At 40.3% G+C, this 144,179-nt stretch overlaps 1 protein-coding gene across 1 annotated transcript; it reads left to right on the forward strand.

Moving 5' to 3' along the window:
- Positions 1-15,830: 15,830 nt before the first annotated feature.
- On the forward strand, positions 15,831-93,918 carry LOC128657166 (zinc finger protein 517-like). Its single transcript, XM_053711407.1, has 5 exons — positions 15,831-15,849; positions 84,410-84,576; positions 86,005-86,131; positions 88,143-88,226; positions 93,709-93,918. Exons 2-5 carry the CDS (start codon positions 84,562-84,564, stop codon positions 93,753-93,755), a joined length of 273 nt encoding a protein of 90 aa, XP_053567382.1. The 5' UTR covers positions 15,831-15,849; positions 84,410-84,561; the 3' UTR covers positions 93,756-93,918.
- Positions 93,919-144,179: the final 50,261 nt, after the last annotated feature.

The following is a 144,179-nucleotide window of genomic DNA, read 5'->3' on the forward strand; positions in this document are numbered from 1 at the left end:
CTTAATGTCACTGAACAACAGGTATTCACCTTGTTAATGAGAGTAACACTGACCTATAACTAGAGAGGAGGGTGTAAATGTCACATATTAATGTACAGATCTGTTTCTACATCACTCAAACCTCACTTATGTATCAATAATTCAGGAAAACTGCAGAATGTGTGACGTACATGTTTAATTTCCTTTTTAATTACATTTCTGTAGATTCTTTAAGACTCGAAAATCCTCTCTGCTCTCTCTAACGTATATTGTTTAAACTTAATTACAAGACTCTGAAAAGGCTAATAAGCTCTCACATGTCCTGATCCCTGCTACGCCCAATGAGTTTTCACAGTATTAACAAGGTGAGGCCAGATGAGACAGTCCTAAACCCCTTAATAAAGGGATCAGTGAGAAAAATGTTATACCCTGAGTGGGTTTTATTGACCTCTGAGACACTCGGCACTCACCCCAGTAGCAACAGTATGAGTGATCCTAATAAACAATTTACATACACTGGTGGGGTCTAAAAATCCCTATGGTGCTCGGTATTCTGGTAACACTAAACCCTAAAGGTTTATACCCCAATGCCCCATACACACTGAATAAGCACACTGTGTGTGAGGCAGAGGGTACCTCGCTATAATATTATATACCTGTACACAGACCCCTCCCCAGTACCTTATATATAGATATATAATTATAATAGAGAGGTTCCCTCTGACACAACACACCCCTCCCCAGTACCTTATACATAGATATATAATATTGTAGAGAGGTTCCCTCTGCCTCACACAGTCCCCTCTCCAGTACCTTATATACAGATATATAATTATAATAGAGAGGATCCTTCTGACAGAGACAACACACCCTCCCCAGTACCTTATATATGGATATATAATATTGTATAGAGGTTCCCTCTGCCTCACACAGTCCCCTCTCCAGTACCTTATATACAGATATATAATTATAATAGAGAGGTTCCTTCTGACAGAGACAACACACCCTCCCCAGTACCTTATATATGCATATATAATATTGTAGAGAGGTTCCCTCTGCCTCACACAGTCCCCTCTCCAGTACCTTATATACAGATATATAATTATAATAGAGGTTCCTTCTGACAGAGACAACACACCCTCCCCAGTACCTTATATACAGATATATAATTATAATAGAGAGGTTCCCTCTGACACACAACACACCCCTCCCCAGTACCTTATACATAGATATATACTATTGTAGAGAGGTTCCCTCTGCCTCACACACAGTCCTCTCTCCAGTACCTTATATACAGATATATAATTATAATAGAGAGGTTCCTTCTGACAGAGACAACACACCCTTCCCCAGTACCTTATATATGGATATATAATATTGTAGAGAGGTTCCCTCTGCCTCACACAGTCCCCTCTCCAGTACCTTATATACAGATATATAATTATAATAGAGAGGTTCCTTCTGACAGAGACAACACACCCTCCCCAGTACCTTATATATGGATATATAATATTGTAGAGAGGTTCCCTCTGCCTCACACATAGTCCCCTCCCCAGTACCTTATATATAGATATATAATATTATAGAGAGGTTCCCTCTGCCTCACACACAGTCCCCTCTCCAGTACCTTATATACAGATATATAATTATAATAGATAGGTTACCTCTGACACACACAACACACCACTTCCTCCCCATCACCTTTTATAAGGTGTACATTATAGAGATGTTGCCTCTGACAAATTGGTCTGGGGGTTCAGATGAGGGCTACCAACAATACTGCAGAGTTTGTGTCTCCAGGAACATAAAGGGGAGCCATATTTCGGGGTATAAAGTCCCCGTTTTCCCCATAGACTTTCCCCAGCCTGCTCTGCTCACCTACATGGATGCATTGCATCAAACCCTCAGCCTACAGGTTTTTATACATTTGTAACTGTTTACTGCACACAGACACTTACAGCAGCCCTGTCAGTACCTACTGTACAAACTACTGAGAAAATAATGTTCCCACAGCACAGCCTTAAAGGGCAGCTCACAGCGTGGTCACACAGTCTTAAAGTGACAGGCAAAAACCCACACAGCCTTTAAAGGGTCAACTAGTACCACATGCACACCGTCTTAAAGGGACAGCTCACAGTAATGTTCACACAGTACAGTCTTAAAGGGCAGCTCACCGCCTGGTCACACAGTCTTAAAGGGACAGGCAAAAAACACACAGCCTTCAAAGGGTAAACAAGCACCACACACACAGACAGTATTATAGGGACAGATCACAGTAATGTTCACACAGTGCAACCTTAAAGGACAGCTTGGCACCTGCTCACACAGTGTTAAAGGGGCAGGCACACACACACTTATTGGGTAAATTTACACCACACGCACAGTCTTAAAGAGGCAGGCACACACAACCTTTAGTGGGTAAAGTCACACCACATGCTCAATCTTAAAGGACCAGTAAGTACCATAGCTTTGCATAATCAACAAATGTATGATAAAAAGACAATGCAATAGCACTTAGTCTGAACTTCAAATGATTAGTTGATTTTATTTTGACATTAAAGGGACACTCAGGTCAAATGAAACTTTCATGATTCAGGGGCGGAGCTAGCCATCGAGGAGACAAGACGTGTATTACAAGAGCTCCTCAAATAATCCTATAATTTTGTCTGTTTGCCAAATTAAATTCTAACATACATAAAGAGTCTCAGCAAGAAACCTATCTGAGAATGTTTAGGACTATCGCTGAAGTATATGATGAGATATAACCTTCAACCTACAGCCTTTAAGGTGGCCACGAGGGTGCCAATACGACACACAACTTATTACGGCTGAAGTTATCTGCTGGAATTGCTCGACAAATCTTGAGAACGGGGTGCTGGGTGCCCACAGGGAAACTAGAAGAAATCTACAATCTACAATATTCACCAGAACCAAGGTTCTCACTTTTCTGATAGACCTCAGGGCCAGTGTTTACCGACAGGGCGAGTCTAAGAGGACACAGGCCGCAATGGCTGCAAACAGATTGCTGTCTGAGACACTGCAGCCTTTGATGGATTGTCTCAGCAACCTTGAACGGCGGCTCCTAGAGGTGTGTGAAACTGTGTTCAGGGATACAGAAAATGTGAAACATGGTTTGGAGCAACCGAAAGCAGTGCACCGCAACTTGTTTACTTGTGGTGTAGTGGAAGATGGAGGCAATGTGAGTGTTGTCCCTGATTGCTGGAGCCAAGTAGTGGTTTCATGTGTCCAGGGCAGATTGCTGGCCATAACAACTTGCGGATATCTTCTTCACATCCCTGAAGACTACTGCACATGCAAGCCATGGATGCACAGCACAAGGAGGAACATGGCAGCCGCAGACTGGTCTAATATGGAAACAGTTGCAGACGAACCTTTCGCTTACATTACATCTTCGGTTGCGGTCAATGAACAGTATGATCTGGGACGCAGCAAGCCACCAGTGGCATGTGGAAAAATGGCCCTTCATGCTTACACGCTGGGGCAGAGAACAGAAGAGTCCATGTTGGTGGGATGACAGCTGAAAGTGAACGCATTGCGCAATACACATATCTCAGGGGACTCTCTATCGATTGAGACTTCATTATGGACAGGATATTTGTGGTTCCAGAGATCTGTGCAAAGACGAGCTGGTGTTGGCTAGTTGTGAGGACTCGCCACTTATTTTAGGTGCTGACTGTTCCCGGTGGGAAACCTGGTTCAAGAGTGCTATAGGTATATGTATCACTACTACATAGCCACAGTCTATATCCTCTAAGTCATTTGTAAAAAGTTTAATCTATATACCTGTATATATGCTAATGTAACTGCTACATGTTAGAAGTAGTAGTATACAGTTTATGCAGCGTTTCACTCATGTTCATTACTTTGTCAAATACCTCAGTTTAGCCTCTTCTAGAATACTAGTTGAGATTCTCTATGATAATTGTTTTATGTGTGGTCATGAATATGTGAAGATTGCTCTATTATAAAGGGACAAAAACGTTAATATAAGATTTATTACTGAGGATGATATATGTATTGTGGGAGTCTACTAAGTTTTGGGTATAACTAAAATTATCATATGCCTTTGTTTTTATGTTGCACTATATTTGTTTACAGGATGCCCACAGAAGGTTCCATGTATGTTCTTATTATATTTAAGGGCGTATATATATCTGGAAATGTAATTTGGAGATGCAAAGTACAGTCTTACATTAGCTGGGGTTTATTTAACCTGTTAGGAGTATATATAACATTATCCTGTACACTCTTTGTACTTTAAACATACCTACCAATATACACAACCTAGATAACATAGGGAGATACCATAGTGGAATCTCATCCCTGTACCTATTGCTTGTTTTTTGTTTGTTTTTTTTAAAAATAACATACGAGATATTATAATACGGTTGTGCCGTCGGCGGCCAAGACGGTGCAGCTTAGTCCCCCTATTTGGTCTTACTGAGGAATGTTTGTGTAGTACAAATTCTCTTAGGTCTTAAACTCCACTAGTATACACTAGCCACTATTTATGATTCTTGGAGGACTCCTAGAAAATGGGGATACCCCCCAATCTAAATATTGCCTACCTAATTGACATACAATTGTAAACATATATAGACAAATTTCTGGCCAATAATATTAAATATAGAGTAACCAACATATATCTCCCCGCCCATATGTTCCTCATGATATGACCCACTTGAATACAGGAACTGCTCAAAGATAGTAGACCATCTACAGGAGTCAATGACCCTATAAGAGTAGTGATCCCTCCTAAAACTTATGATTACTAGCCTAGCCAACCATGGTACCCATTCCCTAGCCCAATGGGATAGCTATTACATGTTTACCTCGGGTCATCATACATAGTTAGTGACATACCATATTCTGATGTTACTACCTAGATTGGTCACTCCTTATACCATAATCTGATAATAGTTCTTTTACCCTATTAATAATTACATATTTTGAACTGGAAGGGATTCCGACAGTTCATGAGTATGAAACTTAGAGCCGACATCACTTTGTCTTGTATCCATATTGCACACCAATAGCATACATGCTACAACTAAACCTACAATTCTAGCTTGCTAGGTGCCCATATGTTCTCCACAATCTGAGAAATTGTGCTAGTTTCTGCAAGTATTATAGTACTATTATAGTCCTCCTAGCCTCAAGCATATCCCTTCTACTCAGCTAAGATTATGGTATGATCTTTTGTGACTCCTTTTTGGCGAATAAAAGAAAAGTAAGGTATCTCCCCTCATCCTTTCCCACTCTACGTGATAGAGTGGGTCATATCCAATACCCCTTTCCCGTCTCCGTCCAGTGGTGACAATTACCCCTGAGGGGAGATACAAATTATATACAACTTATATCCCTTTACCATATTGGTTGAGTGTTGACATGATCCCAGAAGGGTAATACAGCCCACTGAACATCTTATATGGTCAACATTTGATGCAGAGATCCTGTGTATCCTCACAATGAGGTATATACTTTTTTCCAACAAATTTTTTCTTTATTTTTGCTTCCAGTCTTACATTTTCGAATTTATGATGGCTCCCCCCCATTTCCCTATCACCCCATTACCCCTTAGCACCCCCCCCCTTCCTGACACCATTGAGCTTATCTCATAAGCAAAGGAAAATGAATCCTATAGAAACATTTATTTTCTTTTTACATGACAACCAACTAATTCATTCATCAACAATACTTCATTTCAGTGATCACATCAACTCCAAGATACAGATAGACTTTGAAGTGTAGATAACTCATTATCTGTATTGAAGTGGAGTAGACGGATCTATAAAAGATCTATTATACCATTTCTATTATTTCTATATTAATTGTATACATGGGTTTATTCACTTGTATTTCTCTGGATGGTGATGGTCTATTGATGAGTGTAATTCACATGTTCACAGAAGAACAAAATGTTACCCATGATGGTTGAAACTTATTTCACAATTTGTTGTTGATATATATATAGTTAATGATTTATAACTTACCAAGCCCAAAAGCGGCTATAGTTTCAATTTACTACCTCCATTGAGTATTTATATTTTGCCAAGGTCCAAGAGTGACCTACTAATCTCAGAGGAGGTCGATATAATTATAAAAATGAGGTTGCAGCTATCTCTGCCCATTTCATTTTGAATTTGTATTCACTTGACTGTACACTGTATTATTACTGTGACTTGTATACTAACGCTTGTCCTGTTTAAGTTTTGGCACCTCTACATATACTGTATATGTTTATAACAACCTCAATAAAAAATATTTGCAAAAAAAATAAATAAATAAAACTTTCATGATTCAGATACAGCATTTCATTTTAAACAACTTTTCAATTTACTTTCAATAAAAAAATATGCACAATCTTTTATATTTACACTTTTTGAGTCACCAGCTCCTACTGAGCATGTGCAAGAATTCACAGCATATACGTATATGCATTTGTGATTGGGCTGTCACATGGTACAAGGGGAGTGGAAATATACATAACTGAAATTTGTTAGAAAAAAAATCTACTACTCATGTGAAGTTTAGACTAAGTGCTATGGCATTGTCTTGTTATCATGCAGTTGTTAATTATGCAAATCTACTGTGTTTACTGGTCCTTTAAGTCTATTTCCACTCCCACTGTATCATGTGACGGCCATCAGCCAATCACAAATGCATATACTTATATTCTGTAATACTTGCAAAAAGTGTAAATATAAAAAGACTGTGCACATTTTGTTAATGGAAGTAAACTGGAAAGATGTTTAAAATCACATTTTTTATCGGAATTAAGAAAGTTTTATTTTGACTTGATTGTCCCTTTAAAAGGGAGGGATAACAGTATGGCCCCTAGCATACTGCACAAGTGTGACGGCCCCTTGTGTACTGCACAAGTGTGACGGCCCCTAGTGTGCAGCACAAGTGTGACGGCCCCTAGTGTGCAGCACAAGTGTGACGGCCCCTAGTGTGCAGCACAAGTGTGACGGCCCCTAGTGTGCAGCACAAGTGTGACGGCCCCTAGTGTGCAGCACAAGTGTGACGGCCCCTAGTGTGCAGCACAAGTGTGACGGCCCCTAGTGTACTGCACAAGTATGAAGGTCCCTATTGTACTGCACAAGTATGAAGGTCCCTATTGTACTGCACAAGTATGATGGTCACTAGTGTATTGCACAAGTGAGATGGTCCCTAGCATACTGCATATGTGTGATGGTCCCTAGTGTATTGCACAAGTGTGACGGCTCCTAGTGTATTGCACAAGTGTGATTTTCCTTAGCATACTGCACAAGTGTGATGGTCACTAGTGTATTGCACAAGTGTGATGGTCCCTAGAGTATTGCACAAGTGTGATGGTCCCTAGTGTATTGCACAAGTGTGATGGTCCCTAGTGTATTGCACAAATGTGATGGTCCCTAGTGTATTGCACAAGTGTGATGGTCCCTAGTGTATTGCACAAGTGTGATGGTCACTAGTGTATTGCACAAGTGTGATGGTCACTAGTGTATTGCACAAGTGTGATGGTCACTAGTGTATTGCACAAGTGTGATGGTTCCTAGAGTATTGCACAAGTGTGATGGTCCCTAGAGTATTGCACAAGTGTGATGGTCCCTAGAGTATTGCACAAGTGTGATGGTCCCTAGAGTATTGCACAAGTGTGATGGTCCCTAGAGTATTGCACAAGTGTGATGGTCCCTAGAGTATTGCACAAGTGTGATGGCCCCTAGAGTATTGCACAAGTGTGATGGTCCCTAGAGTATTGCACAAGTGTGATGGTCCCTAGAGTATTGCACAAGTGTGATGGTCCCTAGTGTATTGCACAAGTGTGATGGTCCCTAGAGTATTGCACAAGTGTGACGGTCCCCAGTGTACTGCACAAGTGTGACGGTCCCTAGAGTATTGCACAAGTGTGATATCTGTATATAATGTATTAGGAAGGAGGCTGTGTGTGTAAGACAAAGGGAACCTGTCTATTATATTACAGTATATATCTGTATATAAGGTATTGGGGAGGAGGCTGTGTGTGTAAGACAAAGGGAACCTGTCTATTATATTACAGTATATATCTGTATATAAGGTATTGGGGAGGGGCTGCATGTACGCAGAGGGAAATGCTCTATAATATGTATGTTATGGAAAATTGTTATTATATGACTGATATTATTACTCATAATTCACGCAAATTATTATAATGATATTTAAAGTGATGGAAAACGTTCCCCTTTGTATAAACAGATCAGGAATGTTGGTTAATATTTTAGATGGAGTTTAATTCCTCAGTTGTAATGAAGCTGTAACTTACTTTTTAATATAGCAGTAGCTAGAGCGCTGATTGGAGAACAGTGTGACGGCCCCTTGTGTTCTGCACAAGTGTGACGGCCCCTTGTGTACTGCACAAGTGTGATGGCCCCTTGTGTACTGCACAAGTGTGACGGCCCCTAGTGTGCAGCACAAGTGTGACGGCCCCTAGTGTGCAGCACAAGTGTGACGGCCCCTAGTGTGCAGCACAAGTGTGACGGCCCCTAGTGTGCAGCACAAGTGTGACGGCCCCTAGTGTGCAGCACAAGTGTGACGGCCCCTAGTGTACTGCACAAGTATGAAGGTCCCTATTGTACTCCACAAGTGTGATGGTCCCTAGTGTACTGCACAAGTGTGATGGTCCCTAGTGTATTGCACAAGTGTGATGGTCCCTAGAGTATTGCACAAGTGTGACGGTCCCTAGTGTACTGCACAAGTGTGATGGTCCCTAGTGTACTGCACAAGTGTGATGGTCCCTAGTGTACTGCACAAGTGTGATGGTCACTAGTGTACTGCACAAGTGTGATGGTCCCTAGTGTATTGCACAAGTGTGATGGTCCCTAGTGTATTGCACAAGTGTGACGGCTCCTAGTGTACTGCACAAGTGTGATGGTCCCTAGAGTATTGCACAAGTGTGACGGCCACTAGTGTATTGCACAAGTGTGATGGTCACTAGTGTATTGCACAAGTGTGATGGTCACTAGTGTATTGCACAAGTGTGACGGCTCCTAGTGTACTGCACAAGTGTGATGGTCCCTAGAGTATTGCACAAGTGTGATGGTCACTAGTGTATTGCACAAGTGTGATGGTCACTAGTGTATTGCACAAGTGTGATGGTCCCTAGAGTATTGCACAAGTGTGACGGTCCCTAGTGTACTGCACAAGTGTGATGGTCCCTAGTGTATTGCACAAGTGTGATGGTCCCTAGTGTATTGCACAAGTGTGATGGTCCCTAGTGTATTGCACAAGTGTGACGGCTCCTAGTGTACTGCACAAGTGTGATGGTCCCTAGAGTATTGCACAAGTGTGACGGCCACTAGTGTATTGCACAAGTGTGATGGTCACTAGTGTATTGCACAAGTGTGATGGTCACTAGTGTATTGCACAAGTGTGACGGCTCCTAGTGTACTGCACAAGTGTGATGGTCCCTAGAGTATTGCACAAGTGTGATGGTCACTAGTGTATTGCACAAGTGTGATGGTCACTAGTGTACTGCACAAGTGTGACGGTCACTAGTGTACTGCACATGTGTGACGGCCCTAGTGAACTGCACAAGTGTGATGGTCCCTAGTGTACTGCACAAGTGTGATGGTCCCTAGTGTACTGCACAAGTGTGATGGTCCCTAGTGTACTGCACAAGTGTGACGGTCCCTAGTGTACTGCACAAGTGTGACGGTCCCTAGTGTACTGCACAAGTGTGACGGTCCCTAGTGTACTGCACAAGTGTGACGGTCCCTAGTGTATTGCACAAGTGTGATGGTCCCTAGTGTACTGCACAAGTGTGATGGTCCCTAGTGTACTGCACAAGTGTGATGGTCCCTAGTGTACTGCACAAGTGTGACGGTCCCTAGTGTACTGCACAAGTGTGATGGTCCCTAGAGTATTGCACAAGTGTGACTTACTTTTTAATATAGCAGTAGCTAGAGCGCTAATTGGAGAACAGTTTGAACGTTAAAGGGACGGTCTACATGAAAATGTTTATTGTTTAAAAAGATAGATAATCCCTTTATTACCCATTGCCCAGTTTTGAATAACCAGCACGGTTATATTAATATACGTTTTACCTCTGTGATTACCTTGTATCTAAGCCTCTGCAGACTGCCCCTTTGGGTAGATTTATTATGGGTCGAGCGGACATGATTCGCTGTAAAGAATCATGTCTGTTGGACCTTGCTACTGTAAATGCAGACAGCATAAGCTGTCGGCATTTAACATTGCACAAGCATTTTTGGTGCAATGCCTCCCCTGCACATTCGTGGCCAATCGGCCGCTAGCAGGGGTGTCATTCTTTCCGATTGGATCAGGATGATTGAAGTCCGCCACCTAAGAGGTAGCGGACAAGTTAAGCAGCAGAGGAGAAAGCAGCATCCGCTGCTTATTAAATCTCCCCATTTATCTCAGTTATTTTGACAGACATGCATTTTAGCCAATCAGTGCTGACTCATAAATAACTACATGGTTATCTACATGGCACACATGAACTAGCAATGTCTAACTGTGAAATCTGTCAAAATGCACTGAGATTAAGAGGCTTCAATGGCTTTGAAATCAGTTTCAGCTCTTTCACACACACACAGCCTCCCCCCACCAGTACCTTGTATAATATTATAAAAATATTCACTCTGCTAACACAAACAAATTATACCTATTACATTATAAACTGAAGTATAACACTATAGAGAGTGTTTTAAGTCCCTTTATATAATACACACAATCATACATTCCTCAAAACCTTATACACAGGCATATAACACTACAGAAAGGTACCACCTGCACATGCTCAGCACCTTATACACAGGCATATAACACTACAGAAAGGTATCACCTGCACATGCTCAGCACCTTATACACAGACATATAACACTACAGAAAGGTACCACCTGCACACGCTCAGCACCTTATACACAGACATATAACACTACAGAAAGGTACCACCTGCACACGCTCAGCACCTTATACACAGACATATAACACTACAGAAAGGTACCACCTGCACATGCTCAGCACCTTATACACAGACATATAACACTACAGAAAAGTACCACCTGCACATGCTCAGCACCTTATACACAGGCATATAACACTACAGAAAGGTACCACATGCACATGCTCAGCACCTTATACACAGACATATAACACTACAGAAAGGTACCACCTGCACATGCTCAGCACCTTATACACAGGCATATAACACTACAGAAAGGTACCACCTGCACATGCTCAGCACCTTATACACAGACATATAACACTACAAAAAGGTACCACATGCACATGCTCAGCACCTTATACACAGACATATAACACTACAGAAAGGTACCACCTGCACACGCTCAGCACCTTATACACAGACATATAACACTACAGAAAGGTACCACCTGCACACGCTCAGCACCTTATACACAGACATATAACACTACAGAAAGGTACCACCTGCACATGCTCAGCACCTTATACACAGGCATATAACACTACAGAAAGGTACCACCTGCACACGCTCAGCACCTTATACACAGACATATAACACTACAGAAAGGTACCACCTGCACACGCTCAGCACCTTATACACAGGCATATAACACTACAGAAAGGTACCACCTGCACATGCTCAGCACCTTATACACAGGCATATAACACTACAGAAAGGTACCACCTGCACATGCTCAGCACCTTATACACAGGCATATAACACTACAGAAAGGTACCACCTGCATATGCTCAGCACCTTATACACAGAGATATAACACTACAGAAAGGTACCACCTGCACATGCTCAGCACCTTATACACAGACATATAACACTACAGAAAGGTACCACCTGCACATGCTCAGCACCTTATACACAGGCATATAACACTACAGAAAGGTACCACCTGCACACGCTCAGCACCATATACACAGACATATAACACTACAGAAAGGTACCACCTGCACACACTCAGCACCTTATACACAGACATATAACACTACAGAAAGGTACCACCTGCACACGCTCAGCACCTTATACACAGACATATAACACTACAGAAAGGTACCACCTGCACACGCTCAGCACCTTATACACAGACATATAACACTACAGAAAGGTACCACCTGCACATGCTCAGCACCTTATACACAGAGATATAACACTACAGAAAGGTACCACCTGCACATGCTCAGCACCTTATACACAGAGATATAACACTACAGAAAGGTACCACCTGCACATGCTCAGCACCTTATACACAGGCATATAACACTACAGAAAGGTATCACCTGCACACCCTCAGCACCTTATACACAGACATATAACACTACAGAAAGGTACCACCTGCACATGTTCAGCACCTTATACACAGACATATAACACTACAGAAAGGTACCACCTGCACATGCTCAGCACCTTATACACAGACATATAACACTACAGAAAGGTACCACCTGCACATGCTCAGCACCTTATACACAGACATATAACACTACAGAAAGGTACCACCTGCACATGCTCAGCACCTTATACACAGACATATAACACTACAGAAAGGTACCACCTGCACATGCTCAGCACCTTATACACAGACATATAACACTACAGAAAGGTACCACCTGCACATGCTCAGCACCTTATACACAGACATATAACACTACAGAAAGGTACCACCTGCACATGCTCAGCACCTTATACACAGACATATAACACTACAGAAAGGCACCACCTGCACATGCTCAGCACCTTATACACAGACATATACCACTACAGAAAGGTACCACCTGCACGTGCTCAGCACCTTATACACAGACCTAACACTACAGAATGGTATCACCTGCACATGCTCAGCACCTTATACACAGGCATATAACACTACAGAAAGGTACCACCTGCACACGCTCAGCACCTTATACACAGGCATATAACACTACAGAAAGGTACCACTTGCACACGCTCAGCACCTTTTACACAGACATATAACACTACAGAAAGGTACCACCTGCACATGCTCAGCACCTTATACACAGACATATAACACTACAGAAAGGTACCACCTGCACATGCTCAGCACCTTATACACAGACATATAACACTACAGAAAGGTACCACCTGCACATGCTCAGCACCTTATACACAGACATATAACACTATAGAAAGGTACCACCTGCACATGCTCAGCACAGTATTCACAGACATATAACACTACAGAAAGGTACCACCTGCACACACACATGCTCAGCATCACCCCAGCACCTTATACACAGACATATAACACTACAGAAAGGTACCACCTGCACATGCTCAGCACCTTATACACAGACATAAAACACTACAGAAAGGTACCACCTGCACATGCTCAGCACCTTATACACAGACATAAAACACTACAGAAAGGTACCACCTGCACACGCTCAGCACCTTATACATAGACATATAACACTTCAGAAAGGTACCACCTGCACACGCTCAGCACCTTATACACAGACATATAACACTACAGAAAGGTACCACCTGCACATGCTCAGCACCTTATACACAGGCATATAACACTACAGAAAGGTACCACCTGCACATGCTCAGCACCTTATACACAGGCATATAACGCTACAGAAAGGTACCACCTGCATACGCTCAGCACCTTATACACAGACATATAACACTACAGAAAAGTACCACCTGCACACGCTCAGCACCTTATACACAGACATATAACACTACAGAAAGGTACCACCTGCACATGCTCAGCACCTTATACACAGATATATAGCGCTACAGAAAGGTACCACCTGTACACAAACATGCTCAGCACCACCCCAGCACCTTATACACAGTCAAATAACACTATAGCGAAGTACTATCTTTCTCACAAACACGTTATACACAGTCAAATAACACTATAGAGAAGTACTATCTTTCTCACACACACACACACCTTATACACAGACATATAACACAATAGAGAGGTGCTATCTGTCTCACATACACAGACCCTCCCTAGCACCTTGTACACAAACATATAACACTATAGAGAGGTACCATTTGTCTCAAACACAGCACCTTATACACAGATATATAACACTATAGAGAGGTATCATTTGTCTCACAAACACACAGCACCTTATACACAAATATATAACACTATAGAGAGGTACAATTTGTCTCACAAACACACAGCACCTTATACACAGACATATAACACTATAGAGAGGTACAATTTGTCTCACAAACACACAGCACCTTATACACAGATATATAACCATATAGAGAGGTACCATCTGTTTTACACATCACCTCTCACCAGCACATTATACACATTCCTATAACACTACAGAGTGCCACTTGTCTCACGCTTAGCCCCTCACTGGACCTTATACAGACATATAACACTATAGTGCGGTACCATCTATCTCAAACACACACAGCACCTTATACACAGACATATAACACTATAGAGAGGTACTTTATGTCTCATACACACAGCACCTCATACACAGACATATAATAATACATAATGATACAATCTATCTTACCTTATCTCACCTTATCCACAGGCATATAACACTATACAGAGGTACCATCTCTCTCATACTCACATCACCTCTCTCCAGCACCTTATACACAGACATATAACACTATACAGAGGTACCATCTCTCTCATACTCACATCACCTCTCTCCAGCACCTTATAAACAGACATATAACACTATACAGAGGTACCATCTCTCTCATACTCACATCACCTCTCTCCAGTGCCTTATACACAGACATATAACACTATACAGAGTTATTATTTGTCTCACAAACACACAGCACCTTATACACATACATATTACACTATAGAAAGGTACTTTATGTCTCATAAACACAACCACTTATACACAGACATATAATACTACATAATGGTACAATCATACACACCACCTCTCCCCAGCAACTTATACACAGACATAACACTATACAGAGGTACCATTTGTCTCACATACACACAGCACCTTATACACATACATATTACACTATAGAGAGGTAATTTATGTAACATACACACAGCCACTTATACACAGACATATAATACACAATGGTACAATCTATCATACACACCACCTCTCCCCAACACCTTATACACAGCCATAACACTATACAGAGCTACAGTCTCACACTCACATTACCTCTCCCCACACCTTATACACAGACCTATAACACTATACAGAGGTACCATCTATCTCATACTCACATCACCTCTCCCCAGCGCCTTATACACAGACATATAACACTATAGAGAAGTACCATCTATCTCATACTCACATCACCTCTCCCCAGCGCCTTATACACAGACATATAACACTGTAGAGAGGTAAGGTACCATATATCTCACGCTCCCACCCCCTCTCCCCAGCACCATAAACACAGACATATAACACTATAGAGAGGTACCATTTATCTCATACTCACATTACCTCTCCCCACACCTTATACACAGACATATAACACTATAGAGAGGTACCATTTATCTCATACTCACATTACCTCTCCCCAGCACCATATACACAGACATATAACACTATAGAGAGGTACCATCTATCTCATACTCACATCACCTCTCCCCAGCGTCTTATACACAGACATAAAACACTACAGAGCTGCACACACAGACACAGTGGTTTACACACATGACACAGTTACACTCTGTGAATTACATCACATTATCTACTTACCGCACTATAAACACACAAGGCAACTAGGCAAGCAGGACAGGAACAAAAAGCTGAATCAATATCTCCACCCACTCCCTCCCATTGCCTGTACCATGTGACACATTTAGGTCCTTTAGCATTATGGGATCTAGCTGCCTCTATCGGACGGACATCTGTGTGCTGTGCATAGTGAGTGAGAACATATTTGAGTTAGCGGTTGTGTGTGACACAGGAAGCGGCGTGACAGGTAACAACAGCAGCTTATTGTCTGTGGGTGAGGAGGGGACTGTGTGTGTGATAGCTAACGGAATCCGCTTCTTGTGAGGGAGAAGGGGCTTAGAGGGTGAGGATGGTGATTTGCAAAAGAGAGGAGGGTTAGATGGTGAGTAGGGGGCTGTGTGTGAGGGAAAGGGGGCTTGGAGGGTGAGATGGTGAGTAGGGGGCTGTGTGTGTGAGGGAGAGGGGGCTTGGAGGGTTAGATGGTGAGTAGGGGGCTGTGACTGTGTATGAGGGAGAGGGGGCTTGGAGGGTTAGATGATGAGTAGGGGGCTGTGTGTGTGAGGGAGAGGGGGCTTGGAGGGTTAGATGATGAGTAGGGGGCTGTGTGTGTGAGGGAGAGGGGGCTTGGAGGGTTAGATGGTGAGTAGGGGGCTGTGACTGTGTATGAGGGAGAGGGGGCTTGGAGGGTTAGATGGTGAGTAGGGGGCTGTGTGTGTGAGGGAGAGGGGGCTTGGAGGGTTAGATGGTGAGTAAGAAGTTGGTTTCTTATTCAAGCTGTTTCTTATTCGTGAAATTCTGTTTCTTATTCATGGAAGTTGGTTTCTTATTCATTTTTTTGTCAGACTGCTTTAAAATATAGGTTTTATTTATAAAATAATATGATTCATATAATGTAGTTAGACAGAGGTGAAATCCCTTTATACAACAATTGAATATACAAACTTGAAAAAGGGCATACGTTGGCACCAATACAAATATTACTATTTTGAATAAGTAACAGATATTTTCAAAGGGTTAATAACCATTGGGCCACTGGTTTCACTATGAATATATACAGGGTAGATCCCCCTCCATGACATGCAATTGCTTTTAGCCTGGCCCAATGGTGTTTTGGGCATATAAATTGATGCCAACACTGGCATAGGTGCTCTAATTCTCATTTTTTAATAAGTAACAGATATTTTCAAAGGGTTAATAACCATTGGGCCAATGATTTTATTATGAATATATACAGGGTAGATCCCCCTCCATGACATGCAATTGTTTTTAGCCTGGCCCAATGCTGTTTTTGGCACAGAAATTGATGCCAACCCTGGCATAAGTGCTCTAATTCTCATTTTTTAATAAGTAACAGATATTTTCAAAGGGTTAATAATCATTGGGCCACTGATTTCACTATGAATATATACAGGGTAGATCCCCCTCCATGCCATGCAATTGTTTTTATCCTGGCCCAATGGGGTTTTGGGCACAGAAATTGTTGCCAACACTGGCATAGGTGACATAATTCTCATTTTTTAATAAGTAACATATATGTTCAAAGGGTTAATGACCATTGGGCCACTGATTTCACTATGAATATATACAGGGTAGATCCCCCTCCATGTAATGCATTTGTTTTTAGCCTGACCCAATGGTGTTTTGGGCATATAAATTGATGCCAACACTGGCATAGGTGCTCTAATTCTCATTTTTGAATAAGTAACAGATATTTTCAAAGGGTTAATAACCATTGGGCCACTGATTTCACTATCAATATATACAGGGTAGATCCCCCTCCATGACATGTAATTGCTTTTAGCCTGGCCCAATGGTGTTTTGGGCACAGAAATTGATGCCAACACTGGCATAGGTGACATAATTCTCATTTTTGAATAAGTAACAGATATTTTCAAAGGGTTAATAACCATTGGGCCACTGATTTCACTATCAATATATACAGGGTAGATCCCCTTCCATGCCATGCAATTGTTTTTAGCCTGGCCCAATGGTGTTTTTGGCACAGAAATTGATGCCAAACCTGGCATAGGTGACATAATTCTCATTTTTGAATAAGTAACAGATATTTTCAAAGGGTTAATAACCATTGGGCCACTGATTTCACTATGAATATATACAAGGTAGATCCCCCTCCATGCCATGCAATTGTTTTTAGCCTGGCCCAATGGTGTTTTTGGCACAGAAATTGATGCCAAACCTGGCATAGGTGACATAATTCTCATTTTTGAATAAGTAACAGATATTTTCAAAGGGTTAATAACCATTGGGCCACTGATTTCACTATGAATATATACAGGGTAGATCCCCCTCCATGACATGTAATTGCTTTTAGCCTGGCCCAATGGTGTTTTGGGCACAGAAATTGATGCCAACACTGGCATAGTTGTTCTAATTCTCATTTTTGAATAAGTAACAGATATTTTCAAAGGTTTAATAACCATTGGGCCACTGATTTCACTATAAATATATACAGGGTAGATCCCCCTTCATGCCATGCAATTGCTTTTAGCCTGGCCCAATGGTGTTTTTGGCACAGAAATTGATGCCAACCCTGGCATAGGTGACATAATTCTCATTTTTGAATAAGTAACAGATATTTTCAAAGGTTTAATAACCATTGGGCCACTGATTTCACTATGAATATATACAGGGTAGACCCCCCTTCATGCAATGCAATTGTTTTTAGCCTGGCCCAATGGTGTTTTGGGCACAGAAATTGTTACCAACACTGGCATAGGTGACATAATTCTCATTTTTGATTAAGTAACAGATATTTTCAAAGGGTTAATAACCATTGGGCCACTGATTTCACTTTGAATATATACAGGGTGTTTATTCATAGTGAAATCAGCGGCCCAATGGTTATTAACCCTTTGAAAATATCTGTTACTTATTAATAAATTAGAATTAGAGCACCTATGCCACTGTTGGCATCAATTTCTGTGCCCAAAACACCATTGGGAAAGGCGAAAAACAATTGCATGTCATGGAGGGGGATCTACCCTGTATATATTCATAGTGAAATCAGTGGCCCAATTGTTATTAACCCTTTGAAAATATCTGTTACTTATTCAAAAATGGTAATTACAGAACAAATGCCAGTGTTGCCATAAATTTCTGTGCCCAAAACACCATTGGGCCAGGTTAAAAACAATTGCATGTCATGGAGGGGGATCTACCCTGTATATATTCATAGTAAAATAAGTGGCCCAATGGTCATTAACCCTTTGAAAATATGATTTACTTATTCAAAAATGAAAATTAGAGCCCTATGCCAGTGTTGGCATCAATTGTTGTGCCCAAAACACAATTGGGCCAGGCTAAAACAATTGCATGTCATGAAGGGAGATCTAACCTGTATATATTTATAGTGAAATCAGTGGCCCAATGGTTATTAACCCTTTGAAAATATCTGTTACTTATTTAAAAATGGTAATTAAAGCACCAATGCCAGAGTCGACATCAATTTCTGTGCCCAAAACACCATTGGGCTAGGCTAAAAATAATTGCATGTCATGGAGGGAGATCTAACCTGTATATATTTATGATGAAATCAGTGGTTCAATGGTTATTAACCCTTTGAAAATATCTGTTAATTATTCAAAAAAGAGAATTAGAGCACCTATGCCGGAGGTTGGCATCAATTTCTGTGTCAAAAACACCATTGGGCCAGGATAAAAACAATTGAATGTCATGGAGGGGGATCTACCCTGTATATATTCATAGTGAAATCAGTGGCCCAATGGTTATTAACCCTTTGAAAATATGTTATTTATTCAAAAATGAGAATTATGTCACCTATGCCAGTGTTGGCATCAATTTCTGTGCCAAAAACACCATTGGGCCAAGCTAAAAACAATTGCATGGCATGGAGGGGGATCTACCCTGTATATATTTATAGTGAAATCAGTGGCCCAATGGTTATTAACCCTTTGAAAATATCTGTTACTCATTCAAAAATGAGAATTATGTCACCTATGCCAGTGTTGGCATCAATTTCTGTGCCCAAAACACGATTGGGCCAGGCCAAAAACAATTGCATGTCAAGGAGGGAGATCTAACCTGTATATATTTATAGTGAAATCAGTGGCCCAATGGTTATTAACCCTTTGAAAATATCTGTTACTTATTCAAAAATGAGAATTAGAGCACCTATGCCAGTGTTGGCATCAATATCTGTGCCAAAAACACCACTGGGCCATGCTAAAAACAATTGCATGGCATGGAGGGGGATCTACCCTGTATATATTTATAGTGAAATCAGTGGCCCAATGGTTATTAACCCTTTGAAAATATCTGTTACTTATTCAAAAATGAGAATTATGTCACCTATGACAGGGTTGGCATCAATGTATGTGCCAAAAACACCATTGGGCCAGGCTAAAAACAATTGCATGGCATGTAGGGGGATCTACCCTGTATATATTCATAGTGAAATCAGTGGCCCAATGGTTATTAACCCTTCGAGAATATATGTTACTTATTCAAAAATCAGAATTAGAGCACCTATGCCAGTGTTGGCATCAATCTCTGTGCACAAAACACCATTGGGCCAGGTTAAAAACAATTGCATGTCATGGAGGGGGATCTACCCTGTATATATTCATAGTGAAATAAGTGGCCCAATGGTTATTAACCCTTTGAAAATATCCGGTACTTATTCAAAAATGAGAATTAGAACACCTATGCCAGTGTTGGCATCAATCTCTGTGCCCAAAACACCATTGGGCCAGGCTAAAAACAATTGCATATCATGGAGGGAGATCTAACCTGTATATATTTATAGTGAAATCAGTGGCCCAATGGTTATTAACCCTTTGAAAATATCTGTTACTTATTCAAAAATGAGAATTATGTCACCTATGCCAGGGTTGGCATCAATTTCTGTGCCAAAAACACCATTGGGCCAGGCTAAAAACAATTGCATGGCATGGAGGGGGATCTACCCTGTATATATTCTTAGTGAAATCAGTGGCCCAATGGTTATTAACCCTTTGAAAATATCTGTTACTTATTCAAAATAGTAATATTTGTATTGGTGCCAACGTATGCCCTTTTTTCAAGTTTGTATATTCAATTGTTGTATAAAGGGATTTCACCTCTGTCTAACTACATTATATGAATCATATTATTATATACATAAAACCTATATTTCTCCTACATTGGTGTGTCCGGTCCACGGCTTCATCCTTACTTGTGGGAATATTCTCTTCCCTAACAGGAAATGGCAAAGAGGCACACAGCAAAAGCTGTCCATATAGCCCCTCCTCTGGCTCCGCCCCCTAGTCATTCTCTTTGCCTGCTCTGAACAAGTAGCATCTCCATGGGGATGGTAAAGAGTATGTGGTGTTTAGTTGTAGTTTTATTTCTTCTATCAAGAGTTTGTTATTTTAAAATAGTGCCGGTTTGTACTATTTACTCTACAACAGAAAGTGATGAAGATTTCTGTTAAAAGAGGAGTATGATTTTAGCACCAGTAACTAAAATCCATTGCTGTTACCACGCTGGACTGTTGAAACCAGAGAACTTCAGTTGGGGGTAACAGTTTGCAGACTTATCTGCTTCAGGTATGACCAATCTCTTTTCTAACAACACATAGTAATGCTAGAAGACTGTCAGTTTTTCCATCATGGGACCGTTAAGCCATTTTCTTAGACTCAGTAACAGATTAAAGGCTTATATATTGGGCTCTATACTGGTTGACACTATTGTGGGCTAAATCGATTTGCTTATATCATATTCTTATGACATTTGGAGTGTTTTTATGAACTTGGAAACACTTTTGGGAACGTTTTAATTAGGCCTGGCATTGGTTTAGACGCCTAATCTAGTCAGAAAGGCCCCTTCACTCTGGTATGCAGAGGGAGGAGGCCTCATTTTCGCACCTCAGTTGCGCAGTTACTTCCAAAGGCAGTGCATGCAGCTTCATGTGAGAGGGTCCTGTGGCTGAGAAACAGACTCCGGAAGGTTTTTTCTGTGGTGAATAACCCCTAAGGAAGGTAAAAGCCGCAGCAAAGTCTGTGGCAGGGACTGTAGTGTATTTTAACCGGTTAAATTGAACAATTAGCTCCGGTTTGCTTATTTAAGGGTCTAGAAACTTCATATTTGGTGTGCAATACTTTAAAAACATTAAGACACTGGGGTGTAAATTTTATAAAAATCGGATATTTCCTTCATAGTTTTTTGAACATTCAGAAATAAAGTGTGTTCTTTTTATTATTTAAAGAGACAGTAACGGTTTTGTATAAAATCGTTTTTATTGCATTAAAGGGACAGTCAACACTTACTTTAACATGTTTTTATATTGAAAATAACAAAACGGAGGTCCGCCTACACTATACCCCTCCTGCCTTGCCGCCTTGCTTCTGTCCTAATCAGCGGCGCTAACTACTCTAATACCCGGTAAATATGGATGCCGGACTCCCCCCACCATTACGTAGCTGCCTTCTTCTTCAACTGATAAGCAAATCAGAATCCAGTCCTCGGACTGAAATTGCAAGCGCGTGCAATTTCAGTCCGAGGACTGGATTCTGATTTGCTTATCAGTTGAAGAAGAAGGCAGCTACGTAATGGTGGGGGGAGTCCGGCATCCATATTTACCGGGTATTAGAGTAGTTAGCGCCGCTGATTAGGACAGAAGCAAGGCGGCAAGGCAGGAGGGGTATAGTGTAGGCGGACCTCCGTTTTGTTATTTTCAATATAAAAACATGTTAAAGTAAGTGTTGACTGTCCCTTTAATAGCCTGCCTAAATCTGCCTAACATGTCTGTACCTTCAGATAGCATATGTTCTGTGTGTATGGAGGCCAAGGTGGTTCCCCCTTTAAATGTATGTGCAAATTGTGCCATGGCGTCCAAACAAAGTAAGGACAGTAGTGTCACATTTAATAAGGTTGCCCAAGATGATTCTTCAAATGAAGGTAGTGGGGATAGTTCATCATCCTCTCCTTCTGTGTCAACACCAGTTTTGCCCGCGCAGGCGATACCTAGTACATCTAGCGCGCCAATGCTTGTTACTATGCAGCAACTGACAGCAGTAATGGATAATTCTATAGCAAATCTTTTATCCAAACTGCCAGAATTTCCCAGAAAGCGTGATTGCTCAGTTTTAAATACAGAGGATGAGCAAACAGGCCCTGACGATAATTTATCTGTTATACCCTCACATCAATCTGATTTGGCAGTGAGGGAGGGTCTGTCCGAGGGTGAAATTTCTGATTCAGGAAAAATTTCTCATCAGGCAGAACCTGATATCGTGGCATTTAAATTTAAGCTAGAACATCTCCGCGCCCTGCTTAAAGAGGTGCTAGCTACTCTTGATGATTGTGATTCTTTGGTAGTTTCAGAGAAGTTGTGCAAAATGGACAAATTCTTAGAGATCCCAGTGCACGCTGATGCTTTTCCGATACCCAAGAGGGTAGCTGACATAGTGAATAAGGAGTGGGAAAAGTCAGGTATACCTTTTGTTCCACCTCCTATATTTAAGAAAATGTTCCCCATTATTGACCCCAGAAGGGACGCATGGCAAACGGTCCCTAAGGTAGAGGGGGCAGTTTCAACGTTAGCAAAGCGCACAACTATTCCTATAGAGGACAGTTGCGCTTTCAAAGATCCTATGGATAAAAAATTGGAAGGATTGCTTAAAAAGATTTTTGTTCAGCAAGGTTTCCTTCTTCAACCAATTTCGTGCATTATTCCTGTCACCTCGGCGGCGTCTTTTTGGTTCGAGGAACTAGAAAGTTCGCTCCAAAAGGAGACTCCATATGATGAAGTCATGGACAGAATTCATGCACTAAAGTTGGCTAATTCCTTTATTTTGGATGCCGCTTTTCAATTAGCAAAATTAGCGGCAAAAAACTCAGGTTTTGCAATAGTGGCGCGCAGGGCGCTTTGGCTAAAATCTTGGTCGGCGGATGTGTCGTCCAAAACAAAATTACTTAATATTCCTTTCAAAGATAAGACCCTTTTCGGGCCAGAATTGAAGGAAATTATTTCTGACATCACTGGGGGAAAAGGCCATGCCCTCCCACAGGATAGGCCTTTCAAGGCTAAGAACAAGTCTAATTTTCGTTCCTTTCGCAATTTCAGGAACGGACCGGCTTCTAACTCTGCAGCCTCTAGACAAGAGGGTAACGCTTCCCAGCCTAAACCAGCATGGAAACCATTGCAAGGCTGGAACAAGGGTAAACAGGCCAAGAAGCCTGCTGCTGCTACCAAGACAGCATGAAAGGGTAGCCCCCTATCCGGGACCGGATCTAGTAGGGGGCAGACTTTCTCTCTTTGCTCAGGCTTGGGCAAGAGATGGGCACTAGAAATTGTCTCTCAGGGTTATCTTCTAGAGTTCAAGGAACTCCCTCCAAGGGGAAGGTTCCACATGTCTCGCTTATCTTCAGACCAGATAAAGAGACAGGCATTCTTACATTGCGTAGGAGACCTATTAAAGATGGGAGTGATACACCCAGTTCCATCAGCGGAACAAGGTCTGGGTTTTTACTCAAACCTGTTTGTAGTTCCCAAAAAAGAGGGAACTTTCAGGCCAATTCTGGAGTTAAAAATACTCAACAAATTCCTCAGAGTTCCATGATTCAAAATGGAAACCATTCGGACGATCTTACCAACAATCCAGGAGGGTCAATATAGGACTACCGTGGACTTAAAGGATGCGTACCTGCATATTCCTATCCACAAAGATCACCATCAGTTCCTAAGGTTCGCCTTTCTGGACAAACATTACCAGTTCGTGGCTCTTCCATTCGGTTTAGCCACTGCTCCCAGAATTTTCACAAAGGTACTAGGGTCCCTTCTAGCGGTTCTAAGGCCAAGGGGCATTGCTGTAGCACCTTACCTAGACGACATTCTAATCCAAGCGTCGTCCCTTTCCAAAGCGAGGGTTCATACAGACATTGTTTTAGCCTTTCTAAGATCTCACGGGTGGAAGGTGAACATAGAAAAAAGTTCCCTGTCCCTGTCCACAAGGGTTCCCTTTCTGGGAACAATAATAGATTCTGTGGAAATGAAGATTTTTCTGACAGAGGTCAGAAAGTTAAAACTTCTAAAAGCTTGTTGAGTTCTTCATTCTATTCCTCAGCCTTCCATAGCTCAGTGCATGGAAGTTATAGGTCTAATGGTTGCAGCAATGGACGTGGTTCCTTTTGCTCAAATTCATTTAAGACCATTGCAGCTGTGCATGCTCAAACAGTGGAATGGGGATTATGCAGACTTGTCTCCCCAAATTCAAGTAGACCAGGTAACCAGAGACTCTCTACTCTGGTGGTTGACTCAAGATCACCTGTCTCAGGGAATGAGTTTCCGCAGACCAGAGTGGGTCATTGTCACGACCGACGCCAGCCTCTTGGGCTGGGGCGCGGTCTGGGACTCTCTGAAAGCTCAGGGTCTATGGTCTCGGGAAGAGTCTCTTCTCCCGATAAACATTTTGGAACTGAGAGCGATATTCAATGCACTCCTGGCTTGGCCTCAACTAGCGAAGGCCAGGTTTATAAGATTTCAGTCGGACAACATGACGACTGTAGCGTACATCAATCATCAGGGGGGAACAAAGAGTTCCTTGGCGATGAGAGAGGTATCCAAGATCATCAAATGGGTGGAGGATCACTCCTGCCACCTATCTGCAATTCACATCCCAGGAGTAGACAACTGGGAGGCGGATTATCTGAGTCATCAGACTTTTTCCATCCGGGGGAGTGGGAACTTCACCCAGAGGTTTTTGCCCAGTTAACCCAACTATGGGGCACTCCAGATATGGATCTGATGGCGTCCCGTCAGAACTCCAAGGTTCCTCGCTACGGGTCCAGATCCAGGGATCCCAAGGCGACACTAGTGGATGCATTGGTGGCGCCCTGGTCGTTCAATCTGGCTTATGTGTTTCCACCGTTCCCTCTCCTTCCCAGGCTTGTAGCCAGGATCAAGCAGGAGAAGGCCTCAGTGATTCTAATAGCTCCTGCATGGCCACGCAGGACTTGGTATGCAGACCTGGTGAATATGTCATCGGTTCCACCATGGAAGCTACCTTTTGAGGCAGGATCTTCTAGTGCAAGGTCCATTCAGACATCCAAATCTAGTCTCTCTGCAACTGACTGCTTGGAAATTGAACGCTTGATTCTATCTAAGCGTGGGTTTTCAGATTCGGTTATAGATACTCTGGTTCAAGCCAGAAAACCGGTGACTAGGAAAATTTACCATAAGATATGGCAAAAATATATCTGTTGGTGCGAATCCAAGGGATTCTCTTGGAGTAAAATTAAAATTCCTAGGATACTTTCCTTTCTCCAAGAGGGTTTGGATAAAGGTTTGTCAGCTAGTTCCTTAAAAGGACAGATATCTGCTCTGTCTGTTTTGTTGCACAAACGACTGGCAGCCGTGCCAGATGTACAGGCGTTAGTCAGAATCAAGCCTGTCTACAGACCTATGACTCCTCCATGGAGTCTAAATTTAGTTCTTTCAGTTCTTCAAGGGGTTCCGTTTGAACCCTTACATTCCATAGATATTAAGTTACTATCTTGGAAAGTTCTGTTTTTGGTTGCTATTTCTTCTGCTAGAAGAGTTTCTGAATTGTCTGCTTTGCAGTGTTCTTCACCCTATCTGGTGTTCCATTCAGATAAGGTAGTTTTACGTACCAAGCCTGGTTTTCTTCTGTTACAAACTGCTGTTTGTAACTGTCCCTTTAAATGGAAAATTGCCCTGCTTCCCTGGATTTTGGAGAAGCCTATTTGCCAGCCTCCTTCCACATGACTATGGCCCCTGGAAGATTGTGCCCCTGAGGACATATTGACTTTTGTTGGGTGTGTGTGGCCCTTTAAGAACCGTCTGGGGACATATTGTGACTTTGATGAACAATGCCCCTTTAAGACTATGTCCCCAGACCTGTGAAATGACTTGTCCCTGGCTTTCTCCCACTTGGTTCAGTTTCATTGTGTGCCATTAAGAGTTAAATTTTGTTCAGCTTCAAGAAACCTATTCTAAATACAAGTCTGCTGGGATTAGCTCTAATTAGGTTTAGTGATCAACTTTCCCATTGTCTAATCAGACTAGTATTGATAAGGTGGACTGCATTGTTTTATTGTGTGTAATGTTATCTGCTGAAGTAAATGTTGTGGCCTGTCAAAGGGAGTGTCTCTCTATCTAATATCAAATGTGTGATGGGGGATTTTATGCCTCCCCCTGAGAGTGTCCTGTTTGCATGTAACCTGAATAAAAGCAGGCTGTGTGCTCCAGCACATCAGACCTATGTTGACCCTCTAACTTGAAGCTTTGACTCATGTTTGTAGGATACAGCTATAATCACTACAGGGATTGCTATGCTTTTCATACTCCCTTAGCTACAGGGATTGCTACAGAAGGAAGAGGTTCACCTACTGGAGCCTGGTCGTAGGTCCAGGGCGCAGAGCAGACGGCGAGATACCAGCCCAGCAGCGGTGTTTCATAGAGTCTGCGTTACTTATGGTGGCTACGCAGCAGTTAGAGTGTCTACGGTGCTGCTGCTCCTTTGGTGAGCGCTAGGAGCATCCTTTTCTACGGTCCAACTTCCAGCCAGCCTGGAGGCAACCGTAACATTTGGCGGCAGCGGTGGGATTGGCGTCCTAGCGCAAGGAGCAGCACCACAACAGCACTGGTATCGTAGGAGAGTAATTGAGGGCAACGCTAGCCACTGCGCAGCGTCCCTACCTACAGCAGCATGGAGCTGACAAGATACTGGTCAGAACCATGTGAAGAGCACCTCAACCGGATCCGTCGCTATGAGGGCGCGGATTTCGTTCCAGAGGTAAAGAGGCGGCTAGTCCGATATGGTCCAGACCCTGCACAGGAGGTAGTCAGTCGCCTCATCCGGGAATTGGCTACTGAGAACGAAGCGGCACGAGCCTTTGAGCGCCAACTGTGGAGTTTGAGGGTATGGACACCTGGTCTCTCTCCCCAGCCGCAGCATGTTCCACAGGGAGAGGAGAGCAGCGACCTCCCTCCCCAGCGGCAGTATACTGTGCAGAGGGAAGAGACAACCGGTCTCCTTCCCCAACCCCAACCAGAGATACCAGAGGCAGCAGGCCTCATAGACTGGTCCTGGGAGGACCCCCAGCAGGCAGGTGGAGATGGGACCGCAGTCTCTCTACCGGCCCTACAGGGATGCTGGGCAGGCGGCCCAGATCCCCAGCGACAGACCCAGCTACAGGGAGGGGAGAGCATCGACCTCCCTCCCCAGCCGGAGTGTGCCTTCCAGGGAGAGGAGACAACCGGTCTCTCTCCCCAGCCGCAGCATGTTCCACAGGAAGCGGAGAGCATCGACCTCCCTTCCCAACAGCCGCCGGAGTATCAGGAGGAGGAGGTAAGCCAATCTCCCCCTCCCCAGCTAACTCCTAACTTGGGCCCAGGGTTAACAGTGGAGATGTTGGCCCCCCCTGACCCCCACGTTCCCTTTGCCACCGGGCAGGACTATGCCCCATTTCCCCCAGCAGAAGAGCTGGCATCAGGACAGAGCGCTGCTGGCCTCTGCCCTACAGACCTTGTCCTTGTTACAGAACTGACCTGCAAACCCCTCACCCCAGCAGAAGCGCTGGCACCAGGGCAGAGTGCCGCTGGCCTCTGCCCCCCAAGTACCATCAGCTATTTGCCCAGCTGCGCCAGGAAGGCCGAGGATGCTGCACTTTCATCCTGCAACCTGGAACTTACAGGCCAGTACTACGTATTGTGGGGGGGCTACTTTGCTGCTAGTGTTTATTTGTGGGTGGGTTGCGAGACTAACTTAGGCACTGACCGACAGAAGGTCAGGTGCCTGGTTAGTCTCCCTCCAAAAGGGGAGATATGTTACAAACTGCTATTTGTAACTGTCCCTTTAAATGGAAAATTGCCCTGCTTCCCTGGATTTTGGAGAAGCCTATTTGCCAGCCTCCTTCCACATGACTATGGCCCCTGGAAGATTGTGCCCCTGAGGACATATTGACTTTTGTTGGGTGTGTGTGGCCCTTTAAGAACCGTCTGGGGACATATTGTGACTTTGATGAACAATGCCCCTTTAAGACTATGTCCCCAGACCTGTGAAATGACTTGTCCCTGGCTTTCTCCCACTTGGTTCAGTTTCATTGTGTGCCATTAAGAGTTAAATTTTGTTCAGCTTCAAGAAACCTATTCTAAATACAAGTCTGCTGGGATTAGCTCTAATTAGGTTTTCTGACTTCCGGTAGGAGGGGCTAAGCAAGCAGACGCGTGTGAAGTACGCTGCCTGCTTCCAGAGGCCTAAGAAAGGAGCCGCGGCATCGAGTGCCTATAGGCGGGCCGAAATCACCCAGCCCAGGACCCGTAGCTGCAGCCAAGGAGGCCTACAGCCCTGCAGAAATTGCGGACATCGGCCTACAAGGCCCATCTGCAGAGGCTGTCTAAAAAGTTCCCAGTGACACACGCTGCCCGCCAGGACCCAAAGGAGCAAGTGGTGAGCGGATACAGCAGTGGGACAGGTCTCCTATACAGCCACGTCTTGCCCCAGGAGGAGAGGTGACAAGTGTTCCTTGTCGACCAGCTCAGGAAAAAGGCTAAAGGGATCCTGAGTGCAGCATCACCTCGACCTGCCAGTAAGTCCGTATACTTGGAAGAGCAGCAGGAGAGAAAGTCCTGCAGTGCGGCGGAACCACAGATACCAGAAACATCTTCACAGAATAAGATAAGTTTGGATTTGTCTTTTCTTATCAACCTTACTAATAACTTTACTGAATAATGACTGTATACAATCGGTAGAGGGGGGAGGGGTGTCAGGTGTAAAGCCAGATTGTGAACATAATAGAGCTCCTGCGAGAGTAGGGCCTGACATAAGCCACCCATCCCCCCCCCAACCCCCCTCAACCCTTCCAGCACAGCACAACCCCCAGAAGATTAAAATGTCCTGAAAGAAAGAGTTCCAGAATATGAACATTTTAATATCTCCCCTATAAGAAGAAAATAGGGTAAAGAGAGCATTCATAAAGGAAAGCAAAGCAAATAACTGGTCTATAGGGGGAAAGAGCTAGGAAAAAGAAAAAGGAGACTTTTTAAGAAGAAGGAGGGAAGAAGAGAAGGAGAGAAGGAAGGAAAAGGAAGAAGGAAGGGGAAAGAAAAGAGAATAAAGAGAGAAGAAGGGAGAAAAAGGAAAAAAAAAAAGGAAAAAAAAAAGGAAAAAACACAGATCAATAACTGGGCTAACTGTTGGAAAGAAAGGAAAGAAAGACAAGAGAAGTGAGAGAGCGGGAGGAGAGAGAAGGAGAGAGAAGGAGAAGAGAAGTGAGGGGGAAAGAAAAAGGAAAAAAAAAAAAAAAGCCCTGAATTGTTTTCTTTCTTTTCCCATCTTTCCTTCTTTTACTTAAATACAAATAGAAGAGGGACTCATAAGCACTTTCAAACAACATTTGCCACAATAATAACAGCAGTGGAATAAGTTGCACAAGGATATTGTCTACAGAAACTGTTACTGAATATGATCTAGGGGCAACCCAGGTTTAAAAGAGTAGTGTCATTCATACTCTTGGTGGCTCTCTCTTTCTGCTTGTTAAAATTGGTATAGGCCTAAAAACCATGATAGAAATGTTTATGATGGCAATATTAAGTGTCACCACATGTTTTATACTTAAGCTTCTAGAATATGTCGGTATGCTGTATCTTACAAAATAATATAAGGCTTAAGACAAAGGTGATAAATGATAAATGTGCTAGCTCTATTCCCCAAGAAAGGAAAGTATTAGACAACATAGGATATAAGTAAAAGTGACAATATATAACAATCTACAACCGAGCTAGCTCTACTCCCCAAGATAGAAGAAAAAGGAAAGGGGTAGGAAGGAGAGAGGGAGAAGGAAAAGGGGAGAAAAGAAAGGGGAGAGAGAAATTATCTCAGGATTTAAATTATCAAGTGCTTGCTAATAAGTGCTAGCTTTATATTACACTTGAAAAGGAATTTTCTAGCTTTTTTTTGCTCTCCTCTTTACTCTCTATTTCTGGGCTAAGGTTCTACATCTTTATAAATACGCACATAGTTTCAACTATACACAAAACTCTGCAAACAAGTCTTAGTAAAAGAGGTGAACCAAAGCAGGCTCACTAAAAAACTCTACAAGCCTTAAACAGTCTGTAAGGATAGAAAAACCCTTAAGTTTCTTTTGCACCTGATAAGGTGGATAGAGAATTAAAAGCAATTTCAGAGATTTTTTTACACGTAACAGTACGGCAAAAGCTAATAAAAATAAAATGGGCCAAACTTGAATGTAAGAAACTAGGTAAAATTGGTTTGGAACAGATAGTATTTAAATCTTGGTAGATATAATTCAAATACATCTATAGATAATCTTCTCATTGAAGTAAACGTCAAGACTATACAACAGCTTGGTAAAGGCCAGCTTACTCGCTAGATAGAAATAAAAATTTCAACATCTTTTATATAACGCAAATAACTCAAGATAGAAGAGAAAATAGTAAAACTTGATTAAGTACGTATACCCTTAGTTAAAAGTATAGTCTACAATTCTATTTTAATTTGGAAAAACACTCTCCACTCTCTAACTAATAGCGGTGGGCCTAAAAACTCCTCATTACCAATTACATAGTCTGGAATCACATATTAACACATAGTCTCACTCTCTAAACACAAGTGGATATTATTTAATCTAGGGGGAAAGGAAGAGTTCACATATATATATGGAAAAATATTTAAACAAAAGTAAAATCACTTCACCAGGTATGTCGTCCCGAAGTAAAAATCAAGAAAGAAAAGGGAATAGAATATCACAGGATTTACAGGGGGGAATAGGGGAAATAAATCTTTCACAAAGTTCTAACAATGAAGAATTAATTAAGCAGCTTGATGCACTATTCACACCCAAGTTCGACTTAATTCAAAATAACATCACTTCACTAACACTTGAAGTAAAACAATTTGCAACCAGACTCACGTATGCAGAACAGAGAATATCTGATATTGAGGATGGGGCCCTACAGAGGGAACAAACACTACGCACTATGTCCACCCAGATTGAAAACATGAAAAATAAACTTGAGGACCTAGAAAACAGGGCCAGAAGAAATAATTTACGTCTTATTGGCCTAACAGAGGACATACAGGAGAAAGATCTTAAGAGATTTGTGGAGGTAGAACTAATGGATCTATTAAATATTGGAGTTGAAACTCAAAATATAACAATTGAGAGAATACATAGAATAGGCTCAGAGAGACAAGAGGAGGGAAGAAACAAAACAGGCAGACCGGTTATCATGAAATTGCTGAACTTTCAGGAAAAAATCAAAATTATGAATGCTTATAGGAAAGTAAATGGAGAAATTATCTATAGAGGCAGAAAACTTTTGTTATTTAATGACTTCTCTTACGAGACATCTAACAAACGACGCTCTCTTGCGCCAATATGTACCAAACTAATACAAGAAGGGTGGAGAGTTAGACTTTTATACCCTGCCAGACTTAGCATTAGTACTACCACAGGGAACAGGATATTTACAGATGTAGAGGAAGTAAACGAGTTTCTTAAAGAGCATAAAGATAGCTTAGAAAGACAACAAGGCCCTGTAACATGAACAGTGCCCCTGTTCTCTCTGAATCTTTTGGCACTGGTTTTAGCTTTTAAGGTTAACACATAAAGGAATATAATGTATACTAACTTTGATTTTAGAAAAATGTATAGAATAAAATTTAGTTATGGGGGAAAATTCCCCTTCAAGGGAAAACTGGAAGGAAAAAGGAAGACCCCCAGCGAAGTAAAGGGAACTAATAAAGTCTTGGTAATTTACAAATAATTTTTTTTTTTTTTTTTTTTTTTTTTTTCTTCTCTCTCCCTCACCTCATTTTTCAACTCTTTCCTGTGTGCTGCTATGACCACCCTATCTTGTTAACACTTTACAGTCAGAAACGACTTATCAATAATAGTTAAACCCACAGATTAGTGAAAATGAGTCTTAAAGTAGTTTCGTGGAACATAGGGGGAATAACATCACCCATGAAACGCAAAGCTATTTTGAGATACGCGAAAAAATTGGGTGCTCAGATATTGCTCTTGCAGGAAACACACCTAAAAGGGGAAGAGGCTATTAAACTAAAAGGGGGTTGGGTGAAAGAGGTGATATATACTACAGGGCATCAAAGGAAAAAAGGAGTGGCTATCTTGTTTAGTAAAACAATAGAATATAAAATTGACAAACTAGTGAGAGACGTGGAAGGAAGGTACATTATACTAGAAGCTGAAATTGCACATAGGAAGATTGTTATTTGCAACGTATATGGTCCAAATGAGGAGGATATAGACTTCTGGCAAAGCTTGCGAGATAAGTTGCTAATATACTCCACGCATACCATAATTATTGGTGGAGATTTCAATATTGCTCCCAATAATACAGTTGATAGAAGTAGAGATAACGGTGAGCAAGCAATAAGGCAAAAAACGCTAGATAAATCCACAATAGCCAGAAGAAAAAGAGAGTCTCTTCTTATAAAAAGGTTTCAGCAAGATCTAAAACTAACTGATATATATAGAACTAGACACCCTGATGAAAGAGAATATACATGCCTCTCGAAATAAAAAAAAACTTTATCCAGAATAGACTATTTTCTCATCTCAGAAAAGCTAATAGATTGTATTCAGGAGACACTTATTGATATAATAACTATATCAGACCACGCCCCCATTTCAATTGCATTAGACCCCAAACAAAAGATGCGGAAATCTAATCAGTTCTTCTTTCCAAAATATCTAGCAAAAAATAGTAAGTTTATAAGTTTCTTAAGATCTAAATGGGCTGAATATAAACAGTTCAATAATAGCTCTTTTGATAAAACTCACATATACTGGAACGCCGCAAAAGCCGTATTAAGAGGTGAAATTTTGGCATACCAAATAAAGCAAAATAAAAAAACACACGCATATAAAAAGCAGATAACCAACTGTATGATCAATAAATATTCCAGATATATCCAGACAAAAACTGCAGATAACTGGCAACAATATATTCAGGCTAAAAAAGACAGAGACACCTACCTCATGCAAAACGAGATTAGAGAAAATACAAAATCCTGCGCACAGTTTTATAGGTATGGCAACAAGGTGGGTAGCTTTCTAGCAAGAATTGACAAAAATCATAAAACTAAAAGCTTTATAAAAAAAATTAAAAATAAAGATCAGATCTGGACTCAAACAGAAGATATACAAAAGGCCTTCCTTGACTATTTTACGGAGCTTTATTCAGCACAGCATATTAATTATACTATCAAGGATTCATTTTGGGAATCCTTGACAGTCCCAAAACTAGAAAATAATTGTTTAACTAAAATCAATGAACCCATTACAGAAAATGAAATAAGACAAACAATTAAAATGATGGCAAATAATAAAGCGGCAGGGCCGGATGGCCTCCCATCCGAATTTTATAAGATTCTCATAGAGGAAATAACCCCTACATTAAATGCTCTGCTGAATGGGCTCTGGAATGGACAGTTGGAGCCATCAGCTGATTTTAATGAATCCATAATAATAGTCATACCTAAGCCTGGAAAAGATTCACAATTAATTGACTCTTACAGGCCCATCTCACTACTCAACATTGATTATAAAATTCTGACCAGCATTCTAGCTAAAAGGATTCAGGCTTCATTAGATACAATAATTAATCCGGATCAAACAGGCTTTATGAAAGGAAGGTCCTCAAATGTTAATCTAAGGAAAGTTTTTTTAACAATCTCAGACCAGTGGTATAATGATAAATATAATAAAAAAGTTAACAAAGAGGATAGTTCAATAGTATCACTGGATGCAAGTAAAGCTTTTGATTCCGTTACATGGGACCACCTTGTTGCCTCTCTTATAAATTTTGGATATTCAGGCAATAGTCTTAATCTAATTAAGAAACTTTATACTGAGTCTAGGGCAGCGATAATTATCAATGGTAACAAAACTCCCTACTTCCCCCTCTTAAGAGGGACAAGACAGGGATGCCCTTTGTCGCCCCTAATTTTTAATATTGCATTGGAACCTTTACTGATGGCTTTGAGAAATAATATACAGGGGATTGAGTTAGGAGGCAAGAAAATACAGTTAGCGGTCTATGCAGATGACCTACTGGTATTTTCTAGAAATTCAAAGATAAACTTTAACAAAATGTGCCAGATTATAAAAAACTATGGCTCTTTTTCAGGATATCATATCAACCAGTCTAAATCTGAAGTATTATGGCTTCAAAAAAAACAAGATTCAGAAACTAAAATATTCAAAGAAGTAACTAAATATATGACATACCTGGGGGTCAAAATATCCAGAGACCCCTCAGAATGGTACGCTTTAAACATTGGTAATGGCATTAGACAATTCTGTGAAACCCTCAAAAGGTGGACTTCATTGCCACTTTCTCTCTCTGGTAAGGTAAATTTACTTAAGATGATTGCACTCCCTAGGTTATTGTATCTTTTCCAGAATATTCCTTTCTTAATCAAGAAACAGGAGATTATAACATCTAATCAGGCAATTAAGGAATACTTATGGACGAATAATAGACCTAGACTTAGCCATCAAAAATTAACACTTAAAAAAGAATATTTGGGCCTGGGTCTCCCTAACTTAATAATATATAACCTGGTGGCAGTGACAAAGATTGCTCTTGATTGGCTCCTAGAGAGTAATCACTTTACCTTACCAGAGATAGAAAATGGATTGATAAAACCTCTTTATTTAAAAAATATCCTCCATCTTGAGGTTAAGAACCTTCCACCATATGTCAAAAAAATAGATTTGCTTAGGGATACAATTGTAGCGTGGCACAGAACATGTAAATATTTAGGTATATATCCCTATGCAACACGATATTTAACTATTAAAGGAAACTCAGAATTCAAACAGGGTTACTCATCCAAAATATTTTCAGACTGGCAAGAAAAGGGATTATCCAATATTATTCAATTAACAAAAAATAACCAGGGAGTAATTCAAGTTGAAGATTTCGAAACAATTAAAAATAAATATCTCCTCTCTGAGAAACATTATTTTTCATTTTTACAAATTAGGCATTATTGCCTTAAATTAATACAAATACAAGGGAATAACTGGGATCTTGCACCACTAGTTCCGGTAATTAATTTTATCAAAAGTGGTAAATACTCAATATCCCCGCTATACAACCTATTAAATAATATAAACTACAAACAACATATTGAAAGTGGAACTGTAAAATGGAGGGAAGTTTACTTTCCGAGTCTAACTACGCAAGTAATACTAAAAAGCGTGGAAAGAGTCGAGGAAGCATCATTAGCTATCCCTATGCGTGAACAGCACGTAAAGTTAATGTGGATGGTATATATCACACCTGAGAAGATTGCTAAATGGGGTGGCACAGGGGAAGGAACGTTCTGCATTAAATGCAGACAATCAAAGACAAACCTAATCCATAGCTTTTGGCTATGCCCCAAGATACAAGGTTTTTGGGGAAAGATAAATTTCTGGCTGAGCAAAGTTTATCAAACTCAAATACTCTTACAACCAGATCAGATCTTTTTTTTTCACTATAATAAAGAACACCTACAAAATCGGAAATTTATAACGATGATAATTTTGTTAGCTAGAAATCTTATATTAAAAGGATGGAAACAGGCCAAACCACCCTCCTTTGGGAATCTTGGGGAAATTATTCATCACCAATTTCTCATAGAACTACAAGACACTATATACCACATTGACAACAACATAACACGTTTCTTTAGCAAATGGGAGAAGTGGATTAAAACTAGGGAGATCGAAGAACAAAAGAAAATAATTGGAAACTTTAAAAATACAATCTATATGGAAAATTGCAGATTGAGAGGAGAATGGCTTTTTGAAGTGCCCGATCAGGCCTAGAAATCAGAGGGAGGGGGAAGAGAGGAGAGAGAGAATTTTTTTTTTTTTTTTTTTACAAGACGTAAACATTTCTATGTGATTTAAGATGTTATAATTTTAAATTGAATATTTTATATATAGATCCCAGGGGGGGAAAAGGCACCAATATAGATAGAAAGATTTTTTGTGTTGTTTCTGTGGTTGAAAAGGGGAAAGGATAAAGGTCTGTTAGTTTTTTTTTTTTTCTTATGCTTTCTTTCTTTATGATAATAGAAAGGGGGAAAAAGGAATACCTCTTTATATCTTTATGTTTGTTATGCTTTATGGACAGGTATCCTCCCTAAAAGATTTAATTTTCTCTGTTTGAGACCAAGATTGGGTAAATATATACTGCATTATATAGTAGTTGAAACATGAAGTAAACAGTATGAAAATGTTATACTATGATTTTGTTAAATCTGGAAAGATTGATTGTTTAAGATTTGTAATTGATGTATAAAACTAATAAACCTTTTTTAAAAAAAAAAAAAAAAAAAAAAAAAAAAGCTCTAATTAGGTTTAGTGATCAACTTTCCCATTGTCTAATCAGACTAGTATTGATAAGGTGGACTGCATTGTTTTATTGTGTGTAATGTTATCTGCTGAAGTAAATGTTGTGGCCTGTCAAAGGGAGTGTCTCTCTATCTAATATCAAATGTGTGATGGGGGATTTTATGCCTCCCCCTGAGAGTGTCCTGTTTGCATGTAACCTGAATAAAAGCAGGCTGTGTGCTCCAGCACATCAGACCTATGTTGACCCTCTAACTTGAAGCTTTGACTCATGTTTGTAGGATACAGCTATAATCACTACAGGGATTGCTATGCTTTTCATACTCCCTTAGCTACAGGGATTGCTACAGAAGGAAGAGGTTCACCTACTGGAGCCTGGTCGTAGGTCCAGGGCGCAGAGCAGACGGCGAGATACCAGCCCAGCAGCGGTGGTTCATAGAGTCTGCGTTACTTATGGTGGCTACGCAGCAGTTAGAGTGTCTACGGTGCTGCTGCTCCTTTGGTGAGCGCTAGGAGCATCCTTTTCTACGGTCCAACTTCCAGCCAGCCTGGAGGCAACCGTAACATCTTCCAAAAGTGGTTTCCAACAGGAATATTAACCAGGAAATAGTTGTTCCTTCTCTGTGTCCGAATCCAGTTTCAAAGAAGGAACGTTTGTTGCACAACCTAGATGTGGTCCGTGCTTTAAAATTCTATTTAGAGGCAACAAAGGATTTCAGACAGACATCATCCTTGTTTGTCGTTTATTCTGGTAAGAGGAGAGGGCTGAAAGCTACTGCGACCTCTCTTTCCTTTTGGCTGAAAAGCATCAACCGATTGGCTTATGAGACTGCCGGACGGCAGCCTCCTGAACGAATTACAGCTCACTCTACTAGGGCTGTGGCTTCCACATGGGCCTTCAAGAACGAGGCTTCTGTTGATCAGATCTGTAAGGCAGCGACTTGGTCTTCCCTGCACACTTTTGCCAAATTTTACAAATTCGATACTTACGCTTCTTCGGAGGCTGTTTTTGGGCGAAAGGTTTTGCAAGCCGTGGTGCCTTCCGTTTAGGTTACCTGACTTGTTCCCTCCCTTCATCCGTGTCCTAAAGCTTTGGTATTGGTTCCCACAAGTAAGGATGAAGCCGTGGACCGGACACACCGTAGGAGAAATAAACTTATCAGGTAAGCATAAATTCTGTTTTTTATTTTAAAGTCAATTTAAAGCAGTCTGACAAAAAAAAATGAATAAGAAACCAACTTCCATGAATAAGAAACAGAATTTCACGAATAAGAAACAGCTTGAATAAGAAACCAACTTAACTTAAGTAGGGGGCTGTGTGTGTGAGGGAGAGGGGGCTTGGAGGGTTAGATGGTGAGTAGGGGGCTGTGTGTGTGAGGGAGATGGGGCTTGGAGGGTTAGATGGTGAGGAGGGGGCTATGTGTGAGGTAGAGGTAAGGTTAGAGCGTGAGGTCTATAAAGGGACTGTGTGTGAGGGGATCTGAGGGGGTGAGGATGCAGTTGTGTGTGAGGGGGGAGAGGGGACTGTGTTTGAGGGTGAGGTTTAGACTGTATTTAATGGAGAGAGAAAGATTAGAGGTTGAGGAGGGGGCTGTGTGTAAGGGATGGGATTTAAAGGGTGAGGACTAGAAGGGGGTGAGGATGCAGTTGTGTGTGAGGGAGGGGGCTTATGGATGACGAGGGGACTCTGTGTGAGAAAGAGGGGGGCTAAGGGGGTGAGGAGGGCACTGAGTGTGAGGGGGAGGTGGGGACTGTGTAAAGGAGGGGGGTTGATGGATAAGGAGGGGACTGTGTGTAAGGTAGAGGAGGGTGAGGAGGGGGCTGTGTGTGAGGGAGAAGGGGCTTAGATGGTGAGGATGGTGCTTTGTAAAAGAGAGGATTGTTAGATGGTGAGGAGGGGGCTTTGTAAAAGAGAGGAGGGTTAGATAGTGAGGAGGGAGCAATGTGTGAGGGAGAGATGGCTTTGTGGGTGAGGAGGGGGCTTTGTAAAAGAGAGGAGTGTTAGATAGTGAGGAGGGGGCTGTGTGTGAGGGAGAGGGGGCTGTGAGTGTGAGGAGCGTGCTTTTTGTAGGAGAAAGGGGTTAGATGGTGAGGAGGGGGCTGTGTGTGAGGTAGAGGGGGTTGTTAGAGGTTGAGGACTATAAGGGGCTGTGTGTGAGGGGGTCTGAGGGGGTGAGGATGCAGTTGTGTGTGAGGGGGAAGAAGGGCTGTGATTGAGGTGAGTTAGAGGAATAGGGGGATTAGAGGTTGAGGAGGGGGCTGTATGTAAGGGAGGGGGGTTAGAGGGTGAGGGCTAGAAGGGGGCCGAGGTGGTGAGGATGCAGTTTGTGTGAGAGGGGGAGGGGGTGTGTGTAAGGGATGGGATTTAAAGGGTGAGGACTAGAAGGGGGTGAGGATGCAGTTGTGTGTGAGGGAGGGGGCTTATGGATGACGAGGGGACTCTGTGTGAGAAAGAGGGGGGCTAAGGGGGTGAGGAGGGCACTGAGTGTGAGGGGGAGGTGGGGACTGTGTAAAGGAGGGGGGTTGATGGATAAGGAGGGGACTGTGTGTAAGGTAGAGGAGGGTGAGGAGGGGGCTGTGTGTGAGGGAGAAGGGGCTTAGATGGTGAGGATGGTGCTTTGTAAAAGAGAGGATTGTTAGATGGTGAGGAGGGGGCTTTGTAAAAGAGAGGAGGGTTAGATAGTGAGGAGGGAGCAATGTGTGAGGGAGAGATGGCTTTGTGGGTGAGGAGGGGGCTTTGTAAAAGAGAGGAGTGTTAGATAGTGAGGAGGGGGCTGTGTGTGAGGGAGAGGGGGCTGTGAGTGTGAGGAGCGTGCTTTTTGTAGGAGAAAGGGGTTAGATGGTGAGGAGGGGGCTGTGTGTGAGGTAGAGGGGGTTGTTAGAGGTTGAGGACTATAAGGGGCTGTGTGTGAGGGGGTCTGAGGGGGTGAGGATGCAGTTGTGTGTGAGGGGGAAGAAGGGCTGTGATTGAGGTGAGTTAGAGGAATAGGGGGATTAGAGGTTGAGGAGGGGGCTGTATGTAAGGGAGGGGGGTTAGAGGGTGAGGGCTAGAAGGGGGCCGAGGTGGTGAGGATGCAGTTTGTGTGAGAGGGGGAGGGGGTGTGTGTGAGGGAGGTTTTTTTTGGACAAGGAGGGGCTGTGTGTGAGTAAGAGGGGGTTGAGGAGGGCGCTGAGTGTGAAGGATAGAGGGTAAGGAGGGGGCTGTGTAAGGGAGGAGGGTTGATGGATGAGGAAGAGGCTGTGTGTGGGGTAGAGGGGATGAGGAGGGGGCTGTGTGTGAACTTGAGTGGGTTAGAAGGTGAGGAGGGGGCTGTGTGTGAGGGAGAGGGGGTTTAGCGGGTGAAAAGGGGGCTTTGTGTAGGAGAGGAGGGTTAGATGGAGAGGAGGGTTAGATGGTGAGGACGAGCTTTGGGTGAGGAGGGGGTTGTCTGTGAGGGAAAGAGGGTTAGAGGGTGAGGTGGGGACTGTGTGTAAGGGACAGGGGCATAAGAAGGTGAGGAGGGGGCTGTATGTTGGGGAGAGGGGGGTTAGAGGGTGAGAACTGGGAAGGTGCTGTGTGTGCGGTAGAGGGGGTCTGTTGGGGTGAAGATGTAGTTGTGTGTGAGGGTTAAATGGTGAGGAAGGGCTGTGTGTGAGGGATGGGGGTTAATGGATAAAGTGTGCCTGTGTGAAGAAGAAAGGGGGGGTTAGAAGTTAAGAAGATATCTGTGTGTGAGGGAGATGGTTAATTGATAAAGAGGGGCCGTGTGAAGAAGGGGGGGTGTTAGAAGTTAAGGAGATATCTGTGTGTGAGGGAAAGGGGGTTAGATGCTGAGAAGGGGGCTATGCATGAGATGGGTTTAGAGAGTGAGGAAGGGGTTGTGTGTAAAAAAAGAAGGGGGGTTAGAAGATGGAGGAGGGGCTGTGTGTGAGGGAGAGTGGGGTTAGAGGGTGAAAAGGGGGCTTTGTGAAGGGTTCTGGTGTAAGAGGATGAGGTACAGTCTGTGTGTTACAATTAATGATTTGCATGTGTGTTAGATTAGTGACATTATTGTGAAATGTTTTAAAAACAAATATAGTGATGATTATGCTGATGATATTTTTTATTATTATTAAGGTGTATGAAAAACATTGAGATTAATAGAGCAGAAAAAGGTGATATGAATCATTTTAACTAAATATTACATATAAACCTTTGTCACAGAGCAATGTCTGTATAATGATATGAAGTTGGGAAACAAAAGCACAATCGCATCTGTACAGAGGGTACTAGGTATAAGGAGCCATCCTTACAGCAAATGTAGTAATACACCTCTTGGATTTTGTCATTTACTAATCTATGTGACACTTTATTGCCCAGATTTAAGCACCATTATATATTTTATCCTAGGGTTCACTTATTCAGGGGCACAGTCTGGTGGGTCAGAAATAGATGAGGAACTGAGAAACACCAGGACAGAGCTCCCAGTTAGGGATAATCCTATAAATTACAGGATAATTGTTCCAAAATATTTAAACAGATTGTTAATCACTTTATTACCAATTCCCCAGTTTTGCATAACCAACACTGTTATATTAATATACCTCTGTCATTACCTTGTATCTAAGCCTTTGCAGACTGTCACCTTATGTCAGGATTATTTACAGACTTGTATTTTAGACAATTAGTACTGGCTCATGAATAACTCCACAGGAGTGAGCACAATGTTATCTATATGGCACTCGTGAACTTACCCTGCCTGGGTTGGAAAAACTATAAAAATGCACTGAGATAAGAGGCAGTCTGTAGTGGCTTAGAAAAAGGCATACATTTTATATTTTTAAAGGGTTTATAGTATATTAATATAACAATGCTGATTGTGCAAAGCCGGGGAATGGGTAGTAAAGGGGTTATCTATCTTTTTAAACAATAAAAAAACACAATTTATGTAAGAACTTACCTGATAAATTAATTTCTTTCATAGTGGCAAGAGTCCATGAGCTAGTGACGTATGGGATATACATTCCTATCAGGAGGGGGCAAAGTTTCCCAAACCTTAAAATGCCTATAAATACAACCCCCCACCTCACTCACACCTTAGTTTAATGAAAATCAATGAAGTGAGGTGTATAAAAAGCATACAAAAAGAGGAACTGGAAAAATAATGTGCTTTATACAAAAAGATCATAACCACAAAAAATAGGGTGGGTCTCATGAACTCTTACCAGGTAAGTTCTTACATAAATTATGTTTTCTTTAATGTAAGTGGCAAGAGTCCATGAGCTAGTGACGTATGGGATATCATACCCAAGATGTGGAAATCCACAGAGTCACTAGAGAGGGAGGGATACAATTAAAACAGCTATTTCCCCTGAGAAATCCCAAAAAATAATTATTTTCTTAAAAATTTAAAAAAAAGCCCTGAAGTCAAAGGCATTAGAATCCAGCTGAGACAACTACCCGAAGAACCTTTCTACCAAAGACTGCTTCCGAAGAAGCAAACACAAAAAATGGTAGAATTAGAAAAAGTATTAAATGAAGACCAAGTTGCTGCTTTGCAAATTTGATAAACTGAAGCTTCATTCTTGAGAGCCCAAGAAGTGGCAAATGATTTAGTAGAATGAGCTGTAATTCTCTGAAGTGGAGACTGCCCCGCCTCCAGATAAGCTTTGTGAAACTAAAGTCTTAATAAAAGAAACAGAGACTTTCTGACTTTTCTTGGAGCAAGAAAAAATAACAAATAGACTAGAAGTCTTTCTGAAATCTTAAGTAGCCTCAACATAATATTTCAAAGATCTTACCACATCCAAAGAATGTAAAGACCTTCTAGAGTATTCTTAGGATTAAGACACAAAAAAGGAACAACAGTTTTCTCAACTTTAGGCAAAAATTCAAATGAAGATTGCAAAACAGCTTTATCTTGATGGAAAATCAGATAAAGAGACTCACAAGAGAGAGCAGACAATACAAAAACTCTTCAAGCAGAAGAGATAGCCAAAAGAGAAAACACTTTCCAAGAAAGTAATTAATGTCAAGAGAATGCATAGGCTCACAAGGAGGAGCCTGTAAAATCTTCAAAACCAAAATTGTGACTCCAAGGAGGAGAAATAGATTAAAAATCAGGTTAAATATAAATCAAAGCCTAAACAAAACCGCGAATATCGGGAAGTTTAGCAATCTTTCTATGAAATAAAACAGAGCAGAGATTTGTCCTTTCAAAGTATTTGCAGACAAAACCTTATCCAAACCATCCTGAAGAAACTGTAAAATCCTAGGAATTCTAAAAGAATGCCAAGAATAACGATGAGTTGAACATCATGAAATATAAATTTTCCAAATCCTAAAAAAAATTCTCCTTGAAACAGACTTACAAGCCTAATAACTGAGTCAGAGAAACCTCTATGACTAAGCACTTAAGAGTTCAGTTTCCATGCCTTCAAATTTAGAGATTTGAGATCTTGATGGAAAAACAGCCCCTGAAACAGACGGTCTGGCCTTAAAGTGAAAGTAAAGTCAAACAGACAGTTCGCTACCACTTAAAAGTATATTAAAAATAAAGTATAGTTTCATTCATCATTTTTTTATAAACATTTTTCACATTTGTAATATACTTATTTATTGTGCCGTCGTCTACCCTCGCTCCTCCACCCGCATAAAAATTTTTTTTCGTTCAATCGTGACGTTATCATCCGTATCTAACGGATTGGGTCCCCCACTGGCGTCTCTTTCGGAATTGAAGACACCCACTTCCTCTATTGCGCATGCGTTAGAGATAAACCTCTATGCCACAAGATTTGCGCGTTCACATCTACCGCATGCGCACTGTGAGCCATAGTTCAATATTGATCGTCAACTGAATCAAAGCTTCTATTTCTGACATTCCGTAATTCTATATTCATAATAATTTATGTATATATACTAACGAGCACAAAATAAGTATTATCATACTTTAATAAGCAACAATAATGTTTATAAAAGAATTTGATATTAATCGCAATTAATTTAATAGAATACTAACTTTTAAATAAGATGTATTATTTCAAATACATGATAGATTAGCGCAAGTGTCATTTATAAGTTCATTCTTTGTAAATATAATTCATTTAATATCTTCATTTATATCAATCTCTATATATATACACGTTTAAATTACTTATATCATTTTTTTTTCTTCCTATAATATATAATCCTAAAGATATGAAAATAAATTTGATAAAAATTTTAAAATTTCATTCAGAACTGTTCATAATCTCTAAAGGAAATAAAAATCAATTGATTTATCTCTTAAAACTAAGAATTGCATACGCAAAGTTTCCTTTTTTTATTGTAACATAATTTAGTCTTTTTATATCAGCAATTAATTGATATTTTCTGAAAAGAAAGGTATGTAGAACATAACATAGATTTAAATAAATAATAAATATGTTACCGAAATGAAATGCTGAAAATAAAAGTATTTCTATATTATATTCAACTCATCCTAAAAAGCAATAAAGGAATTTTTCTTTTGTTCATATCTTTATATAACTTATCTCTTGTTAAAACTATAAAAAGAAAATCATGAATACAAATTACATTATTTTACATCCATACTAACGAAGTTTTCAACATGAAATGCTGCAAATAACAGTTATTCTATATTATAGTCTAGTCACTCAAAAAATAAATAATTATTTCTACAATCTTTTCTGTCTGAGCGAGAGATTCTTTATTACTTGCTCTGAACAATGAATTAAATGTTTCTCATAACAAGGAACAAATAATCTCTTGCTAAGAATGAAACGATTTTACAAATATTAATTTATTTTTTACTTGACTATAATGTCTTTTAGTAACAGCATTTCATTTTGCAAACATTGTTAGTATCGATGCAAAACAATATAATTTATCTGCATCCTGATTTGTTAAAGAAACTTTTAATCATTTGCTGATTATAATGAAATAAAATTGCAAGCTTAGAAATAAAAGTTCTCAAAATATTTAGTTCATTTTTGGTTGACTTGACTATAATATATAATTCCATTTCTTTTCTGATTTCGATTTTTAAAACTGTTATTACTAATGCAAAGAAATGTTTTTTTCTCTGCATCCTTTTAATGAATACAGATTGCTTTGCTAAGAAAGAAAAGCTTTTAAAACAATTTTTTCGTTTGAGATTGACCTGAATAATGTAGATTTACTTTTATTATGCACATTATTATTTATGCTAAGCAATCTGCTTTATCAGCATCCTTTGCTTCTAAGAAATTTTAATTTCATTCATGAAAAACAAAGGATGCAGATAAATCACATTACTTTCTATCAATACTAACGAACATTTCAAAATGAAAAGCTCATAAGAACAGCATATTAGTCTACTCCAGAAAAAAACAATAAATCTTTTTTAAATTCTTTTCATAGCTAAAAAAAATCTTTATTACTTGCTCTAAGCAATGAATTACCAGTTTCTGATAACAAGGAACAAACTCAAACTCTTGAGAAGAAAGAAATGAGTTTACAAAGATTTATAGTATTTTTCTTGAGTAGACTAATATAGAATGGCTTTTATTAGCGTTAGATTTTGCAAACATTGTTATTGATGCAAAGCAATTTGCTCTATCGGCATTCTTTGCTTGTAATACATTTTAAATTCATGGCTGAATAACAAAGGATGCAGATAAATCACATTCCTTTTTCTCAATCCTAACGAAGTTTTCAAAATGAAATGCTGATAAGAACAGCACTTCCATAGTATTCTACTCAAGCAAAAATCAATAAATCTTTTTTATAATCTTATCTTTATTAGCAAGACTTTCTTTATTAGTTGCTCTAAGCAATAATTACCAGTTTCTGATAACAAGGAACAAACAATTGCTGTGTAAGAAAGAAATGAGTTTACAAATATATATTTTGTTTTTTCTTGAGTAGACTAATATAGAATGCCTTTTCTTATCAGCGTTACATTTTGCAAACATTGTTAGTATTGATGCAAAGCATTTTGTTTTATATGCATCCTTTGCTTGTAAGAAAATTTTAACTTCATTGCTAAAAATCAAAGGGTGCAGATAAATCACTTTCCTTTTTATCAATACTAACGAATATTTCAAAATGAAATGCTGATAAGAACAGCTATTTGTTATTATTCTACTCAAGAAAAAAGCAATAACTCTTTTTTAAAAAGTTTTAATTCTTAGCAAAACATTGTTTATTACTTGCTCTAAGCAATGAATTTACTTTTTATGATAACAATGAACAATCTCTTTCTAAGAAATAAACGATTTCACAAAGATTTATATTTTTTTGCCTTGACTATAGACTATAATATAGAATGCCTTTGATTATCAGCTTTTTATTTTGCAAACATCATTAGTCTTGAAGCAAAGCAATGTTATTAATCTGCATCCTGTTTTTTTCTATAAAATATTAATTATTGATGATATCAAGTAAACCAAATTGCAAGCTAATAAAACAAAGTTTAGATTTATTTTATCCATTGTAAAGAAATAGCCTTTTTCTTGCGCTCCCCTCTTCTTCTTATATATTATTAATATAATTGATATAATGGTTTTCATTTATTACTTTTACCAAATCTAATTTATTCATAGTTTGATCATATATACAGTGTGTTATAATAGCTACATGGATCCGCTATAGAATGTTCATTATTTCACAATTGCATTGCCACCATCAGTGATATTGTTCTGTTTCTCTGTGTCTATAAATGTATCAGTGTTTTTATTATTCATATATTCTCAGTTTAGCTACACACATGTATCCATGCTTTAAAATGTAATCGATATTAATTGTATATAATAAAGTTTATATTTATTTTATACATTTTAAAGAAATAGCCTTTTTCTTGCGCTCCCCTCTTCTTCTTATATATTATTCTTGTAATTTATAATAAAATGAAAATAAATAAATAGTTTTAAAATACATGTACAGCCTTGTGCAAACACCAAGATAAAAATATATACAATGCTAATAGATTTATTAATAGATTTCAATCTTTAAAAAATAATAATAAAAAAGGCAAATAAAGAGATTGTTATCAAATTCCTTATTGATATCAAATTATAATGAATAATATTGGATATATATATTACATATTATTTATACTTAATCAGTTTCTAGTATATTGCTTAACAATAATAATCAAATTTGCTCGTTGTGGTCTATAGGGGATTCTATGAAAGACGCTATGCTTCTCAGTCCGATATTACAGAACAGAGTGCACTGCTGAATGGCTAAAGTGATTCATTGATATAATGCATCGGAGTGTAGATGGTAGAATTGCGCATGCGCATAGTTCTACAGATCGAGAACGTGCACGCTTAGTTACGCTAACAGCGGTTAGGAGCGCATAACTCATTTACAGAGACAAAGCCGGAAGAATGCGAGGGGGAGGAGGAAGCTGCGAAAAAAGGGTCTGAATAAAGATAAGATTTATTTGAAAGCAATGGTATTATGAAAAAACAAAGTTAGCGACTAGGATGTTGGTCACATTATATGTTAAAAAATGCATTGAACTAAGAAAAACTTTACTTTCACTTTAAAGGAAGTGGCCAAGGCAACTGGACACTCTGACAAGGTCCACTAACTAAAACCTGAGAGGCCAAGCTGGTGCCATCAGAAACACATAAGATCGTTCCATTATGATCTAGGAGATTACCCTTGGGAAAAGAACCAGAGGCGGAAAAATGTAAGCAGGTTGGTAAAAACCAAGGAACTGCTAGAGCATCCACCATCTCAACCTGAGGATCTTTGGACCTGGAAAGGTATCTGGAAAGCTTCTCATTTAGACGAGAGACCATCAGATCTATTGCTGGAAGACTCCACATCTGTACATGATGAAAAAAACACATCTGGATGGAGAGCACTCCCCTGGATATAAAGTCTGACGGCTGAGATAATCCCTTTCCCAATTGTCTACACCTGGGATATAAATTGCAGAAATTAGACAAGAGTTGGATTCCGTCCAAGATACTTCCTCCATAATTGAAGGACTGTGAGTCCCTCCTTAATGGTTTACATTAGCCACTGTTGTGATATTTGTCTGTTGAAAAACAAATGTAAAAGTTGTCTCTTCAATAGAGACCACGCCTGAAGAGCCCTGAAAATAGTATGGAGTTCTAAAATATTGATTGGTATCCTTGCCTCCTGAGGTTTCCAAACCCCTAGTGCTGTCGGAGTCTCTCAGATAGCTCCCCCACCTGAAAAACTTGCATCTGTTGAGAATACAGACCAGGTAGGATGAACAAATGAGGCCCTCTGAATAATAAGGTGATAATCCAACCACCAAATCAAAGAGAAAAGAGTGTTGAGATTTAAGTATAGCAGTTGTGATATCTGAAAATAATCCCTGCACCTATGGTGCAACATGCAAAGCTATAGAGGCCTCAAACGGAAACGAGCACCATAGACACTAAAATCTATCTGGAAACCTAAAAAGGTGACCCAAAAACACTATTGTAAATTAATCCTCCAACCATGTCTTCAAGAAACAACACTAGTTGTTTCAAGTGAGATTCTGCTGAATAAAAAGATTAAAGCTAGTACCAAAACCACCCAAATAAAGAAACACCACAATACCCTGCTCTCTGAATACAGATAGAAGGGCACCAAGAATCTTTAAAAATAATCTCTGAGCTGCCGCTAGCCAAAAAAAAAAGCGACAAATTGGTAATGCTTATCTAGAAAAAAGAATCTCAGAAAACAATAGTGGTCTGAAAGAATAGAAAATAAGCGTCCTGTAAGTCTATTGTGTAAGTAACCTTGCTAAACAGAAAGGCAGAATAGTCCCTATAGTCACCATCTTGAAAGCTGGGACTCTTACAAAACAAAAAAAATATTTCAGATCCACAATTGGTCTGAACATTTTTTTTCTTTATGACAAAGAATAGATTTGAATAGAAAACCAAAACTAGGAACTGAAACCATCACCCCGAAAAACTCTAAATCTGAAACACATTTCAGAAAAACCTAACCTTTCACAGAGTTTGGTATAACATGGAAAAGAATCTTCCCATGGGAGGTTTTTATTCTGAAACTCAAACGATACCCCTGAGATAAATAATATTCTGAATCCACTGATTTGAACAGAAACTGTCCAAAAGTGTTGAAATAATAATTGTTCCAAAATATTTAAACAGATTGTTAATCACTTTATTACCAATTCCCCAGTTTTGCATAACCAACACTGTTATATTAATATACCTCTGTCATTACCTTGTATCTAAGCCTTTGCAGACTGTCACCTTATGTCAGGATTATTTACAGACTTGTATTTTAGACAATTAGTACTGGCTCATGAATAACTCCACAGGAGTGAGCACAATGTTATCTATATGGCACTCGTGAACTTACCCTGCCTGGGTTGGAAAAACTATAAAAATGCACTGAGATAAGAGGCAGTCTGTAGTGGCTTAGAAAAAGGCATACATTTTATATTTTTAAAGGGTTTATAGTATATTAATATAACAATGCTGATTGTGCAAAGCCGGGGAATGGGTAGTAAAGGGGTTATCTATCTTTTTAAACAATAAAAAAACACAATTTATGTAAGAACTTACCTGATAAATTAATTTCTTTCATAGTGGCAAGAGTCCATGAGCTAGTGACGTATGGGATATACATTCCTATCAGGAGGGGGCAAAGTTTCCCAAACCTTAAAATGCCTATAAATACAACCCCCCACCTCACTCACACCTTAGTTTAATGAAAATCAATGAAGTGAGGTGTATAAAAAGCATACAAAAAGAGGAACTGGAAAAATAATGTGCTTTATACAAAAAGATCATAACCACAAAAAATAGGGTGGGTCTCATGAACTCTTACCAGGTAAGTTCTTACATAAATTATGTTTTCTTTAATGTAAGTGGCAAGAGTCCATGAGCTAGTGACGTATGGGATATCATACCCAAGATGTGGAAATCCACAGAGTCACTAGAGAGGGAGGGATACAATTAAAACAGCTATTTCCCCTGAGAAATCCCAAAAAATAATTATTTTCTTAAAAATTTAAAAAAAAGCCCTGAAGTCAAAGGCATTAGAATCCAGCTGAGACAACTACCCGAAGAACCTTTCTACCAAAGACTGCTTCCGAAGAAGCAAACACAAAAAATGGTAGAATTAGAAAAAGTATTAAATGAAGACCAAGTTGCTGCTTTGCAAATTTGATAAACTGAAGCTTCATTCTTGAGAGCCCAAGAAGTGGCAAATGATTTAGTAGAATGAGCTGTAATTCTCTGAAGTGGAGACTGCCCCGCCTCCAGATAAGCTTTGTGAAACTAAAGTCTTAATAAAAGGAACAGAGACTTTCTGACTTTTCTTGGAGCAAGAAAAAATAACAAATAGACTAGAAGTCTTTCTGAAATCTTAAGTAGCCTCAACATAATATTTCAAAGATCTTACCACATCCAAAGAATGTAAAGACCTTCTAGAGTATTCTTAGGATTAAGACACAAAAAAGGAACAACAGTTTTCTCAACTTTAGGCAAAAATTCAAATGAAGATTGCAAAACAGCTTTATCTTGATGGAAAATCAGATAAAGAGACTCACAAGAGAGAGCAGACAATACAAAAACTCTTCAAGCAGAAGAGATAGCCAAAAGAGAAAACACTTTCCAAGAAAGTAATTAATGTCAAGAGAATGCATAGGCTCACAAGGAGGAGCCTGTAAAATCTTCAAAACCAAAATTGTGACTCCAAGGAGGAGAAATAGATTAAAAATCAGGTTAAATATAAATCAAAGCCTAAACAAAACCGTGAATATCGGGAAGTTTAGCAATCTTTCTATGAAATAAAACAGAGCAGAGATTTGTCCTTTCAAAGTATTTGCAGACAAAACCTTATCCAAACCATCCTGAAGAAACTGTAAAATCCTAGGAATTCTAAAAGAATGCCAAGAATAACGATGAGTTGAACATCATGAAATATAAATTTTCCAAATCCTAAAAAAAATTCTCCTTGAAACAGACTTACAAGCCTAATAACTGAGTCAGAGAAACCTCTATGACTAAGCACTTAAGAGTTCAGTTTCCATGCCTTCAAATTTAGAGATTTGAGATCTTGATGGAAAAACAGCCCCTGAAACAGACGGTCTGGCCTTAAAGGAAGTGGCCAAGGCAACTGGACACTCTGACAAGGTCCACTAACTAAAACCTGAGAGGCCAAGCTGGTGCTATCAGAAACACATAAGATCGTTCCATTATGATCTAGGAGATTACCCTTGGGAAAAGAACCAGAGGCGGAAAAATGTAAGCAGGTTGGTAAAAACCAAGGAACTGCTAGAGCATCCACCATCTCAACCTGAGGATCTTTGGACCTGGAAAGGTATCTGGAAAGCTTCTCATTTAGACGAGAGACCATCAGATCTATTGCTGGAAGACTCCACATCTGTACATGATGAAAAAAACACATCTGGATGGAGAGCACTCCCCTGGATATAAAGTCTGACGGCTGAGATAATCCCTTTCCCAATTGTCTACACCTGGGATATAAATTGCAGAAATTAGACAAGAGTTGGATTCCGTCCAAGATACTTCCTCCATAATTGAAGGACTGTGAGTCCCTCCTTAATGGTTTACATTAGCCACTGTTGTGATATTTGTCTGTTGAAAAACAAATGTAAAAGTTGTCTCTTCAATAGAGACCACGCCTGAAGAGCCCTGAAAATAGTATGGAGTTCTAAAATATTGATTGGTATCCTTGCCTCCTGAGGTTTCCAAACCCCTAGTGCTGTCGGAGTCTCTCAGATAGCTCCCCCACCTGAAAAACTTGCATCTGTTGAGAATACAGACCAGGTAGGATGAACAAATGAGGCCCTCTGAATAATAAGGTGATAATCCAACCACCAAATCAAAGAGAAAAGAGTGTTGAGATTTAAGTATAGCAGTTGTGATATCTGAAAATAATCCCTGCACCTATGGTGCAACATGCAAAGCTATAGAGGCCTCAAACGGAAACGAGCACCATAGACACTAAAATCTATCTGGAAACCTAAAAAGGTGACCCAAAAACACTATTGTAAATTAATCCTCCAACCATGTCTTCAAGAAACAACACTAGTTGTTTCAAGTGAGATTCTGCTGAATAAAAAGATTAAAGCTAGTACCAAAACCACCCAAATAAAGAAACACCACAATACCCTGCTCTCTGAATACAGATAGAAGGGCACCAAGAATCTTTAAAAATAATCTCTGAGCTGCCGCTAGCCAAAAAAAAAAGCGACAAATTGGTAATGCTTATCTAGAAAAAAGAATCTCAGAAAACAATAGTGGTCTGAAAGAATAGAAAATAAGCGTCCTGTAAGTCTATTGTGTAAGTAACCTTGCTAAACAGAAAGGCAGAATAGTCCCTATAGTCACCATCTTGAAAGCTGGGACTCTTACAAAACAAAAAAAATATTTCAGATCCACAATTGGTCTGAACATTTTTTTTCTTTATGACAAAGAATAGATTTGAATAGAAAACCAAAACTAGGAACTGAAACCATCACCCCGAAAAACTCTAAATCTGAAACACATTTCAGAAAAACCTAACCTTTCACAGAGTTTGGTATAACATGGAAAAGAATCTTCCCATGGGAGGTTTTTATTCTGAAACTCAAACGATACCCCTGAGATAAATAATATTCTGAATCCACTGATTTGAACAGAAACTGTCCAAAAGTGTTGAAATAAATACAATCTCTCTCCCCCCCCCACACACACACACACCACCACCAGTAGAACAGTTCTACTGGTGGTGGTGTGTGTGTGGGGGGGAGACAGATTGTATTTATTTAAACACTTTTGGACAGTTTCTGTTTAGCACCTTTAGGTGCTGAGCATGTGCAGGTGGTACCTTTCTGTAGTGTTATATGCCTGTGTATAAGGTGCTGAGCGTGTGCAGGTGGTACCTTTCTGTAGTGTTATATGTCTGTGTATAAGGTGCTGACCATGTGCAGGTGGTACCTTTCTGTAGTGTTATATGCCTGTGTATAAGGTGCTGAGCATGTGCTGGTGGTACCTTTCTGTAGTGTTATATGTCTGTGTATAAGGTGCTGAGCGTATAACAGAGAGCCAGCAATTTAATCCCAGCAACAGTATATTCACTAGGATACGGATTTACGAGGTGGAAGATCCAAGACCTGTTGTCTACGAATATCGAGAACATACTTACCCCCCTTTGAGTCGGCAACTAGCGGTGACGTCACACCTGTGAGCCAGGGTGAGCGAGAGGCGGGCGGCGTCTGGAAGCGACAGCTTGTTTGAGCGTGGATGCTCCGAGCACGGTGCATGGCACAGTAATCGCCCAGGAACCAGGCCACCCCACCAGCGGCTCTGATACAGGTAACTGCGACAGAAGGAAAAGCCGTGAAGACGGGGGTATGTAGTTGCACTAGCAACACACTGAGTATCCACACTGTTGGCAAGTCACAAGAGATTTTTGCTCCATTGGGAACATTTTTGTTGTTTGTATTGTAGTGCACGGCCGCACTCAAACCTTTTGTGGGATTCAACTATTTGTGAAATATACACATATAAGAGTTGCTATTGGGATAGAACTTTAATTTGTCTATACAGTGTCAAATTATTGGAATATAACAGCTACCATACAAAGGTCTTTTATATCGAATAAGGAACACTCTGGGTTTGTTCTTAATACCTGTTCGCCTTTGGGTTCAAATTGCATTTGGGAAGACTAGCGTTACATCCTAGTTTTGGGAACAAGAACTGCCTTTTATTATCTAACAGTTTTCGGCATCATTTAAAGAAAAACAAGAACTAACCCTTATCACACGTTTTGAGCTACTAACCTTAGTGGGACTTTAAATAAGCACATTTAAACAAGTATATATTTAGAGACAGATCAAGTCTTGAATACTAAAGGACCTCCGTTCCCTTACACAAAGAACATGCCAAAGGACCTCTCTATCTATGGGAATGCTAATGAATTATAATATATGCTGATTGTACTTAAGTGACAAAGAATATTGAGAGGGGACACTACAAAGGGTTTGGAGTCTTATATGTGACTCAGTTATTTTGATGCTGCGTAATGGACTTATTCACCTTTAAAATCTGAATACTCTTTGTAACTTTGCCTCTCTTGAGTGCAAAGATTTGTAATCTATGTCTTGTTATACTATTTATACCGTGCTTTATCATTCTTTATGCATTGTTATGTAATATGTTCTTCTTATATAGATGATTAAGGGTCTGGATATTTATCAATAGTATTGACAAGGGGGATATTAGCCACATAAGTTTCTCCAGGCTATAGGTCTCTTCTTTAGGGAACATTTCCCTCAATAGGAGTAGACAATTATATCACATATTTTATTAGCCATACAGCAAAGATTTAAGTGTAATTACTAGTACACTCAGTGGCTTGAGATTACTGTTTATCCATAAGATTTTTTGGAATTTTTGAGAATTATTGAGGGTAAATTTGAGTGCAAATTTTGCAAGCTTGTCAGCGGCATTTGGGAGCTAGGTGTTTCAGTGACTCCCAACACAAATTAGGGTTTGTTAACCTATAAGCAAAATTGCCAAATCAATTCTATTCACTATAGGGTTTTGGTAGAAAATATTACATTTTTTTGTGAAAGGTAATATTGAAACTCAAGGGAACCCAGGTGGTCTATGTAATTCTATTGCATTACTACACTATTATCTTATAAAGTAACCATTCTAATAGCAGCAACATAATCATGGAGGTAGCAGTCTCAAATGAGGGAGGAACATTCTTTTCATTAAAATCTTTTCAGGAGAGAGACAATATTACCCTAGATTTAGAAGAGGTGTTTAGTACAGATAGATCTAAATTCACATTAGCGAAACTGTTTGAGGAGATGGAATTCCTACTTCTCAAAGAAACTAAATTGAGATGGGATATAATGACCCTCAACAAATATCATGAGTTGAAAATCATACCCAGAGGTTTGAGGGTCAATAAATTCCCAACTTTCCAGACAGACGATCGTGAGTTCATAAATGACTGGAACGTAATTCTATCTGATTGCTCATTACATCTCATACTTCTTCTAGTCAATTACAAAACAAAGTCTCTTAATGTGATTAATCAACAGATAGAGACATTACAAATAGAATTAAATCTTAGGAGTGAAGCACTTGAGTATCCAAAATATGATGGCATTTTACAAAAGACTCTGACAGAGTCTGGGGTGCTGTTAATTACAACAAAACATAATAAATATCTTAGAGACCAATCGGATTACGATATGAATAGAGTCTACATTTGGAACAAAAAGGAAAGTCTAGAGGGCCGTAGAGCTTACAATAGGTCACGAGGTAGAGGAAGAGGCAGAGGCTTCTTTAATAATAAAAATAATAGAGACAATGTTTATCAGGATCAGAATGAGAAAGAGACGGGAAAAGAAAAGGAGAAAAAAGTTCAATTCTCAGAGAGTGAAGCTGAATCTTATGATGAAAGCTCAGTGTCAGGTGGAGAGGAGAATGAGGAAATAATTTCCTCAGTCCCCCTGGACTCAGAGCATTTGGCTGTAAGACCAAAAGCTTTGAGCACAGTGTTACCCTCTATCCTTAAAAAAACAATGCTAGGGGGGGTCCAAGTTTACCCCAGATGACAGGCCCGGTGTGGAATCACCAAATATAGAGGGGGCTGCTAGGGTTAGTCATAGTGATAAACAAGATTTGGAGCAGGTTTTTTCCCTTCCTCCCAAGAAGCCAGAGGGGGGAGGGAGAGGAGCAAGAGGGGCCCAAGCAGGACACCAAAACCGCCAATCTACCAGGCGGGGAAGACGCGGGAGCAAGTATCAGTGATCAGCGATATGAATGTGATTAACCTTTCAAAGTATACACTAACCGATATGGAAATTAGAGTACTAAGTTTAGGGCTAGGCTTTGTACCAGCTCAGAAGTTCAATTTGTTCAATACCTTAATTGATGTTAATAAAATGATTAGAAATTTGACAGTCAGAAAGTTTTTTCATGATAAAATTACGGAAGAAGCTAATTTTACATCCTCTAACAGTGAAACCAGACAGTTATAAATGAACTCACCTTTGAGGAGGGATGTGATGTCCAAAGTCTGGAAGCACTGTTACAGGAAGGTGCAACAGATGGAAGTACATCAGCTATTCTCACACCAAAGTTCAAAGAATCGTCAAAGTTTTACCCCATACATTACAGAGGGAACATTTTGGAAACTTTTCAAGAAAGGATCGAAAAAGATCTAACATTGCTACACCAGACCACCCCAAATAATCTGCATAACTTGAGCCTCAAAGAAAGAGAAGCTTTAAAGAAATTGCAAACTAATAAAGAGTTGGTTATTAGAAATGCAGATAAGGGTGGTTCGGTAGTGGTAATGTCTAGAGCACAATTTGTAGCAGAGGCTAATAGGCAGCTACAGGACGTGAGATTCTATCAGGTCTTGAGTGGAAATCCCACAAACAGGTTTAAAAGGGAATTGACCCAGATTATAGATGATGGCCATGCAATGGGGATTTTGGATGAGTCTACCTGTGACTTGCTCTTGGTGGACAATCCAGTCCTACCTGTTTTTAACCATCTACCAAAGGTTCACAAAACCTTGGAGGGAGTCACAGGTAGACCCATCGTGAGTGGCATAGGATCACTGTTAGAAAGGGTCTCGCAGTGGCTAGATGCTATATTGCAGCCTCTAGTAGGTAAATTAATGAGTTTTGTACCGGACACCACACATGTCTTGAAACTAATGGAAAAACTAAACTGGGATGAGGCAGATATGTGGCTTACAATAGACGTTAAGTGTCTGTACACCTCTATACCGCATGAGAAAGGCCTCAAAGCCTTGGAATTTTTTCTACGAAGGGAGGCAGGCTTTACTGATGAATTGGTGGAGTATGTGTTGAGGATAACACAATATCTATTGACACATAACTATTTCACCTTTGAGGGGGTTTTCTATCTCCAGAGATGCGGGACATCGATGGGCGCAAAATTTGCGCCATCTTTCGCCAACCTCTATATGGGGTGATGGGAGCTGTCCCGCATCTATGGAGATGGGAACCCCTTCAGGGGTAGCATACAGTCTTATAGACGGTACATTGATGATCTGCTCCTGGTGTGGAGGGGTACGGAAGAAAGTGCAAAATTGTTTGTAGATTGGCTAAACAATAACGACTTTGGCTTAGAGTTCACTTTTGAATTCAATAAAAGAAAGATCAATTTTTTGGATCTCACTTTGACTGGCATTCCCAAAGTCGGTATTGAGACTGAGGTCTACAGAAAGCCAATAACTGGCAACACGCTCCTCCACGCCAAGAGCAGTCATCCGCAACAGGTCTTTAAGTCTGTTGCGAAGGGTCAGTTTACTAGACTCAAAAGGAACTGTAGCAAGGCCGAACAATATGAAATGCATGCAGATCAATTGTCTGACCGCCTTAAAAAGAGAGGGTACAAGTCACAAGATATCTGTAAAGCTAGAAAGGAGTTAGTAGCCAGCAATAGAGAGAAATTACTAAACAAGACTGGACCAAGGAAAGACAAAAATGAAGGTGTTTTCTTTGTTACCGATTTTAGTGCACAATACCACAAAATCTGTCAAATAGTAAAGAAACATTTTAAACTATTGGCTGCAGATGATGGTCTGGCAGAGACAGTGGAAAAAGGATGCAAATGCTCCTTTAGGAGAGGAATCTCCATGGGCAATATTCTTGCCCCCACACAACTTAAGAGCATACAAAAAGATGAGCCCAGTTCTTGGCTCAGATTCAAGGGAGTATACAAATGCAGCAATGTAACATGCAAGGCGTGTAAACACCTTTTTGATAGGTGAAGGGTTTAAATGCAGTGTTAAGATACAAAAAATATATAAATTGGTGAGAGTGCGCTAACAGCAGCAGGGGATGTGTTACTGATACAGACAAATGCTATTTAAATATAGTAAGAAATCGATATATCAAACATTGGATAAAATACATACACATTTATTATAATAAACACATAGGTAAAGTCCTAAATATATGACCGGTCTTAAATTTTAAAGCTAAAAGAGTAAAGCCACGGCAAGTGGTGAAACGCGTTGATTGGTTCTATTGCCTACAGTAATCTAACTTTGCACAACAAAAGGAATACAAAGAGACCAAGGATTGCAAAGGATTGCATTGGCACTATTTTTCTTCATCCACAACAACATATACGCTCTGCGCAGAGTTGAAGCCGGATCTACTTTCAGAAGAAAAAATTGGCGTGTGAGGCTGCAACGCTACCTGTGCCAGAAGGTGAGTGGAGGAGACATACCCACAAACAGACTGATAGGCATTCAGAGGTAAAGTAGCCGATAGTGCGAGTCATACACACGACCCAACTACGAACTATTACATCAAAGTAAGACTGGGCACTTTGTAACAACAAGTTAAGAAATCATACAAGCATACAGGAACGTATATTTAAAGGATAACACATTATCATATGGGACTAGTCGTTTATTGAAACGATCCAACTTTTTTACCTACATTTTCTCTCAAAGTGTGACTTTACATTGTTTCTTGTGCAAGCAGTCATAAGCACATTTAACTTTTTTCCTATAATATATAAGGTGGATTGGTGACACATCCTATTAAGTTACTACCGCAGCATAATCTGGTATAAAAGAGTGGTGCACCACTATTTTTGACTTGCAAATAAGTTGTATGTGTAATTCCTCAATTCTCATTTTTTACTCTATGCAATAGCATTTTTTATTAATTATTTTTAAGACATGTCTTTACTCTTTTAGGTTTAAAATTTAAGACTGGTCATATATTTAGGACTTTACCTATGTGTTTATTATAATAAATGTGTATGTATTTTATCCAATGTTTGATATATCGATTTCTTACTATATTTAAATAGAATTTGTCTATATTAGTAACACATCCCCTGCTGCTGTTAGCGCACTCTCACCAATTTATATATTTTTTGTATCTTTCCATTGCTATATCTGTTTTTGGGAGCAGATAGGTGATTGTGCAAGGGGCATTTTGCGCACCATTAAGAATCCATAACCTGTTTTAAATGCAGTGTTACCAACAAAAGGTACAGTCATAAGAAATGCATGAATTGCAGAAGTAAATTTATAGTGTATTTAGCAGGCTGCATGACCTGTGACCTACAGTATGTAGGAATGACGACCAGGGAAACAAGAGTACGCATTAGGGAGCACCTCTCTGACATCAAGGCAGGCACTCTGACTACCCCACTCGTACAGCATTTTAAATTGGGCCATAACAAAGAGAGTGGAACTTTAAAATGGACTATAATAGAAAGTGTGGCTGCTGGATGAAGAGGTGGGGACAGAGAAGCTACACTTGCTGGAAGAGAAGTGTTTTGGATTTTCCAATTAAGGACTAGACATCCAGCTGGATTAAATTCAGCCTATGACATCATAAATCATTGGCATTAGAGGTAATCTTGGGTTAGAAATAATGACAATAAATATAATAGGAGGTGATTCCCAAAATAGGTAGATTTATATTCAGGCACAAACGGTGAGTTTTAGCAATATAAATAGTGGCATATAATATAAAGCATCATATTTTGAGTACAATACTGCAGCTAGCTCAAAGAGATTGTGAGAAGTAATTACAGCTCTACAATGATTTGATTTTTGATAAATTGTAATAGCAAAAGAATGAATAGGTATTATTATGGCAATATACTGTTAACCTTTTTATGGAATCAAGTTACAATGAATATAGGGATAATTAACTTCAATCCTATTCAAATGTTTATTACACAAACTAAAAATTCCCCTTAATATCTCTACATTATTTAAATAGAAAACTATTTAGATTAAATATAAGCTTACTCCAGTTATAAATAAGATAAAACATTTTTGAGTGTACCTTAATAAGAGAGTAGTGATAGAAATTTAAAAAGTTATGGAATTGAGACTGTACAGAAGTTTTTCCAGGCCTGTAACAGGTTAAACAGTGATGAAGGAGTTAATCCTGTTAAATGCCCTTTAGCCAATTGATTGTTTTTACACGCTTTATTAAGCCCATTAGTTACAAGGGAATAGGAAGCTATGAGTACGGCAAATATGCTGAAACGCGTAAGCTGATCTTCACACTAAAGGGCATGTCTTCTGTCTTTTTGTTTCACATCTGTTTTATGGAATAAAGCTGAAAATCACTTTTATTGCGGCTCCTGAACTTTTTCTTTGAATGTAACCTTTGGGCCGTATAACAGAGAGCCAGCAATTTAATCCCAGCAACAGTATATTCACTAGGATACGGATTTACGAGGTGGAAGAGCCAAGACCTGTTGTCTACGAATATCGGGAACACACTTACCCCCCTTTGAGTCGGCAACTAGCGGTGACGTCACACCTGTGAGCCAGGGTGAGCAAGAGGCAGGCGGCGTCTGGAAGCGACAGCTTGTTTGAGCGTGGATGCTCCGAGCACGGTGCATGGCACAGTAATCGCCCAGGAACCAGGCCACCCCACCAGCGGCTCTGATACAGGTAACCGCGACAGAAGGAAAAGCCGTGAAGACGGGGGTAAGTAGTTGCACTAGCAACACACTGAGTATCCACACTGTTGGCAAGCCACGAGAGGTTTTTGCTCCATTGGGAACATTTTTGTTGTTCGTGTGCAGGTGGTACCTTTCTGTAGTGTTATATGTCTGTGTATAAGGTGCTGAGCATGTGCAGGTGGTACCTTTCTGTAGTGTTATATGTCTGTGTATAAGGTGCTGAGCGTGTGCAGATGGTACCTTTCTGTAGTGTTATATGCCTGTGTATAAGGTGCTGAGCATGTGCAGGTGGTACATTTCTGTAGTGTTATATGTCTGTGTATAAGGTGCTGAGCATGTGCAGGTGGTACCTTTCTGTAGTGTTATATGTCTGTGTATAAGGTGCTGAGCGTGTGCAGATGGTACCTTTCTGTAGTGTTATATGTCTGTGTATAAGGTGCTGAGCGTGTGCAGATGGTACCTTTCTGTAGTGTTATATGTCTGTGTATAAGGTGCTGAGCATGTGCAGATGGTACCTTTCTGTAGTGTTATGTCTGTGTATAAGGTGCTGAGCATGTGCAGGTGGTACCTTTCTGTAGTGTTATATGTCTGTGTATAAGGTGCTGAGCATCTGCAGGTGGTACCTTTCTGTAGTGTTATATGTCTGTGTATAAGGTGCTGAGCATGTGTAGGTTGTACCTTTCTGTAGTGTTATATGTCTGTGTATAAGGTGCTGAGCATCTGCAGGTGGTACCTTTCTGTAGTATTATGTCTGTGTATAAGGTGCTGAGCATGTGTAGGTTGTACCTTTCTGTAGTGTTATATGTCTGTGTATAAGGTGCTGAGCGTGTGCAGGTGGTACCTTTCTGTAGTATTATGTCTGTGTATAAGGTGCTGAGCGTGTGCATGTGGTACCTTTCTGTAGTGTTATATGCCTGTGTATAAGGTGCTGAGCGTGTGCAGGTGGTACTTTTCTGTAGTGTTATATGTCTGTGTATAAGGTGCTGAGCATGTGCAGGTGGTACCTTTCTGTAGTGTTATATGTCTGTGTATAAGGTGCTGAGCATGTGCAGGTGATACCTTTCTGTAGTGTTATATGTCTGTGTATAAGGTGCTGAGCATGTGCAGATGGTACCTTTCTGTAGTGTTATATGCCTGTGTATAAGGTGCTGAGCATGTGCAGGTGGTACCTTTCTGTAGTGTTATATGCCTGTGTATAAGGTGCTGAGCATGTGCAGGTGGTACCTTTCTGTAGTGTTATATGCCTGTGTATAAGGTTTTGAGGAATGTATGATTGTGTGTATTATATAAAGGGACTTAAAACACTCTCTATAGTGTTATACTTCAGTTTATAATGTAATAGGTATAATTTGTTTGTGTTAGCAGAGTGAATATTTTTATAATATTATACAAGGTACTGGTGGGGGGAGGCTGTGTGTGTGTGAAAGAGCTGAAACTGATTTCAAAGCCATTGAAGCCTCTTAATCTCAGTGCATTTTGACAGATTTCACAGTTAGACATTGCTAGTTCATGTGTGCCATGTAGATAACCATGTAGTTATTTATGAGTCAGCACTGATTGGCTAAAATGCAAGTCTGTCAAAATAACTGAGATAAATGGGGAGATTTAATAAGCAGCGGATGCTGCTTTCTCCTCTGCTGCTTAACTTGTCCGCTAACTTTTAGGTGGCGGACTTCAATCATCCTGATCAAATCGGAAAGAATGACACCCCTGCTAGCGGCCGATTGGCCACGAATGTGCAGGGGGGGCATTGCACAAGCATTTCACCAGAAATGCTTGTGCAATGTTAAATGCCGACAGCACATGCTGTCGGCATTTACAGTAGCAAGGTCCAACAGACATGATTCTTTACAGCGAATCATGTCCGCTCGACCCATAATAAATCTACCCAAAGGGGCAGTCTGCAGAGGCTTAGATACAAGGTAATCACAGAGGTAAAACGTATATTAATATAACCGTGCTGGTTATTCAAAACTGGGCAATGGGTAATAAAGGGATTATCTATCTTTTTAAACAATAAACATTTTCATGTAGACTGTCCCTTTAACGTTCAAACTGTTCTCCCATTACAACTACTGCTATATTAAAAAATAAGTTACAGCTTCATTACAACTGATTAATTAAACTCCATCTAAAATATTAACCAACATTCCTGATCTGTTTATACAAAGGGGAACGTTTTCCATCACTTTAAATATCATTATAATAATTTGTGTGAATTATGAGTAATAATATCAGTCATATAATAACAATTTCCCATAACATACATATTATAGAGCATTTCCCTCTGCATACATGCAGCCCCTCCCCAATACCTTATATACAGATATATACTGTAATATAATAGACAGGTTCCCTTTGTCTTACACACACAGCCTCCTCGCTAATACATTATATACAGATATCACACTTGTGCAGTACACTAGGGACCATCACACTTGTGCAATACTCTAGGGACCATCACACTTGTGCAATACACTAGGGACCGTCACACTTGTGCAATACACTAGGGACCGTCACACTTGTGCAGTACACTAAGGACCATCACACTTGTGCAATACACTAAGGACCATCACACTTGTGCAGTACACTAGGGACCATCACACTTGTGCAATACTCTAGGGACCATCACACTTGTGCAGTACACTAAGGACCATCACACTTGTGCAGTACACTAAGGACCATCACACTTGTGCAATACACTAAGGACCATCACACTTGTGCAGTACACTAGGGACCATCACACTTGTGCAGTACTCTAGGGACCATCACACTTGTGCAGTACTCTAGGGACCGTCACACTTGTGCAGTACACTAGGGACCATCACACTTGTGCAGTACACTAGGGACCATCACACTTGTGCAGTACTCTAGGGACCATCACACTTGTGCAGTACACTAGGGACCATCACACTTGTGCAGTACACTGGGGACCATCACACTTGTGCAATACTCTAGGGACCGTCACACTTGTGCAGTACACTAGTGACCATCACACTTGTGCAGTACACTAGGGACCATCACACTTGTGCAGTACACTAGGGACCATCACACTTGTGCAGTACTCTAGGGACCGTCACACTTGTGCAATACTCTAGGGACCGTCACACTTGTGCAGTACACTGGGGACCGTCACACTTGTGCAGTACTCTAGGGACCATCACACTTGTGCAATACTCTAGGGACCGTCACACTTGTGCAATACTCTAGGGACCATCACACTTGTGCAATACTCTAGGGACCATCACACTTGTGCAATACTCTAGGGACCGTCACACTTGTGCAATACACTAGGGACCGTCACACTTGTGCAATACACTAGGGACCATCACACTTGTGCAATACTCTAGGGACCGTCACACTTGTGCAATACACTAGGGACCATCACACTTGTGCAATACTCTAGGGACCGTCACACTTGTGCAGTACACTAGGGACCGTCACACTTGTGCAGTACACTAGGGACCGTCACACTTGTGCAGTACACTAGGGGCCGTCACACTAGTGCTGTACACTAGGGGCCGTCACACTAGTGCTGTACACTAGGGGCCGTCACACTAGTGCTGTACACTAGGGGCCGTCACACTAGTGCTGTACACTAGGGGCCGTCACACTAGTGCTGTACACTAGGGGCCGTCACACTAGTGCTGTACACTAGGGGCCGTCACACTAGTGCTGTACACTAGGGGCCGTCACACTAGTGCTGTACACTAGGGGCCGTCACACATAAGCACTGTGTGTGTAGGTGCCCCTGTCCCTCTAAGACAGAGCATCCTTTTAAGGTTGTGTGCATTGCGTGCTGATGCATACTGTTATTGCTCCCTTTAAGACTTATGATGTGCGTTTGATGTAATTTACCCACTAAAGTTTTGTGTGTCTGCTTCTTTAAGACTGTGTGATCAGACAGAGCTGTCCTTTAAAGCTGCACTTAGTGTACATGGTGTGAGCTGTTCCTTTAACGCTGTGTACATGTGGTACAAGTTGTCCCTTTAAAGGCTGTGATTGCTGTGTGTGTGTATATACATGTGCCCTGTCCTTTTAAGACAGAGTGTCCCTTTAAGTATTTGTGGTGTTGCAGCGGATACATACTGTTAGCCCTCCCTTTTAAAGGGACAATCAAGTCAAAATAAAACTTTCTTAATTCAGATAAAAAATGCGATTTTAGACAACTTTCCAGTTTACTTCCATTAACAAAATGTGCACAGTCTTTTTATATTTACACTTTTTGCAAGTATTACAGAATATAAGTATATGCATTTGTGATTGGCTGATGGCCGTCACATGATACAGTGGGAGTGGAAATAGACTTAAAGGACAAGTAAACACAGTAGATTTGCATAATTAACAACTGCATGATAACAAGACAATGCCATAGCACATAGTCTGAACTTCACATGAGTAGTAAATTTTTTTTCTAACAAATTTCAGTTATGTAGTATATTTCCACTCCCCCCGTACCGTGTGACAGCCATCAGCCAATCACAAACACATATACGTATATGCTGTGAATTCTTGCACATGCTCAGTAGGAGCTGGTGACTCAAAAAGTGTAAATATAAAAGATTGTGCATTGTTTTTTTTATTGAAAGTAAATTGGAAAGTTGTTTAAAATGACATGCAGTATCTGAATCATGAAAGTTTTTTTTTTTGCAAATATTTTTTATTGAGGTTGTTATAAACATATAGAGTATATGTAGAGGTGCCAAAACTTAAACAGTACAAGCGTTAGTATACAAGTCACAGTAATAATACAGTGTACAGTCAAGCCCCAAGGCAGAACATACAGTGATCTGAGATGTCATCGCAGAAAATGCAGCATGTCTGCACAAAAAATGGGACACATGCAGAAACTGTCAGCGATTTAACTTTGCAGCACTGCTCCCCATTAGGCTGTTCTTTTCAAACAGAGCTGTGCTCTGGCTGCATTGTGTACATTTTTCTTAACGCAGTGCATTCAGAGTAGAGTGCTGTTTGAAGTGAACAGTCAAATATGCAGTAGAGCTGCAAAGCAGCAGTGTGTTGATTGTTGACTGGCTCTCAGGGATTTTTCCAAACCCGCCCCCCCCCCCTAGCCTTTCCCAGTCTACAAAGCTGTTTTTCTCTTGTTAAGTGTATCCAGTCCACGGATCATCCATTACTTGTGGGATATTCTCCTTCCCAACAGAAAGTTGCAAGAGGATCACCCACAGCAGAGCTGCTATATAGCTCCTCCCCTCACTGTCATATCCGGTCATTCTCTTGCAACTCTCAACAAAGATGGACGTTGTAAGAGGAGAGTGGTGTATTATAGTTAGTTTCTTAACTTCAATCAAAAGTTTGTTATTTTTAAATGGTACTGGAGTGTACTGTTTTATCAAAGGCAGCATTAGAAGAAGAATCTGTCTGTGATTTCTATGATCTTAGCAGAAGTAACTAAGATCCATTGCCGTTCTCACATATTCTGAGGAGTGAGGTAACTTCAGAGGGGGAATGGCGTGCAGGTTTTCCTGCAATAAGGTATGTGCAGTTAACATATTTCTAGGGATGGAATTTGCTAGAAAGATGCTGCTGATACCGGATTAATGTAAGTTAAGCCTAAATGCAGTGATTTAATAGCGACTGGTATCAGGCTTATTAACAGAGATACATACTCTTATAAAAGTGTAATATAAAACGTTGGCTGGCATGTTAATCGTTTTTATATATGTTTGGTGACAAAACTTATTGGGGCCTAGTTTTTTCTCCACATGGCTGGCTTGATTTTTGCCTAGAAACAGTTTCCTGAGGCTTTCCACTGTTGTAATATGAGTGGGAGGGGCCTATTTTAGCACTTTTCTGCGCAGCTAAAATTACAGACAGAGACACTCGGCTTCCTTCTGCATGATACAGGACATCTCTGAAGGGCTCAAAAGGCTTCAAAAGTCGTATTTGAGGAGGGTAACAACCACAGTAGACCTGTGGCAGTTGTTGTGACTGTGTTTAAAAAACGTTTTTGTCATTTATTATTCCGTTTTTGGTATTAAGGGGTTAATCATCCATTTGCAAGTGGGTGCAATGCTCTGCTAACTTGTTACATACACTGTAAAAATTTCGTTAGTGTAACTGCCTTATTTCACTGTTGTTTCAAATTTTGCCAAAATTTGTTTCTCTTAAAGGCACAGTAACGTTTTTTATATTGCTTGTTAACTTGGTTTAAAGTGTTTTCCAAGCTTGCTAGTCTCATTGCTAGTCTGTACAAACATGTCTGACACAGAGGAAACTACTTGTTCATTATGTTTAAAAGCCATGGTGGAGCCCCATAGGAGAATGTGTACTAAATGTATTGATTTCACCTTAAACAGTAAAGATCAGTCTTTATCTATAAAACAATTGTCACCAGAGGGGTCTGTCGAGGGGGAAGTTATGCCGACTAACTCTCCCTACGTGTCGGACCCTTCGCCTCCCGCTCGAGGGACGCACGCTAATATGGCGCCAAGTACATCAGGGATGCCCATAGCGATTACTTTGCAGGACATGGCTGCAATCATGAATAATACCCTGTCACAGGTATTAGCCAGATTGCCTGAATTGAGAGGTAAGCGCGATAGCTCTGGGGTTAGACGAGATACAGAGCGCGTAGATGCTGTAAGAGCCATGTCTGATACTGCGTCACAATATGTAGAACCTGAGGACGGAGAGCTTCAGTCTGTGGGCGACGTCTCTGAATCGGGGAGACCTGATTCAGAGATTTCTAATTTTAAATTTAAGCTTGAGAACCTCCGTGTATTGCTTGGGGAGGTATTAGCTGCTCTGAATGACTGTGACACAATTGCAGTGCCAGAGAAATTGTGTAGGCTGGATAAATACTATGCAGTGCCGGTGAGTACTGATGTTTTTCCAATACCTAAAAGGCTTACAGAAATTATTAGTAAGGAGTGGGATAGACCCGGTGTGCCCTTTTCCCCACCTCCTATATTTAGAAAAATGTTTCCAATAGATGCCACTACACGGGACTTATGGCAGACAGTCCCTAAGGTGGAGGGAGCAGTTTCTACTTTACCAAAGCGTACCACTATCCCGGTTGAGGACAGTTGTGCTTTTTCAGATCCAATGGATAAAAAATTAGAGGGTTACCTTAAGAAAATGTTTATTCAACAAGGTTTTATTTTACAGCCCCTTGCATGCATTGCGCCTGTCACTGCTGCGGCGGCGTTCTGGTTTGAGGCCCTGGAAGAGGCCATCCATACAGCTCCATTGACTGAAATTATTGACAAGCTTAGAACACTTAAGCTAGCTAACTCATTTGTTTCTGATGCCATTATTCATTTGACTAAACTAACGGCTAAGAATTCCGGATTCGCCATCCAAGCGCAGGGCGCTATGGCTTAAATCCTGGTCAGCTGATGTGACTTCAAAGTCTAAATTACTCAACATTCCTTTCAAGGGGCAGACCTTATTCGGGCCTGGTTTGAAAGAAATTATTGCTGACATTACTGGAGGTAAGGGTCATACCCTTCCTCAGGACAGGGCCAAATCAAGGGCCAAACAGTCTAATTTTCGTGCCTTTCGAAACTTCAAGGCAGGTGCAGGATCAGCACCCTCTACTTCAAAACAAGAGGGAACTTTTGCTCAATCTAAGCAGGCCTGGAAACCTACCCAGTCCTGGAACAAGGGCAAGCAGGCCAGAAAGCCTGCTGCTGCCTCCAAGACAGCATGAAGGAGCGGCCCCCTATCCGACAACGGATCTAGTAGGGGGCAGACTCTCTCTCTTCGCCCAGGCGTGGGCAAGAGATGTTCAGGATCCCTGGGCGTTGGAGATCATATCTCAGGGATATCTTCTGGACTTCAAAGCTTTCAAGATTATCTGCAAACCAGATAAAGAAAGAGGCATTCCTAAGCTGCGTGCAAGACCTCCTTGTAATGGGAGTGATCCATCCAGTTCCACGGACGGGACAAGGACAGGGATTTTATTCAAATCTGTTTGTGGTTCCCAAAAAAGAGGGAACCTTCAGACCAATTTTGGATTTAAAGATCCTAAACAAATTCCTCAGAGTTCCATCATTCAAGATGGAAACTATTCGAACCATTTTACCCATGATCCAAGAGGGTCAGTACATGACCACAGTGGACTTAAAGGATGCCTACCTTCACTTTCCGATTCACAAGAATCATCATCGGTTCCTGAGGTTTGCCTTTCTAGACAGGCATTACCAATTTGTAGCTCTTCCATTCGGGTTGGCTACAGCCCCAAGAATTTTTACAAAGGTTCTGGGCTCACTTCTGGCGGTTCTAAGACCGCGAGGCATAGCGGTGGCTCCGTACCTAGACGACATCCTGATACAGGCGTCAAGCTTTCAAATTGCCAAGTCTCATACAGAGATAGTTCTGGCATTTCTGAGGTCGCATGGGTGGAAAGTGAACGAAGGAAAGAGTTCTCTATCCCCTCTCACAAGGGTTTCCTTCCTAGGGACTCTGATAGAGTCTATATAAATGAAAATTTACCTGACGGAGTCCAGGTTATCAAAACTTCTAAATGCTTGCCATGTTCTTCACTCCATTCTGCGCCCCACGGTGGCTCAGTGCATGGAAGTAATCGGCTTAATGGTAGCGGCGATGGACATAGTGCCATTTGCGCGCCTGCATCTCAGACCGCTGCAATTATGCATGCTCAGTCAGTGGAATGGGGATTACACAGATTTGTCCCCTCTACTAAATCTGGATCAGGAAACCAGAGATTCTCTTCTCTGGTGGTTATCTCGGGTCCATCTTTCCAAAGGTATGACCTTTCGCAGGCCAGATTGGACCATTGTAACAACAGACGCCAGACTTCTAGGTTGGGGTGCAGTCTGGAACTCCCTGAAGGCTCAGGGTTCATGGACTCAGGAGGAGAAATAAATATTCTGGAGTTAAGAGCAATATTCAATGCTCTTCTAGCTTGGCCTCAGTTAGCAACACTGAGGCTCATCAGATTTCAGTCGGACAACATCACGACTGTGGCTTACATCAACCATCAAGGGGGGACCAGGAGTTCCCTAGCGATGTCAGAAGTCTCCAAGATAATTCGCTGGGCAGAGACTCACTCTTGCCACCTGTCAGCGATCCATATCCCAGGGGTAGATAAATGGGAGGCGGATTTTCTAAGTCGTCAGACTTTCTATCCGGGGGAGTGGGAACTCCATCCGGAGGTGTTTGCTCAATTGGTTCTCCGTTGGGGCAAACCAGAACTGGATCTCATGGCGTCTCGCCAGAACGCCAAGCTTCCTTGTTACGGATCCAGGTCCAGGGACCCAGAAGCGGCACTGATAGATGCTCTAGCAGCGCCTTGGTTCTTCAACCTGTCTTATGTGCTTCCACCGTTTCCTCTGCTCCCTCGTCTGATTGCCAAAATCAAACAGGAGAGAGCATTGGTGATATTGATAGCGCCTGCGTGGCCACGCAGGACCTGGTATGCAGACCTAGTGGACGTGTCATCTTTTCCACCATGGACTCTGCCTCTGAGACAAGACCTTCTAATACAAGGTCCTTTCAATCATCCAAATCTAATTTCTCTGAGATTGACTGCATGGAGATTGAATGCTTGATCCTATCAAAGCGTGGCTTCTCAGAGTCAGTAATTGGTACCTTAATACAGGCACGAAAGCCTGTCACCTGGAAAATTTACCACAAGATATGGCGTAAATATCTTCATTGGTGTGAATCCAAGAATTACTCATGGAGTAGGGTTAGGATTCCTAGAATATTGTCCTTCCTCCAAGAGGGTTTGGACAAAGGATTATCAGCTAGTTTTTAAAGGGACAGATTTCTGCTCTGTCTATTCTTTTACACAAGCGTCTGGCAGAAGTTCCAGACGTTCAGGCATTTTGTCAGGCTTTAGTTAGAATTAAGCCTGTGTTTAAACCTGTTGCTCCCCCATGGAGTTTAAACTTGGTTCTTAAAGTTCTTCAAGGGGTTCCGTTTGAACCCCTTCATTCTATTGATATCAAACTTCTATCATGGAAAGTTCTTTTTCTGATGGCTATTTCCTCGGCTCGAAGAGTCTCGGAGTTATCTGCCTTACATTGTGATTCTCCTTATCTGATCTTTCATTCAGATAAAGTAGTTCTGCGTACAAAACCTGGGTTTTTACCTAAGGTGGTTTCTAACAAGAATATCAATCAAGAGATTGTTGTTCCATCATTATGCCCTAATCCTTCTTCAAAGAAGGAACGTCTTTTGCATAATCTAGACGTAGTCCGTGCATTGAAGTTTTACTTGCAGGCTACTAAAGATTTTCGTCAAACATCTAACCTGTTTGTTGTTTACTCTGGACAGAGGAGAGGTCAAAAGGCCTCGGCAACCTCTCTTTCCTTTTGGCTTCGGAGTATAATCCGTTTAGCATATGAGACTGCTGGACAGCAGCCCCCTGAAAGAATTACAGCTCATTCTACTAGAGCTGTGGCTTCCTCCTGGGCCTTTAAAAATGAGGCCTCTGTTGAACAGATTTGCAAGGCTGCGACTTGGTCTTCGCTTCATACCTTTTCAAAATTTTACAAATTTGATACTTTTGCTTCTTCGGAGGCTGTTTTTGGGAGAGAGGTTCTACAGGCAGTGGTTCCTGCCTTGTCCCTCCCATCATCCGTGTACTTTAGCTTTGGTATTGGTATCCCACAAGTAATGGATGATCCGTGGACTGGATACACTTAACAAGAGAAAACATAATTTATGCTTACCTGATAAATTTATTTCTCTTGTAGTGTATCCAGTCCACGGCCCGCCCTGTCCTTTTAAGGCAGGTCTAAATTTTAATTAAACTTCAGTCACCACTGCACCCTATGGTCTCCTTTCTCGGCTTGTTTCGGTCAAATGACTGGATATGACAGTGAGGGGAGGAGCTATATAGCAGCTCTGCTGTGGGTGATCCTCTTGCAACTTCCTGTTGGGAAGGAGAATATCCCACAAGTAATGGATGATCCGTGGACTGGATACACTACAAGAGAAATAAATTTATCAGGTAAGCATAAATTATGTTTTTTCTGAATGTAAGACGTTCATATGAGCAATGCACCTTTTTTAACACTACACTTCTATGTTAGACAAAGAGAAAAGGAAAAAAATGTATTCAAGGCACATTTTACAATTTCTATTTTTATATGCAGCTAATTTGCAATGCAATTTTCAACTACTGCACTATATTATATAACTTTAAAATGGCTTTATTCTCCAGTTAACCAACACATTGCAATTGTACTGGTGCTTTAGTGTAACTGCCTAATTTAAAATGGAATTTTATTTTAAAATGACCTGCAGAAACATTTTCACTAAAAAAATCTCATCGCAAAAAATTAAAAAAATTTCTGCCTCTGGGCAGTCAAGTGAATACAAATTCAAAATGAAATGGGCAGAGATAGCTGCAACCTCATTTTTATAATTATATCGACCTCCTTTGAGATTAGTAGGTCACTCTTGGACCTTGGCAAAATATAAATACTCAATGGAGGTAGTAAATTGAAATTGGGCTTGGTAAGGTATAAAACATTAACTATATATATCAACAACAAATTGTGAAATAAGTTTCAACCATCATGGGTAACATTTTGTTCTTCTGTGAACATGTGAATTACACTCATCAATAGACCATCACCATCCAGAGAAATACAAGTGAATAAACCCATATGTACAATTAATATAGAAATAATAGAAATGGTATAATAGATCTTTCTCTTACATGGTGTATCCAGTCCACGGATTCATCCTTACTTGTGGGATATTCTCATTCCCTACAGGAAGTGGCAAAGAGAGCACACAGCAGAGCTGTCCATATAGCTCCCCCTCAGGCTCCGCCCCCCCAGTCATTCTCTTTACCGCTCTAACAAGTAGCATCTCCACGGGAGGGTAAAGTGAATGTGGTGTTAGATTTGTAGTTTTATTTCTTCAATCAAAAGTTTGTTATTTTAAAATAGTGCCAGTTTGTACTATTTACTCTGTGGCAGAAAGTGATGAAGATTTCTGCTGAGAGGAAAATGATTTTAGCATGTTGTAACTAAAATCCACTGCTGTTCCCACACAGGACTGTTGAGCATCAGAAAACTTCAGTTGGGGGGAACAGTTTGCAGGCTTAACTGCTTTGAGGTATGTTTTTGAAGGGGCTCAAACACTGGTGGACACTGTTAAGGGGCAATCGATTATTTTTTTACAAAAATCTGATATTTATACAAGTTTATATTACATTTGAAACACTTTTTTGGGGTTTATTCCGCATGGCATCTATTTAGACACCCATTTTGGCTTGGGAAGGCCCCACATCCCCAGAGTGAAGAGGGAGGGGGCCTGAAATTCGCGCCTCATTTGCGCAGTTGATTTTACAGACGGCTTCATGCAGCTTCATGTGAAGAGTCCAGAGATTACTTGAGGACTTCAGAGAGGCTTATTTTCGATTAAAACTAATCCCCAAGGAAGGTAGGACCACAGCAGAGGCTGTGGCATGGTGCTATAGTTTTGCTATCCGGTTGCCAGCTTTAATTTGCTCCGGTTTGGGCAGTAAGGGGTTAATTTACTTGAAATTTACTGTGCAATCATTTCAAAGCATTAGGATCATATGGTGAAAATTTCATAAAGATTGGATGATTTTTGGAGATTTAGTAAAAAAGTGTGCGCTTTTTATTATTTAAAGGCACAGTACCGTTTTTTCAAAAATTGTATTTCAGTGTATTTGAGTGCTGTCTAAGTCTGTTTAACATGTCTGAGCCTACAGATAGACCTTGTTCTATGTGTTTAATAGCCATGGCGGTACCCCCTTTACATTTGTGTTTAAAGTGTGTTAAGGTATCTAAACATTTTAAAGACCATGCAGTGACACTTAAAAATGTAGCCCAAGATGATTCTTTAACAGAAGGTAATGAGAATAGTCCTCCTTCCTCTCCCCATGTGTCGACACCAGTTACGCCCGCGCAAGCGATGCCTAGTACCTCTAGCGCATTGGGCCCTATTACATTACAACAATTAGCAGCAGTCATGGATAATTCCCTTGCGGCATTTCTATCCAAACTGCCAGTTTTTCCTAAAAAGCGTGATAGCTCAGTTTTAAGAACAGAGGATGAGCAATCAGAAGTTTTGGATGATTTATCTGTTGTACCCTCACAACACTCTGAAGTGGCAGTGAGGGATGTACTGTCTGAGGGAGAAATTTCTGACACAGGAAAGGTTTCTCAGCGGGCAGAATCAGATTCCTTAGCGTTTAAATTTAAGCTGGAACACCTCCGCGTACTGTTTAAGGAGGTTTTAGCTACGCTGGAGGATTGTGACCCCATGGTGGTCCCAGAAAAATTGTGTAAAATGGACAAGTTTCTAGAAGTCCCTGTATACACTGATGCGTTTCCGATCCCGAAGAGGGTGGCGGATATTGTGACTAGGGAGTGGGAGAGACCAGGTGTACCTTTTGTTTTCCCCCCTACCTTTAAGAAAATGTTCCCCATAACTGACCCCAGGCGGGACGCGTGGCAGACGGTCCCTAAGGTAGAGGGTGCAGTTTCTACACTAGCCAAGAGCACAACCGTACCAATAGAAGACAGTTGTGCTTTCAAAGATCCTATGGATAAAATATTAGAAGGTTTGCTAAAGAAGATATTTGTTCAACAAGGCTTCCTTCTTCAACCGATTGCCTGCATTATTCCTGTAACTACTGCAGCGGCTTTTTGGTTTGAGGCGCTGGAGGAGTCGCTCCAGAGGGAGACTTCATATGACGAAGTCGTGGATAGAATTCATGCTCTAAAGCTGGCTAATTCTTTTATCACAGATGCCGCTTTACAATTAGCTAAGTTAGCGTCGAAAAATTCTGGTTTTGCCATTATGGCGCGAAGAGCGCTTTTGGCTCAAATCGTGGTCGGCTGACGTGTCGTCCAAAACAAAACTATTAAATATTCCTTTCAAGGGAAAGACCCTATTCGGCGAGTTGAAAGAAATTATTTCGGATATCACTGGGGGAAAGGGCCATGCCCTTCCACAAGATAGACCGTTTAAGGCCAAAAACAAGGCTAATTTTCGCTCCTTTCGCAACTTCAGGAGCGGACCTGCTTCAACCTCTGCAACCGCAAAGCAAGAGGGTAACGCTTCCCAGCCCAAAGCAACCTGGAAGCCTTTGCAGGGCTGGAACAAGGGTAAACAGGCCAAGAAGCCTGCGGCTGCTACCAAGACAGCATGAAGGGGTAGCCCCCGATCCGGGACCGGATCTGGTAGGGGGCAGACTTTCTATCTTTGCTCAGGCTTGGGCAAGAGATGTTCCAGATCCCTGGGCATTAGAAATTGTTGCTCAGGGGTATCTTCTAGAATTCAAGGACTCTCCTCCAAGGGGAAGGTTCCACATTTCTCATTTGTCTTCAGACCAGACAAAGAAACAGGCGTTCTTACGCTGTGTAGAAGATCTTCTAAAGATGGGAGTGATACACACAGTTCCAATTGCAGAACAAGGACTGGGATTTTACTCAAACCTGTTTATAGTTCCCAAAAAGGAAGGAACTTTCAGGCCAATCCTGGATCTAAAAATTCTAAACAAATTCCTCAGAGTTCCATCTTTCAAAATGGAAACCATTCGGACAATCTTACCGATGATCCAGGAAGGTCAATATATGACTACCGTGGATCTAAAGGATGCGTACCTACATATTCCTATCCACAAAGATCATCATCAGTTCCTAAGGTTCGCCTTTCTGGACACGCATTACCAGTTTGTGGCCCTTCCCTTCGGGTTGGCCACCGCTCCCAGAATTTTCACAAAGGTGCTAGGGTCCCTTCTAGGGGTCTAAGACCGCGGGGCATTGCAGTAGCACCTTACCTTGACGACATCTTAATACAGGCATCGTCTTTTCACAGAGCCAAGGCTCATACGGACATTGATCTGGCCTTTCTAAGGTCTCACGGGTGGAAGGTGAACGTAGAAAAGAGTTCTCTGTCCCCGCTCACAAGGGTTACCTTCCTGGGAACACTAATAGACTCGGTAGAAATGAAAATATTTCTGACAGAGGTCAGGAAGTCAAAGCTTTTAACTACTTGCCGAGTTCTTCATTCCATTCCTCGGCCTTCTGTGGCTCAGTACATGGAGGTAATCGGATTAATGGTTGCGGCAATGGACGTTGTCCCTTTTGCCCGAATTCATCTCAGTCCACTACAACTGTGCATGCTCAAACAGTGGAATGGGGATTATGCAGATTTGTCTCCTCAAATACAAATGGACCAGAAAACCAGAGACTCTCTTCTCTGGTGGTTGTCTCAGGATCACCTGTCTCAGGAAATGTGCTTCCGCAGACCGGAGTGGATCATTGTCACGACCGATGCCAGTCTGTTAGGCTGGGGTGCGGTCTGGGACTCCCTGAAAGCTCAGGGCCTATGGTCTCGGGAAGAATCTCTTCTCCCGATAAACATTTTGGAACTGAGAGCGATATTCAATACGCTCCAGGCATGGCCTCAACTAGCGGAGGCCAAATTCATCAGATTTCAGTCGGACAACATCACGCCTGTAGCGTACATCAATCATCAGGGAGGAACAAAGAGTTCCCTAGCGATGAAGGAAGTAACCAAGATCATCAAATGGGCGGAGGATCACTCCTGCCACCTATCTGCAATTCACATCCCAGGAGTAGACAACTGGGAGGCGGATTTTCTGAGTCGTCAGACTTCTCACCCGGGGGAGTGGGAACTCCACCCGGAGGTTTTTGCTCAGCTGACCCAGCTATGGGGCATTCCAGAATTGGATCTGATGGCGTCCCGTCAGAACACCAAACTTCCCCTTTACGGATCCAGGTCCAGGGATCCCAAGGCGGCATTGATAGATGCTCTAGTAGCGCCTTGGTCCTTCAGTCTAGCTTATGTCTTTCCACCGTTTCCTCTTCTCCCTCGGCTAGTAGCCAGAATCAAACAGGAGAAGGCTTCGGTAATTCTGATAGCGCCTGCGTGGCCACGCAGGACTTGGTATGCAGACCTAGTGGACATGTCATCGGTTCCACCATGGAAACTGCCATCAAGGCAGGATCTTCTAATACTCTAGTTTCTCTGCAACTGACTGCTTGGAGATTGAACACTTAATTCTAGCTAAGCATGGTTTCTCTGAATCAGTTATAGATACTCTGATCCAGGCCAGAAAGCCTGTCGCCAGGAAAATTTACCATAAGATATGGCGGAAATATCTTCGTTGGTGTGAATCCAAGGTTTACTCGTGGAGTAAGATTAGGATTCCAAGGATATTATCTTTTCTCCAAGAAGGATTGGAGAAAGGATTGTCAGCTAGTTCCTTAAAGGGACAGATATCTGCTCTGTCTATCCTGTTACACAAGCGTCTGGCAGCAGTACCAGACGTTCAGGCGTTTGCACAGGCTCTAGTTAGAATCAAGCCTTTTTTATAAACCTGTGGCTCCTCCATGGAGTCTAAATTTAGTTCTTTCAGTTCTTCAAGGGGTTCCGTTTGAACCTTTACATTCCATAGATAGAGGGAGTGCAGAATTATTAGGCAAATTAGTATTTTGACCACATCATCCTCTTTATGCATGTTGTCTTACTCCAAGCTGTATAGGCTCGAAAGCCTACTACCAATTAAGCATATTAGGTGATGTGCATCTCTGTAATGAGAAGGGGTGTGGTCTAATGACATCAACACCCTATATCAGGTGTGCATAATTATTAGGCAACTTCCTTTCCTTTGGCAAAATGGGTCAAAAGAAGGACTTGACAGGCTCAGAAAAGTCAAAAATAGTGAGATATTTTGCAGAGGGATGCAGCACTCTTAAAATTGCAAAGCTTCTGAAGCGTGATCATCGAACAATCAAGCGTTTCATTCAAAATAGTCAACAGGTTCGCAAGAAGCGTGTGGAAAAACCAAGGCGCAAAATAACTGCCCATGAACTGAGAAAAGTCAAGCGTGCAGCTGCCAAGATGCCACTTGCCACCAGTTTGGCCATATTTCAGAGCTGCAACATCACTGGAGTGCCCAAAAGCACAAGGTGTGCAATACTTCTTAGACTCTTCTGTTCTTTGCTCCAGCATGTAAGCATGAAGGGCGATTTTTCCACATGCCACTGGTGGCTTGCTGCGTCCCATATCATACTGTTCATTGACCGCAACCGAAGATGTAATGTAAGTGAAAGGTTCGTCTGCAACCGTTTCCATATTAGACCGGTCTGCGGCTGCCATGTTCCTGCTTGTGCTGTGCAGCCCCGGCTTGCATGTGCAGTAGTCTTCCGAGATGTGAAGAAGATATCCGCAAGTTGTTATGGCCAGCAATCTGCCATGGACACATGAAACCACTACTTGTCTCCAACAATCAGGGACAACACTCACATTGCCTCCATCTTCCACTACACCACAAGTAAACAAGTTGCGGTGCACTGCTTTCGGTTGCTCCAAACCATATTTCACATTTTCTGTATCCCTGAACACAGATTCACACACCTCTAGGAGCCGCCGTTCAAGGTTGCTGAGACAATTCATCAAAGGTTGCAGTGTCTTAGACAGCAATCTGTTTGCAGCCATTTCGGCCTGTGTCCTCTTAGACTAGCCCTGTCGGTAAACACTGGCCCTGAGGTCTATCAGAAAAGTGAGAACCTTGGTTCTGATGAATATTGTAGATTTTAGATTTCTTGTAGTTTCCCTGTGGGCACCCAGCACCCCGTTCTCAAGATTTGTCGAGCAATTCCAGCAGATAAGTTCAGCCGTAATATGTTATGTGTCGTAAGACACATACACTATCCATTCTATCACACACATATACACACACACACATATACTATCCAAACTATCACACACATACAGTATATACACACACACATACATATTTATAATACACATATTTATTTATGTATGTATAATATAGCAATTTTAGTTTAACCCCTTAATGACCGGACCATTTTTCAATTTTCTTACCCTTAATGACAATGGCTATTTTTACATTTCTGCAGTGTTTGCGTTTAGCTGTAATTTTCCTCTTACTCGTTTACTGTACCCACACATATTATATACCGTTTTTCTCGTCATTAAATGGACTTTCTAAAGATACCATTATTTTCATCATATCTTATAATTTACTAAAAAAAATGATAAAATATGAGGAAAAAATGGAAAAAAACACACTTCTTCTAACTTTGACCCCCAAAATCTGTTACACATCTACAATCACCAAAAAACACCCATGCTAAATAGTTTATAAATTTTGTCCTGAGTTTAGAAATACCCAATGTTTACACGTTCTTTGCTTTTTTTGCAATTTATGGGGCAATAAATACAAGTAGCACTTTGCTATTTCCAAACCACTTTTTTTCAAAATTAGCGCTAGTTACTTTGGAACCCTGATATCTGTCAGGAATACCTGAATATCCCTTGACATGTATATATTTTGTTTTAGAAGACATCCCAAAGTATTGATCTAGGCCCATTTTGGTATATTTCATGCCACCATTTCACCGCCAAATGCGATTTAAAAAAAAAAAAAAGTTCACTTTTTCACAAATTTTGTCACAAACTTTAGGTTTCCCACTGAAATTATTGACAAACAGCTTCTGCAATTATGGCACAAATGGTTGTAAATGGTTCTCTGGGTTCCCCTTTGTTCAGAAATAGCAGACTTATATGGCTTTGGCGTTGCTTTTTGGTAATTAGAAGGCCGCTAAATGCTGCTGCGCACCACACGTGAATTATGCCCAGCAGTGAAGGGGTTAAATTAGGTAGCTTGTAGGGAGCTTGCAGGGTTAATTTTAGAGATCAGCCTCCCACCTGACACATCCCACCCCCTGATCCCTCCCAAACAGCGCTCTTCCCTACCCCACCCCACAATTGTTCCCGCCATCTTAAGTACTGGCAGAAAGTCTGCCAGTACTAAATAAAAGAGTTAAATAAAAGTTTTTTTGTTTTTTTTAAATAAAAATAATAAAATATTTTAGTTGTGATGGACCCCTGCCTTAGCACCAACCTCCCTGATCCCCCCCTCCAGCTCTCTACTCCCCTACCTAATTACCGCCATCTTGGGTACTGGCAGCTGTCTGCCAGTACCCAGTTTGGCCCCACAAACCAAAGTATTTAAATTTTATTTATAACTTTTATTTTTATTTTGAATTATTTCTGTAGTGTAGCAGCCCCCCCCACAATACCCCCACCCCCTCCCAGATCCTTTTATATGTAAAGAAAAAATATTAACTTTTTTTTCCCCTTCCTTACTTCATTGGTGTCAGTGTGGCTAATGTGTGCACGTGCACGCGCGCCCCCGTGCACACGCACGCCCGTGCACGCGCGCGCATCGTGCACACGCTCCCTCCTCCTACCCAGACAACGGCACCATTGCTACCGGTGCAGAGAGGGCCACAGAGTGGCTCTCTCTGCATCGGAGTCTTGTAAAGGGGTATTGCAGGATGCCTCCATATCGAGGCATCACTGCAATACCCTCAGAGCTGCTGGAAGTGATTGTGATCACTTCCAGCACTCTGTTAGACAACTGACGTACCAGGTACGTCTATTGTCATTAACAGTTAGTTTTTGCATGACGTACCTGGTACGTCAGTTGTCATTAAGGGGTTAAGTGACAAGATAAGGTGTTGACCTGCACAAGAGTAGAAAGGAAGCTATTAACACAATAACTAACTATAAATACACAAAACTTTCTGATTTCTTTTCCTGTTCTCATTGGGCAAGCTACACTGATATGGTAAACATTAAACTACTTTTCTATGTTGCTAAGGGCACATATTTCCCTACCACAGCAGCACTAGAAGGATCAATTAGCAGTGAGAGGGAATGATTATGCTGCCAAAATGATAGGCAGGGTAAAACAGCGGCATTAGTGCTGCAAATCCCTAGTGACTTCATCAGCAGTTACCTTTATGGGGAAGAAAATTTACACAGACTTGCATATACCTGTGTATATATATATAATCCAATTTGTGAGCCACAAAATGAAATTAATTATTATTAATTGCCACATCACAACCCACAATAATTTAATTAGAAATGTCATTAGCTGTAGCTGTGCCAGGCAGCCACCCCTTTACCTTTTACGTGTGTGCTTCAGGATCAGGAGTACAATGATCATGTAACTTAAGTTACTTAGCACAATCCATGACACAGCTTTTTTTCATAGACACAGAGACAAAACTCAGAGGGGAGGTTGGCGGGAGTAGAAATTTCTACTCCCGCCAACCTCCCCTCTGAGTTTTGTCTCTGTGTCTATGAAAAAAAGCTGTGTCATGGATTGTGCTAAGTAACTTAAGTTACATGATCATTAAGGAATAAGGAGGCAGATTGCCAATTCCACAAACTGTCTACACCGGAGAGGCAGGGTCCGGGACAGTCATAGCGGGGAGGCTGGGGCAGCACCTACCATTAAGAACCCTGCAGTGCTGGACAACGTTACTTGCTTGCTTATATTGGACCGATGGACACAGACACAGGAGGTGCACCAAAGAGTGTGAGAGAACCTGTCGCTGCGCTGATCACCTTGCTGTGACACTCACATGTGCTAGTCAGTCTTGCTCCTGGTCCTCTTTAGCAGGCAGCACGCTCCTGCCTTTCACCGCTCCTTTACACATACTCCAGTCCACGCCACAATGCTGCTACCGCAACTGCGCACTGTGCCACTGCCGGTCTGCCGCTGACAGACTGTTGGCGTGCTGAGGGCTCCAGAATGATCAATGCCCCCTGTGATGCGCGGCTGCTGGCCTTGATTGACAGGTGTGCAGGGCCAATTAAATCAATTTGCTGCCGCACTCGTTAGAGGCCAAGGGAATATCAGCACTGAAAAGTAGTGTGGGTGTGTTATTAAAAGGTGGCTGGCCGGGGCTAAGGGGACCAGCGGGCAGCGGCCCACCGGTCATTTGCCCGCTGTGCCCGATGGCCAGTCCGGGCCTGCATTTGTTGATTATGCAAATCTACGGTACTTACTGGTCCTTTAAGATTGAGCATGTGGTGTGACTTTACCCACTAAAGGTTGTGTGTGCCTACCTCTTTAAGACTGTGCGTGTGGTGTAAATTTACCCAATAAGTGTGTGTGTGCCTGCCCCTTAAACACTGTGTGAGCAGGTGCCAAGCTGCCCTTTAAGGTTGCACTGTGTGAACATTACTGTGATCTGTCCCTTTAATACTGTCTGTGCATGTGGTGCTTGTTTACAATTTGAAGGCTGTGTGTTTTTTGCCTGTCCTTTTAAGACTGTGTGACCAGGCGGTGAGCTGCCCTTTAAGACTGTACTGTGTGAACATTACTGTGATCTGTCCCTTTAAGACGGTGTGCATGTGGTACTAGTTGACCCTTTAAAGGCTGTGTGGGTTTTTGCCTATCACTTTAAGACTGTGTGACCACGCGGTGAGCTGCCCTTTAAGGCTGTGCTGTGGGAACATTATTTTCTCAGCAGTTTGTACAGTAGGTACTGAGAAGGCTGCTGTAAGTGTCTGTGTGCAGTAAACAGTTACAAATGTATAAAAAGCTGTAGGCTGAAGGTTTGATGCAATGTATCCATGTAGGTGAGCAGAGCAGGCTGGGGAAAGTCTATGGGGAAAATGGGGACTTTATACCCCGAAATATGGCTCCCCTTTTTCTTCCTGGAGACACAAACACTGCAGTATTGTTGGTAGCCCTCATCTGAACCCCCAGACCAATTTTTCCAAAGTAAAATAATGCTGTATGGCCGGGGAAATAATTTACTCAGAATTTACCGCATCCTCTGTATAATATTGTATACCTTATATAAGGTGCTGGGGAGAAAGGTGTGTGTGTGTCAGAGGCAACTTCTCTATAATGTACACCTTATATAAGGTGCTGGGGAGGAAGGGGTGTGTTGTGTGTGTCAGAGGGAACCTCTCTATTATAATTATATATAAGGTACTGGAGAGAGGACTTTGTGTGAGACAGAGGGAACCTCTCTACAATATTATATATCTATGTATAAGGTACTGGGGAGGGGACTGTGTGTGAGGCAGAGGGAACCTCTCTACAATATTATATATCCATATATAAGGTACTGGGGAGGGTGTGTTGTCTTTGTCAGAAGGAACCTCTTTATTATAATTATATATCTGTATATAAGGTAGTGGAGAGAGGACTGTGTGTGAGGCAGAGGGAACCTCTCTACAATATTATATATCCATATATAAGGTACTGGGGAGGGGTGTGTTGTGTGTCAGAGGGAACCTCTCTATTACAATTATATATCTGTATATAAGTTACTGGAGAAGGGACTGTGTGTGAGGCAGAGGGAACCTCTCTACAATATTATATATCCATATATAAGGTACTGGGGAGGGTGTGTTGTCTTTGTCAGAAGGAACCTCTTTATTATAATTACAGGTAGCCCTCAGTTTACGCCGGGGTTAGGTTCCAGAAGGAATGGTTGTAAATCGAAAACCGTTGTAAATTGAAACCCAGTTTATAATGTAAGTCAATGGGAAGTGAGGGAGGTTCCAGGCCCCTCTCAAAATTGTCATAAGTAACACCTAATACATTATTTTTAAAGCTTTGAATTGAAGACTTTAAATGCTAAACAGCATTATAAACCAAATTAAATAATCACACAACACAGAATATATAATTAAACTAAATTAAATGAACAAAAACATTTGCTGAACAGCATTATAAACCTAATAAAATAATCACACAACACAGAATATATAAATAAACTAAATTAAATGAACAATAACATTTGCTGAACAGCATTATAAACATAATAAAATAATCACACAACACAGACTTCACTTGCATTTTTCTGCAAACAGTTCTTTCTATGCATTCCAATCTGGACTGATTTATAGACAGGAAGATCTTGTTCCTTTGAAATCTGCTCGATAGCTCAGGTCTGGTTAAACTGAATAATTTCAGCTTGCTTGGCTTTGCTGCAACACAAGCGGACAACTACACCTACTAGCTATTTTAATAAATGCACTGCTTCTCAATGTTTTTCAATAGCAGTGACATGACTGGAAAAAAAAGGATATTATTCTGAAACTGTGTAAATTGAACCGTTGTAAAACAAGGGCCACCTTTATATATCTGTATATAAGGTACTGGAGAGAGGACTGTGTGTGAGGCAGAGGGAACCTCTCTATTATAATATATAGCTATATATAAGGTACTGGGGAGGGGACTGTGTACAGGTATATAATATTATAGAGAAATAACACAGAGTGGAGTAATAGCGCACAGATCCTAGGATAGACGTAGCACCCTCTGAGGGGGTGAAGACAAGAATCTCCAGGCACAGCTTATTTTCTTTTCTTCACCCCCTCAGAGGGTGCTACGTCTATCCTAGGATCTGTGCGCTATTACTCCACTCTGTGTTATTTGTGTATCTTGTATGGGGCGTGCCTGGCAGTTCTGCCCGGAGTAGCAGCCAATCGCAGGATTAATCTAAAGGGGGTGTGTCCCCGCCCGCGCTCCATTGTGTCGGCTCCCTGATCTCGCACCGGACTTACGGCGAGCGCACCATACAGAGTTCCCGTGTAATTCTAATATTATAGAGAGGTACCCTCTGCCTCACACACAGTGTGCTTGTACAGTGTGTATCGGGCATTGGGGTATAAACCTTTAGGGTTTAGTGTAACCAGAATACCGAGCACCATAGTATTTTTAGACCCTGCCAGTGTATGTAAATTGTTTATTAGGGTCACTCTCACTGTTGCTACTCGGGTGAGTGCCGAGTGTCTCAGAGTTTAATAAAACCCACTCAGGGTATAACATTTTTCTCACTGATCCCTTTATTAAGGGGTTTAGGACTGTCTCATCTGGCCTCACCTTGTTAATACTGTGAGAACTCATTGGGCGTAGCAAGGATCAGGACATGTGAGAGCTTATTAGCCTTTTCTTGTAATTAAGTTTAAACAATATACGTTAGAGAGAGCAGAGAGGATTTTCGAGTCTTAAAGAATCTACAGAAATGTCATTAAAAAGGAAATTAAACATGTACGTCACACATTCTGCAGTTTTCCTGAATTATTGAGACATAAGTGAGGTTTGAGAGATGTAGAAAAAGATCTGTACATTAATATGTGACATTTACACCCTCCTCTCTAGTTATAGGTCAGTGTTACTCTCATTGACAAGGTGAATACCTGTTGTTCAGTGACATTAAGGATCAAAACCATTTATTGGAGTATTGGTTCTAATTCACGTGTGACCAACAAGAAGACGACTGAGAAGAACCAAACCTCAGAGATCTACTGTACATGCTGACTGGGGAGGTGAGGATGATACGTCATATTGTCACTTATCTGCTGTTGTGTGTGTGTGGTTATTAATGTATCTGGAATTATAAATGTAATATTACTTATATTTTTAGTCTATGGTAAAAATCACTTAACCATTTAAAAAGCAGAAATGTAAAGCTTAGGAGCTGTCCCATTTTAGGTTCAGCACCCTGGATAGATCCTGCTTCTTGGTGGCTACATTTAGCCACCAATAAGCAAGCAAAACCCAGGTTCTGAACCAATAATGGGCCGGCTCCTAAGCTTTACCTTCCTGCTTTTTAAAAAACATTAGCAAGAGAATGAAGAAAAATTGATAATAGGAGTAAATTAGAAATTTGCTTAAAATTGCATGCTCTATCTGAATCATTAAATAAATAATTTGGGTTTAGTGTCCCTTTAACTATGCATTCTAAATATTGGCATATTTAAAACTTAAAGTGAATGTCAATTTTGATGAATTAGTGCCTGGTTTTTAATAAACCTATTAAAAACAAGGGCACTTTAATTCATCAAAATTGACATTTCACTAGTTTTCTTCAAAAACTTACCTTTTGATCCTGGCAGCCTCTCCAGCGATTCCCCTAGACGTAAGCCTCGGCGACGTCAGAAATGACGAATCCGGCTTCCTTCAATCACGGCTCCCCCCCCGGGGGAATCTTGGCCTGATGCAATGCCGTAATTGGAGGAAGCCGGATACGTCATTTTGGACCCGCGAAGACGGCTTGCGACAGGCGGAGGAAGTGCTGGAGCGCTGCCAGGATTAAAAGGTAAGTTTTTGAAGAAAACGGGTGAAATATCAATTTAAATTAACTAAAGTGCCCTTGTTTTTAATAGGATTATTAAAAACCGGACACTAATTCATCAAAATTTACATTCACTTTAATTATTAAACAACTTAAAAATAGTCATTGTATTTAAAACTAAAAGTACACATTACATAATAAAAATGCAGTGCAAACAAACATGCTTACATTTTTTTATTTACGTTGAGCACTCCAGCTCTGTCAGCTGGTTCTTTAGAAAACTCAATTTCTTCTCTTACTCTCCTGTTTTGTTCCTTGAGACCCCAATAACTTAAGTTGGCCTAATTGCTTCTCCCATCTGTCCTCTTCTGTTTATATCATTATTTAAATTCCTGTCTGAGTTTCCTGTATCTGATCCTCTACATTTCTGATATCCCCAAACATTTCTCCTGGTTCTTGTCTGTGATTCTTCAGATTGTTCTATAGACTGTTTCACCACTGAAATTGCCTTATGCGTATATGGGTGATCGTCTGGTGCTGAGCGACCTTTATACAAAACACACAGCAATACCCCAGGGTCATCAGACAATCTCTGGATTTGGTCATTGACACAGTCTGTGTGGTTTATACTTTACAATATAAATCCTGTTTTTATGGTTTGAGATTTTTTTATTTTAAGGAACAAATGGAGTTTGATGAAGTTGCAGTTTATTTCTCGGAGGAGGAGTGGGGCTGTTTAGCTGAAGAACAAAAAGAGCTTTATAAGGATGTGATGATGGAGAATTACCAGACCCTCAGCTCTCTAGGTAATAATTTATATAACTCTACAGGGGATGGGACAAAGAGGAAAACACATATAAGGGACACATAAGCTGGGCTTGTGTTAAACAGGTATACAATCTGGGTACAAACAAGCAAAATTAGGGGGCGCCCTCATAAGAAAGCAAGGAATAAGCTTATGGTTACAAAAGCAAACCGTCCCAATAGCGATAGCAAACAATGTCTAATGTGTCAGTGGGCTGAGTATAAAATGTGCAGAGTGTTATAAGTTTGAAGATGAGTCCAGGCCCTGGGTGCTCACTGTAGTGGGATAAGGTTCATCTCCCAAAATCAGTAATCTGTATATAACAAACATAAACAGGGGCTCACATGGCCAAGTACAGTAGGATCTGGACTATTAGATGATATAACATAAATTAATGCACTCACATGTAATGTTGCACCAAAAGCGAAAGGTGCAAATCAGGCAGGCTGGATTCTCACAGTCATCAAGCAGACTGGTGTCCTGCAAAGCACCAATAGCGTTTTCAGCAATCCCCCAGCAGACTTGTGTGTGTGTCAGGGGAACGATGAGTATGTAGCAAGTTTTTTTTACCTAATTGTTTTCAATAAATGTAGTTTTGATTTTAAAACTTGCTGTATACTCATCGTTCCCCTGAAACACGAGTCTGCGGGGGGATTGCTGACAACGTTATTGGTGTTTTGCAGGAGACCAGTCTGCTAGATGACTGTAAGAATCCAGCCTGCCTGATGTGCACCTTTCGCTTTTGGTGCAACATTGCATGTGAGTGCATTCATTTATGTTTTATTGTCTAATAGTCCAGATCCTACTGTACTTGGCCATGTGATGCCCCTGTTTATGTTTGTTATCTATAAAATCTGTGAGTTGGTTATAACAGGAATTTTTTGCTTAACCCTTTGAGTGCTAAGCACTTTCCCACCTGGGTGCTAAGAATTTTTAAAAATTTTTTAAATTTTTTTGAACGGTAGCTGCTTAGATTCCTGAGATACAGGCTTCTAAGCAGCATGCCCCCTGCTCCTATACTTAACATTGTTAAGTATAAATAAAGTTGCGCGGTGACGTCATCAAGTTATTGCGCGTGATGTCACCACGCAAAACGGGAAGCACCGGCGGTGCCTGTCACTCTACAGTTACAATCGCCGGGGTAAGAGTGGGTGGGAGCACCCAGATCTCCCTCAAGGTGGGAGAGTGCTAGTGATGGCTCTGAGCCGTCATTAGCACCAGAGTGGGAAACTCTGTGATGGCTCAGAGCCGTCATTAGCACTCAAAGGGTTAATACAATTATTCATGAGATACACAGCCCTGTGTAACCTTCCCTTGCACTGCTCCCTGCTTGTTCATCTAGCTGAGGTCCCATAACCATTTATACATCACACACTGTGCTACTGGCCCATAGTGATCCTGTCATGCATGTGTGTGGCAGACTGCTTCTCTTTCTGTATTTATTAGTATTATGACCCTGGGCAAAGTCTCACTAAGGGCGATGGGAGAAACGAGACATGGACTCCTTGTGCTTAAAGGGATATGGCTGCACCTCATTGATGAGGCTCAAAGGAAGCTAAAACAATCATCTGGGGTTGCCATTTCCCTTATTCAGAGGAGAATTGCCTGGTATTTCGGGGCTGGACTGACCTTGTTAAACAGGATCAGACTGATTTACATCAGGAACTTTTTTCTCTGTGAAAAGCACAATTTGGGCTAAAAGAAGCTACACTCAGGTGGTAACTGGGCCATAGAACAAACCACTGAGCTGTTGTTTGTTCCTGGCAGACTGCTTCTCTTTCTGTTTGTGTACTGTGTGTGATGTCATAATACACAGTGAGTGCCCAGTCATAGGCTCTTCATAATAGTTCTAGGTGTGGGAAGCATAATTGCAAATATATATTTTTTTCTATAAATTTTTCTTTTATTCAAAAGTTATTTGCGGTTAAGTTAAACTAAATGTCAGCAGCAGGTGTGAAAATTATTTTTTACTGATTTCTATCTCACATAACCTGTTATTTCTGTCCATACAGGATATGTTCATATGAAACCTTTACTTGTTACAAAGATTGAGCATAGAGAGGAGCCGTATGTGAGCAGTTTTCCAATTGCCAAAGGTGAGTAGTAAATTCCTACAGTGATAGTTTACTATAAAGTAACATTTCTTGTTTAGTAACTTGATCTGCTGTGGACCAAATATCTTGGCTCACCCTAATAGCACTCACCAACAAAGAGTTGTTTCCTTTTAAGGAGGATGGACAGAAATAAAGAACCTCTCCTGATACCTAATGGTATTCTTTTTGTTCCTCTCTCCTAATAAAATGGACAGTTTGGACTATTATGTGGTAATTTATTTATTAACTGGTACAAATATCTGAACACTTTATTTATGTGTTACTTCTAGTAACTAGAGTTGCCTGCTTTCTGTTATATGGGACCTGGATAGTATTTTTTTTATTTAATACCGCCATTCTTAGCCACATTTATCACGCAATATTTATTTTGCTTTTAGTCTATATGTCTGAGATTTTATTGGATAGATATTTGAATAGTGTTAATTGTATATCTTACTCATTACAACTCTTAGAAATCCAAGTGCCTTAACTACTAAATATGCTGATTCCATATGTTCTTTATGCACTAGAGAGACCTGGAGAGACAGGTGTTTTTGTAGTTCCATTAATAACTCTATTGATCACCATGTTCAACCTCCTCCTGATAAGTTATGTGGAGTCGGATTCATATGTTCTATCTGAATGTAAGAAGCTTAGTTACCTCCATTATTAATTGAGTTTGATCCTGGAAATAGGCATTTTTAAAGAACTTATTTCCTTTGCTCTATCTTTGTTTCTGCATTTTAACAATGCTGCATGCACCCTTATTCATGAGACTGATCATATTACATTGGCCACTGCTGATTAGTCATCATTTAGGAAAATACCTGGGTTTCCTGTTTTCTCTGGCACTTATGGAGATGTTTCACACCAAATGGTAAAAAGCTTAGCAACATTTGCAGATTCCTTATAAATTGGTCATTCATATAAAATCCTACATTTGATTTATGCTAATGTGGATCATCTCCCTATACTTGATGCCAACATTACATTATTAAAGAGGAAAATTATGTTTGATATGACTGGTTCTAGTTCATTTCATGATACCATGGATAAGAAAATGAAGACCAATTTTGATCAGCTGACCTAGGAAGATATTTTCTAGTCTAACTTGAGCATGGGTGTGACAGGAGTGTTGCAGTACAGGTGTTTATGAGATTGCGGCGGGAGGGGTCTGATCTGAGGAATCATGTGACAAATCACCTACAGGGCCATTAGCTTTATCTTAGCTTTTATGTGGATGTAGAGCTGACAGATTGTCCAAATGGGTTTCAGTAAGCAGATGTTGTTTCACTGTTGTGAGATGTGCTTTAAAGGACCAATAAATACAGTAGAATTGCATAATTAACATGTACATAATAACAAGACAATACAATAACACCTACTCTGAATTTCATAAAAGCAGTAGATTTTCTTCATAAACAGGGAGAGTCCACAGCTGCATTAATTACTTTTGGGAATTCAGAACCTTGCCACCAGGAGGAGGCAAAGACACCCCAGCCAAATGCTTAAATACCTCCCCCACTTCCCTCATCCCCCAGTCATTTTTTGCCTCTCGTTGGCAGAGAAGTGTCAGAAGATTTCGGTTTAGTCTCTTATGGAGTGTCGTACTCTTTGGAATGGGACTGGAGTTTTAAGTAGTCCTGTCAGCCTCTCAGTGAGAGCATGGCTGAAAGTTAGAGTCCGGAGATGCAGGAAGAGTCTTTCGCGGAACCATCCCGACTCATATTAACAGCTCCATTAGCAATCCGCATTGACGAGTTTCGCTGCCTGCTTTCTTCTCTCAAGTCGATGTCAGAAGCGATGCTACTATCTGTCACACTTGAAGGGCTGTGTTCCTGGTCCACGGCGTATATTCTGGCAAGATTGCTTCATTTTACTTTCAATATGGAAATGTAGTGTAATGAAGACAGGGTCTCAGTGGGACTCCTTTTATCTTTGGAATCAAGGGTTAATATCTCCTGAGGGGGGTTATTGAACAGGGGGGGACTTTAATCATGTTTGTTATGTTATTCTGTCTGCTAATGTGTAGTGATACCAGCCTTTTTTGCAGGCTGCGCGGTCTTTACGGGCTTGCACGCTTTTTCTTGGACTGTACGGTACACCTTGTGACTGGGCATGGTCATGTTTTTGTTCTCCATTTCTGTATTCCTGACCGTATGGTGATGGAGAGAGTCTGTTTCAATAAAGTCTGGGTCATAGGAGGTGGTGAGTGCCCCAGCCATTGGGGGTGTAAGGTGCTGTTTATTTTCTGTCCATATTTACAATCTCCAAGTTATGGAGGATTCTGATTTGTTTGGAGACGGAAGTCTCTGATACAGATTCTACTTCTTGGGAAGAATATGAATTGGCCCGGGTGATTCATGCCCATCAGTTGTGTTCCGAATGCCGCTTTAGCGTGCTCTATTCTCCGGAAACGGGAAACTTAGAGTCTGCTGAGCCATCCCCCCTGAGGATTCCACATCCGCGAGGCGCATGCCCTAGAACCTTCTTTTGCTACGCAGGTGTCCCAAATGCCATTTATCCTTCTCCGGAAGTCAGCTTGTTTCCTCCAGAGGTTACTGTACGGTTCTGCATGGCCATATCTATTGCGCTGGCGCATTTACATCTTCCAGGGAGATACTGTCCGTGTTCTGTTAACAAGGGCTCGTCAGGCGTGGGATCGTCTGGTCCAGATCAGCCCTCTGGGGAAGCGGTTTCCTCTGAGGCTTCAGGGGTTCAATCCTCAGGGCCAGGGTTATCAGTTGCCTCAGTGGATGTAAGTCTTGCCTTTCGCTATAGACTAGCGCGCCTTCGTGTCCTGCTGAGGTATGTTTTGGCAGTGCTGCAGAATTCCAGTCCTATTAGGTTGGTAGATCCTCGGTCTTCAGTTCCAGACGGCAAGCAGGGTTAGACGAATAGGGATGAAGTCAATCTCCTTGTCGTCTCCTTTTTCTTTTTTGAGTATCTTCTTCCATTTTTGAGCTTTGGAAGAATTTGATCTCTGACTGGCTGGTCCTGTTAGTGTGTCCGTTCTTCTTGGGCGTTAACCTGCAGGTGTTGCCCTTATTTTATGTTGATCCGGTTATGATGTATTGTATTTAATTTAATTTTGAAAGCTCATGTCTGTTATAATTTTTTTCCTTTGGAAACATTTTCTTTTCTGGAATTTGATACTAGCGATTTTGTGGTTGCATTGGCAGCTTCTACGGAAGTTATGTGAAAAGTTAGGACATATAATGTCTATCGTTTGTCTGTTTCATTTGTCTATCCGTTCTAGGGTGGCGACTACCTGTGGCCTTGGACAGTTTCTTGGGTGCCCCCTGTATCAGGCCCATTTATACCTGGCTGGTCCAGTTGGGATGCCGATTGGCTCACTCTTGTGTTGAGTTTCGTTTTTTTGTTTAGTTACAAGTTATAGGTGGCGTTTTTGTTCCTAGAAGTGGCGTTTTTGTTCCTAGAAGTCAGGCTGGTCCATGTTTGTTCTTCTGGGGGCATCAGAGGGGATTGTGCTCAGTCCTCATTGGCCTTTGCATTCTTAGCTGGCGGGTTTTCCAAGGTTCGGATCCTGCTACAGCGTACTCTGTAGGCTACTGGGTCAGGTGCTAGAGTTTTTCTCCTTCCCAGTGGGTTGGAGGTTCAGAGGATTCCATGGAAAAAGTTTCTGGTGCCGTTTCCTCGTCTTCTCTTTTGAGGCTTCCTTTGGGATTGTCCTCTTGGACTCTGTTTCCTTGATGACAATACCTCTTCCTTCGGGTCGAGGCTGATGGGCCTTTTGTTCCCTTCCTTGGGGTTGGCCTTCTGGTAATCTGTTTCAGGAAGTTAGGGCCTTTTGGCCTTTTTCTACTTCCGGGATCTCGTCTGCTCCCATATTTTTAGAGGTTGCAGATTAGGTTGTCTCCTTTTTTTCCCTGTGTTTGCCCTTGCTTAGGCGTCTTGGGTTTTCATCCACCAGGGTTTAGGATGCTCTTTACTTCATTTAATTCCTCGAGTGGTAGGGGTTTCCGGGAAGATGATTCTGAGAGGATCTTGGAGACTACTGTTGTCTTCTCAATCCAGATTTTCTAAGGGTTGAGCTCGGTTCCCTTGTACGTTTACCTTAGTCTTTGGACTTGGTGGGTGTTATCCCTAGAGCCTTTAGGGTCAACCAGAGTAGCTGGGTGGCTTTGATCATTGCCTCGCACCCTTTAAGTTGGGAGTTGTATCCCGCTGTGGGTGTCTTTTAAGCAATCTGTGTCTGGGACACTTACGTGAGAGTTCAGTGTCCAAGGTGCCTTGGATATGACTGTGATTGCATCACCTGTGGTGCATAGTCTGCTCTGGATGGGGTAACCCAGTGGTTCCTCAGGGGTTATTAGTTTGTTTAAAGCCGTCTCCGAGTTCCGGGGTGTCAGGGTTCCCTGTAGAGTTATATAAATTATTACCTAGAGAGCTGAGGGTCTGATAATTCTCCATCATCACCTTCAGAAACATCAGCCAAATTTTGAGAACGGAAAATATTAGATACAGGTGGGGGTATCTGACAAAGCTAATAGTTTCATAGAATGGAGAGACTCATACAATCATAGCCCCCCAGGAAGGGTTTGATTTGTTAAAGGAATGGGGTCTAGTCTCGGCTGAGTCGCGAACAACAACTGACTCTATGCATCCTAAGAATAGTTCTGAGGTTTCACGTTTGGCCCTACAGCTGCAACGGTCTAGTGCAGTGGAAGCTCCTCTAGCCACTAAAATTCGAGCTGTGGCTCCTGATTTCACCCCTAGGCCACAACGGCCCACTACATGACAATAAATATCTCCTACTTCTTTGCTGGACTGAATATGATATGATAACACTTCTTCATATAATATACGTGTATTTATGTGGTTTGTTAATTATATTTTTTCTATGACTAGATGCCTGCTTAGTGTAAGGAGTGGAGGGATTCGGGACTTCTCACAAGAGGTTGTAAATCAACCTAGAAGCATTTTGCCTCTACCCTTTAAATACTCTTTTCTCAATAGCTGAGACTCGCGGGTACCCTCAACTCCTTTTAAATATTTTAGGTTGAATAATCTTTATCAGGCATTTAGTAAAATTTGTTCAGAATTGTTTATAGTAACAACTAGAATGTAAGAGTATTGATATAGAATAAATTATACCTATTGCACTGAATGTAAAGTTATGTTATTTCGTTAGTTCACTTGAGAGACACCATTGTTGTCTTATAGTTCACACTCACCCATAGATAGTCAATCCACTCATACAAGTTGCTTTACTTGTACCGCCCCCCCCCCCTCATTTACGCAAATTGTATTTGTGTTATCCCCTTTTAAGGGGACTGGAGAAGTCAGTCTAATTCCTAGATAAACTTCTCCTTTTGGTGATCCAGTGGTTCACCATACTTGTTAATGTACTCACGTCTTAAGTAGTTAATACATAATTCGTCTGGTTCAAACTTAATGATATATATTGTATTTGTTATATTGCACAGTTTACTTTTGCGTTCATTTTGCTCCTTTTTCTAAGTGAAAACTATAGGTCTTTCGGGACTTGATCCCCTGTGGCTTTTCTGACCATTGATCCGATCATACAGATCTAAGACCACCGGGAGTCACATTCAGGTGCGCAGATCCAGACGGGGTAAGTTGAATACCTAAACCCTCTTCCTTTCCTTTTCCTCTTCACATCTTCCTCTCTTCCTAAGCCCACAATGGCGACAACCCCCAATAACATCTCTTTCGCAACATTAAATGTTAAGGGACTTAATTCACAGGAAAAAAGAAGTATGCTCACTAACACTATGAAGGCTCTAAAAATGCGAGTTATATTTTTACAAGAAACTCACTGGCTAGCATCATCCCAGAATCCGTACAGAACCCCAGATTACCCTATAGTGATTCTAGCCTCCCATTCTGAGAAGTCTAATGGTTTAGCCATTGCCATACACAAATCTATACACTTTGAACACATCCATGTAGAGAAAGACAATCAGGGGAGGTTTCTCCTGCTCAAATGTGAACTAAATGGTATTTTATTCACATTGGTTAATATATATGCCCCGAACCAATCAAAATCCAATTTCCTGAAGGGGATACTGTCTAAAGTTGAGAAACATAAAGTCGGAACTATAGTCCTGGGTGGAGATTTTAATATGGTGTGGGACCCCCTAGTTGACAAGAAAGTCCCAAGAGGGAAAAAAATTGACTCTTACACCATAGATACTGCCAACTAATTTTGTCAGTACATAATCCAACACAATTTATATGACATTTGGAGGGCACATCATCACAACGACAGAGACTATACTTACTTTTCCAGACCCCATAATTCTTACTCAAGACTTGATCATTTTTTCACCGACTCGTGGTCACTTGACAGTTTTAATGTCACATATTAGGGTTTGCTCATGGTCAGACCATGATATCCTTACGTTCACCCTCTCCACTGATTTAACCAAAATGTCTAGACCTAGTTGGAAATTCCCGAAACAAGCACTCCAAGATAAAGCTTTTAAGACCTCCCTCCAGAACTCTATAACTGAGTTCTTGAGAATAAACGAATCCCCAGATATGTCATCTCAAACAGTATGGGCTACTTTAAAAGCATACGTGAGAGGGATATGTATTAGGAGACAGGCAATGCTTAGACGTCAAGCAGGAGCTCCCTTAGGCCTTCTTATGGCTGAATTACGATCTGTAGAACAAGAAAATAAAAACTCTCCATCCATGCCTCTAGCTGACAAAATTAAAAAAACTGGCAGACAGAGAACTAGAGAGAGTGAAGGAATCCTACACTCGATTCAGGAAGTTAATATACTGTCAGGGCAATAAGGCCTCGACACTTCTAGCTCATAAATAGAGAGGTAGAACCGCGGCAGCCAGGATACTGTCACTCAAACGGGGGACTATATTGGTCTCTTCGCCTAAGGAAATCGGAGAAACTTTTACGGCCTATTATTCCGAACTATATCATCTCCAACCCTCAATGGCTGGCAGAGAATCCTCTGTACAAAATATAGTTGACTTCCTACGAAATCTAAACCTGCCAACTTTACCAGAGGGGGATAAGGAGGTGCTTGGGGCCCCATTTTCTTTGGCTGAACTTAACTTAGCTATTAAACACACCCAAAATAATAAGGCTCCTGGTCCAGACGGATATCCGGTGACCTTTTACAATCTATTCAAGACAGAGTTAAATAAGATCCTCCTCAAGGTTTTCTCAGAGGCCCGAGAGTCAGGTTCGTTCCACAGGGAATTTTTGCAGGCAATAATTCTACTTATCTCTAAGCCGAACAAAGATCCTTCACAGTGTACCAGTTATAGACCGATCTCATTGATCAATGGCGATGTAAAGTTGTATGCAAAACTTTGGGCCAATCGCCTCAATAGCCTGCTCCCGAAGGTGGTACACTCTGATCAGGCTTGCTCAGTTTGGCATACCAGACGAAGTGATTACTGCGATTCGAGCCCTGTACTCCTGTCCCTCTGCGGTGGTTAAAGGCCTGGGATTTGCTTCTCCGGAAATACATATCACTAATGGTACTAGACAGGGGTGTCCTCTATTGCCCCTAATTTTTACATTGGCCATTGAACCCTTAGCCCAAGCCATTAGGAATTCCCGCATGATACATGGTGTTCAGTTTGGCAGAGAAGTTGCGAAGATAGCACTGTTCGCGGACGACGTGACATTATTTCTAACAAACCCATTAAGCTCCGTGTATGCTCTCTTTGACCTTGTTTCCAAGTTTGGTGCCCATAGCTATTACAAGGTCAATGTTACCAAGACTGAGGCTTTGTCTGTTGGTATCCCTACATTTGAACTGGATGTTCTGCAAACGTTGTATTCCTTTCAGTGGTCACAAAACACCTTTCAACACTTAGGAGTGCAGCTAGGCCCGGACCCGCAGTTAGTAATTTCCATAAATTACTCAGATATTATTAGAGAAGTCACTGAGCTCACCACCTCCTGGAGTCTTAAGGAGATCTCATGGTTAGGCCGTATAGCATCTTTTAAAATGACGGTCCTACCCAAAATTCTCTACTATTTTCGCTGTATTCCTCTTAATGTGCCTAGTGCCCTAATAGATAAGCTCCAATCTCTTGGTCAAAATTATATCTGGGGTAAGTCTAAACCTCGTATTGCAGCAAAAATACTCCAGAAAAAATATGAGCAGGGAGGGGTAGCTATGCCTAGCATACGCGGTTACTACGAAGCTGCCAGGCTCTCTCACATTTTAGCATGGGCTTAGCTGACTTACCCTGGATCCCTGACTACCGGTTAGATTCTCTAGGAATTAAGAATGTCATTGTTAGAGAAAATTTAAAAGCTTGGCATAATCTTAGAAATCAACCTGAGGTCGCCCCGCATCCATCTCCTATACATTCTTTACCAGCCTTGCTTGCAGCCCTGCCTGATACGCATGTGCTACAATGGGGTGAGTGGGACTTGAGACTGGTTTCCCACTTATACCCCTCGGGCACTCTGCTCACTCCGAACAATATAGGATCTGTCATTCAAGACCCCCCTCTATGGGCCACTTTTGAATATTCCAGACTGTATGCCTTCTTGATATCTTGGGGATTCCCTAACGTTTCCAATAGACCCCTGACCAACTGGGAAAAATTGTGGCAGCTCCATGTCAAGACTCCTAGACTTATATCATTCCACTATAATTTACTACAGACGTCCACGAACAAGGACAGACCCTGGCAACTTAGGGCCTGGGAGGGAGACTTATCCAGACCAATCACGGACAAGGACCTACATATAGCTATGACGTTAACTAAGAAGACTGTACACTGTGCAAACACCCTATAATCATACATGAAACTGTTCCTGAAATGGTATTATACCCCTTCCAGACTTTCGCAGAGGTTTCCTACAACATCCCCTCTCTGTTGAAGAGAATGCGAACTGAGAGGCTCAGATATACATATATGGTGGGACTGCCCAAAATTAAAACCCATATGGAATCAAATATCTAACCTTTGCTCTACTCTTGGGCTGACTGTCTTGCTCACCCCTGAGATCGCTTTACTACACATGTTCCCACGAAGTGTCCCGACTCCCCTGTCTAAGCTGATAATCTTTATTCTCGCGGCCACGAAGTTGGCGATAGCTAGAGCATTGAAGCGGTCCCAACCCCCAGATATAACACTTGTCACCTCTATAATGCAGATATATGCCAAGATGGAACAAAGCTTTTACTTTTGTATGGACAAGGAGGACCTCTATTGGCAGATTTGGGAACCCTGGTTTAGCTATCAGGAAGTCAGTAAACAAACTCGCAGACACGATGCGGTCCCTAGACACCCCCATTAGTGTAATTTAGTTCTACAATTTGATGTTAATCTGCTACCTAGCTAAGGACCCTCACCTACTCCCTCTTATCCTTAAATTTTGGCTCGTACCCCCCCTCCTTCTCTATCCCCCCTCTCCCCCCCTCTCTCCTCCCTATAATATGCAACCTGTTACCCCCGCCCTACCTCTTATCCTTTTCTTGTCTCACCTCTTCTGGAGCTGCTTCTCCCGTCTGGAGATGTGCTCTAGGGCTACTGGAAGAAGTATGTTAAAAGCTATCTTTTGGCTGACTTACCGAAGCCATCATGATGTTTAGTCAATATCTGCGACTATTGTATTACACTAATCTCTACATTTAAGTTCTATTGATAACTATTGTTCATTTTGTATGATCTCCTAAATTAAGGAGACTTTATGTATGTATGAAATAACCTTTTGATTGTCCATGAGGACATTCTTACTGTGTTTACTGAGCGATTATTGTCAGACCTATGATTGTAAAAGAAATTGATGAACCTGCTGTTGTTATTAACAAGTTTATTTTACAATAAAAATTACTTTTGGGGAAAAAAAAAGTGTCTTATATCAAAGTCTTTTCCACTATTAGCTGAAAATATCTTAGTCCTTTCCACATAAGGACAAAAAACACTTTTGCCACACGGAAAGCTGCCTTTTATGTCCCTGTTTTTAATCAGCTAATTTGCAGGAGACAAACATCTGACATATCTGTCCTGGACAAGTATGTCCTTCAAACTTATGGCTTTTCGAACCGTTAGAAGTGGAAAGTCTCCAACCACCTCTTTTAACTTATCATCTAACTGAAGGAGATGCTAGTTTTTGGATAGAGACAATTTAATATCCTCCATTGACAGTTAAATGAGGTTATATATCTTAACACCTCCGGTATGGAGGTTAGATAATTGAGCAGTTGGGAAGTGTATATGTGCTGCTTTGCTCCTTCTAACACTGGAGAACTTGTGTGGGTTTTTTGATGAAGAGGTGCGACTAAGTCACTTATGGCTCATGATGGATTTTTTTACTATTGCTGGGGCTCATAAGCGCTACGCAGCTTCAATTCAGCTTGTGAGCTTTTCCTCCAATATGGTTGTGGTCTCTTTAGTTGCAGTCATGTGACCGGTGTGTTCGGCTAGTTGGAAGCCTCTATTGCCATGAGTGACAATATACTCCTGATTACTTCAGCGATACCGCTTGAGGGTAAGAGTAAGTAAGAGTAAGTAAGAGTAAGAGTAAGTGCCCCAGCTAAAGTTGCAGGGCAGAGGTGCCATTTTTATATTAAAAGATTTTTGCTGTTATTTCTTACTGTTGAGACAGCATTCCCACCACTATGGAGGATACTAATGTTAACCCCTCTGAGGGGTTCCCTATTAATGTATGTAATACTTGTTTATTTTGTGAGGAAAATATGGTTTGTCCTCCTGCATAATTCTGTTCTACATGTCTAAGTTCAGTATTACTAGCCAATGAGGAGTCTAAGTCTGCCCCCCCCCTCTAGCAAATTTATGCATTCTGAGCCTTCCACCGCTCAGGACCCTGTTGTCCAAGATATGCCGTTATTTTTGCCGCTGTCCCCTTTAATCCTATTTCACAAACCGTGCCCCATGGTGCAGATTTTGCTTCTCAACTGCAAATCGCTGTCTCAGCTGCGCTAAATTCTATTCCTACCTCTGGTAAACGTAAAAGAAAAGTTATACCTATTTCTATTGATTTGGGGGTTAATCCTTCTATTCATTCCGAGTTAACTAGTTTGTCTCACCCCTCTGAGGATGAACTGACTTCTATAGCTTCTGAGGTTAAACTTTCAGAGTGTGAGGTTTTAGAGATGAAATCTGTTATCCCTGAGGAATCTAACTTCAGATTTAAATTAGAACACACCTCAGTTTCCTGCTAAAGGATGTCATGTCTTCAAGCAGTCTGGCGAACCCAAGATCCCTAAATTATTAGGGTATATGATGTCAAGAAAACTTCTGGAGATTTTTCCGGCCCGGATGGCGGACATTATTTTGAAGGAGAATGTTTCAGCACATGGGTTTTCTTTTTCAACCTGCCGCAGCAGTGGCTGCCGTTGCAGGTGCATCAACATACTGGTGTGATTCTTTATCTGAGATAATTGAGGTTGAATCACCTCTAGAAGAGATCCATGATCATATCAAGATAGCTAATTCTTTCATCTGTGACGCTAACATGCAGATTATCCACCTGAATGTTAAGTTTTCAGGTTTCACAGTACTATCTCGCAGGGCCCTTTGGTTAAAGTCTTGGTCCGCAGATATGGTCTCCAAGACTAAACTCCTCTCCCTGCCTTTCAAGGGGAAGGTTTTGTGTGGTCAAGGCATGGAATCATTTTCATGGTTACTGGTAGGAAGGGATCCTTCCTTCTCCAGGATAGGAAGGTAAAATCTAAGGGCCGGCAACCATATAATTTTTGTTCCTTTAGTTCAGACAAGGTTCAGAGGACACATTCCTCCTCCAAGCCTGTCCAGTCTAAGGGGACATGGAAGCCCAGTCCTGGAACGAATCCAAACAGGCCAAAATGTCCACAGATAACAAATATGCATGAAGAGGCGGCTCCCGATCCGGGGACGGATTGAGTAGGGGGCAGATTGTCCTTTTTCTCAGAGGTTTGGATTCAAGTCATTCAAGACCCTTGGGTTGTGGACGTGGTCTCTCGGGGATACAGGATAGAGTTCAAATCTCGCCCTTCAAGGGGCAGAATTCTACTTTCAAGGGTGTCCACAAAACCAGAAAAGAGAACAGCCTTCATAAATTTGGTACAAGAAACTTTCTCTCTGGGAATGATTGTTCCAGTGTCCCCTTCAGAGAGGGGTCTGGGTTTTTATTCAAATTTATTTGTGATTCCCAAAAAGGAGAAATCTTTTCGTCCAGTCCTGGACTTAAAATATCTCAACAAATTCCTCAGAGTACTGCCTTTTAAAATGGAAACTATCAGATCCATTCTTCTGTTGATCCAGGAGGGTCAGTTTATGATGACAATCGACCTCAAGGATGCATACCTACATGTTCCGATCCACAAGGATCATGTTCAGTTACTGAGGTTTGCCTTTTTGGATCAAAACTTTTCATTAATAGCTCTGCCGCTCGAGTTTGCTACTGCTCCCAGTATATTCACAAAGTATTAGGAGCTATCCTTGCGGAAGTCAGATCTCAGGGTATTGCTGTGGCTCTTTACCTGGATGATATCTTGGTTCAAGTTCCATCTTTTCATTTGGCAAGATATCACACATAGTCTCTTCTGTGTCTCAGGCAATCTTTCGGTGGCTATGTGATGGAGGTAATTGTTCTCATGGTGTCTTCCATGGACATTATTAATTTTGCTCACTTCCATCTTCAACGCATGCTGAGGCAATGGAAGGGCAATCACTCAGACCTGTCCCAACAAATAGTCATGGTCAAGCTGGCGAGAGACTCTCTCTTGGTGGCTCTCTCTAGATAACCTGTCCCAAGGCTTCTTGACACCATCCTGGGAGATTGTGACTACGGATTCCAAATTTGGGAAAAGAAGTAAGGGCGCTAGAAAAGCTTAAGATACCCCTAAAAAAGCTTGATTAAAGACAAAAATTGACCGGGGACTTGAATAGACTATATATAAATTTTATAAATATCAGAATAAACAAACATAAATTTAAAAACAACACACACAAAAAATATATTTAAAAAGGACGTCTCCCTATAACTTCTCAATTACACTTGTATCAGTGAAACAATGTATATAAAGATACCAGAGTGCAGTGGTAGATACTGTTATATTAAAAAAGGGGTCATTCCTTAGGACATTGCCGTTAATCGGATAGTGTCTATCTTTGGTTTCAGATGTCAAGTCTGTAAAACTCTTGATAACCGGTCTATTAATTATTTGCAGGTATAAGCCTCTGCACTTTATCTGAGATTAAGCAAGTTAAACGTCTTATGTTTGTGATAACACTTTACCGGTAGTCGATCTCTGTTCAGTGTGCTTCGTGGATGTTCCTCGAGATCTCGGCGTCTGATGTCACAGTTCCTGAATCAAGGGCTCCTCTCTCTCAGCCAACCAGAGCCTCCGTGGGCTTCGGTCTATTTAACTTTTGTTGTCCGGTCCGTTTCGACTACCGGTAAAGTGTTATCACAAACATAAGACGTTTAACTTGCTTAATCTCAGATAAAGTTCAGAGGCTTATACCTGCAAATAATTAATAGACTGGTTATCAAGAGTTTTACAGACTTGACATCTGAAACCAAAGATAGACACTATCCGATTAACGGCAATGTCCTAAGGAATGACCCCTTTTTTAATATAACAGTATCTACCACTGCACTCTGGTATCTTTATATACATTGTTTCACTGATACAAGTGTAATTGTGAAGTTATAGGGAGACGTCCCTTTTAAATATATTTTTTTGTGTGTGTTGTTTTTAAATTTATGTTTGTTTATTCTGATATTTATAAAATTTATATATAGTCTATTCAAGTCCCCGGTCAATTTTTGTCTTTAATCAAGCTTTTTTAGGGGTATCTTAAGCTTTTCTAGCGCCCTTACTTCTTTTCCCAAATTTGCCTCATTTTCATTTATAACAGTCTGAAGGATCTGTTATTTAGTTAAGGTGTCTGATACCCTACACTTAGCGCACTTCAATCACTCACCACTAGACTACGGATTCCAGCCTTTCAGACTGGGGAACAGTCGGGGGTCCCCAGAAAGCTCAGGGGACTTGGTCTCAGGAAGAATTGTCTCTTCCTATCAATATCCTGAAACTGAGGGCCATTTACAGTGCTCTAAAGGTATGGTCCCAGCTTTGTTCTGTCCGGTGTATAAGATTTCAATCAGACAACATAACTTCAGTTGCTTACATAAATCACCAGGGAGGAACAAGAAGTTCCCTAGCGATAAAGGAAGTGTCTCGGATTCTCCAGTGGATGGAATCTCACTCCTGTCTTCTCTCTGCGATCCACATCCCAAGTCACATCCCAAGTGTGGACAACTGGGAAGCGGACTTCTTAAGTAGACAGTCCTTTCACCTGGGGGAGTGATCTCTTTACCCAGAGGTATTTTCAGAGATAACCCTCGGGGGGGGTACCGGAGATCGACCTCATGGCTTCTCGGCTCAATGCCAAGCTACCCAGGTACGGGTCGAGATTGAGGGATCCTCAGGCGTATTTAGTGGATGCATTAGTTCCTTGGAGGTTCAAGCTCATGTATCGGTTTCTCAATTGACTCTTCTGCCTCGTGTCATCACTCGCATCAAGCAGGAGCAAGCCCCTGCAATTCTAATAGGTTTTCTACCTAAGGTGGTCTTGGATTGCAACATCAATCAGGAGATTGTTGTTCCTTCCTTTTGTCCTAATTCTTCATCCTCGAAAGAAGGTTTGCTCCACAATCTGGATGTGGTTCGTGCCTTAAATTTCTATCTTCAGACGACTAAGGATTTAAGACTATCCTCTTCTTTGTTTGTGTTATATTCTGGTAAACTCAATGGTCAGAAGGCTACTGTGACTTCTCTATCTTTTTGGCTGGGAAGTGTCATACGTTTGGCCTATGAGAAGACTGGTCAACAGCCTCCTGAGAGGATTACGGCTCATTCCACTAGAGCAGTATCCTCTTCTTGGGCTTTTAGGAACAAAGCTTCTGGGGATCTGATTTGTAAGGTGGCTACCTGGTCTTCCTTACATACTTTTTCAAAATTCTACAAGTTTGATGTTTTTGCTTCAACTGAAGCTGCCTTTGGGAGAAAGGTGTTGCAAGCAGTGGTGCCTTCAGATTTGGGTCTGTCTATTCTTTTTTTTTACCCTCCTGTTTTCTATTGTGTGTCCTCTATAGCTTGGGTATTGGTTTCCAACAGTAAGGAATGAAGTTGTGTACTCTCCCTGCCATTGGTAAGAAAACAAAATGTATGCTTACCAGATAAATTACTTTATTTCCTGGCAGGGAGAGTCCACCACCCCGCCCAAAGTACTTTGGGCTGATTCCTCTTTTTATCCTCTGGCACCTCTACCCCTAATGTTTTTCCTGCTTTTCCTTGTTCCTTCGGCCAAATGACTAGAGGGATAGGGGAAGTGGGAGGGATATTTATAGCCTTTGGCTGGGGTGTCTTTCCCTCCTCCTGGTGGCCAGGTGTTGATATTCCCAAAAGTAAGGAATGAAGTTGTGGACTCTCCCTGCAGTAAAGAAAGGAATTTATCTGGTAAGCATACATTTTGTTTCCCCCCACCTTTTCAGTATAAAACAGATTGTCTCTCCTCATATTTCTAGCCCTCTTCAGAGCTTTTTCCACCTTGTTTCCTGATGGATAATATATTTTTTAGGTAAATTTGTATTTATTTTAGCTAGGTAGTTTATTTGAATAAACCCTCTTCAAAAATCTTTCACTCAATTGAGAGCCATGCTTATCAAATTTTCTTATTGAAGAACAGTTCCTCTTAAGCCTGAGGAATTGTCCAACCCTTTTATTATTATTATTAAATCAGAGTTGGGGGGAGACCTCTCTGAATCTGAGGATCTTAATGTATTTACAACATTTAAGAAGTATAGATATTTTCAGAATAGACCACATTCTTCTCATCACTTCACTTGTTAAATGAGTACCTCTATCAGACTCAATCCTCTGAGGAAGTCCAAACCTAGAGAAAACATGATTGATTAATAAAGCAGCAGCTGTTTCAGACCTACAATTAGGGGATGGAAGACACTCCACCCATTTGGTAAACATACATGTAACGGTTCACATGTATTGATTGCCCCGTGATGTCTTTGTAAGTTGTCCTACAAAGTCAATTTGTAGATCAGACCATGGGAGAGACATACCTCTTTTTTGTAAAGGTGCCCTGTGGTTTGGAGAATTTGGTTGAAACTGTGGACAAACCAAACACCCCTGACAATAAGTCTGAACATCTTTCAGCATATGTGGCCAATATGCATAATCACGCAATACTTCATAAGTAATTCTCTCCCCTCGATGACCTGATGTTGGTGCATCATGGGCATGCTGCAGCATAAGACCTCTAAAAGAAGTAGGAACAACCCACTGTATAGATCCATTATTAGTTGTACGAACTAACAAACCATCTTTAAGACTAAATTTAGACTTATACTTAAATAAGATCCTATGGTCCTCATTTTCAGTGCAATCTTTCTCCTGGATTGGATACACTATAGGATTCTCCTTAAAAAGGTAAAATTTACCCACAACAGGATCCTCTTTCTGACTGGTAATCAAATCCTCGTTAGGTGCATCCTGACTCCATTGCACTACAGATAGTTTTTGATCCTTCTTTATTTGCTGACGGGTTACTACTGCGATTTGACATGCACCAAGAAGGTGTTCAATGTCAAACATTTCCCCCTCTAGGGCACCTTGTTTAGCCATTGTATCAGCTAAATCATTTCCTTCCTTGTCAATACCATGCATCTTTGAATGACCCTTTGTCTTCTTCCAAAAGACAATCAAGTCATTAGAGATAACAATATCATCAATTGCAAGTATCATCTTTCCATGTTTAACTGGCTTGTTACGGGCTCTCATCATCCGATTACGCTTCCACACAGGAAGGTATTCAACAAAACTGTTACGGACATAATCTGAATCTGTAATGATAACAAATTCTTTAAATCCCTGATTTACTGCCATCTGAATGGCCTTATACACACCATTTGGCTACTTTTTGGGCCCAAACAATAACCAACAGGTTGTATGTGATAATCACTACCCCACACAATACCTGCTCCAGCTACAAGATTCTTTTCACCATTTTCAGTGGTATGAAAAGCACAACCATCAACATATACCTTAGGTAGTGGTTGACAATACATTTCCTCATAAACCTTATGTCGTGAGAATATGTAATCATCCTCACAAATTTCCTCCTTTATATCCAGTTACCACAGGGATAACTGGCTTGTGGCGACCAAGCGTTCATAGCGACGTTGCTTTTTGATCCTTCGATGTCGGCTCTTCCTATCATTGTGAAACCGAATTCACCAAGTGTTGGATTGTTCACCAACTAATTTCTGGACCCAAGCGCCCGGCCCAGCCGTCGGGCGCGACCCGCTCCGAGGACAGTGGCAGGTGGGGAGTTTGACTGGGGCGGTACACCTGTCAAACCGTAACGCAGGTGTCCTAAGGCAAGCTCAGGGAGGACAGAAACCTCCCGCGGAGCAGAAGGGCAAAAGCTCGCTTGATCTTGATTTTCAGTACGAATACAGACCGTGAAAGCGGGGCCTCACAATCCTTTTGACTTTTTGGGTTTTAAGCAGGAGGTGTCAGGAAAGTTACCACAGGGAAAGTACAAAATTCTACCAACTGGTGTGACAAAAGTGAGCCCTTATCCAGTTTCTCTCATACCTGGGCAGTTTCATGAGTACTACAAAAGGTATTCCCCGAATGAACTCCGCTATTTGCCATTGAACACTGCCTTATACGAACCTCCTCTAGATCCTATGGACCCTGAAGTACTTGCTATGGACAGTGAAGGAGATTCAGATTATCTTGACGAGGGATGCGTGGATAAGAAAAAAATCAAAGGATCCTCTGGCAGCTCCTCTGGGAATGTGTCAGATGGTGAAATCCAAAAGGAAAACAAGAACAAGGACGAGATGCTACAAGCAAAACAATTGAACGTTAGACATAATGATGTGAAAATCATAAAGTTTCTTAAGGAAACTATTCAACCATTTGATGAATGTAGTAAAACATCAATTGTTGATCATATAGATTTATTTGAACGTACTCTGGAGTTGTTGGAGGTGACAGATAACAAAGTTGCACTTTTCCTGACCTTGCGTCTATGTAGGAAGAAACAAATGTTGCATGGAATATAGGATTCAAGAACATAGGGATGATATTAAACATAAGAGGGACACTAATATGGCTAGACACTTTGCTACCTTTCATCATAGTGAAACTGTCTCTTTAAAATTTGCAGCGATTGATACTGGAGACCCTAATAATAAAGGGGTAATGTCTGCTACAAAAAGAAGCAAGATGGATATTTAATGTAAGAACTAGGTCTTCTTTAGGTCTAAATGATAAACTGGATTATGCATGTTCATTATAATTCTGTCATGCAGTTAGATAAAGGTAAATTACTGTCTGTTTGGTAATATTAGCAATTGTTACTAGAGACCCTAAAATTAAAAGGGGAACAGTATGGACAGGTGCCTAACAAAAAGAGGCTAGATAGGCATTTGATTTGGTAACTAGGTCTTGTAAGCTTATGGGGACACTGTACCCAAAACAATTATTTTGTGATTCAGATTGAGCATGACATTTTAATCAACTTTCTAATTTACTCCTATTATCAATTTTTCTTCATTCTCTTGGTATCTTTATTTGAAATGCAAGAATGTAAGTTTAGATGCTGGCCCATTTTTGGTGAACAACCTGGGTTGTCCTTGCTGATTGGTGGATAAATTCATCCACCAATAAAAAAGTGCTGTCCAGAGTACTGAAACCAGTTCTTTTTCAAATAATGATAGAATGAGAACGAAGGAAAATTGATAATAGGAGTAAATTAGAAAGTTGCTTAAAATTGCATGCTCTTTCTGAATTACAAACGAAAAAAAATTGGGTTAAGTGTCCCTTTAAATGACAAGTTGAACAATGTGCATTCTTTCATGATTTTGGTGTATTTATTTAGATATGGGCAATTGCCTGTCTTGATAATATGATGAAAAAGTAAGCACCACAATATCTGAATAAAATAATATTTAACATTTGCAAACTATATGTAAACCTGCTTTTGGATATGTACTGTTCCTTTAAATGGTGGAACATTGGAAATTACAGGAAGAGGAAAAGGGTTTAAATAATGAGGATGAACTCTCCAGTATTATCTCTGATAAAGCTACAGTATAGATACTGTGAAGGAGTGAAATGCACGTCACGTTGGCGATATCTTTTTTTTTGTTGAAATCTTTTTATTGATTTTTCACAAATTGTAAAAAACATGACATATGTTTTGTCAACGAAAATGACAATAAAACAGAAAAACATGAACAATACAGTCTACAACCGAATTCTCTTAATCTGTGCTTAGGTATTAGAATACAAATAAATACACTTCTAGTCTCTTAATCTCAGTAGATTTCTAGGGGGTATGATCTCTTCTTCCCTTCCAGTAGCCCCGACTTTTTGAAGCTCAAATCAAAATCCCAAAATATCTTAATTTCAAGTGCTATCTAGGTGGTTGAGGGTCTTGCTCTATTTAACTTTTCTGTGAACATTATATAGGGTTCCCATTGTTGGGTAAATTGGTTTCTGGAGTTCAGAACAGCTGCTGAGGCACTGGCCATATTATAATGATAGTCAATTCTTTTTTTGACATAGTCAAATGTGGGGGGGTCTACTCTCCAGAATCTCGCTATTGAGATTCGTACTATGGTACAGATTATTGCTATCAGTTTATGATGTCTTTTAACAGTGCCTCCAACAGGGAAGTGTAGCAAAGCTTGTTCTGGAGATAAGTTAAATTCAGTCTCGAAAATGGTACTTAAAAATGTGGAGGTTTGATCCCATAACTTTTTAACCTTATTACATTGCCACCACATATGGAAATAAGTCCCTTCCTCCCCACATCCTCTATAACACCTATAGGAGCCGTCTATCTGAGAGTTGGCCATTCTTGTGGGGTACATGTACCATTTAAATACCACCTTAATATAATTCTCTTTTAATAATGCATTCGGGGAAAAAGACAGGCCTCTGTCAAGGTTGGTTAACCAAGTCTCTAGTGTCCAGGTTTGATTTATGTCTTGTTCCCACTTAATCATAAAAGAGCTTTTTTTATTGCAGGTTCCTTCGCTAAATGACGGATATAATAAAGCAATCAATCCCCTCCTATAGTCTCTTGCTAGACATATGGTTTCTAGTGTGGTATTATTTGGGGGGGTGTTTGATCCCATTATTTCTCTTATCCTAGATGTGAGTTGTAGGTAGTGATACCATTCTCCCTGTTCAGGAGTCCCTAATTCTCTGTATTGGGAGAAGGTCAATACTTTATTGTTAATGAATGCATCCGCTATACGATAGAGACTTTTGTTCTCCCATTTCTTCTGAATATGTGTACTAATGAGTGATATGATGGGGACCAATGGGGTCAATCTTGATCTAACATTAACTAGGGGGAAAGCCTTGGTCAATTTATCCCAGATATAAGTCGTGTGACTAATCGAGACATATTCTTTGATACATCCTGGCCTATGCTGCTTCACGGCCCAGAGAATGGTATCTAACCTTCCTACCTCTAGTATATCTTTTTCTAATTGCACCCATTGGGGTGCTTGGTTATGTTGGTGATATCTTTTGTGGATTACAAATTACTATGGGTGATCACCTTTATTTGCTTACGGGGACACTTATGTCAAAATTGACCTTTAATTATTCAGATGAAGCATGCAATTTTAAACAACTTTCCCATTTACTTCCATTAACAAAATGTGCACAGTCTTTTTATATTTACACTTTTTGAGTCACCGGCTCCTACTGAGCATTTGCAAGAATTCATAGAATATACTATATGCATTTGTGATTGGCTGATAGCTGTCACATGATACAGGAGGAGTGGAAATATACATATCTTTGAATTTTGCCTGAAAAAAAATACTACTAAAAGCTATTGCATTGTCTTTTTATCATGCATTTGTTGATTATGCAAATCTGTATTTACCGGTCCTTTAAGCATGTTAGAACACAGTGAGCAGTAGCAGGCATGTATGGATTAGAAGAATATCCCGTTACACTGATGCTTCGGCTGGATGTAAACATCTGGCCATGAATCTCTACGGGGGCGGACCCTCCATGTGTTTGAGGCTGTAATCACCTGGGACCAGATGAGGAGTTCTCTCTTAATGTTTGGAGGTATGGTAAAGGCAGCAGCACATTACTTGGGATGATAAGGATTTCAGCTGAATATGCAGTTGGGGCCTTATGAGCAGTGATAACTGTGGTCAGTTTATACCTGCATAGTGATTGGGATATGTTTGCTATACAAGATTTGGCTCATGAATGCATTTACATATATTATACTTGGAATGCTTTTATCTCATAGCGTTTCCCTGAAGTGGGACTTAGCAACATTATGCTATATAAGCGCTCTAAATATGGACACTTAGGTTTGTTTGAGAACTAAAAGTGATATATTGGTATGTGTTTTGTTATCTATGCTATGCTTGTAATATATCTATCTAAAAGGCATGGTTTTACCACCCATATTTTGTATTGGATGTATTTTCTGTAAAACAAATATTTTTGGACTATATACTCTTTGAAAAGAGTGCTGAATCCCCTTACTTTGTGAAGAGGGGTAATGTGTACCCTCTTTGAACGTTCTTCCTTTTACCAAATTTTTTAATTTGTTCTTTAAGGGTCTACACCAATTTCCCCTATGGGTATTGTTGTTTCTTGCTTTTGGGTCATTCAAGCAGAACAATACATATTGGTCTCTTTCCATAACTAGTTACATTTATAATATAGTTTTGTGACTGATTTTATTAATTACATTTTATGTGAACATCATTTTAACAGCATGATTTTTTTAATTGAAATCCAAAAAATTAAAATTTAATTCCAGAAATATTTATTTGTTCATGTTCACTACATAGTTATTTTATATATTATACATTACATTTTATATATATAAAATGAAAATCTGATTTTCATTACAGGTAACGGACGTGGTATAAAGCCAACATTCTAAAAAGCACACATAAGCAATAGCTATAAAGAATAGGTTTGGATCTAAAATAATTGCATTACTAACATTATTAATGAACACAATTTTAAAAGCTCTACATGCATTTAAGGAAAATAATAGATAAAAAATGACATAAATTTCTATTTATTTTAGGGATGGACAAATATACACAGAGATTACGAGTTTTGCGGTAACAGGGGTGCGTTGCTAATGAGCAGTTTTTTCTCACCGCTCACTTAAGACAACGCTGGTATTACAGGTTTTTTTAAACCCGGCGTTAGCTGCAAAAAGGTGAGCGTAGAGCAAAATTTAGCTCCACATCTCACCTCAATAGCATCGTTGCTTACGGTAGCGGTGAGCTGGAAAAACGTGCTTGTGCACGATTTCCCCATAGGAATCAATGGGGCAGAATCGGCTGAAAAAAACCTAACACCTGCAAAAAAGCAGCGTTCAGCCCCATTGATTCCTATAGGGAAACAAAAGTTATGTCTACACCTAACACCCTAACATGAACCCCGAGTCTAAACACCCCTAATCTTACACTTATTAACCCCTAATCTGCCGACCCGACATCGCCTACACCGCATTATATTATTAACCCCTAATCTGCTGCTCCGGACACAGCCGCCACCTATATTATCCCTATGAACCCCTAATCTGCTGCCCCAACATCGCCGACACCTACTTTTTATTTATTAACCCCTACTCTGCTGCCCCCAATGTTGCCGCCGCCTAACTTCACTTATTAACCCCTAATCTGCCGCCAACATCGCCGCCACTATTATAAAGTTATTAACCCCTAAGCCAAACCCTAACCCCACCTAATTTAAATATAATTTAAAATAATCTAAATAAAATTACTACAATTAAATAAATAATTCCTATTTAAAACTAAATACTTACCTATAAAATAAACCCTAAGCTAGCTACAATATAACTAATAGTTACATTGTAGCTATCTTAAGGTTTATTTCTTTCATGTAATTAGCAAGAGTCCATGAGCTAGTGATGTATGGGATATACATTCCTACCAGGAGGGGCAAAGTTTCCCAAACCTCAAAATGCCTATAAATACACCCCTCACCACACCCACAATTCAGTTTTACAAACTTTGCCTCCGATGGAGGTGGTGAAGTAAGTTTGTGCTAGATTCTACGTTGATATGCGCTCCGCAGCAAGTTGGAGCCTGGTTTTCCTCTCAGCGTGCAGTGAATGTCAGAGGGATGTGAGGAGAGTATTGCCTATTTGAATGCAGTGATCTCCTTCTAAGGGGTCTATTTCATAGGTTCTCTGTTATCGGTCGTAGAGATTCATCTTACCTCCCTTTTCAGATCGACGATATACTCTTATATATACCATTACCTCTGCTGATTCTCGTTTCAGTACTGGTTTGGCTATCTGCTATATGTAGATGAGTGTCCTGGGGTAAGTAAGTCTTATTTTCTGTGACACTCCTAGCTATGGTTGGGCACTTTGTTTATAAAGTTCTAAATATATGTATTCAAACATTTATTTGCCTTGACTCAGAATGTTCAACTTTCCTTATTTTCAGACAGTCAGTTTCATATTTGGGATAATGCATTTTAATTTAACATTTTTCTTACCTTAAAATTTGACTTTTTCCCTGTGGGCTGTTAGGCTCGCGGGGGCTGAAAATGCTTCATTTTATTGCGTCATTCTTGGCGCAGACTTTTTTGGCGCAAAAATTCTATTTCCGTTTCCGGCGTCATACGTGTCGCCGGAAGTTGCGTCATTTTTTTACGTTATTTTGCGCCAAAAATGTCGGCGTTCCGGATGTGGCGTCATTTTTGGCGCCAAAAAGCATTTAGGCGCCAAATAATGTGGGCGTCTTATTTGGCGCGAAAAAATATGGGCGTCACTTTTGTCTCCACATTATTTAAGTCTCATTTTTTATTGCTTCTGGTTGCTAGAAGCTTGTTCTTTGGCATTTTTTCCCATTCCTGAAACTGTCATTTAAGGAATTTGATCAATTTTGCTTTATATATATGTTGTTTTTTCTCTTACATATTGCAAGATGTCTCACGTTGCATCTGAGTCAGAAGATACTACAGGAAAATCGCTGTCAAGTGCTGAATCTACCAAAGCTAAGTGTATCTGCTGTAAACTTTTGGTAGCTATTCCTCCAGCTGTTGTTTGTATTGATTGTCATGACAAACTTGTTAAAGCAGATAATATTTCCTTTAGTAAAGTACCATTGCCTGTTGCAGTTCCTTCAACATCTAAGGTGCAGAATGTTCCTGATAATATAAGAGATTTTGTTTCTGAATCCATAAAGAAGGCTATGTCGATTATTTCTCCTTCTAGTAAACGTAAAAAATCTTTTAAAACTTCTCTCCCTACAGATGAATTTTTAACTGAACATCATCATTCTGATTCTGATGATTCCTCTGGTTCAGAGGATTCTGTCTCAGAGGTTGATGCTGATAAATCTTCATATTTATTTAAAATGGAATTTATTCGTTCTTTACTTAAAGAAGTACTAATTGCTTTAGAAATAGAGGATTCTGGTCCTCTTGATACTAATTCTAAACGTTTAGATAAGGTATTTAAAGCTCCTGTGGTTATTCCAGAAGTTTTTCCTGTTCCTAATGCTATTTCTGCAGTAATTTCCAAAGAATGGGATAATTTGGGTAATTCATTTACTCCTTCTAAACGTTTTAAGCAATTATATCCTGTGCCGTCTGACAGATTAGAATTTTGGGACAAGATCTCTAAAGTTGATGGGGCTATTTCTACCCTTGCTAAACGTACTACTATTCCTACGTCAGATGGTACTTCGTTTAAGGATCCTTTAGATAGGAAAATTGAATCCTTTCTAAGAAAAGACTCCATTAAGAAAGAGTTAGAAGTAATCTCTTCTGATATTGTAACACTCACTTCAGAAGTTAAACAGTTCTCTATTAGGTTAGTGGAGGCTGAGGAAAGGCTCTCCGTAGTAGAGGATCAGACTAACATACACCAAGGAATCTTAAAAAAACATGAAGATAAATTAAATAATATGCAATTGCGCCTGGAGGATCTGGAAGATCGCTCCAGGCGCAATAACATTAGAATCATTGGCCTTCCGGAGCTTCCGGAGTTTGAGGATCTTATGACATTCACTTCAATGACCTTGCCACAGGCTCTGGGTATGCCAGCACATTTGCTACCTTTGGTTGTTGAAAGGGCGCATAGAACTGGCCCCAGAAGAAATATGGATAGTGGGGCAGTCAGACCAAGAATGATCATTTTCAGACTCTTGAAATTCCAAAATAAAATAGAATTACTGAACCTTTTTAAGAAAAAGAAAAACGAGCCGGTGATATTCGGGAACAACAAGATTTTGTTGTTTCAGGATTTCTCCAGCGAAACCTCTGCTAGGAGGAAGGCAATGGCGCCATTCTGCACTCAATTGATAAACAAGGGAATTAATGCATGGCTGATGTACCCGGCCAGAGTTGTAATAGATGATAAAGGCAGTAGACGAGTATTCAATGAAGTAACAGAGATTACTGAATTCTTAAAATCGGTGGGATAGTAATGAGAAATATATAGATTGTATTAGAAGTGGTTGATCATCCAGGTCGATGTATAGAATTAGGATTCCTAATTGGTCTGATTTTGTTTGGTTTAGTTATTTTATGAGGTTCGTTTCTTTTTTATTTATTTTTTTTTTTTTTTCTCCCACTCCTCTTTCCCTGTGTATTTGCTTGAGATGGAATAAGGGAAGATGGCTGATATTAAACAAGAATGACAGGGAATGTTAGGATGTTGTCCTGGAATGTGGGGGGGGTATCATCCCCAGTAAAACGTAAACTAGTGATTAAAACCCTAGGTAAAAAACAGCCGGATGTGGTTTGTCTTCAAGAAACCCATTTAAATGAAACAGAAGCAGCTAAATTCAAGATCAAATGGGTGGGAGAAGTAATATCTACTAGAAGTTCAATAAAAAAATGCGGATTAGTCATACTATTACATAAAAAGCTAGATTATAAAATAATTAAGACTGAGATCGATAGTCAAGCAAGATATATTCTACTTCAAATAGTAATTAATGACATCAAGTTTGTAATCTGCAACATATATGCGCCAAATAGACTATCAGTGAAATTTTGGGAAAAAATTCAAAATAAGGTATTTCCTTACAAAAATCAAAACTTAGTAATTTGCGGAGACTTTAATATGACGTTAAATCCAGCTTTAGATCGGTTCTCGCAAAGAAATATAGTTAGTAATAGATACAGTGCAAAGTATTTTAAGAAATTCTGTAATAAATTAAAACTGACAGACATATGGCGGATCCAAAACCCTGATAGTCTTAGGTACACATGTGAATCTCGAGCACATAGAACATTTTCCAGGATTGACCTATTCCTGATCTCCGAGCCACTGTCCATTCGGCAAGTCAAGCCCGATATTGGAGAGGTCCTGATATCGGACCATGCTATAATATCTTTAACAGTTTTTCTTTCAAATAAATGTAACTCTCAGAATATGGTATTTTCTTTTCCCCGTTTTCTATGCTCTGAACCTAGATTCTGTGCATGGCTACTAGTAAAATGGCAGGAATACGCGGCGAATAATGCAGAATATAGAAATAAAATTGAAACTTTTTGGGAAGCGGCTAAAGCCGTGCTGAGAGGGGAGATTGTTGCTTATCTAAATGTTCGGTCAAAAAAGATTAAAGCCAGGGAAGTTATGCTGGCAACAAGTGTACAGGAGATGTATATTCGGGTACAACGGGATCCCTCACATCAAAATTGGGACAATTATGCTGTTACTAGAAAAGAACGCGATCTTTTCCTAAAACAAAAACTGCTAGTTGAGGAAATTAGATTAAATCGTCTCTATAGGGGATTCCATGGTAGGTCAGCTAAATTTCTAGCTAGTCTCACTAAATGTAGAAAGAAGAAAAATTTCATATCCGTCATTAAAGATAATGAGAATAGATATTTTGAAACTGAGAAAATTTGCGAAAGTCTGGCTTCGTACTACCAGAGGTTATATTCCACAGTAGAGATAGACATGGATAGGCAAGAGAGATTCTGGGCTAAAATAGTGACTCCACAAATTTCAGCTGAGGATTTGATGGCATTAAATGAACCTATAACTAAAGAAGAAATTGACAAAGCTATTGATAAACTGAAAGGCAATAAAGCAGCTGGCCCTGATGGATTTCCATCTGAATTCTATAAGTGTTTAAAGGAAGAGTTAGTACCAGTATTAGAATTGCTTTATAATAAATATTATACAGAAAGCATGCCGATTTCTGCTTATTTTACAATGGCTAATATCTCCCTTATATTAAAGAAAGATAAAGATGCAGAGGACCCGGCATCTTATAGACCAATATCGGTCTTAAATACCGATTATAAGATTCTAACAGCTATTTTAGCCAATAGATTTTCTCAGTGTTTACAGAAACTCATTCATCCGGACCAAACGGGGTTCATGACCAACAGAAATTCAACCAAGAATATACGTAAACTAACAACTTTCCTAGACTATGCTTGGAATCAGGAGCAGCCAAATAGAAGACATGATATGGCAGTCTTAACACTAGACGCAGTTAAAGCTTTTGACTCCATAGTATGGGAACATCTATTTACATCACTAGGAAAATTCGGCATTAAAGGGAATTTTATAAAATGCATTCATAGAATATATTCTAATCCTATATCTCATCTAGTGGTAAACGGTACTATCTCTTCCAAAATCTTCATGCAGCGGGGTACACGACAAGGATGTCCCCTATCTCCGCTACTGTTTAATGTGGCACTAGAACCACTTGCAATTCAAGTGAGAAAGTACCTTACTGGAATCCCCTTGGGTACTTCTTGCTTGAATATATTATTATATGCAGATGATATCTTACTTTTTTTAAAGAATTTACAGCATTCCATTCCAATTTTGATCCAACTTTTGGAAGAGTTTAGCTCGTTCTCAGGTTATAAGGTTAATACCGGGAAAAGTGAATTGATGATTGTCGGCAAATCTCCTTTAAGCTTATCTATTAATACTTTTAAAGAGGTAGAATCCATTAAATATTTAGGGCTTGTATTACACAAAAATCCTAAATATTGGTATACTGATAACTATATCTCGTTATTTCAAAAAATTAAAGTGGATTTACAATTGTGGATTTCTTTCCCACTGTCTTTAATGGCGCGGGTCAATCTAGTTAAAACCATTATTCTCCCCCGGCTGCTGTATCCTTTACAGAATTTGCCGATATACTTACGTAATATTGATTTAAGGAAATTGTGTGCCCACTTTTCAAAATTTATATGGGGGAATAAAAAACCTCGTATTTCCTTAGCAAGACTCTCACAAAAATCAGGCGCTGCTGGGTTATCATTTCCTGACATTAGATTGTATAATATTGCCTCATTATTGAAAATTGCAATTGATTGGCTGGCAAAGACAAATATCTATGCCACATATGTAGAAGAATCTTTCTTGATCCATCCTTTCGCATTGGCAGCTATAATCCATTGTCAACCTAAACAGCTTCCTTCTAATGTCTCCATAATGATTACATTTAAAAATATAGTTCTTGCATGGCATAAATTTTGTAAAATAATGGAGATAGATCCTTCCCTTTCAGATTTTCTTCCTATTCAGGGTAACCCTCTCTTTTTACCAGGAATTAGCCAGAAGGTTTTTAAGCTATGGGCAGAAAAAGGATTAAACCGGGTCTGCCAATTATTTGGCCCGGACGAGTTAGTACTTCAAGGGGAAACCTTGTTTGCCGCATTTAATTTGCCCAGATCCGATTTATTTGCATTTTTTCAAATCAGACACTTTATCTCTGCTCAAAAATGGAGGTTACCTCTGTCTATTGCATGGTCTGAGGTCAGGACTCTCTTACAAAGATTTACTGCTGGTATAACATCAATTTCTCTGATATATGATATAATGTTATCTAAACAATCTCAAGTCATAATGGGTAAGATCTGTAACTTTTGGTTACCGTTTATCCCAGATATAGATCAGGATAAAATTTGCCTGAGTTTTAATAACTTAGATAAGTGCTTAATACCTTCAAATTGGAAGGAATCACATATGAAATTCATAAATGATTTTTACCAATATCCAGCGAAAATTGCCAAATACTATCGGGGTGGATCCGTTGAGTGTCCAAGATGTCACTACCAAGATGCTGATCTGTTTCATATGTTCTGGGCTTGCCCCAAGATAAGACAACTATGGCAAAAAATCACATACTGGTTTAATAAAGTTCATAATTCATCTACCTCCCTCACATTCCGGGATATTGTCTTATTATTTAATACCTCTAACAGTCAAGGGTGTTGTTGGACATACCCCTTAAATATTATAATATTAATTGTAAGACTTTGTATATTAAAAAGCTGGAAAGCCAGAAGAGCGCCCTCGCTCTCTACAATTACCCAAATGCTACAGGAACAAATCCTTTTTGAATCTTACCATCTTCAGTCTTTGTCTGAAAATAGAATTAAGAAATTCTTATATGCTTGGTACTCCATCATTAAGACATATCCTCTAACTATTCAAAAACAGATATTAGCACCCTTTCTTTCTTCACTTAGTTTCATTGAGATGGTTATATTAGAATTGTTTCCATATACCTGGATTAGAAATCCAACCGAGGTATAAGTATAGAGAGTAATAAGATCCACTCAAGAAAATACCATATTATAATTCATCTTTCCCCCCCCCTTCTTTTTTTTTTTTTTTTTTTTTTTGTTTGTTTTTTTTTTTTTGTTTGTTTATTTGTTTGTTTATTTTGTCTTTTTTCCCCTTTCTTTTGTAAGCTAGGGGAAAAAAAAAAAAAAAAAAGGAAAAAGCCGACAAATAACTGTTATATGTTTTTGTAGACTCAGGTGTCGAGTATCTTTTAATTTGTTCAAGATTATAAAATTATGTAAATGACAATACGACAAGATTCTGCTTATATTGTACGGTATAGTTTTTTTTCTCTATTGTTGTATTATTAATTACTGTTTCTTGTTACATTGAATGATTCGGCAAATAATAAAGAAATTTAAAAAAAAAAAAAAAAAAAGGATCCTCTAGATAGGAAAATTGAGTCCTTTCTAAGAAAAGCTTATCTGTGTTCAGGTAATCTTCTTAGACCTGCTATATCTTTGGCTGATGTTGCTGCAGCTTCAACTTTTTGGTTGGAAACTTTAGCGCAACAAGTAACACATCGTGATTCTCATGATATTATTATTCTTCTTCAACATGCTAATAATTTTATCTGTGATGCCATTTTTGATATTATCAGAGTTGATGTCAGGTTTATGTCTCTAGCTATTTTAGCTAGAAGAGCTTTATGGCTTAAAACTTGGAATGCTGATATGGCTTCTAAATCAACTTTACTTTCCATTTCTTTCCAGGGTAACAAATTATTTGGTTCTCAGTTGGATTCCATTATTTCAACTGTTACTGGTGGGAAAGGAACTTTTTTACCACAGGATAAAAAATCTAAAGGTAAAAACAGGGCTAATAATCGTTTTCGTTCCTTTCGTTTCAACAAAGAACAAAAGCCTGATCCTTCATCCTCAGGAGCAGTTTCAGTTTGGAGACCATCTCCAGTCTGGAATAAATCCAAGCCAGCTAGAAAGGCAAAGCCTGCTTCTAAGTCCACATGAAGGTGCGGCCCTCATTCCAGCTCAGCTGGTAGGGGGCAGGTTACGTTTTTTCAAGGAAATTTGGATCAATTCTGTTCACAATCTTTGGATTCAGAGCATTGTTTCAGAAGGGTACAGAATTGGTTTCAAGTTGAGACCTCCTGCAAAGAGATTTTTTCTTTCCCGTGTCCCAGTAAATCCAGTAAAAGCTCAAGCATTTCTGAAATGTGTTTCAGATCTAGAGTTGACTGGAGTAATTATGCCAGTTCCAGTTCCGGAACAGGGGATGGGGTTTTATTCAAATCTCTTCATTGTACCAAAGAAGGAGAATTCTTTCAGACCAGTTCTGGATCTAAAAATATTGAATCGTTATATAAGGATACCAACGTTCAAGATGGTAACTGTAAGGACTATCTTACCTTTTGTTCAGCAAGGGAATTATATGTCCACAATAGATTTACAGGATGCATATCTGCATATTCCGATTCATCCAGATCATTATCAGTTCCTGAGATTCTCGTTTCTGGACAAGCATTACCAGTTTGTGGCTCTGCCGTTTGGCCTAGCTACAGCTCCAAGAATTTTTACAAAGGTTCTCGGTGCCCTGCTGTCTGTAATCAGAGAACAGGGTATTGTGGTATTTCCTTATTTGGACGATATCTTGGTACTTGCTCAGTCTTTACATTTAGCAGAATCTCATACGAATCGACTTGTGTTGTTTCTTCAAGATCATGGTTGGAGGATCAATTTACCAAAAAGTTATTTGATTCCTCAGACAAGGGTAACCTTTCTGGGTTTCCAGATGGATTCAGTGTCCATGACTCTGTCTTTAACAGACAAGAGACGTCTAAAGTTGATTACAGCTTGTCGAAACCTTCAGTCACAATCATTCCCTTCGGTAGCCTTATGCATGGAAATTCTAGGTCTTATGACTGCTGCATCGGACGCGATCCCCTTTGCTCGTTTTCACATGCGACCTCTTCAGCTCTGTATGCTGAAGCAATGGTGCAAGGATTACACGAAGATATCTCAATATCTTTAAAACCGATTGTTCGACACTCTCTAACATGGTGGACAGATCACCATCGTTTAATTCAGGGGGCTTCTTTTGTGCTTCCGACCTGGACTGTAATTTCAACAGATGCAAGTCTCACAGGTTGGGGAGCTGTGTGGGGATCTCTGACGGCACAAGGAGTTTGGGAATCTCAGGAGGTGAGATTACCGATCAATATTTTGGAACTCCGTGCAATTTTCAGAGCTCTTCAGTTTTGGCCTCTTCTGAAGAGAGAATCGTTCATTTGTTTTCAGACAGACAATGTCACAACTGTGGCATACATCAATCATCAAGGAGGGACTCACAGTCCTCTGGCTATGAAAGAAGTATCTCGAATTTTGGTTTGGGCGGAATCCAGCTCCTGTCTAATCTCTGCGGTTCATATCCCAGGTGTAGACAATTGGGAAGCGGATTATCTCAGTCGCCAAACGTTGCATCCGGGCGAATGGTCTCTTCACCCAGAGGTATTTCTTCAGATTGTTCAAATGTGGGAACTTCCAGAAATAGATCTGATGGCGTCCCATCTAAACAAGAAACTTCCCAGGTATCTGTCCAGATCCCGGGATCCTCAGGCGGAGGCAGTGGATGCATTATCACTTCCTTGGAAGTATCATCCTGCCTATATCTTTCCGCCTCTAGTTCTTCTTCCAAGAGTAATCTCCAAGATTCTGAAGGAATGCTCGTTTGTTCTGCTGGTAGCTCCGGCATGGCCTCACAGGTTTTGGTATGCGGATCTTGTCTGGATGGCCTCTTGCCAACCGTGGACTCTTCCGTTAAGACCAGACCTTCTGTCACAAGGTCCTTTTTTCCATCAGGATCTGAAATCCTTAAATTTAAAGGTATGGAGATTGAACGCTTGATTCTTGGTCAAAGAGGTTTCTCTGACTCTGTGATTAATACTATGTTACAGGCTCGTAAATCTGTATCTCGAGAGATATATTATAGAGTCTGGAAGACTTATATTTCTTGGTGTCTTTCTCATCATTTTTCCTGGCATTCTTTTAGAATACCGAGAATTTTACAGTTCCTTCAGGATGGTTTAGATAAGGGTTTGTCCGCAAGTTCTTTGAAAGGACAAATCTCTGCTCTTTCTGTTCTTTTTCACAGAAAGATTGCTATTCTTCCTGATATTCATTGTTTTGTACAAGCTTTGGTTCGTATAAAACCTGTCATTAAGTCAATTTCTCCTCCTTGGAGTTTGAATTTGGTTCTGGGAGCTCTTCAAGCTCCTCCGTTTGAACCTATGCATTCATTGGACATTAAATTACTTTCTTGGAAAGTTTTGTTCCTTTTGGCCATCTCTTCTGCCAGAAGAGTTTCTGAATTATCTGCTCTTTCTTGTGAGTCTCCTTTTCTGATTTTTCATCAGGATAAGGCGGTGTTGCGAACTTCTTTTGAATTTTTACCTAAAGTTGTGAATTCCAACAACATTAGTAGAGAAATTGTGGTTCCTTCATTATGTCCTAATCCTAAGAATTCTAAGGAGAAATCGTTGCATTCTTTGGATGTTGTTAGAGCTTTGAAATATTATGTTGAAGCTACGAAATCTTTTCGTAAGACTTCTAGTCTATTTGTTATCTTTTCCGGTTCTAGAAAAGGCCAGAAAGCTTCTGCCATTTCTTTGGCATCTTGGTTGAAATCTTTAATTCATCTTGCCTATGTTGAGTCGGGTAAAACTCCGCCTCAGAGAATTACAGCTCATTCTACTAGGTCAGTTTCTACTTCCTGGGCGTTTAGGAATGAAGCTTCGGTTGACCAGATCTGCAAAGCAGCAACTTGGTCCTCTTTGCATACTTTTACTAAATTCTACCATTTTGATGTATTTTCTTCTTCTGAAGCAGTTTTTGGTAGAAAAGTACTTCAGGCAGCGGTTTCAGTTTGAATCTTCTGCTTATGTTTTTCGTTAAACTTTATTTTGGGTGTGGATTTTTTTCAGCAGGAATTGGCTGTCTTTATTTTATCCCTCCCTCTCTAGTGACTCTTGTGTGGAAAGATCCACATCTTGGGTAGTCATTATCCCATACGTCACTAGCTCATGGACTCTTGCTAATTACATGAAAGAAAACATAATTTATGTAAGAACTTACCTGATAAATTCATTTCTTTCATATTAGCAAGAGTCCATGAGGCCCGCCCTTTTTTGTGGTGGTTATGATTTTGTATAAAGCACAATTATTCCAATTCCTTATTTTATATGCTTTCACACTTTTTTATCACCCCACTTCTTGGCTATTCGTTAAACTGAATTGTGGGTGTGGTGAGGGGTGTATTTATAGGCATTTTGAGGTTTGGGAAACTTTGCCCCTCCTGGTAGGAATGTATATCCCATACGTCACTAGCTCATGGACTCTTGCTAATATGAAAGAAATGAATTTATCAGGTAAGTTCTTACATAAATTATGTTTTTTATTTTACAGGCAACTTTGTATTTATTTTAACTAGGTACAGTAGTTATTAAATAGTTATTAACTATTTAATAACTTCCTAGTTAAAATAAGTACAACTTTACCTGTAAAATAAACCCTAATTTAAGTTACAATTACACCTAACACTACACTATCATTAACTAAATGACCTACAATTAACTACAATGAAATAAAATAAACTAAAGTACGAAAACCCCCCACTAAATTACAGAAAAAAAATAAAATAATTACAAGAATTTTAAACTAATTACACCTAATCTAATCCCCCTAATAAAATAAAAAAGCCCCCCAAAATAATAAAAATCCCTACCCTAAATTACAAATATCCCTTAAAAGAGCTTTTTGCGGGGCATTGCCCCAAAGTAATCAGCTCTTTTACCTGTAAAAAAAAATACAATTGTCGCGATCGCTTTGCTGCTGATCGCTTTCTCCTCCTTGCATGTGTCGGCACGGTAGCGCTTCCTTGGTTGCCTAGCAACCCTTTGTCGCACCGGCCCCTTCTGCTGATGTCAGAAGGTCTTATTCCGGCGTCTCCTCTCCTCTGTGCCTGTTTGTTCTCATTACCCGGCTTGTGAGTACCTTTTGAACTTCTTGTCATATTTGAATTGCTGGCTTGTTTAACTGTTTAACCCCTACCTGCCTGATACCTGTTAACTGGACATTGCTTGTTTGATAATTCTACTGGTTAACCCCAAACTGCCTGATTACACGTTGCTGGAACTTTGCTTGCTAGACTATTCTACTGATTAACCTCATACTGCCTGATTACACGTTGCTGGACATTGCTTGTTTGATAATTCTACTGGTTAACCCCAAACTGCCTGATTACACTTTGCTGGACATTGCTTGTTTGACAATTCTACTGGTTAACCCCAAACTGCATGATTACACGTTGCTGGACATTGCTTGTTTGACAATTCTACTGGTTAACCCCAAACTGCCTGATTGCTTGTTTGATAATTCTACTGGTTAACCCCAAACTGCCTGATTACACGTTGCTGGACACTGCTTGTTTGACAATTCTACTGGTTAACCCCAAACTGCCTGATTACACGTTGCTGGACATTGCTTGTTTGATAATTCTACTGTTTAACCCCAAACTGCCTGATTACACGTTGCTGGACACTGCTTGTTTGACAATTCTACTGGTTAACCCCAAACTGCCTGATTACACGTTGCTGGACATTGCTTGCTTGATTACTCTACTGTTTAACCCCTACCTGCCTGACTACACGTTGCTGGATATTGCTTGCTTGATTACTCTTTTGGTTAACCCTATCTACACGAAGTTTCTTCTCCTGACCCTGCTGTGCCAACTTCCAGTTTATTTCAGTGAGTATATTACTGTAGCTGTCGCAGAGTCAGGTCCTGGTATATACTCACAGTTCTAGGGTGTTTACAAACCTCATTCTAGCATTTGGGTCTAACTCTGGACCTATCCTGACAACAATACCCCCCCAACATTAAAACTCACCACCCACACACCCAACCCTACTCTAAAACCCACCCAATCCCCCCTTAATAAAACCTAACACTAACCCCTTGAAGATCACCCTACAGTGAGACGTCTTCACCCAGCTGGGCACAAGTGGTCCTCCAGAGGGGCAGAAGTCTTCATCCGATCCGGGCAGAAGAGGACCTCCAGACGTGCAGAAGTTTTCATCCAGACAGCATCGTCTATCTTCATCCATCCGAAGCAGAGCGGGTCCATCTTGAAGCCAGCCGACGCGGAGCATCCATCCATCCAGACCGACGACGAATGACGGTTCCTTTAAATCACGTCATCCAAGATGGCATCCCTTGAATTCCGATTGGCTGATAGGATTCTATCAGCCAATCGGAATTAAGGTAGGAAAAATCCTATTGGCTGATCCAATCAGCCAATAGGATTGAGCTCGCATTCTATTGGCTGATTGGAACAGCCAATAGAATGCAAGCTCATTCCTATTGGCTAATTATATCAGCCAATAGGATTTTTCCTACCTTAATTCCGATTTGCTGATAGAATCCTATCAGCCAATTGGAATTCAAGGGACGCCATCTTGGATGACGTCATTTAAAGGAACCGTCATTCGTTGTGTAGTTGTCGGTCTGGATGGATGCTCTGCGTCGGCTGGCTTCAAGATGGACCCGCTCCGCTCCAGATGGATGAAGATAGCAGATGCCGCCTGGAAAGAGCTGATTACTTTGGGGCAATGCCCCACAAAAGGCCCTTTTAAGGGCTATTTGTAATTTAGTATAGGGTAGGGATTTTTATTATTTTGGGGGGCTTTTTTATTTTATTAGGGGGATTAGATTAGGTGTAATTTGTTTAAAATTCTTGTAATTATTTTATTTTTTTCTGTAATTTAGTGGGTTTTTTTTCCGTACTTTATTTTATTTAATTGTAGATAATTTAGTAAATTAATTTAATGATAGTGTAGTGTTAGGGGTAATTGTAATTTAGGTTAGGATTTATTTTACAGGTAAATTTGTACTTATTTTAACTAGGAAGTTATTAAATAGTTAATAACTATTTAATAACTATTGTACATAGTTAAAATAAATACAAACTTGCCTGTTAAATAAAAATAAAACCTAAGATAGATACAATGTAACTATTAGTTATATTGTAGCTAGCTTAGGGTTTATTTTATAGGTAAGTATTTAGTTTTAAATATGAATAATTTAGTTAATGATAGTTATTTTATTTTGTTTTATTTAAATTATATTTAAGTTAGGGGGGTTAGACTTAGGTTTAGGGGTTAATAAATTTAATATAATAGCGGCGACGTTGGGGGTGACAGATTAGGGGTTAATAAATGTAGATAGGTGTCGGCGATGTTATGGACAGCAGATTAGGGGTTAATAAAATGTAAATAGTGTTTGCGAGGCGGGAGTGCGGCGGTTTAGGGGTTAATATATTTATTAAAGTGGTGGCGATGTCCGGTCAGCAGATTAGGGGTTAAAAACGTTATTTAAGTGTTTGCGATGTGGGGGGGGCCTCGGTTTAGGGATTAATAGGTAGTTTGTGGGTGTTAGTGTACTTTTTAGCACTTTAGTTAAGAGTTTTATGTTACGGCATTAGCCCATAAAACTCTTAACTACTGACTTTTAAATGCGGTAGGAGTCTTGACAGGAGAGGGTCTACCGCTCACTTCTTCCAAGACTCGTAATACCGGCGTTATGCAAGTCCCATTGAAAAGATAGGATACGCAATTGACGTAAGGGGATTCGCGGTAAGCTCGAGTCGCGGAAATAAAGTGAGCGGTACATCTGTACCTGCCAGACTTGTAATACAAGCAGGCGTTAAAAAGTAGCGTTGGGACCTCTCAACGCTGCTTTTTAAGGCTAATGCAAGACTCGTAATCTCGCCAATAGAATGCAGAGGCATCCTTAAAAATAGAACCTAATGTCCAGTAAACATCCCTTACGCCTTACCATAGAAGATTGAAAAAAAGGCCTAGGGTCATAACCTGTCTTTTCCCCTTGTGGTAGACGCTTATTCAAAACAGTTAAAATATTCTAAAAAAAAAAAAATGATGCCAAAAATAAATAACATTACTCTCATATTTCCTATCAACAGGTGAACTCACAAACTGCAGTAATTCTAGTGCTGGTCAGACTTCAAATGCTTCTTTCAGTCTTTTTAAAAATCAAAGAAGCCACATGGGAAATGTATGTTCTGACTGTGAGAAATGTTTTACTTGGAAAACAAATCTTGTTGATCATCAAAAAATGCATACAGGAGAGAAAGCATTTTCATGTTCTGAATGTGGGAAGTTTTTTACTTGGACTTCATCTCTTATTAAGCATCAGAAAATTGACACAGGAGAAAAAAAGTTTCCATGTTCTGACTGTGGGAAATGTTTTGATCGGGAAAAAAGTCTTATTGATCATCAGAAAATTCACACAGGAGAAAAAGCATTTTCATGTTCTGAATGTGGGAAATGTTTTACTCAGAAATCAAATCTTAGTAAGCATCAAAAAATTCACACAGGAGAAAAAGAATTTCCATGTTCTGACTGTGGAAAATGTTTTACTCAGAAATCAAATCTTATTAGGCATCATCAAATTCACACAGTTGAAAAAGCATTTTCATGTTCTGAATGTGGGAAGTGTTTTACTCAGAAATCAGCTCTTATTAAGCATCACAGAATTCACACTGGAGAAAAAGCATTTTCATGTTCTGAGTGTGGGAAATGGTTTATGCAGAAATCTGATCTTATTCGGCATCACATGATTCACACAGGAGAATTTCTTTTTTCATGTTCTGACTGTGGGAAATGTTTTAATCGGAAATCAAATCTTATCGATAATCAAAAAATTCATACTGGAGAGAAAGCATTTTCATGTTCTGAATGTGGCAAATGGTTTACTCAAAAATCATCTCTTATTAAGCATCACAAGGTTCACACAGGAGACATTTTTCTTCCATGTTCTGACTGTGGGAAATGTTTTACTGAGAAATCAAATCTTATTAAGCATCAAAAAATTCACACAGGAGAAAAAGAATTTCCATGTTCTGACTGTGGGAAATGTTTTACTCAGAAATCAAATCTTATTAAGCATTAAAAAATTCACACAGGAGAAAAAGAATTTCCATGTTCTGACTGTGGGAAATGTTTTACTCAAAAATCAAATCTTATTAGGCATCATAAAATTCACACAGGAGATAAAGAGGTTGATATATGAAGCAGTGGATGCTGCTTTCGACCCACTCCTCTTCAGTTCCGCCTTAAGCAGAAGTTAAGAAGCAGCGGTCATAAGACCGCTGCTCCTTAACTCGTCCGCCACCTCTGAATTGGCGGACAGCAATCAGCCCAATCAAATACGATTGGGCTGATTGACACCCCCTTCTAGCGGACGATTGGCCGCGAATCTGCAGGGGGCGAGATTGCACCAGCAGTTCAAAAGAACTGCTGGTGCAATACACTGTCGGCATTTATTGATGTCCGTCCGAACAATAATAAATTGACCCCAAAGCGTTTTCATGTTTTGAGTGTGGGAAATGTTTTACAAATCTTATTTTCTTTCATGTAATTAGCAAGAGTCCATGAGCTAGTGACGTATGGGATATACATTCCTACCAGGAGGGGAAAAGTTTCCCAAACCTCAAAATGCCTATAAATACACCCCTCACCACACCCACAAATCAGTTTTACAAACTTTGCCTCCTGTGGAGGTGGTGAAGTAAGTTTGTGCTAGATTCTACGTTGATATGCGCTCTGCAGCAGGTTGGAGCCCGGTTTTCCTCTCAGCGTGCAGTGAATGTCAGAGGGATGTGAGGAGAGTATTGCCTATTTGAATTCAATGATCTCCTTCTACGGGGTCTATTTCATAGGTTCTCTGTTATTGGTCGTAGAGATTCATCTCTTACTTCCCTTTTCAGATCGACAATATAATCTTATATATACCATTACCTCTACTGATTCTCGTTTCAGTACTGGTTTGGCTTTCTACTACATGTAGATGAGTGTCCTGGGGTAAGTAAGCCTTATTTTTGTGACACTCTAAGCTATGGTTGGGCACTTTTATATAAAGTTCTAAATATTTGTGTTTAAACATTTATTTGCCTTGATTCAGGATGTTCAATATTCCTTATTTCAGACAGTCAGTTTCATTATTTGGGATAATGCATTTGAATAATCAATTTTTTTCTTACCTTAAAATTTGACTTTTTTCCCTGTGGGCTGTTAGGCTCGCGGGGGCTGAAAATGCTTCATTTTATTGCGTCATTCTTGGCGCGGACTTTTTTGGCGCAAAAAATTCTTTGTTATTTCCGGTGTCGTTCTTGTCACCGGAAGTTGCGTCATTTTTTTGACGTTTTTGCGCCAAAAGTGTCGGCGTTACCGGATGTGGCTTTCCTTTTTGGCGCTAAAAAGCATTTAGGCGCCAAATAATGTGGGCGTCTTTTTTGGCGCTAAAAAATATGGGCGTCATTATTGTCTCCACATTATTTAAGTCTCATTGTTTATTTGCTTCTGGTTGCTAGAAGCTTGTTCACTGGCATTTTTTCCCATTCCTGAAACTGTCATTTAAGGAATTTGATAAATTTTGCTTTATATGTTGTTTTTTCTATTACATATTGCAAGATGTCTCAGATTGACCCTGAATCAGAAGATACTTCTGGAAAATCGCTGCCTGATGTTGGATCTACCAAAGTTAAGTGTATTTGCTGTAAACTTGTGGTATCTGTTCCTCCAGCTGTTGTTTGTAATGAATGTCATGACAAACTTGTTAATGCAGATAATATTTCCTTTAGTAATGTTACATTACCTGTTGCTGTTCCATCAACATCTAATACTCAGAGTGTTCCTGTTAACATAAGAGATTTTGTTTCTAAATCCATTAAGAAGGCTATGTCTGTTATTCCTCCTTCTAGTAAGCGTAAAAGGTCTTTTAAAGCTTCTCATTTTTCAGATGAATTTTTAAATGAACATCATCATTCTGATAATGTTTCCTCTGGTTCAGAGGATTCAGTTTCAGAGGTTGATGCTGATAAATCTTCATTTCTTTCATGTAATTAGCAAGAGTCCATGAGCTAGTGACGTATGGGATATACATTCCTACCAGGAGGGGCAAAGTTTCCCAAACCTTAAAATGCCTATAAATACACCCCTCACCACACCCACAAATCAGTTTTACAAACTTTGCCTCCTATGGAGGTGGTGAAGTAAGTTTGTGCTAGATTCTACGTTGATATGCGCTCCGCAGCAGGTTGGAGCCCGGTTTTCCTCTCAGCGTGCAGTGAATGTCAGAGGGATGTGAGGAGAGTATTGCCTATTTGAATGCAATAATCTCCTTCTACGGGGTCTATTTCATAGGTTCTCTGTTATCGGTCGTAGAGATTCATCTCTTACCTCCCTTTTCAGATCGACGATATACTCATATATATACCATTACCTCTGCTGATTTTCGTTTCAGTACTGGTTTGGCTTTCTACAACATGTAGATGAGTGTCCTGGGGTAAGTAAGTAAGCTTATTTTCTGTGACACTCTAAGCTATGGTTAGGCACTTTTTTATAAAGTTCTAAATATATGTATTCAAACATTTATTTGCCTTGACTCAGGATGTTCAACATTCCTTATTTTCAGACAGTCAGTTTCATATTTGGGATAATGCATTTGAATCAATCATTTTTTCTTACCTTAAAAAATTTGACTTTTTCCCTGTGGGCTGTTAGGCTCGCGGGGGCTGAAAATGCTTCATTTTATTGCGTCATTCTTGGCGCGGACTTTTTGGGCGCAAAATTTTTTTTTCTGTTTCCGGCGTCATACGTGTCGCCGGAAGTTGCGTCATTTTTTGACGTTTTTTGCGTCAAAAGTGTCGGCGTTCCGGATGTGGCGTCATTTTTGGCGCCAAAAGCATTTAGGCGCCAAATAATGTGGGCGTCTTATTTGGCGCTAAAAAATATGGGCGTCATTTTTGTCTCCACATTATTTAAGTCTCATTATTTATTGCTTCTGGTTGCTAGAAGCTTGTTCACTGGCATTTTTTTCCCATTCCTGAAACTGTCATTTAAGGAATTTGATCAATTTTGCTTTATATGTTGTTTTTTCTATTACATATTGCAAGATGTTCCACGTTGCAACTGAGTCAGAAGATACTTCAGGAAAATCGCTGCCCGGTACTGGAGCTACCAAGCTAAGTGTATCTGCTATAAACTTTTGGTATCTGTTTCTCCAGCTGTTGTTTGTATTGAATGTCATGACAAACTTGTTAATGCAGATAAAATTTCCTTTAGTACTGTTACATTACCTGTTGCTGTTCCGTCAACATCTAATTCTCAGAGTGTTCCTGATAACATAAGAGATTTTATTTTTAAATCCATTAAGAAGGCTATGTCTGTTATTTCTCCTTCTAGTATACATAAAAGTCTTTTAAAACTTCTCTTTTTTCAGATGAATTTTTAAATGAACATCATCATTCTTATACTGATAATGGTTCTTCTGGTTCAGAGGTTTCTGTCTCAGAGGTTGATGCTGATAAATCTTCGTATTTGTTCAAGATGGAATTTATTCGTTCTTTACTTAAAGAAGTATTAATTGCATTAGAAATAGAGGATTCTGGTCCTCTTGATACTAAATCTAAACGTTTAAATAAGGTTTTTAAATCTCCTGTAGTTATTCCAGAAGTGTTTTCTCTCCCTGATGCTATTTCTGAAGTAATTTCCAGGGAATGGAATAATTTGGGTAATTCATTTACTCCTTATAAAACGTTTTAAGCAATTATATCCTGTGCCATCTGACAGATTAGAGTTTTGGGACAAAATCCCTAAAGTTAATGGGGCTGTCTCTACTCCTGCTATATTTTTAGCGGATGTTGCTGCAGCTTCAACTTTTTGGTTAGAAGCTTTAGCGCAACAAGTAACAGATCATAATTCTTATAGCATTATTATTATTCTATAACATGCTAATAATTTTATTTGTGATACCATCTTTGATATCATTAGAGTTGATGTCAGGTATATGTCTCTAGCTATTTTAGCTAGAAGAGCTTTATGGCTTAAAACTTGGAATGCTGATATGTCTTCTAAGTCAACTTTGCTATCCCTTTCTTTCCAGGGTAATAAATTATTCGGTTCTCAGTTGGATTCTATTATCTCAACTGTTACTGGAGGGAAGGGAACTTTTTTACCAAAGGATAAAAAATCTAAAGGTAAATTTAGGTCTAATAATCGTTTTCGTTCCTTTCCTCACAACAAGGAACAAAAGCCTGATCCTTCATCCTCAGGAGCGGTATCAGTTTGGAAACCATTTCCAGTTTGGAATATATCCAAGCCTTATAGAAACCCAAAGCCAGCTCCTAAGTACCCATGAAGGTGCGGCCCTCATTCCAGCTCAGCTGGTATGGGGCAGATTACGTTTTCTTCAAAGAAATTTGGATCAATTCCGTTCACAATCTCTGGTTTCAGAACATTGTTTCAGAAAGGTACAGAATTGGCTTCAAGTTAAGGCCTCCTGCAAAGAGATTTTTTTCTTTCCCGTGTCCCAGTAAACCCAGCAAAGGCTCAGCATTTCTGAAATGTGTTTCAGATCTAGAGTTGGCTGGAGTAATTATGCCAGTTCCAGTTCTGGAACAGGGGCTGGGGTTTTATTCTATCTCTTCATTGTACCAAAGAAGGTCAATTCCTTCAGACCAGTTCCGGATCTATCAATATTGAATCGTTATGTAAGGATACCAACATTCAAGATGGTAACTGTAGGACTATCCTGCCTTTTGTTTAGCAAGGGCATTATATGTCTACAATAGATTTACAGGATGCATATCTGCATATTCCGATTCATCCAGATCACTTTTAGTTTCTGAGATTCTCTTTTTAGACAAGCATTACCAGTTTTGTGGCTCTACCGTTTGGCCTAGCATCAGCTCCAAGAATTTTTTTCAAAGGTTCTCGGTGCCCTTCTGTCTGTAATCAGAGAACAGGGTATTGGTATTTCCTTATTTTGGATGATATCTTGGTACTTGCTCAGTCTTCACATTTCGCAGAATCTCATATGAATCGACTTGTGTTGTTTCTTCAAGATCATGGTTGGAGGATCAATTTACCAAAAAGTTCATTGATTCCTCAGACAAGGGTAACCTTTTTAGGTTTCCAGATAGATTCAGTGTCTATGACTCTGTCTTTGTCAGACAAGAGAAGTCTAACATTGATATCAGCTTGTCAAAACCTTCAGTCACAATCATTCCCTTTGGTAGCCTTATGCATGGAAATTTTAGGTCTTATGACTGCTGCATCGGACGCGATCTCCTTTGCTCGTTTTCACATGCGACCTCTTCAGCTCTGTATGCTGAACCAATGGTGCAGGGATTACACAAAGATATCTCAATTAATATCTTTAAACCGATTATACGACACTCTCTGACGTGGTGGACAGATCACCATCGTTTAGTTCAGGGGGCTTCTTTGTTCTTCCGACCTGGACTATAATCTCAACAGATGCAAGTCTTACAGGTTGGGGAGCTGTGTGGGGGTCTCTGACGGCACAAGGGGTTTGGGAATCTCAGGAGGTGAGATTACCGATCAATATTTTGGAACTCTGTGCAATTTTCAGAGCTCTTCAGTCTTGGCCTCTTCTGAAGAGAGAGTTGTTCATTTGTTTTCAGATAGACAATGTCACAACTGTGGCATACATCAATCATCAAGGAGGGACTCACAGTCCTCTGGCTATGAAAGAAGTATCTCGAATTTTGGTTTGGGCGGAATCCAGCTCCTGTCTAATCTCTGCGGTTCATATCCCAGGTATAGACAATTGGGAAGCGGATTATCTCAGTCGCCAAACGTTGCATCCGGGCGAATGGTCTCTTCACCCAGAGGTATTTCTTCAGATTGTTCAAATGTGGGAACTCCCAGAAATAGATCTGATGGCTTCTCATCTAAACAAGAAACTTCCCAGGTATCTGTCCAGATCCCGGGATCCTCAGGCGGAGGCAGTGGATGCATTATCACTTCCTTGGAAGTATCATCCTGCCTATATCTTTCCGCCTCTAGTTCTTCTTCCAAGAGTATTCTCCAAGATTCTGAAGGAATGCTCGTTTGTTCTGCTGGTAGCTCCAGCATGGCCTCACAGGTTTTGGTATGCGGATCTTGTCCGGATGGCCTCTTGCCAGCTGTGGACTCTTCCGTTAAGACCAGACCTTCTGTCGCAAGGTCCTTTCTTCCATCAGGATCTCAAATCCTTAAATTTTAAGGTATGGAGTTTGAACGCTTGATTCTTGGTCAAAGAGGTTTCTCTGACTCTGTGATTAATACTATGTGACAGGCTCGTAAATCTGTATCTAGAGAGATATATTATAGAGTCTGGAAGACTTATATTTCTTGGTGTCTTTCTCATCATTTTTCTTGGCATTCTTTTAGAATACCGAGAATTTTACAGTTTCTTCAGGATGGTTTAGATAAAGGTTTGTCCGCAAGTTCCTTGAAAGGACAAATCTCTGCTCTTTCTATTCTTTTTCACAGAAAGATTGCTAATATTCCTGATATTCATTGTTTTGTACAAGCTTTGGTTCATATAAAACCTGTCATTAAGTCAATTTCTCCTCCTTGGAGTTTGAATTTGGTTCTGGGGGCTCTTCAAGCTCCTCCTTTTGAACCCATGCATTCTTTGGTCATTAAATTACTTTGTTTCTTTTGGCCATCTCTTCTGCCAGAAGAGTCTCTGAATTATCTGCTCTTTCTTGTGAGTCTCCTTTTCTGATTTTTCATCAGGATAAGGCGGTGCTGCGAACTTCTTTTGAATTTTTTACCTAAGGTTGTGAATTCTAACAACATTAGTAGAGAAATTGTGGTTCCTTCATTTTGTCCTAATCCTATGAATTCTAAGGAGAAATCATTGCATTCTTTGGATGCTGTTAGAGCTTTGTAATATTATGTTGAAGCTACTAAGTCTTTCCGAAAGACTTCTAGTCTATTTGTCATCTTTTCCGGTTCTAGAAAAGGCCAGAAAGCTTCTGCCATTTCTTTGGCATCTTGGTTGAAATCTTTATTTCATCATGCCTATGTTGAGTCGGGTAAAACTCCGCCTCGAAGGATTACAGCTCATTCTACTAGGTCAGTTTCTACTTCCTGGGCGTTTAGGAATGAAGCTTCGGTTGATCAAATTTGCAAAGCAGCAACTTGGTCTTCTTTGCATACTGTTACTAAATTCTACCATTTTGATGTGTTTTCTTCTTCTGAAGCAGTTTTTGGTAGAAAAGTACTTCAGGCAGCTGTTTCAGTTTGAATCTTCTGCTTATGTTTTCATTTAAACTTTATTTTGGGTGTGGATTATTTTCAGCAGGAATTGGCTGTCTTTATTTTATCCCTCCCTCTCTAGTGACTCTTGCGTGGAAAGATCCACATCTTGGGTAGTCATTATCCCATACGTCACTAGCTCATGGACTCTTGCTAATTACATGAAAGAAAACATAATTTATGTAAGAACTTACCTCATAAATTCATTTCTTTCATATTAGCAAGAGTCCATGAGGCCCACCCTTTTTTTTTGTGGTGGTTATGATTTTTTTGTATAAAGCACAATTATTCCAATTCCTTATTTTTTATGCTTTCGCACTTTTTTCTTATCACCCCACTTCTTGGCTATTCGTTAAACTGAATTGTGGGTGTGGTGAGTGGTGTATTTATAGGCATTTTAAGGTTTGGGAAACTTTGCCCCTCCTGGTAGGAATGTATATCCCATACGTCACTAGCTCATGGACTCTTGCTAATATGAAAGAAATGAATTTATCAGGTAAGTTTTTACATAAATTATGTTATTTATTCAAAATGGAATTTATTCGTTCTTTACTTAAAGAAGTCTTAATTGCATTAGAGATAGAGGAATCTGGTCCTCTTGATACTAAATCTAAACGTTTAAATAAGGTTTTTAAATCTCCTGTAGTTATTCCAGAAGTTTTTCCTGTCTCTGATGCTATTTCTGAAGTAATTTCCAGGGAATGGAATAATTTGGGTAATTCATTCACTCCTTCTAAACGTTTTAAGCAATTATATCCTGTGCCATCTGACACATTAGAGTTTTGGGACAAAATCCCTAAGGTTGATGGGGCTATCTCGACTCTTGCTAAACGTACTACTATTCCTACGGCAGATAGTACTTCCTTTAAGGATCCTTTAGATATAAAAATTGAATCCTTTCTAAGAAAAGCTTACTTATGTTCAGGTAATCTTCTTAGACCTGCTATATCTTTAGCGGATGTTGCTGCAGCTTCAACTTTTTGGTTGGAAGCTTTAGCGCAACAAGTAACAGATCATAATTCTCATAGCATTGTTAATCTTCTTCAACATGCTAATAATTTTATTTGTGATGCCATCTTTGATATCATTAGGGTTGATGTCAGGTATATGTCTCTAGCTATTTTAGCTAGAAGAGCTTTATGGCTTAAAACTTTAAATGCTGATATGTCTTCTAAGTCAACTTTGCTTTCCCTTTCTTTCCAGGGTAATAAATTATTTGGTTCACAGTTGGATTCTATTATTTCAACTGTTACTGGGGGGAAAGGAACTTTTTTACCACAGGATAAAAAATCTAAAGGTAAATTTAGGTCTACTAATCTTTTTCGTTCCTTTCGTCACAATAAGGAACAAAAGCCTGATCCTTCCCCTGCAGTATCAGTTTGGAAACCATCTCCAGTCTGGAATAAATCCAAGCATTTTAGAAAGCCAAAGCCAGCTCCCAAGTCAACATGAAGGTGCGGCCCTCATTCCAGCTCAGCTGGTAGGGGGCAGATTACGATTTTTCAAAGAAATTTGGATCAATTCGATTCACAATCTTTGGATTCAGAACATTGTTTCACAAGGGTACAGAATAGGCTTCAAGATAAGGCCTCCTGCAAGAAGATTTTTTTTTTCTGTGTCCAAGTAAATCCAGTGAAGGCTCAAGCATTTCTGAAATGTGTTTCAGATCTAGAGTTGGCTGGAGTAATTATGCCAGTTCCAGTTCTGGAACAGGGGCTGGGGTTTTACTCAAATCTTTTCATTGTACCAAAGAAGGAGAATTCCTTCAGACCAGTTCTGGATTTAAAAATATTGAATCATTATGTAAGGATACCAACATTCAAAATGGTAACTATAAGGACTATTCTGCCTTTTGTTCAGCAAGGGCATTATATGTCCACAATAGATTTACAGGATGCATATCTGCATATTCCGATTCATCCAGATCACTATCAGTTTCTGAGATTCTCTTTCCTAGACAAGCATTGCCAGTTTGTGGCTCTGCCGTTTGGCCTAGCAACAGCTCCAAGGATTTTTACAAAGGTTCTCGGTGACCTTCTCTCTGTAATCAGAGAACAGGGTATTGTGGTATTTCCTTATTTGGACGATATCTTGGTACTTGCTCAGTCTTCACATTTAGCAGAATCTCATACGAATTGACTTGTATTGTTTCTTCGAGAACATGGTTGGAGGATCAATTTACCAAAAAGTTCATTGATTCCTCAGACAAGGGTAATCTTTTTAGGTTTCCAGATAGATTCAGTGTCCATGACTCTGTCTCTGACAGACAAGAGACGTCTAAAATTGGTTTCAGCTTGTCGAAACCTTCAGTCTCAATCATTCCCTTCGGTAGCCTTATGCATGGAAATTCTAGGTCTTATGACTGCTGCATCGGACGCGATCCCCTTTGCTCGTTTTCACATGCGACCTCTTCAGCTCTGTATGCTGAACCAGTGGTGCAGGGATTATACAAAGATATCTCAATTAATATCTTTAAAATCAATTGTACGACACACTCTGACGTGGTGGACAGACCACCATCGTTTAGTTCAGGGGGCTTCTTTTGTTCTTCCGACCTGGACTGTGATTTCAACAGACGCAAGTCTGACAGGTTGGGGAGCTGTTTGGGGGTCTCTGACAGCACAAGGGGTTTGGGATTCTCAGGAGGTGAGATTACCAATCAACATTTTGGAACTCCATGCAATTTTCAGAGCTCTTCAGTCATGGCCTCTTCTAAAGAGAGAGTCGTTCATTTGTTTTCAGACGGACAATGTCACAACCGTGGCATATGTCAATCATCAAGGAGGGACTCACAGTCCTCTGGCTATGAAAGAAGTATCTCGAATACTGGTATGGGCGGAATCCAGCTCCTGTCTAATTTCTGCGGTTCATATCCCAGGTATAGACAATTGGGAAGCGGATTATCTCAGTCACCAAACGTTACATCCGGGCGAATGGTCTCTTCACCCAGAGGTATTTCTTCAGATTGTTCAAATGTGGGGACTTCCAGAAATAGATCTGATGGCTTCTCATCTAAACAAGAAGCTTCCCAGGTATCTGTCCAGATCCAGGGATCCTCAAGCGGAGGCAGTGGATGCATTGTCACTTCCTTAGAAGTATCATCCTGCCTATATCTTTCCGCCTCTAGTTCTTCTTCCAAGAGTGATTTCCAAGATTCTAAAGGAGTGCTCGTTTGTTCTGCTGGTGGCTCCAGCATGGCCTCACAGGTTTTGGTATGCGGATCTTGTCCGGATGGCCACTTGCCAACCGTGGACTTTTCCGTTAAGACCAGACCTTCTATCGCAAGGTCCCTTTTTCCATCAGGATCTCAAATCCTTAAATTTGAAGGTATGGAGATTGAACGCTTGATTCTCAGTCATAGAGGTTTCTCTGACTCTGTGATTAATACTATGTTACAGGCTCGTAAAACTGTATCTAGGAAGATATATTATCGAGTCTGGAAGATTTACATTTCTTGGTGTTTTTCTCATCATTTTTCTTGGCATTCTTTTAGAATTCCTAGAATTTTACAGTTTCTTCAGGATGGTTTGGATAAAGGTTTGTCTGCAAGTTCCTTGAAAGGACAAATCTCTGCTCATTCTGTTCTTTTTCACAGAAAGATTGCTAGTCTTCCTGATATTCATTGTTTTGTACAAGCTTTGGTTCGTATAAAACCTGTTATTAAGTCAATTTCTCCTCCTTGGAGTTTGAATTTGGTTCTGGGGGCTCTTCAAGCTCCTCCATTTGAACCCATGCATTCGCTGGACACTAAATTACTTTCTTTGAAAGTTTTGTTTCTTTTGGCCATCTCTTCTGCTAGTAGAGTTTCTGAATTATCTGCTCTTTCTTGTGAGTCTCCTTTTCTGATTTTTCATCAGGATAAGGCGGTGTTGCGAACTTCTTTTAAATTTTTACCTAAGGTTGTGAATTCTAACAACATTAGTAGAGAAATTGTGGTTCCTTCATTGTGTCCTAATCCTAAGAATTCTAAGGAAAAGTCGTTGCATTCTTTGGATGTAGTTAGAGCTTTGAAATATTATGTTGAAGCTACTAAGGATTTCCGAAAGACTTCTAGTCTATTTGTTATCTTTTCCGGTTCTAGGAAAGGTCAGAAGGCTTCTGCCATTTCTTTGGCATCTTGGTTAAAATCTTTGATTCATCATGCTTATGTCGAGTCGGGTAAAACTCCGCCTCAAAGGATTACAGCTCATTCTACTAGGTCAGTTTCTACTTCCTGGGCGTTTAGGAATGAAGCTTCGGTTGATCAGATTTGCAAAGCAGCCACTTGGTCTTCTTTGCATACTTTTACTAAATTCTACCATTTTGATGTGTTTTCTTCTTCTGAAGCAGTTTTTGGTAGAAAAGTACTTCAGGCAGCTGTTTCAGTTTGATTCTTCTGCTTATAATTTCAATTTTTTTCATTATAAGATTTAAACTTTGTTTTGGGTGTGGATTTTTTTCAGCGGAATTGGCTGTCTTTATTTTATCCCTCCCTCTCTAGTGACTCTTGCGTGGAAGATCCACATCTTGGGTAGTCATTATCCCATACGTCACTAGCTCATGGACTCTTGCTAATTACATGTAAGAAAACATAATTTATGTAAGAACTTACCTGATAAATTCATTTCTTTCATATTAGCAAGAGTCCATGAGGCCCACCCTTTTTTGTGGTGGTTATGATTTTTTTGTATAAAACACAATTATTCCAATTCCTTATTTTTTATGCTTTCGCACTTTTTTCTTATCACCCCACTTCTTGGCTATACATTAAACTGATTTGTGGGTGTGGTGAGGGGTGTATTTATAGGCATTTTGAGGTTTGGGAAACTTTGCCCCTCCTGGTAGGAATGTATATCCCATACGTCACTAGCTCATGGACTCTTGCTAATATGAAAGAAATGAATTTATCAGGTAAGTTCTTACATAAATTATGTTGTTCATCAAAAAAATCATACAGGAGAGAAAGCATTTTCATGCTCTGAATGTGGGATACGTTATAATCAGAGATCATCTCTTATTACACATCAAAAAATTCACACTGAAAAAAAAGCATATTTATATTCTGTGTGTTGGAAATGTTTTCATCAGAAATCAACTCTTATTACGCATCACAAAATTCACACAGGAGAAAAAGCATTTTAATTTTCTTAGTGTGGGTAATGTTTTACTGGGAAATCAGATCTTATCATCACAAAATTCATACAGGAGAGATAACATTTTCATGTTTTGTCTGTGGGAAAGGTTTTAGTCGGAAAATGGATCTTATTAAGCATCAGAAAATTCATACATGAAAGAAAGCATTTTCATGTTTTCACTGTGGAAAATGTTTTATTCAGAAAAAAACATCTTATTAGACATCAAAAAATATATATTAAAGGAAATCAGAGCTTAACCTCTTAAGTGTAGAGACACAAAGTCATCATTCGTACAATGTATAAAATACTGTTGATGATTCTGGTCCTCTGGTATACAAGCTCTTAACGCTGTTTAAGGATCCTTCTTCATCTCAAGTGGTTATGAGGTGGTCCTGAGTGTTTTTCATCCCAAGGGGTATCTGGAGTCCCTATATAGGTTTGAATAGTCAAGTGATCTGGCACAAATTAAATGTGAATTTATTTTAGTTTCATGTGCAGATCAAAGAAGTAGAAATATACCCAAAGGCTCTTATTTATATGTTAATAAATACTTCTTTGAAATGTAGATGCTGTTGAAATGATTATTGTCAGATGATCACTGTGATGTCAGTTTTCTTTCATGTAAGTGGCAAGAGTCCATGCGCTAGTGACGCATGGAATATACATTCCTACCAGGAGGTGGCAAAGTTTCCCAAACCTCAAAATGCCTATAAATATACCTCCCACCTCACTCATACCTTAGTTGTACAAACTTTGCCTCTCATGGAGGTGATGAAGCAAGTTGTGCTTGATTTCTCTTCTGTGATAGGCGCTTCTAAGCATATTGAAGCCCAGTTGCTCTCAAAGTACAGTGTTTGTCTGAGGGATGTGAAGGGAGTATTGCCTGATGACGCCATGTTTTCACCTATTGGAAATCTTTTCTAAGGCTCTCTGTAAATTGGTTGCAGGGATTTATCTGCTGCCTCCCTTTACAGATCGACATTATACTCCTCTACCATTACCTCTGCTGATATGTTTCAGTACTGGTTTGGCTGTCTGCTATATGTGGATGGGTGTCTTGCACGGTAATTATATACTTTTATTATATTAGACACTCTCAGTTATGGATTGGGCACATTTTAATTAAAGTTGTTATATATTGCCTGTATACATGCCTTGAGTCAGCAATTCAGTGCTCTTTTTTAGTGACTTTATTTGTGGCTAAATATTTGTCAAGGTTGGTAGAGTCTGTGAAACATACAGTTTTTTTTTGGAGCTAGTAATTTATTTATAAATTAGGATGCTAAGTAGTATATTAGCTTCATGGAATGTTGATAATCACATTTTATGCAGCTATAATAGAAGTATCCATTAGGTTTTATTTTGGTTTATTTAACTTTTTTGTATATACAATCAAAATTCTTACCTGCTTTTTATATGTATTAGAAATCCTCTTCCGCTTTGCATGTCGCGCATGTGATGATGCTATTTATGTCATAGGGTGACGTGTCATCACTGTGTGCCATTTTTTTGGGGCCAAAGATTTCCAGCCAAAATTGTTTTCCTCCAAAATTCCCGTTATAAGCTCCGCCCCCAGCTCATTCAGTGCTCTCAGTGAACACTTTTATAAATTTTTTTCGCTGTTTCCCATTCCTTTAAGCCTGATATATATATATATATATATATATATATATCATATATAGGAGCACGGATAGAAAGGCCCCTTCACTCTGGTATGCAGAGGAAGGAGGCCCCGTTTTCGCGCCTCAATTGCGCAGTTTACTTCCATGGCAGTGCATGCAACTTCATGTGAGGGGTCCTGTGGCTACAAAAACGGACTCAGGAAGGTTTATTTCAGTGCTGAATAACTCTCAGGGAAGGTAAAAAGCCGCAGCAAGGCTGTGGCAGTGATTGTAGTGTACTAAAATTGTTGAATTGAACAAATAGTTCCGGTTTGCTCATTTTAAGGGTTAAAGTCTTGAAACTTGGTGTGCAATACTTTCAAGGCATTAGGACTCTGGGGTTAAAATTTTGTAAAAATCGGACATTGCCTTCATTGTTTTTCAAAATAACAGAAATAAAGTGTGCCTGTTTATTATTTAAAGGAACAGTAACGCTTTTCTTTAAAAATGCTTTTATTGCATTATTAGCCTGCCAAATTCTGTCTAACATGTCTATACCTTCAGATGGCTTATGTTCTGTGTGTATGAAAGCCAAGGTGGTTCCCCCTGTTAATGTATGCGCAAATTGTGTCATAGCGTCCAAACAAAGTATGGACAGTACTGCCACTTTGAATAAGATTGCCCAAGATGATTCTTCTAATGAAGGTAGTGGGGATAGTTCATCATCCTCTCCTTCTGTGTCAACACCAGTTTTGCCCGCGCAGGCGATACCTAGTACATCTAGCGCGCCAATGCTTGTTACTATGCAGCAATTAACAGCAGTAATGGATAATTCTATAGCAAATCTATTATCCAAACTGCCATCCTACCCTGGAAAGCGTGATAGCTCAGTTTTAAATACAGAAGATGAGCAGGTTGGCGCAGAGGACAATTTATCAGTTATACCCTCACATCAATCTGAATTGGCAGTGGGGGAGGGTCTGTCTGAGGGGGAAATTTCTGATTCAGGAAAAGTTTCTCAGCAGGCAGACACTGATATCGTAACATTTAAATTTAAGTTAGAACATCTCCGCGCCCTGCTTAAGGAGGTCCTAACTACTCTTGATGACTGTGATTCTTTGGTAATTCCAGAGAAATTGTGCAAGATGGACAAATTCTTAGAGGTCCCAGTGCACGCTGATGCTTTTCCGATACCCAAGCGGGTGGTGGACATAGTGACTAAGGAGTGGGAAAAGCCAGGTATACCTTTTGTTCCACCTCCTATATTCAAGAAAATGTTCCCCATTGTTGACCCCAGAAGGGACGCATGGCAAACGGTTCTTAAGGTTGAGGGGGCAGTGTCAACGTTAGCTAAGCGCACAACTATTCCTATTGAGGACAGTTGCGCTTTTAAAGATCCTAAGGTTTCCTTCTTCAACCAATCTCGTGCATTATTCCTGTCACCACGGCAGCGTATTTTTGGTTCGAGGAACTAGAAAATTCGCTCCAAAAAGAGACTCCATATGATGAAGTCATGGACAGAATTCACGCACTAAAGTTGGCTAATTCCTTTATTTTGGATGCCGCTTTCCAATTGGCTAAGTTAGCTGCGAAATATTCAGGTTTTGCAATTGTGGCGCACAGAGCGCTTTGGCTAAAATCCTGGTCGGCAGATGTGTCGTCCAAGAATAAATTGCTTAATATTCCTTTCAAGGGTAAGACCCTTTTCGGGCCGGAATTGAAAGAGATTATTTCAGACATTACTGGTGGAAAGGGACATGCCCTCCCACAGGATAGGCCTTTCAAGGCAAAAAATAAATCTAATTTTCGTTCCTTTCGCAATTTCAGGAACGGACCGAATCCTAACTCTGCGGCCTCCAGACAAGAAGGCAACTCTTCCCAGCCTAAACCAGCATGGAAACCATTGCAAGGCTGGAACAAGGGTAAACAGGCCAAGAAGCCTGCTGCTGCTACCAAGACATCATGAAGGGGTAGCCCCCGATCCGGGACCGGATCTAGTAGGGGGCAGACTTTCTCTCTTCGCTCAGGCTTGGGCAAGAGATGTTCCGGATCCCTGGGCACTAGAAATAGTCTCTCAGGGGTATCTTCTAGAGTTCAAGGAACTTCCTCCATGGGGAAGGTTCCACATGTCTCGCTTATCTTCAGACCAGATAAAGAGACCGGCATTCTTACATTGCGTAGGAGACCTATTAAAAATGGGAGTGATAAACCCAGTTCCAACAGTGGAACAAGGTCTGGGTTTTTACTCAAACCTGTTTGTAGTTCCCAAAAAAGAGGGAACTTTCAGGCCAATTCTGGATCTAAAAATTCTAAACAAATTCCTCATAGTTCCATCATTCAAAATGGAAACCATTCGGACAATTTTACCAACAATCCAGGAGGGTCAATATATGACTACCGTGGACTTAAAGGATGCGTACCTGCATATTCCTATCCACAAAGATCATCATCAGTTCCTGAGGTTCGCCTTTATGGACAAACATTACCAGTTTGTGGCTCTTCCGTTCGGTTTTGCCACTGCTCCCAGAATTTTCACAAAGGTGCTAGGGTCCCTTCTAGCGGTTCTAAGACCGAGGGGCATTGCTGTAGCACCTTATCTAGACGACATTCTAATCCAAGCATCGTCTCTTTCCAAAGCAAAGGCTCATACAGACATTGTTCTAGCCTTTCTCAGATCTCACGGGTGGAAGGTGAACGTAGAAAAGAGTTCCCTGTCCCCGTCAACAAGAGTTCCCTTTTTGGGAACAATAATAGATTCTGTAGAAATGAAGATCTTCCTGACAGAGGTCAGAAGGTTAAAGCTTCTAAACGCTTGTCAAGTTCTTCACTCTATTCTTCAGCCTTCTATAGCTCAGTGCATGGAAGTAGTAGGATTAATGGTTGCAGCAATGGACATAGTTCCTTTTGCTCGAATTCATCTAAGACCATTACAACTGTGCATGCTCAATCAGTGGAATGGGGACTATGCAGACTTGTCTCCCCAGATTCAAGTAGACCAGGTAACCAGGGATTCTCTCCGCTGGTGGTTGTCTCACGATCACCTGTCTCAGGGAATGAGTTTCCGCAGACCAGAGTGGGTCATTGTCACGACCGACGCCAGTCTCTTAGGCTGGGGTGCGGTCTGGGACACTCTGAAAGCTCAAGGTCTATGGTCTCGAGAAGAGTCTCTTCTTCCGATAAACATTTTAGAACTGAGAGCGATATTCAATGCGCTCCTGGCGTGGCCTCACCTAGCAAAGGCCAAATTTATAAGGTTCCAGTCGGACAACATGACGACTGTAGCGTACATCAATCATCAGGCGGGAACAAAGAGTTCCTTAGCGATGAGAGAGGTATCGAAGATCATCAAATGGGCGGAGGATCACTCCTGCCACCTATCTGCAATTCACATCCCAGGAGTGGACAACTGGGAGGCGGATTATTTGAGTCGTCAGACATTTCATCGGGGGGAGTGGGAACTCCACCCGGA

This window comes from Bombina bombina, chromosome 4, assembly GCF_027579735.1.
Source record: "Bombina bombina isolate aBomBom1 chromosome 4, aBomBom1.pri, whole genome shotgun sequence".
In the NCBI taxonomy this organism is placed as follows: Eukaryota; Metazoa; Chordata; class Amphibia; order Anura; family Bombinatoridae; genus Bombina; species Bombina bombina.

Coding starts and splice junctions, on each gene's coding strand:
- LOC128657166 (XM_053711407.1), top strand. Junction 86,132..88,142: donor CCAGACCCTCAGCTCTCTAG/GTAATAATTTAT, acceptor CTGTCCATACAG/GATATGTTCATATGAAACCT. Junction 88,227..93,708: donor CAGTTTTCCAATTGCCAAAG/GTGAGTAGTAAA, acceptor CCTTTTTCTAAG/TGAAAACTATAGGTCTTTCG.